Raw genomic sequence first — 117,859 nt, 5'->3', positions numbered from 1 at the left:
CATGCGCAAGGTGGGCGCAAGGAAAAATACTCGTAGGTTTGGATAGGAAAAAAAACAACTATACCCCAGCTTCCCCTCTCCTCTGATAAATTAAGAACAGGCCCTACCTAGTTGTAGTGGAATAAAAAGTACAGTATTTCCCTGTTACGTGTAGTAGAAAGTGGTGAGATAAAAAAACTCAAGTAAAGTAAAAGTACCTCTCATTTGTATTTTAGTATAGTACTTGGATGTGCCGTACATCTGAGCCATAGAAAATAAAGGGTAAATGCCGCCACCTGTCGGAGCTAAGGTGTATTTGACATCTTTGTAGTGGACTGTTGACAATGCTGCCTTTACGTCTATCGGAAATAGTGAAACTAACTGAAACTATAAAGCAAATACAAAGCTAGCAATGCCCTTCGTCCTCTTTGGGGTATAGCTGTACGACTTAATATCTCTCCTTGGTCTCAAATCAAATAAGCCTCTAGTTCTAGCGTTGTCTTAGTAGCTACTCTGATATTACTGCGTGAGAGAATTTCTTTTTTCCTACTATTGACTGCGGCACATGAAGGCACATAAGTAGCCAAACATGGCGGACACGGATGAGCCGTAAGTAGCTGCCGAAGAAACAAGCAAGAAACACAGTCATTAACTGCCCGAAAGATGCTTTCAAATCTCAATAACCTACGAAAGCGCAGCATGAATGAACCTTCTTTTATTCTCTCTTTTTAGGGAGAAGAAAAGAAGGAGAGTAGTGGAGCTGACTGAGAAGTTAGTGATGAATTGGTAGATCTGGCGGAAGGTTTGAGGTTACCAGACAGGAGGAAGGTTAACGTTAGCTAGCCGGAGACGCTAAGTGTAACAGCGGCTGTAAAGAGAGCTCACTGACAGCCAGGCTACGGGCAAATATATCGAGTAGTTGTTCGTGAGGAGCTACAGTAAAAAAAAAAAAAAAAGTCATGGTATCTTGCACTTCTATATAGAGTTAGAGATCTTTACTGTACCTTCTCAGTGTTGACGTGCTAGCTATTCACCTGGCCTAGCTGCCAGGGAGCTGTCCAGGCAGGACAGGCTAGATAACCCTTAAAATACCAGCGGATCAGAAACGCCCACCTTTCAGAAATATTGAGTGGTTAAACAACATGAGAGAGCAGGTGCTGATACAGGGCGGACATCAAAACACAAGTGAATGTTGATAAAGTAGTCCGGTTAGTCCGCTGCACGTCTCCCATTATTGCATGATTTGCAGTGAATGATGTGACAGTCTATTACAGTATTGAGTTAAAGGTGTAGTTCAAATTTTTCTGAAGAGGGTTTGTATGTTGTTCCTAACCATAGACGGTGTATTATCGGCACAGTGTTGGAAAAGGTTACTTTTGAGTGTAATTGGTTACAGGTCACTAGCTACCACATTAAATATGTAATACATTATGTAGCTTTTTCAATTACTTCATCAAAATAATGTACAATACTGTGCAAAGGTCTTAGGCCATCTTAAACTTTGTTATTTTAGCAAAATTATAGTGATCGTATATATGTGTTTCTTAGTAGTATCTTTACTAAAATACAACCAGAGCACACGGGAAATGTGTATACAGCTGGCTTCAACAGGCTAAAGTTACGTTTAGTGTGACCTCATTCAAGACATGTCTAAGGTCAATATTGATTGTTTGAGCTACCTTATGTTATGATTGTTTGATTCTGTGTGTCAAAAAAAGCCAATATTTAGGCTTCAGTGTGAAAAAGCCATTTTGATCTGACTTTTTTGGTGTTTTAATTTTTTATTGCATCGTACATGTTCTCTGTATTCATTATGTGTATATATATATATATATATATATATATATATATATACAACTTTGCTAAAACCACAAATCTATGATTGCCTAAGACTTTTGCACAGTACTGTAACTTATCACATTTGATTACTTTTCTAATGTTTTTTTAAACAGGGAAACAAAGCTGAAAAGACAAAATAAATAAATAATATTTAATAAGTGTATAAGAGAGAATAGATGGGGAACTGAAGCCATGAGCAGCTTTCCCACCAAAACAGGCTGCCTGATTTTTAGGTGTCTAAAATACATTTAATTGCTAACCTCTTCCACAGCAGTACAATGCTTAGCCTCTGTGTCAGACTCTAGCCTGCCTCTTCAAACTGGTGGCATACCGAATGTCATCTTCTGTTCGCAACACTATGACTATGGATAAGTACGCCATACAACCCCACTTCAGAAAACCCAATCTATCCCTTTAAGGTCTTGATTGTTTTTTTTGCATGATCTCAGCAGACTTAGAAGTTTCTGTTTAATATCATACATACCATGTTATGCATGCCACCTACCATTAAATGTTGCTGATGATACACCCTAAATTGACATATTGCTGTCTACAGGATGGTGGTTGATGGAGGCAGTGGATGCAACTGTGAGTGGGAGGGTCGGTGGAGCCATATCAAAAAGTTTCTGGAAAGGTCTGGGCCCTTCACACATCCCGACTTTGAACCCAGCACAGAGGTAACAATTACAGGGAGCAGAATAATGAATTATTTTTATTTGTCATATATCCTGTGCCATCTTCTGTTGCTCTGATATGTAATGACTTTATCTTCACTGCAGTCATTGCAGTTTATGTTGGAAACCTGCAAAATCCTGGTCATTGGTGCTGGTGGTCTGGGATGTGAGCTGCTTAAAGACCTGGTATGATCATCATTATTATTGATATTATTATTATTGAACATTTTCAAGGTATTATGTTTGCTTTGTTGTTTGATTTTTCATGTTGTTGTTCAGGCTTTATCAGGCTTTCGCAACATTCATGTTGTCGACATGGACACCATTGATGTATCAAATCTGAATCGACAGTTCCTCTTTAGGTCAGTATCATGAAAAAGAACTTCCATGTGAATTTCTGACCCATTATTATCATTAATTCAATGTTTGAAGCTATTAAATATGTTCTTTTAATGTGTTTGTGACTATGACCAGGCCAAAAGATGTAGGTCGGCCGAAGGCAGACGTCGCAGCTGATTTCATCAACAGTCGTATACCTGGATGCTGTGTAGTCCCGTATCCTTTTAATTAAAAAACAACTGCAAGGTCTTAGATACCTTATATAAATGCAGTTGCTTAAAAATCCCAAGCCACAGTCCACGTGGTTAAAATGTGAAAAATGTTGCAAGCAGCTAATCCTAGGTCAAAAATCACAATTTAACTTTCATAACTGAACGCGAGTGAACATTCTGTCCAAACATAGATTTCTCTTTAACGCTTTGTGCAGACATTTTAAGAAAATTCAAGATTTAGATGAAACATTCTACAGACGTAAGTATCATTAGGGCTATTAAGTCCCAACTTTACTAATATTTGGTTTCAGTCAGTGTGTGATGCAGTGCTCTCATGGTGCTTTTCACTAAAAATACATTTCTAGAGACCAAAAGACACTGACTATTTTAGAGAACACTGGTTCCTTTTACTTAACACTTTACACTCCATTCCCACTCTGTAAGTCTTGCATAGCCACTGATAAGATTTAAATGATGCTGTTTTTCATTTTCCAGCACTGTAGTGCATTTGGGGTGTACAAAAAAATCTTTTCTTAGATGCACTGCAATTCTCTTTTCAAAGATTATGTCTCAATGCAGTCAAAGTCTATAATCAGAAATTTAAAACCACATTCTCGAAATTTTGATCACCTTTAACAATTTTGCAAGACCATGCTGTACGTTCCTTAAAGCTGAACCAATATGATTGTGAAACGCAACAAACATAATCATGTGCATCCTGTTTACGTTCCACTATTGTTGTATTAATACAAGATAATGGAAGTAAATGTATCTGTTTATTTTAATCATGGATCATCACAGATACACTATGTTTTTAAATTAGCAATTAATCACCCAGTGAGAAAAAAAGCATTAATGAAAACCAAGATACACTGATAGCTGTTTTATAATCCCATCATAGCCCTCTGAATCTGAATTGAATTAATTCATGAGGTGCCTTAAGATTCTTATCCCTATAATGCATACAGTGCATAATGTTTTTGCATCATGAGATTTTGTTACACCCCTACTGCTTTGACTATGTCATTATCAGGCATTCGATTTTAATTAAGTCATATTTCTCTTGTCATCTAGAATTCCATATAATTGTTTGTGGACTGGACTCTATAGTTGCCAGGAGGTGGATGAACGGTATGCTGGTAAGTTATTCCTCTTAAGTGCAGTTTGTTGTCACAGTACCTTTGCGTCGATACTTTGGCCATTTTTTTCTTAGTCTCCTATGTGCACCTTTACCATGCGAAAGATGTGCTAAAAGAAACATGTTAATCACAAGCAATCCCTCCATCTCCCCGTGCAGCTGTCATTGCTGGTGTATGAGGACGGTGTCTTAGACCCAAGTTCCATCATTCCTCTTATTGATGGTGGGACCGAAGGCTTTAAAGGCAATGCCAGAGTCATTCTCCCTGGCATGACCGCCTGCATTGATTGCACCCTTGAGCTATACCCTCCTCAGGTAAGTAGCATTTTTTAAAATGAAACAATTGTTACAGTCACTTTACAGTCAGTTCCTGGTCCGTTTGTTGTTGCTTAAATTCACCTGTCTCTGTAGATCAACTTCCCCATGTGTACAATAGCCTCCATGCCTCGTTTGCCAGAACATTGCGTTGAGTATGTCCGGATCTTGTTGTGGCCCAAAGAGACACCCTTTGGAGGTATGAATCACACTGCAATTATTATATCTGCAAAAATGTCCTTTTTTAAATGTTTATGGTGACGATTAAGTGGCTCAACAAACCCACCCCTTGAATAACAAGACTTTTGCATACAAGTTAATTAAAGTTCTTGTTTTGTGTGTGGATTAGATGGTGTGGTCCTGGATGGGGATGACCCAGAGCACATCCAGTGGGTGTACCAGAGATCTCTGGAGAGGGCAGCAGATTTCAACATAACAGGAGTCACATACAGACTAACCCAGGGTGAGCACACATAGCACATCTATCCGTCACCACCGGAACACTGCTACTTTTCCTGCAGCTCCGCAGAGAGACGAGCCAAAGTACACATAATACTGCAAGCTTTTGCTGACTCGGTGATTTTGGAAGTTTGGTACACTTGTCTGTGTTTCTATAACGCTATTTCTTTTTCTGCAACAAAAAGATAAAACATTGCAACAAACATATTTTACTGAGGTTCACTCTGATCAGCACGTCTATACAATGCTTTTACTTCTGGTCGTCCCTTGGGCTCAGCAGAAGCTCAGGGGCAACGGGACCAAACTCTCTCTCTCTGAACTATTTTTATCTGCCTATGTTTTTAAAGCATTGTGGTCAGCCCATGTTCTTTTAAATGTGCTACAGACATAAATTTAACTTGACATTTTTATTTATATTCTATTTAAATGTTGTAGGTGTTGTAAAGAGGATAATTCCTGCTGTAGCATCTACAAACGCTGTCATAGCTGGTAAGTAGTTAGACTGAATAAATGTGAAAGTGTGGTAGTAGAGCGCTGTGGGCCTTTATGAAAGATTTTATGTCCTACCATATAAGAGTTAATCATTTCCAAACAGTGCCCTGTATACTGACTTTCTGTAAACAGAGCTGCCTACCCGGACATAACTGTTATTTTCTGCTTTTTTTTCCCAGCTGCTTGCGCAACAGAGGTCTTCAAAATAGCATCAAGGTGAGTTTTCAGACTCTGCTCAGCAGCCATATGCACAAATTGGAAACTTTCTAAACAAGGCATGCCATTCTTTCACTGTTTGTCATGTTATTACCTTTTACATCTGCAGTGCCTATATACCTCTCAATAACTACATGGTCTTCAATGATGTTGACGGCCTGTACACGTACACCTTTGAAGCCGAACGGAAGGTTTGTCCCTGACTTTAATTTTGCCTGCTCGTGTTTTTTTTTACACTGATGAAGTTTCCGTTTTGTAAAAGACATGTTTCCGTTTTCTTCTGATGCAGGAAAACTGTTCAGCCTGCAGCCAGATACCTCTGGACTTGCACTTTTCTCCATCTTCCAAACTCCAGGAGATGTTGGACTACCTGACTGAGAGTGCCTCTCTGTAGGTTTAGCTGCATTATTACAACTTGTTATGAAATACTTCCTGTGATTATATTTGCCTTTTGTCAGATTTTAAGCAGTACATTACACAATACCTTCAGCATTTAAGTATAATATATTTTTCCAGACAAATGAAATCACCTGCTATAACTGCAACTGTGGAAGGAAAGAACAAAACATTATATTTACAGGTAATTAACCTCTGTTTCACATCACACTGCTGTGTGTTTTCAGTTCATATGAGTCTGAAGTGTGTCCTGATGACATTAGGCTGTCATGCAAGTTTTGTTTTTGGCTGACTCAGTTTTCTTTTTTTCTTCTTAAATTTATAAATTTTTTTTGTACAGTCTGTCGCTTCAATTGAACAAAGGACACGGCCAAATCTGTCCAAAACCCTGAAAGGTGAGGTGTTTTATTTATTAAAATATTTCCTTGAAACGGCCTACACTCTAAGTTGGTCAGATGAGCACACTCTGAAATGAAAATGCTGACTCACTTATGTTATTAACACGTTTTTTCCAGAGCTTGGGCTGAATGACGGTCAAGAGTTGGCTGTAGCTGATGCCACCACACCCCAGACCATGTTGTTTAGACTCTGCTTTACCTCATAGGTTCATCTCAAGCACTCCCACATCCAGTTGATGTCATTCTCGTTTCTTGGCCAGCTACGACTTGATGCAGAATATTTAAAATGGCCTAAAAACTTGAACAGTTTACCATGTGTTCAGCCAGTGTAAATGAGTGTAGTTATTTCATGGTTTTTAACGTACTTAAGTTAATGTTTTGCACTGAAAAGCCAAAATCATAGTTTATGTTTTGATGATGCATTTTCTGCAAATGTTGAGAATTTCTGCAATAAGGTGTTACCTGCACTACAACCTAAAGCATGCTATGCGCAAATAAAGAGACAAGAATTGGTTACTTTTGAAAATTTTATTCTGTACATGTTCTGGTTTTGAATATTTATTTATTCCAACAGTTTTTTTTTGTTGCAGTAGCCACTGAAGTGGACACTGATAATGATGTGTGAACTGGAATAAAAATGTTTTTCTTATGAAGTTTCTGTCTCCTTTATGTGCCAATATTTATTTGTGGGAGCGAAACAATATTCACTCAACGCATTGCTTTAGAGGCTGTTTTTGTTTCCATGGATCTTTATAGACTGCACATTTAATTTTCAGGGTAATATTGAAAAAAAGCAAAGGCTCAAACAAATATATTGAGTTATTGATATGTCTTTATTGCAGTTATGTAAAAAAAAAAAAACTAGTGTCATAATTGGGAAGTTATATACTGGTATTTGATCAATCATACCTGTTTAATAATGAAATAATGAATAAAAAAGGAGAAAAAAAGCATTTCGGTGACAGACTTCATCATGCAAACATCTCTGAGTAACTTAGCTACTCTCATGGATATCTTATTAGAAATTTAGGACACTCAACATTTAAATTAATTCAAAAACAGCTTTTAGGACAGGGCTCACTTCAAATTAAAAATTAAGCTTTATGAAATATTCCTATTAAGAAAAAGTTAACAATAGTACTTAATCGTTATAATCACATTCGAAATAAGTGGTATTTTTTTTTAGATCTTCAATAAAAAATTACACGTTTTATTCGACAATTTATTTCCAAAAGGTAACAACATGGGCAACTATAAAACAAATTAATAATACTGTCTTGTTCAGTCCTGCAAGAAATACATTAATTTTCAACGTCTGATAACCTTGAAATGTAAATTGTTATCGGTTATATTAAAATAAAATAAAAATATGACTCCCTGGGCTTATTAATTAATTTATTTTTATTTTTGATTTTATTTATTTATTTTTTTTTTTACTTCCTCCAGTCAGACCGGATCATGCCGTCATGATGCTACGTGGAAAGGAAGTAGCGAGCAGGCTAATGCTAGTGCGGCTACAAGTTGAGAGCGACCAAAACAAACGATGACGGCGGAGCAAATGGGTCGAAAAAAGCTTGGATTAAGCATGGGAATGCTTTTGCTTTGATAGTTATGGCAGAGTTGTAGACACAACTGTAGAGACACTTGTATTTCTAGATGGGAAATGATGCAGTTTTGACTGCCAACTGGCCGGTTTGCGAGCTGTACTGTATCTGGGTTTGATGCTGTTCCTGTAACGTTACAGCTGTGCTAACGAGCTAAGTCGTATCTAGCTGTCAACAAAGCTCTCCTGGACGGAACAGAGCTTGAAACTGCGAAATACTGTTCGCACGAGGTTGTTGTTGAGAAATGCAGAGACAGTTCAAGTGACTGTGCTTTGTGTGGCAACGCCAAATTCCCTTTAAGATCCGTGTAGCTATTTCTGAACTTGCTGATAGCTAACTAGCTAGCCCGACAGTCAAAATGAGTTGGTTCAACGCATCTCATTTATCCAGTTTCGCTAAACAAGCTTTGACAACAGCTCAGAAGTCAATCGACCGAGTTTTGGACATCAAAGAAGAGGACCAATGGGGTGACACGGTTGTTATGCCCTATGACGGTAAGTAGTGTAACATAAGATGGTGAAAGCTAATGTTTTCATATGCAAATTTGGGTGGCTACAACAGCTGGTGCAATTTCTCTTTTTCAGATGTTACAATACCTGGGAAGCTGTCACTGAGTGGGGGATGGGGGATGACACAGTGGGAGGCACCACCTGAAGAAAAGACCACCACTCCTCCTCCTTCCTCTGAGGCCATTACTACTCCTGTCACCCGCACAGTTGTGGATGAATCCGAAAACTTTTTCAGTGCCTTTTTGCCACCCGGAGATGTACAAGGTGTTACCAAAACCCATGTAGTGTCAGTACCTCCCACTAAGTCTCAAATTCGGCCCCAGGAGAAGAAAAAGAAAAGCAAAGAGGCTGTGGCACAAAAAGAAGTGGAGACCCAAAAGTCAGCACCTGCTGATGAGAGTCATGAGAGCCAGACGGTTTCTGAGAGCCAGTCAGTTGAGCTCGAGTCCTCACCAGCAGCACCTTATGCAGACACTATCCTCCTGCAGCCAGTCTCTCCTGCATCCTCTGCCAGCGATCTTCCTGACAACAAAACCGGCATTTTAAGTTCAGATGTCACCTCTACAGATTCTGTAGACTCAAAAACAGAGCAGTCACAGACTCCATCAGTTGACCAGGCTGATACCACAGACTCATCTGAACCTGCCGCTGTCACCTCCGAACCTAAGAGCACTACGCCCTCTGATCCTTCGCCATCCCCGTCCTCTAAGGAAACACTCATAGAGCATAAAGACTCAAAGACGGAGGACCGTCAAAACGACACCCCCTCTCCTCCAGTCAGCGCTTTCTCCTCAGGAACCTCCACCACCAGTGACATCGAAGTGCTTGACCACGAGTCTGTGTTGAGTGAGAGCTCAGCCAGCTCCAGACAAGAAACAGGGGAGGGCAAGGCTGGCCTTCACCTGATGCAGGGCTCCTTCCAGCTTCTCACTGCCTCCACCTGTGGGGATTTCCCCCGTCTGGAAGACTATTCTAAACTCACAGAGAGCTGCGGCTCCTCCTCGGATGCCTTTGAGCGCATTGATTCCTTCAGTGTGCAGTCACTGGACAGCCGGAGCGTCAGTGAGGTTAACTCAGATGATGAGATCCCCGGCAGTCGGACACTAGCATCTGTCACTGCAGGACCTGCTTTAGCAGTGTCATCAGCTGTATGTCAGAAGCAGGAAGATGAAGTAGGGGAGAAAGCACGAGAGGAGGAGGAGGAGGAGGAGGAGGAGGAAGAAGAGGGCTTTACTGACACAATGAGGGAGCAGTCCCTGGATGAGATGGAGGAGAGTGGACGGAGTGCAACACCTGTTAATAGTGAGCAGCCAGAAGACTTGACAGAACAGGAATCTGAGGTTAACGTCACACTGTCTGATTCTGTCTCCAAAGTTGAAGAACGGATCACTCTACCAATCACTGAAGAGATGAAAAGTGTCTCAACTGTTCAGATTTTGGAGCTTCAGAAGGTAGCAATTGTTATTTTACCCCTATGTTGCTGTTGGCAATGAAAATATATGTTTTATGTGCAAATTATAGTATATTTATGCATGTTTGCAAAAGTCCATATTGCTGCGTGGATCAAGTAGAATACACACTTTGTTGTTCAGCTTCGCCAAAACACTTCGATAAACAAATATGAGGCATATATGAGGACTAGTTGCATATACAGTACTGTGAAAAGTATTTCCTGTCTGAAAAGTAACATGTATATTGTATATAAAGGTAACTATACCTTTGTATTGTCTGAGAATCTTCTCTAACATATACCTCTGTAGCGATTACAAAGCACCATATAAAAAGTAACAACAGATGCATTAAAACCAGCTCAGTGTTTTGCAAAAAGGGAATAGCTTTTTTTTACATTTTGTATTTTTACAGTCTAACAGCTTTAATCCTAACTTTGCCATGAAGCTCACTGAGCACCAGTGTTACATGTATACATCAGTTTTATAATTTTAGGCTTTTTTCTGTGCAACTGCTGTTGTTTACATAGAGAATGTTTTGCACATGTTGTAGGCTATTGATGAGCTGTCAGGTCGCCTTGAGAAGAGAGAGTCTCAGCTGCTGGCAGTCAGCAAAGACAAGGCCAGGCTGGAGGAGCAGTGTGACAATCTCAAAGAGTGAGTATACGGCAAACACACCTGGTGCACAAAGGCACTGTACAAAATGTTGATAAGAAAGCAGTTTTGACCAAGGTATTATTGTTTGCGCTGATATCCAGGTCAGACAAGGCAACATAGTACCACTATATTATGTTGTTTTTGAACTATGCAGGATTTCTCTTAAACACATTGTATATGCTCATACACAAGTAATCTCAATCATCAGTTATGACCCACAAGAAGAGTGTGGCGGTGTATTTTTTAGGTAACAGGCATCCAAGAAACACAGCAGAAAAATAGCGAGGCACACATGTCAAAACAGATTGAATTTAGGGTGGGTTTTTACTTTCACTTTCACTGGTGAGTGTGTTCAGAAAATGTTGCCGCCAATCCTGCATATTATATCATTAAGATAATTATTTTAAAATTTTTTCTTATTTATATACCTTCATGTAATTATCTAAGTTATTATTGTGTTTACACCATGTGTACACTGTAGAAATACTGCTTAACCGTTGTGGTGATGTTTTCATTAAGTCACTATTTTTTAAATGCTTAAAATAATCTACTTGTGCATATTTTTAAAAGCTGTGCTTGTTTTGGGGCTGTATGAACTTTGACAATGAGCTCTTTCACTGATGAGTGTCTTCATCCTCTAGTGAAGTCATAAGCCTGAAGGAGGAGAGCTCCACTGTTCAGTCCCTAAAGGATGAATTCACCCAACGCATAGCAGATGCAGAAAGGAAGGCTCAGCTGGCCTGCAAAGAAAGAGACATAGCCAAGAAGGTAATCACATATTAGTGATCCAAGGCTCTACTTTGCTCACCAGTAGTTAGTTGAGATAGTTCTCCAAGAGCTACAAAGGACCTGCTACTATTTTCATTTTACAGTTACCCTAAATCTATCAAGTTTGATGTTAAAATCTAAGATCTAATCCTTATGCATCAGGAAATAAAGGGCTTGCGGGAGGAGCTTTCCACAAGACTTAACTCTAGTGATACAATGGAGATCATCAAGGAGAAGGAGGAGCAGATCAGAGGCCTGCTAGAAGAAGGTAAGACTATATTATGTAGCACACTATGATTCTTTGCCTCCATCAAACCACACAATTTCATTGTGAACAGGCTGCACGTTGAAGAACATGTTTAACACAAAGCCAGCTGTAGAACAGGTCTGGCATAATACAACAATATCCACCTTCACAAAAGGTTGCTCAAGTAGCACGTGAGGCGATGATTAAAGAGCAGTCTTGATGCTTCGTCACTGCCCCAAGAAATATGAATATGAGACAGGTCATTAGCCGCCAGGATATATGTCCAAAGGTAAGCTGTACCAACAAATCTATTAACAAAGTCTGAAGATTTTCAAATTGTATGAAATTTTATAAAAATATAAAAATATAGAAATGCAAGCTGGCCTTTTTTTTTTTTTTAAACAGCACATCCCATTGATCATGGAGGAAATCATGCATCCAGCAGTCTTAAAGGAGTAGACTGTGGGTGGCTATAAGAATAGCTGCTGACTTTATACCCTGTCACTGAAATATTGCGTGGACATACTGAATCATGCGTATTGGTGTTTAACTTAATCTATGTCCGCTGAGTGTGTTTATTTCTATCACTTTTAGGTGAAAAGTTGTCCAAGCAGCAGCTGCAGCACAGCAACATCATTAAGAAACTGCGTGTGAAGGAGAAGGAGAGCGACTCCAGGATCACCAAGCAGCAGAGGAAAATCAAGGAGCAGGAAGAGGAGCTCAGGCAGCTGCAGCAGGTCAGAATTTATTACATAGTTAAAAACGTCCATTTATCAATGGAAGAAGTTTTACTTTGCCAGTGTTTAATGACTGCATCTGAGCTTTGGTAGTCTGGATAGTTGTTGCCATTTTCTCTGCCAGTTGCTATCAATTAGATAGATTAGAGTTAAAAGAACTGTATCTAAATGTAATTTTATGTTTTTCAACCTAGTTTTTGTGTTGGTTGTTGTGCATGTTTAAATTTAATTATTTGTTTACTATGATAAATTATGTCTCATGGAGACTTTGTTAATAGTGGTTTGATGGGTTATCTCTTTGGTTAACTGCATGTTTTTTTACAGGCAAATTTAAGTTAAATTCAGTTAACATAGTCAAACAAAACTTAAGTTTCAGTCAACTACATTTGAGTTCCAAAGTTCATTTACTTTGATTAGAAAAGAGAAAATGAGGTTGAACTGGCACGGGTTGGCATTGTTAGGAGGTGCAGTGAAATGGCTTTGAGATCATTTTTTTTGGTTTACCTCAATTCATTACAGCTGTTTCTTTGTCTTCCATCATAACCACGATTGGTTATTCCAAAGACTTAACATTTATTCCTCAGTTATTTTTCTTAACTACATAGTTTTAGCTATTAGTAGCTTACAAAACTATATGTAGTGTAACCATGGCTACAAATCTGTCCATGTTTCATGTCTTTAGGTTCTAGATGGGAAGGAGGAGGTGGAGAAACAGCACAGGGAGAACATCAAGAAGCTGAACGCTGTGGTGGAGCGGCAGGAGAAGGACCTGAGCAGGCTGCAGACAGACTCTGAGGAGCTGCAGGAGAAGAACAGGAGCCTCCAGGCTGCTCTGGACAACTCTTACAAGTAAACACGAACACACCCTGCTGCGACTGAATGCCAACGACAGGAACTTTCACTGTAAATTTTGAAATGATGCAGTTAACTTGAGGTTAGAGTACAGACTCCACCCTTAATTTGTGTGTATTTACATTCACACTGTGTGAATAATGTGGGAATTGTAAACGTTTTACACATAGTCCCTGGTTTTAAGGGGACAGAATGTAATCATACAAAATTAACATATTCTTAAATACTAAACACCCCATTGTTATGTTTTTTTCAGATCTAGTGTGCTCAAGTACAGAACCAAACAACCCTAAAATGTCAGAAAGTTATTACAAATTGTGAGTGCACTGTAATAGGGTCAAGATGTTGACGGTCTAACTTCTATTCCTCTGATGTCAGGGAGCTGGCAGAACTTCACAAGGCGCACGTTAGCAGAGCCAGTGAGGCTGAAGAGGCAGCACTTAGCAGAGAAACGCAGGCCAAGGAGCAGCTGAGCCTGGCTCTTGAGAAGGCCCAGGAGGAGGCCAGGATGCAACAGGAGGCTCTAGCCAATCAGGTAACACAAGCGCATACCATTGACACATTTATTTGTTAAGCATGTAAAGTGTTGACGGCTCATCAGACCTGCTACTGTATGTTGCTGCTGCATGAGCAACCCAACCCACCGTACATGCGTTAATATAAAGTGTAAATGACAGTAGGCTTCTCATTACACTTCAGTCCTCAAACATGAGTCATTGGTGCAGCTATAATTTGCAAGTAATTTTGTTTTCCCATGGTTTTCCCATGCATGAGTTACTGCTGCCCACGCCCAAACAGTTATGTGTTATGATTACTCAAACAGGCACACCTAGCTCATAGTGGGTGATTTTTTTTTCAATACCCAGATTTTGTTCACCTGCACCTACTTTTATTCACAAAATAATGATCCATGGAATACTACCAGAGCTGTGCAATGTAGTGAATGCTTACTGCATGTTAAGTAATGTTTATTTTGGAGATGCTACATAATCCAGTTAGAAAAAGTCAGTTACCAATGTCAATATAGCAGTGACTGTTGTGTTTTTTTGTGCATACTTGTTTCGTAATTTCTTGTATAAGTAAGTCAGAGCCGTTTCTGATCTTTTATATACAACTTTGCTGAATTTTTGACATTAGACATTCATTTTATATGCTGCCAAGTTTAACAGGACATCCGTTATCAGTTCTTTTTTTGGGCAGCTATGGGTTAGGAGGTAGCAGGGGTCGTCCAATAACCAGGAGGTTGGAAGTTCGATCCCCGGCTCCTCCAGTCGACATGTCGAAGTGTCCTTGGGCAAGATACTGAACGCAACATTCCTCCCAGTGGCTGTTGCATCAGTATGTGACTGTGATTGAATGCTGAAAGACTGAGGTGGGGACACCTTGTGCGGTAGTCTTGGCCACCAGTATGTGAATTTGTTCGTATGGGTGAATATGACAATAGTATAAAAGAGCTTCGAGTGTTTGAACGACTACAAAAGTGATGCACAAATATAAGTCTGTCTACTATCTCTCTCTTTGATGTTGTGTGCAGGTTGCTGACCTGAGACTGGCTCTACAGAGGGCTGAGCAACAGCAAGGAAGGAAAGAAGACTATTTGAGGGAAGAGATCAGTGAGCTGCAGCAGGTAACATGTTATACTGGTTAGAGGTTGACCTGGATACCGTTGAAAGGAGATGAAAATAGCCATAATTTTGACAGGGACAGGATTTATTTAATGCAATTTTTTTTCTTTTCATCTTCCACAGAGGCTTCAGGAGGCAGAGACCAGGAACCAGGAACTCAGTCACAGTGTTACCTCAGCAACACGTCCCCTACTGCGACAGATTGAGAATTTACAGGCCTCACTGGGCGGACAGACGGCATCCTGGGAAAAACTGGAGAAGAACATCTCTGATAGGCTAGGTAAGAGGCAGAAGTTTAATTATATGTGTAAAATAGATGAATAGATGAAATGCAGTATTGTACTAAGTAAGTAAAAAATTACATACATATTTACATATTTATCATATTTATCTCTCCCTTTTGTTTTTAACAGCGGATGCCCAGGCACAGCTGGCTGTTGCTGTGGAAAAAGAGCGATCAGCAACAGAAGACCTTATGTCCATCAAGTCCCAGCTGGCCTCCCTGGAGTCCCAGAATTCCCTGTTTCGCCAGGAGAAGGCTCGACTCCTGGCACAGTTGGATGCTGAGAAGAACAAGAGAGAGAAACTTGAAGATGAGAGGAGCAGGTAAGAAATTACAAATTAAAACTCAGGCATAAAAGCTTGAGTGATAAGATACATTCAGCCATGAACCAGTTATTTGTCACAAATTGTTTTATCTACTTATATAAGTCTCAATGAACTTCTTTGTGTTTTTGGAATATGTGATGGATTGGATAGATGAGCTTATGTATGGTTAAGTTAGATGGTTTAATTTAAATTAATTGCATGGCTTTCAAATATTTTAGGAATTATCATGAAATGATATCCTAACTGATACCATCAAGAAAGAGTGTTGCAAACAGAAGAAAGGAGTTAACCATTAATAAGTGCTCTACAGCTGGCTCAAAATGGCAGAGTTTTGATCTTTTTGCAGTTTTATCATTATCAAGCCTCCTCAGCCTTATTTGGGTGGTAAATAGACTTGCACTTGTAGAATGCCTTTATAGTAATTCGATCCTTCCTCCAGGACAGACAGATGTGCAATGGATGTCGTAAAGAACAATAAAATTTCAGTGGTATATGAGCATTAATTATGACAACATTGCACACAAGTATCTTATAGGATGAAAGGAAGAAGTGCTGACATTTTCCAAAGGTCAACTTCACTGTGACATCACTGTGTTATAATGTTCTGCAAAAACATTTTTCTGGCCATTACTCAACATCATACATTAATCTTGAAACTGCTGATTGTATAAATCTTCTGCACTGCTGGTTTAAAGATGTGTGAAGCACCCATGTTATAGAATTTGTAGCTTCTTTGCAGCAACATCAATTATTTGAATTGAACTATTTGATATGGCCACATATGAGTGTTGACAGACATGCATGTAAGTGAAACTGCAGCTTGACTGGTTTCCTGGCGGCATACAACCGCGAGTCAATAATTCAGTTTTTTTGTTTAAAAAACTTGTGGAAGTGCAATGAAAATGTCACCACTATATCTCCTCTCCTATCTCCTTTTGTAATGCTAATGCTTCCTGGAAAGTTTATTTGTGAGTCAGAGTGGGGGGGTGGGGGGGGGGCCGGGGGGGCCCCCCCCCCCCCTTAACAGAAGCACTCATGTGTGAGCATGTGGCCTTTGTGCTGCAGGGTTATCTTTTGTGAGTACTAAGAGAGTGACACACGGGCCAGTGGCGCAATGGATAACGCGTCTGACTACGGATCAGAAGATTCTAGGTTCGACTCCTGGCTGGCTCGGTTCATTTTTAGCTCACGCATAGTGTGCCTTGCAGGCATTTTGAGACACTGAGGAAGAAAATGTAACTCGACACTGCAGTAAAATGCCTCTACAGCCTCTGACCAACAACTGACTGTCACAAAGTCTGGAAATATGACTTTTTAAGATGTAAGGAAACATGTAGCTTCTTCTGGAGAAATGATTATAGAGGATTGTCATCACATTTTACACCATTGGGCTGATTTCATTTAATTATAAGTGTCAGAAGTACATTTCACAGTTTTTCAGTCTTTCATACTGTTGATTGTTTTTGTAGTGACTTGTTGCTTTTTTTTCTCATATAGGGAACATGTTGATTTGGAAAATCTGCGGGGAGAACACATCCGCATGCTGGAAGAGGCCAAGAAAGAAAAGGTACCATAATACCCATTCCTACTTTCATTGTTCTCCACAAAACAACCTCCTCATGTGCATCTTTTTGCTTTTTCCACCAGCTGCTGCTCACCAATCAACTAGAGATGGAGAAGATGAGGGTGGAGCAAGAGAAGAAGAAATGCTACTTGGCACAAGAGGCACTCAAGGAAAAGGTTTAGGAGAAATTAGAGTTTAACAATCTTTAGTCTGTTTCATCTCATCAGAATTTCTCACTTTAAACTGTCGTGATGTTTTTATTTTCTGTTCTTTAATTGATGGGAAATTTTTCCTGATCAGGAGCGGAAGGCCACGACCCATTCTGTCGGAGAGCCCCCTGCGTCCTCCACACCCTCCCTGTCCCGCTCCAGCTCTATCAGCGGTGCAGATAATGGTGGTCTACACACCTCTATTCTTTCTCAGGTGCATACTCTGAAAAGTGTTATAAAAATCTAGAAATTAAGATATGTTTGTGCAAATTTTGGAATTGTGTAGTTTCACTGACCCTGTGCTTTGCTTTATTCTACCACAGGATGACTGTTTAGACCACTCTCTGGGTAACATGACCATGTCCATGTCGATGAGCGGCAACAACCTGTACGAGGCCGCCAGGCTGTCTGGAGGCTCCAGCATCTTAGAGAACCTCCAGTCTCAGCTTAAACTCAGAGAAGGAGAGATGGCACAACTGCAGGTAGCAATTCAGAACAAACCCACATAAAGCTACTTAAATAATGATTCATTAGTTTGATGGTTCTGCTAAATCAATTTTCTTACGATTAAAAAAAAAAATAATGTGAAATGAACACAACCTCTTAACACCGCATTACAGGGTGGTTACACATAATGTGTTTATATTATGTGGCATAACCACTGCCATCAAAAAAGTTAATTAGGATCTTTTTTTGTGGTGGATACACAAATTCTTTGGACAACGTTACGCAATAAGTAGTATAGAGTTCTCAGTAATGAGTCCTAAAACCTGGACACGAGTTAGCATTGTAACAGTCTCTGTAACCTCAAAGTCAGTGGGTTCTTTAATGGATTTTTGGTTAGATGCTTGAAATAAGGGCTGTGATTTTAACACAAGCTTCAGAGACTTTCACATTTTGTTTTACGATATAAACGATGAAGCTTTTATGTGTCTTAAAAAAGGCGATTGCTATCAAATGGCTAAATGAGACTACAGAAGGTCATCATGCAGAACACAACTTTACAGCCTGTCATGCGGTTTGTTTATGGCCTAATGTTTGCTTTGTATTTCTTGCAACTGCATCTAGGCTTCAAAAATCGTAAAAGTGGTGTTCATATGTGAGGATTGTTTTACGGAACAAAACATATAATTATCATAAATGTTTGTTTGCCACAGAGTTTATTTTCTGCAATAATCCAAATTCAAAGATATTACCCCATAGGTGTTTTGACAAGGGACCCAGGGTGACACAGATTCCGCATCGGCTTACCAAAAAAAACATAATCCCTCGAGCACTCGATAAAGGTTGAAAAAGTCTGCAAAGGGAGATGGTTAAGGGGTTGAATGGGTAAACCAAGCACAGGACTTTTAACTAGGAGACTGCTGTTTGTGTCCTTTGTGAAACCAAAAGTGTTGACTTGTTTGAACTAAATCACGTTATGTCTACTGGCCTTATGTCTGTGGTGCCAGCATTAAACTTTACAGATCAGTCAGTCAGATCAGGCTGAAGAACATAGAAAGGGGGGGGGGGGGGGGGGCAACATCAACAGCAAAACTAACATTTTGACAGAAAAATAAGCCATGTCTGTCTGCACTCAAAGGCAGCTTTGTAAAAGTAGTGTTTTTTTTTTTTTACCATCCTCTTTCTGTCCTTCTGTCGTTGCAGCTTGAGATCTCCAGTCTAGAGAGGAGTCGTTCTGTGATGGCAGAAGAGCTGGTTCGACTCACCAATCAAAACGATGAGATGGAGGAGATGGTGAAGGAAATCCCCAAGTTGAAGGTTCAACTCAAGGTAAGGGCTGTATTAACAAAAAGAACACACTTTAACGCTGCATTTAAAGAGGTGCTTCTAATTAGTGTGGCTGTGCTTTGCAGGATCTGGAGCAGAGGCACAACACCATCCTGCAGATGTACGGAGAAAAGGCCGAAGAGGCAGAGGAACTTAGACTGGACCTTGAAGATGTGAAAAACATGTACAAAACCCAGATTGATGAACTTCTGAAGAACCAGAAATAAACAGTTTTTGCTGAACTGTGTTACCTCTGGGACACTCACAAACAAATCAGTCGACCATCTTAGCCACCACACGTACATTCACAAAAAAGATAGTGCAGAGAGTTTAAGTTTAATCATTTTGTCAAAAGAAAATGATTTTATCTTTTATTTTATATTAATTAATTATCACACTATAATTAAGAGGGTATGCTGGGATTATGCATAACATATGATGTGTGTTATACATAATCAGTATGAAGGGTAGCCAGAGTTTGTGAATCAGTTTACCATTTGAAATCTTTGGGACTTAGCACAAATTTTGCTTTACACACAGTTTCTCATGATTAAAGTTTTAATATAGTATTGTATTGACAGTTTAGAACTGTAGGAGATGGTGAAGGTTTTTTGCACTATACAAATTCATCCTTCTTTATTTTTTAATGCATAATCAGAATGGTTAAAGAAATATATAAAGATATTGTACAGAGAAGTGTAAGTATTGTTATTAACTCCTTGCAAATCACAAAATGTGGTGTAGACCCGAGAGTAGTCTGTGACTGAAAATCCTGAAGATTGGATTTTAAAGCTTATAAATATGTAAATGAATAAACATTTATTTGGGTGGTGAACAGTACTGTTATTCTTAATTTGAATTGTGTGGATTCCCACTTTAGAAGTCAGTATGTTCAAAATACTACATTATCTCAATGCTGCACAAAAGTCCAATAAATCTTAATGTTCTGAACAACTGTCCAATCTATATTTTTACACAAGACTAATCAGTTCACTCCAACATCATAAATACATATTTTTCTTCTTACCTGTTGTGCTGTTTATCAAAGTTATTTGGTTGTGAATTGCTGTGTGTTGGAGATAGACTTTTAAGTAATTAGTGCCATAACTACTTCAAAGTTGGCTGAACAACTCTGTTGAACACTGAACTTAGTAAAAATAAAAATAGTGACATCTTTCTGAGGCTGCTCTCACCCTTTAAAGGTACAAAATGGTTTTGTCCAGCTGTGCATTAGGACATGTCTTTGAGTGACTGCTTATGTTGCTGGAGCACCAACATGCACTGTTGTGTTTTCCCAAAAAAGGGAAAGCAGGGTTCCAAAAAGAAAACAAATCTAAAAAAACAGTAAAGGGAAAGAGAGAACAGACTTGGAAAAAAAGGTACGTAAGAAAGATGTGGATCAACAGAAGAAGGATGGGGGTTTTAAAAAAAAAAAAATTATCAGTCACATTTAGATACAGATGTTGAGCAAGGGGTTGTAAAACTTTTTGTCAGTGGGTGCTGCTATTATTACCTTATTTTTAATTTCTGAGCCCAAACCTTTGTCTAAAAAAAAAAAAAAAAACCCCTGAATATTAGCACAAACAAAACAAAACACAAAAAATGAAGTAGAACAACAACAAAATAAAACAATGAAATGACCTGAAAAAAAAAAAAAAAAAATTATAATAATTTTGTAATATAAGTTCAAATACGCGACTAATTATAAATATATTTCCCTGGACATTTTCCCCCAGCTTTAAAATAAATAAATAAATCTAATCTAAATCTACTAATTTCTTGTAATTTGCTGGACATTTCTTACCAAGTTGCCCACTGCTTTTTCTAATGTTTTGAAAAAAAAATCTAACCATTTTGCTAAGGTTTAAATACTTGTGAAAAGCGTCTAAATGCAGCACAAGAAAGGTGATTGATCCAGGTGTCAAAGGGTTAATGCAAAATGAGCCTGACAGGAATACTCGTGAAAAGCCCATGGATGTACTACAAAAACCTTAACAATATTTCTGTGGTGCGCGGCGCCATCCTGTGGCTAATGCTACGTACTACAAACCGGTATAAGGTTTCCGGTGTTATGGCGACCACTGGGAAACATCATAGCTTCAGTCTGGAGGAAAGCGGGCTGTGCATTCAGGTAAACTGCCTCTCACTCAGTCTCAATTCAACCTCATTTTACCACACACTGTTCGTGAGTTTTGTGTCCGTCGCAAGTTTTTGTACCGTGGAAATATTAAATATTTTCCCTGCCCTCTTGTTTTACTGCCACATCGATACCGCCTGAATTTACGTGAAGGGGTCTTATTGGCTTTGTCAAGAACTAACGTTAACGCTAACATGTTAGCCGCCATAATAAATTTTCACACATTAGCCTCCAATAAAGTATTCGCACGCTTTATCCCCTGAAAAGAAAAGAGTAAGCAGTGCGTTATTATCTCCACATATCCTAATGTCACATGAATATTAAGTCACTAACTAGTCCGAGCGGTTTGTAACGATAACGTTTTTTAACAGCGTAGTTAACTAATTTGTGCTAACGTTAGCTTTAAGTTTGATAGTTAGGGCGAATTAACGTTAGCTTTTGCTAAAGTGGAGTTTGCTGCGAGAGCCCAAGTGCGAAGAAAAGATGATGATATAACCTTTTTTGAGTAACGTCAAGACTTTTAAACCCCCCCCTTTGCCTTGCATTAATATTAAAAGCAAACTTTACGATAATTAGCGACAACTAATGCCACCATAAAACAACGTGAGGCTTGTCGGCCCGTGTTTTCACATGTAGCTTCACTCCTCAAGTGTCTCATTGACTGAGCCGGCGTGTAAGTGCCGTTTAAAGCATCCTGATACGCCCACAGCAAAGTGTGTTTTTATTGTTATGTAACCTCTTCAAGTAGCTCCGTGAGAACATCTCATTAAGTATTCTAATAGTAACAGCGATTGTTGCCAAATCTCCTTTACTGACAGTTTTATGATTTTGTTAAAAGGTCATACACAGCAGCATCGATCTGTCTCAACTCCTTTACATGTGCAAAGCTTTTTGGAGGCACTGTTAACCCTTTGAAAACCTGGGGCAACACAGCTTTTCTTTCGCTGTTTTCAGATAGCTTTTACAATACATTTTCAAATCTTTGAACACTTTCTTTTTAAAAGACACGTGGAAAAAGTCAGTGAGCAGCTTGGTAAGAAATGTTCAATAAATTAATAGATTTATAGAATGAAATAAAAATTTAAATGGAAAAAAATGACTAGGGATAAAAAAAAAAAAAGAGCTAGGATTTTTTTTATTTAAAAAAAACTATTTCATAGTTATAATTATGTCACAAATTATTTTAAATTTGTAGTACTTTTCCCAGGAACATTTTCTTATTATTATTTTTTTTTTTTTCTTTTTTAATGGTAAAAGTCAGGTTATTTTATTGTTCTTTTTTTTTTCTAACTCCTTACTAATTTTCTTATTTCACTGCTCATTGCCTTCTTCTCATGTTTCAATCAAGTCAGTTTACTCATATTTTAAAGCGTTTAACAACACGGTGTGGTCACATTAATATTCTTTGATCACTGATTTAGGGAGTGAAGAGTGTCAGTGGCTTTGGGACATGTAGTTACATGCATGCTTGAGACCAAAGTTGCACACATCATGGAAATATGAGTTTCTATGTTGTGTGTAAATATTGATTTGGCCACCTGGCTCTGCATTAGTCACATTGTTACCAGCCAGCAGTTTTCTGTTGCCCCCTCAGTCTATGTTATGATTGCTTAGACAACAGTCGGAAAAAGGTCAGTAATACTTCCTGCAACAGGACCTTTCCCCATGAGGCGCTCAGATCCGCCTGAAGCTACATTCCCACACGCTTGCTTATGCCCACATGCTTGTAAACTGCGGTGTTGGGCTTTTAACCAAGATTACAGAGTACAAGTCTGAGTCTGTGTCTCTGTTTCTTCTTTTTGTGCTTCTTCAGGGTGCTGTAAAGAGAGGCGGCTATCTCATATGTCTGTGTAATTCTGACTATGCTGCTCTTGGTTGCGCTGAGCGTCGTTTTTTCGTTTACTGCGGTCACCACTGAGAGGGCTGAGAACACCAACCACAAACCACCAGCAGCACCACAGCTCAACTACAGCAAGATCTCCCTGCCGCCAGAGCACGTACCCTACTTCCTCCACAATAACAGGAGGGTTGCCAAGCAATGCCGCCTGGATCCACTCTGCCCTTTTAAAGTAAGATATACACTCTGTCAGCTTTTCACTGTTCAAATATTTCTTTCAGTGTAGACTGGATTCATGTTAGTTGGTTTTGCTGTACGGTCAGGAAAAATTCTCACAAAGCCCTTTGTAAATTGACTGTTAAATGCCTTAAGATTTAGATCTTTACTATTAACATCATGAAACTTGTTATTGAATTGTGTATTCTGTCAGCGTTGTGTAAGATAGTGGCATTATGATTTATCACCACATTGTTTCAACGGCGATTGCACTCAGTTGCAGTTTTGAGTGATGGAGTTTCTGTACACTGATATGCATGTAAATGGACTCTGCTCTCCTGCAGCTATCAGGAAGCCACAAAAAAATGTTCTGACCCTTTGTCTGTGGTGTCACACTGATGCTTCTCACAAGATGATTTTAAAAAGTTAAAGAAGATGGCTGTGACATATCCCACACAGAAAAATATTTTTTAAACACCAGGCTTATTTTTTGTGGATATCTAATACTACTCTTGAAATTGTTTAAAAATGTCAGAGCATTGTGTTCTACCATAACTGGAGCCATGGGTGAATGTGGTTTACTCTGGAGTTTACTTTACAATTACAATCATAATAGTAGTAAGAAGAGTTTTGGAGAAAAGCACGTTATTGATATTTATTAGCCCTTTTTTGAAATGTATTGTGTGCTGTACAGCAAACATCAGATAAATAAACAGGCAACTATAGTTACACCAACAATAACACCAAACAACGAAATCAATCTACAACGGTGCACCCCTCTCTAATTATAGACCTATTCACCACATATAATTAAAAGTGCTCTTCTATTCTGGAAAGTCCTTTTATTTTGACATATGTGGGAAATCAGTAAGTTAGCTTATTCTTTGAGTTATCCAATATTCTTGATTCAGTTGTGGTCTGACTTGGCTGTCGAAGGAGATGAAAATTAGTGCATGCCCATAGAACCTCCTTTTTGTCGGACAGGGAACCCCAACCTGTCTTACCTCTAACATTGCATATCATAGTTTTGTGTTTCAATCATCAGTGTCCTTTCAAATTGTAAAATTTGATGATTAACTCGTCTCACAATACTAAACTTATTCTTCGCTTTCTCTCTCTCTCTCTCTCTCTCTCTCTCTCTCTCTCTCTCTCTCTCTCTCTTCTCTCTCTCTCTCTCTCTCTCACACACACACACACACACACACGTACATGCTGTATGCATTCACGCTTGTTTTTACAACAGGATGCACTACAGGATCTGTCTGCCTGTTGGGGTTATGAGAAGAACTGTGATCCAGGAAGGCGCTTTGGCTATCCAGTCTGTACTAAAGCTGATTCAGGATGGTACTGTTCCTCACATCACATTCTAACACACTTTTTGTTATCACTTTGCCCTTTTTGGATGTATAATGCAGTTTACATAATTCACTCTCCACACACTTCTAGGTGCTATCCACAACGTATTAGATTCTCAGTAATCTTAAGTATTAACACATAATAGTAATCTTTTATTTATAGGTATTTTAATTCACTGAACCACAGTCTCCATTGTTTTTTCCAAATTAAAAATGTGCTTATTCAACATGCATTATTGATGAACCATTACGGTTTTGGCTCTGTTGATCTGCCTAAATCTCTGATCTGTCAGGGCCCATTCTCTGGAGGCAGCCCAGGAGCTTTTCTGGAAGCAGGCTGATTTTGGCTACGTCAAGGAGCGCCTCTCTGAGCTCAAAACACTCTGCAAGGCCAGCAAGCAGTAAGTCTGCTCATTTCCTTCGTTCCCACGGGCCTACTGAGTCAACAGGAAGAAACAACAGGTAGAAACAGACCCAGTGTTTGACAAAAGAGAGACAGACAATGGGCCTGAACAAAATTTGCTGTGCAAAAGCAGTAGTGTAGAGACAGGTCGGTATAGAGACAACTCTCACGATTTCTCAGGTCCAGTGTTTATTAAGAGCACTTAAAGACTAAATATTCCACCTCTTTTCCAGGGGGACTCATTATTAAGATGTAGTAGCCACACTCGCTTCTGTAAGGCTACTAACCTTTACCTGGACTTGCGTAAGCCGCGCAGAAGTCATGAGAGGTCAGTATATCTGAAAGTGATGTGCAAATGAAAAACATTACACTGACGCAGATGATGGTGTCTTGAAACCTATCTATGTTTATATTACAGGTACAAGGAGGACTTCATTCAGAAGGGTGAGATTGGTGGTTATTGCAAACTCAACAAGCGAGCACTTGCTGCTGAGGGAGCAGCACAAGAGCCCCTTGCAATCTTGGTGAGGAAAGACACACATTCATACACTCCATTTCTGAGCTTTAGCCAGTGACTTTGGTATAAACATTTGGGAACTGGAGAAAAAATGGGTTCATGGCCACTTACAGAGGATAAAAACACGTTGACAGAGTTTGTTCTCCAAATTCACCACAGTGTGTTACCTGATTTGTGAATGGAATTGAGAATGGCCAGTGATGAAACAAGTCTTATGATACACAGTTTGCTTTTAGCGTGATTTTAGAGCACAGAGCCCATGTACGTTTGCCTTCAGTTCCCAAACAAGACCAAAACTGTGTTCCCTGGCCGGGAATGGCCGGGAATCGAACCCGGGCCGCGGCGGTGAGAGCGCCGAATCCTAACCACTAGACCACCAGGGACCTGAAATCTGGTTATTGAGCACAATTTTTCATTTTTTTTTTTTTGTTTCTTTACTGATGTATGACATGCATCCATAGGTACCACATGCATTGCTTATGTATCCTAAATAGGTTAGTCTGTAAATTCTTGTTTCATGGTTTCATTTGAAGTCACTCATGACAAAACCATCTCCCCGTCCACCACTGTGTGTTCCATGATTTGTGAACAGCAAGTGCTGAAACATGTCTGTCTATTTATAGTGTATGTGCTTGGCATGACTTTATAGCGTGGGGCCCATGTCCCTTTGCCTGTAGTTCCCAAACAAGACCAAAGTTGTGTTCCCTGTCCGGGAATGGTATACGGGCCGTGGCGTTGAGAGCGTTGAATCCTAGCCACAAGAGGGAGCAGAAAAATCAATCAAATCAGAATCAGAATCACGTTTATTGGCCAAGTTCAACAAATGAGGAACAAGGAATTTTTTCCGGGTTGGCAATGCTCACAGTACAGGGGAGGGAAATAAGTTAGGGATAAGAAAAATAGAAAAAAAGACAGACATAGACATGTATTTACAAAAGGAAGAGATAGGGAATATATACAAAATGTACAGTATGTAATTCAAAAATATACAGTTAGTGCAAAAACCACTGTGCATGAGGTAGTATGAATATATATATATATATATATTTTATTTTGTTGTTTGTTGTTGTTCTCCTGACACTCTGACTATTTACAGTTCGTCAGAGTGACAGCCTGGGGGTAGAAACTGTCTTTGTGTCTGGTGGTCTTGGCATACAGTGCTCTGTAACCTTCCAGAGGGGAGGAGTTTGAACAGTTTGTGACCGGGGTGTGATGGGTCTGCAGAGATGGTGCCTGCCCGTTTCCTGATCCTGGACCGGTAAAGGTCCTGGATGGAGGGCAGGTCGGCCCCAATGATTCTCTCTGCAGTTCTGATTGTTCGTTGCAGTCTAATCCTGTCCTGTCTGGTGGCAGATCCAAACCAGACAGTGATGGCTGTGCACAGGACAGACTGAATGATGGCAGTGTAAAAGATGATCAGCAGTTCCTGTGGCAGGTTAAACATCCTGAGCTGTCGCAGGAAGTATAACCTTTGCTGGGCCTTTTTCCGGACTGTGTCAATGTGGGAGGACCACTTCAGGTTCCGGGAGATTGTGGTTCCCAGAAACTTAAAAGTGTCCACAGTAGACACTGTGTTATTGAGGATGGTGAGGGGGGAGAGTGTGGGTGGGTTTCTCCTGAAGTCCACTGTCATCTCCACAGTCTTGAACGGTTCAGCTCCAGGTGGTTCAGACTGCACCAGTGGACCAGCTGCTCCACCTCCTGTCTGTAAGCAGACTCATCACCATCCCGGATTAGACCGATGACAGTCAAATGCTCAAATGGCTTTTGAGCACAATTTTTTGTCAATGTGTGATGACATGCATCCGCGGGTTACTTTTGCATGGTTAATGTATTGTTAAAAGGATGATTTGTAAATATATATTTTGAAGGGGTTTAAGTGAAAGCACCAGTGACACAAAATGAACTGCTTGTCCACCACTGTGTGTTCCTTGATATATAAATGGTCCTGATAATGGCAGATTCTGAAACATGTCCTTCAGTGTACAGCATATGCTCTGCGCATGACTCATGATTGCAGGAGTCTGTATTTTTGACTTTTAGTCGCCAGACAGGCCAAAACAGTGTTCCTTAACCAGGAGTCAAACTGTCTGCAGCAATGCACAGATGCCTTCCTACAAGACCACTAGGGCCTTGATAACTGGTGTCGAAGCACATCTTTTCAAGTTAATGTAATGGTTTCATATGAAGGCACTAATGTAATGGAACAATGTGCACTTCCATTGCGCTGTGTGTGTTGATTTTTGAATGGAATTGAGAACAGCTCGTGCGGAGCTTGTGTGCCAACATAGAGTATATGCACTTAGCATGATTTCAGAGCATGGGACCCTACTATTCTAATTTCCCAAACTACACGTAAGGTGGTGTTCCCTGACCGGGAATCGAACCCGCCGCGGCGGTGAAAGCGCCGAATCCTAGCCACTAGACCACCAGGGAGCTGGATATGTGATTTTGAGCACTGTTTTTTTTTTTTCCCCCCCCGATGCTTGACAGAGAGCGTTCTCCAAATTTCGCCACAGTGTGTTACCTGATTTGTGAATGGAATTGAGAATGGCCAGTGATGAAACAAGTCTTATGATACACAGTTTGCTTTCAGCGTGATTTTAGAGCACAGAGCCCATGTACGTTTGCCTTCAGTTCCCAAACAAGACCAAAACTGTGTTCCCTGACCGGGAATCGAACCCGGGCCGCGGCGGTGAGAGCGCCGAATCCTAACCACTAGACCACCAGGACCTGAAATCTGGTTATTGAGCACAATTTTTCATTTTTTTTTTAAATTTTTTCTTTTTAAATTAATGTATGACATGCATCCATAGGTACCGCATGCATTGCTTATGTATCCTAAATAGGTTAGTCTGTAAATTCTTGTTTCATGGTTTCATTTGAAGTCACTCATGACAAAACCATCTCCCCGTCCACCACTGTGTGTTCCATGATTTGTGAACAGCAAGTGCTGAAACATGTCTGTCTATTTATAGTGTATGTGCTTGGCATGACTTTATAGCGTGAGGCCCATGTCCCTTTGCCTGTAGTTCCCAAACAAGACCAAAGTTGTGTTCCCTGTCCGGGAATGGTATACGGGCCGTGGCGTTGAGAGCGTTGAATCCTAGCCACAAGAGGGAGCAGAAAAATGGCTTTTGAGCACAATTTTTGTGGATGTGTGATGACATGCATCCGCGGGTTACTTTTGCATGGTTAATGTATTGTTAAAAGGATGATTTGTAAATATATATTTTGAAGGGGTTTAAGTGAAAGCACCAGCGACACAAAATGAACTGCTTGTCCACCACTGTGTGTTCCTTGATATATAAATGGTCCTGATAATGGCAGATTCTGAAACATGTCCTTCAGTGTACAGCATATGCTCTGCGCATGACTCATGATTGCAGGAGTCTGTATTTTTGACTTTTAGTCGCCAGACAGGGCCAAAACAGTGTTCCTTAACCAGGAGTCAAACCTGTCTGCAGCAATGCACAGATGCCTTCCTACAAGACCACTAGGGCCTTGATAACTGGTGTCGAAGCACATCTTTTCAAGTTAATGTAATGGTTTCATATATGAAGGCACTAAAGTAATGGAACAATGTGCACTTCCATTGCGCTGTGTGTGTTGATTTTTGAATGGAATTGAGAACAGCTCGTGCGGAGCTTGTGCCAACATAGAGTATATGCACTTAGCATGATTTCAGGAGCATGGGACCCTACTATTCTAATTTCCCAAACTACACGTAAGGTGGTGTTCCCTGACCGGGAATCGAACCCAGGCCGCGGCGGTGAGAGCGCCGAATCCTAGCCACTAGACCACCAGGGAGCTGGATATGTGATTTTGAGCACTGTTTTTTTTTTTTTTCCCCCCCGATGCTTGACAGAGAGCGTTCTCCAAATTCCACACAGTGTGTTACCTGATTTGTGAATGGAATTGAGAATGGCCAGTGATGAAACAAGTCTTATGATACACAGTTTGCTTTCAGCGTGATTTTAGAGCACAGAGCCCATGTACGTTTGCCTTCAGTTCCCAAACAAGACCAAAACTGTGTTCCCTGACCGGGAATCGAACCCGGGCCGCGGCGGTGAGAGCGCCGAATCCTAACCACTAGACCACCAGGGACCTGAAATCTGGTTATTGAGCACAATTTTTCATTTTTTTTTCTAATTTTTTCTTTTTAAATTAATGTATGACATGCATCCATAGGTACATGCATTGCTTATGTATCCTAAATAGGTTAGTCTGTAAATTCTTGTTTCATGGTTTCATTTGAAGTCACTCATGACAAAACCATCTCCCCGTCCACCACTGTGTGTTCCATGATTTGTGAACAGCAAGTGCTGAAACATGTCTGTCTATTAATAGTGTATGTGCTTGGCATGACTTTATAGTGTAGGCCCATGTCCCTTTGCCTGTAGTTCCCAAACAAGACCAAAGTTGTGTTCCCTGTCCGGGAATGGTATTCGGGCCGTGGCGTTGAGAGCGTTGAATCCTAGCCACAAGAGGGAGCAGAAAAATGGCTTTTGAGCACAATTTTTTGTCAATGTGTGATGACATGCATCCGCGGGTTACTTTTGCATGGTTAATGTATTGTTAAAAGGATGATTTGTAAATATATATTTTTTTGAAGGGGTTTAAGTGAAAGCACCAGCGACACAAAATGAACTGCTTGTCCACCACTGTGTGTTCCTTGATATATAAATGGTCCTGATAATGGCAGATTCTGAAACATGTCCTTCAGTGTACAGCATATGCTCTGCGCATGACTCATGATTGCAGGAGTCTGTATTTTTGACTTTTAGTCGCCAGACAGGGCCAAAACAGTGTTCCTTAACCAGGAGTCAAACCTGTCTGCAGCAATGCACAGATGCCTTCCTACAAGACCACTAGGGCCTTGATAACTGGTGTCGAAGCACATCTTTTCAAGTTAATGTAATGGTTTCATATGAAGGCACTAATGTAATGAAAATGTGTGTGTGTGTTTTTGAAATGGAATTGAGAACAGCTCGCTCGTGCGGAGCTTGTGTGCCAACATAGAGTATATGCACTTAGCATGATTTCAGAGCATGGGACCCTACTATTCTAATTTCCCAAACTACACGTAAGGTGGTGTTCCCTGACCGGGAATCGAACCCGGGCCGCGGCGGTGAAAGCGCCGAATCCTAGCCACTAGACCACCAGGGAGCTGGATATGTGATTTTGAGCACTGTTTTTTTTTTTTCCCCCCCCCGATGCTTGACAGAGAGCGTTCTCCAAATTCGCCACAGTGTGTTACCTGATTTTGAATGGAATTGAGAATGGCCAGTGATGAAACAAGTCTTATGATACACAGTTTGCTTTCAGCGTGATTTTAGAGCACAGAGCCCATGTACGTTTGCCTTCAGTTCCCAAACAAGACCAAAACTGTGTTCCCTGACCGGGAATCGAACCCGGGCCGCGGCGGTGAGAGCGCCGAATCCTAACCACTAGACCACCAGGGACCTGAAATCTGGTTATTGAGCACAATTTTTCATTTTTTTTTCTAATTTTTTCTTTTTAAATTAATGTATGACATGCATCCATAGGTACCGCATGCATTGCTTATGTATCCTAAATAGGTTAGTCTGTAAATTCTTGTTTCATGGTTTCATTTGAAGTCACTCATGACAAAACCATCTCCCCGTCCACCACTGTGTGTTCCATGATTTGTGAACAGCAAGTGCTGAAACATGTCTGTCTATTTATAGTGTATGTGCTTGGCATGACTTTATAGTGTGAGGCCCATGTCCCTTTGCCTGTAGTTCCCAAACAAGACCAAAGTTGTGTTCCCTGTCCGGGAATGGTATTCGGCCGTGGCGTTGAGAGCGTTGAATCCTAGCCACAAGAGGGAGCAGAAAAATGGCTTTTGAGCACAATTTTTTGTCAATGTGTGATGACATGCATCCGCGGGTTACTTTTGCATGGTTAATGTATTGTTAAAAGGATGATTTGTAAATATATATTTTTGAAGGGGTTTAAGTGAAAGCACCAGCGACACAAAATGAACTGCTTGTCCACCACTGTGTGTTCCTTGATATATAAATGGTCCTGATAATGGCAGATTCTGAAACATGTCCTTCAGTGTACAGCATATGCTCTGCGCATGACTCATGATTGCAGGAGTCTGTATTTTTGACTTTTAGTCGCCAGACAGGGCCAAAACAGTGTTCCTTAACCAGGAGTCAAACCTGTCTGCAGCAATGCACACATGCCTTCCTACAAGACCACTAGGGCCTTGATAACTGGTGTCGAAGCACATCTTTTCAAGTTAATGTAATGGTTTGTAATGGTTTCATATGAAGGCACTAATGTAATGTAATGAAACTGTGTGTGTTGATTTTTGAATGGAATTGAGAACAGCTCGTGCGGAGCTTGTGTGCAAACATAGAGTATATGCACTTAGCATGATTTCAGAGCATGGGACCCTACTATTCTAATTTCCCAAACTACACGTAGGTGGTGTTCCCTGACCGGGAATCGAACCCGGGCCGCGGCGGTGAGAGCGCCGAATCCTAGCCACTAGACCACCAGGGAGCTGGATATGTGATTTTGAGCACTGTTTTTTTTTTTTTCCCCCCCCGATGCTTGACAGAGAGCGTTCTCCAAATTCGCCACAGTGTGTTACCTGATTTGTGAATGGAATTGAGAATGGCCAGTGATGAAACAAGTCTTATGATACACAGTTTGCTTTCAGCGTGATTTTAGAGCACAGAGCCCATGTACGTTTGCCTTCAGTTCCCAAACAAGACCAAAACTGTGTTCCCTGACCGGGAATCGAACCCGGGCCGCGGCGGTGAGAGAGCCGCCGAATCCTAACCACTAGACCACCAGGGACCTAAAATCTGGTTATTGAGCACAATTTTTCATTTTTTTTTCTAATTTTTTCTTTTTAATTAATGTATGACATGCATCCATAGGTACCGCATGCATTGCTTATGTATCCTAAATAGGTTAGTCTGTAAATTCTTGTTTCATGGTTTCATTTGAAGTCACTCATGACAAAACCATCTCCCCGTCCACCACTGTGTGTTCCATGATTTGTGAACAGCAAGTGCTGAAACATGTCTCTATTTATAGTGTATGTGCTTGGCATGACTTTATAGCGTGGGGCCCATGTCCCTTTGCCTGTAGTTCCCAAACAAGACCAAAGTTGTGTTCCCTGTCCGGGAATGGTATTCGGGCCGTGGCGTTGAGAGCGTTGAATCCTAGCCACAAGAGGGAGCAGAAAAATGGCTTTTGAGCACAATTTTTTGTGGATGTGTGATGACATGCATCCGCGGGTTACTTTTGCATGGTTAATGTATTGTTAAAAGGATGATTTTTAAATATATATTTTTGAAGGGGTTTAAGTGAAAGCACCAGCGACACAAAATGAACTGCTTGTCCACCACTGTGTGTTCCTTGATATATAAATGGTCCTGATAATGGCAGATTCTGAAACATGTCCTTCAGTGTACAGCATATGCTCTGCGCATGACTCATGATTGCAGGAGTCTGTATTTTTGACTTTTAGTCGCCAGACAGGGCCAAAACAGTGTTCCTTAACCAGGAGTCAAACCTGTCTGCAGCAATGCACAGATGCCTTCCTACAAGACCACTAGGGCCTTGATAACTGGTGTCGAAGCACATCTTTTCAAGTTAATGTAATGGTTTCATATGAAGGCACTAATGTAATGGAACAATGAAACTGTGTGTGTTGATTTTTTGAATGGAATTGAGAACAGCTCGTGCGGAGCTTGTGTGCCAACATAGAGTATATGCACTTAGCATGATTTCAGAGCATGGGACCCTACTATTCTAATTTCCCAAACTACACGTAAGGTGGTGTTCCCTGACCGGGAATCGAACCCGGGCCGCGGCGGTGAAAGCGCCGAATCCTAGCCACTAGACCACCAGGGAGCTGGATATGTGATTTTGAGCACTGTTTTTTTTTTTTTTTCCCCCCCGATGCTTGACAGAGAGCGTTCTCCAAATTCGCCACAGTGTGTTACCTGATTTGTGAATGGAATTGAGAATGGCCAGTGATGAAACAAGTCTTATGATACACAGTTTGCTTTCAGCGTGATTTTAGAGCACAGAGCCCATGTACGTTTGCCTTCAGTTCCCAAACAAGACCAAAACTGTGTTCCCTGACCGGGAATCGAACCCGGGCCGCGGCGGTGAGAGCGCCGCCGAATCCTAACCACTAGACCACCAGGGACCTGAAATCTGGTTATTGAGCACAATTTTTCATTTTTTTTTCTAATTTTTTCTTTTTAAATTAATGTATGACATGCATCCATAGGTACCGCATGCATTGCTTATGTATCCTAAATAGGTTAGTCTGTAAATTCTTGTTTCATGGTTTCATTTGAAGTCACTCATGACAAAACCATCTCCCCGTCCACCACTGTGTGTTCCATGATTTGTGAACAGCAAGTGCTGAAACATGTCTGTCTATTTATAGTGTATGTGCTTGGCATGACTTTATAGCGTGGGGCCCATGTCCCTTTGCCTGTAGTTCCCAAACAAGACCAAAGTTGTGTTCCCTGTCCGGGAATGGTATTCGGGCCGTGGCGTTGAGAGCGTTGAATCCTAGCCACAAGAGGGAGCAGAAAAATGGCTTTTGAGCACAATTTTTTGTCAATGTGTGATGACATGCATCCGCGGGTTACTTTTGCATGGTTAATGTATTGTTAAAAGGATGATTTGTAAATATATATTTTGAAGGGGTTTAAGTGAAAGCACCAGCGACACAAAATGAACTGCTTGTCCACCACTGTGTGTTCCTTGATATATAAATGGTCCTGATAATGGCAGATTCTGAAACATGTCCTTCAGTGTACAGCATATGCTCTGCGCATGACTCATGATTGCAGGAGTCTGTATTTTTGATTTTAGTCGCCAGACAGGGCCAAAACAGTGTTCCTTAACCAGGAGTCAAACCTGTCTGCAGCAATGCACAGATGCCTTCCTACAAGACCACTAGGGCCTTGATAACTGGTGTCGAAGCACATCTTTTCAAGTTAATGTAATGGTTTCATATGAAGGCACTAAAGTAATGGAACAATGTAATGAAACTGTGTGTGTTGATTTTTGAATGGAATTGAGAACAGCTCGTGCGGAGCTTGTGTGCCAACATAGAGTATATGCACTTAGCATGATTTCAGAGCATGGGACCCTACTATTCTAATTTCCCAAACTACACGTAAGGTGGTGTTCCCTGACCGGGAATCGAACCCGGGCCGCGGCGGTGAAAGCGCGCCGAATCCTAGCCACTAGACCACCCAGGGAGCTGGATATGTGATTTTGAGCACTGTTTTTTTTTTTTTTTTTTTTTTTTTTTCCCCCCCGATGCTTGACAGAGAGCGTTCTCCAAATTCGCCACAGTGTGTTACCTGATTTGTGAATGGAATTGAGAATGGCCAGTGATGAAACAAGTCTTATGATACACAGTTTGCTTTCAGCGTGATTTTAGAGCACAGAGCCCATGTACGTTTGCCTTCAGTTCCCAAACAAGACCAAAACTGTGTTCCCTGACCGGGAATCGAACCCGGGCCGCGGCGGTGAGAGCGCCGAATCCTAACCACTAGACCACCAGGGACCTAAAATCTGGTTTATTGAGCACAATTTTTTATTTTTTTTTTTCTAATTTTTTCTTTTTACTTAATGTATGACATGCATCCATAGGTACCACATGCATTGCTTATGTATCCTAAATAGGTTAGTCTGTAAATTCTTGTTTCATGGTTTCATTTGAAGTCACTCATGACAAAACCATCTCCCCGTCCACCACTGTGTGTTCCATGATTTGTGAACAGCAAGTGCTGAAACATGTCTGTCTATTTATAGTGTATGTGCTTGGCATGACTTTATAGCGTGGGGCCCATGTCCCTTTGCCTGTAGTTCCCAAACAAGACCAAAGTTGTGTTCCCTGTCCGGGAATGGTATACGGGCCGTGGCGTTGAGAGCGTTGAATCCTAGCCACAAGAGGGAGCAGAAAAATGGCTTTTGAGCACAATTTTTTGTGGATGTGATGATGACATGCATCCGCGGGTTACTTTTGCATGGTTAATGTATTGTTAAAAGGATGATTTGTAAATATATATTTTGAAGGGGTTTAAGTGAAAGCACCAGCGACACAAAATGAACTGCTTGTCCACCACTGTGTGTTCCTTGATATATAAATGGTCCTGATAATGGCAGATTCTGAAACATGTCCTTCAGTGTACAGCATATGCTCTGCGCATGACTCATGATTGCAGGAGTCTGTATTTTTGACTTTTAGTCGCCAGACAGGGCCAAAACAGTGTTCCTTAACCAGGAGTCAAACCTGTCTGCAGCAATGCACAGATGCCTTCCTACAAGACCACTAGGGCCTTGATAACTGGTGTCGAAGCACATCTTTTCAAGTTAATGTAATGGTTTCATATGAAGGCACTAAAGTAATGAAACACTTCCATTGCGCTGTGTGTGTTGATTTTTGAATGGAATTGAGAACAGCTCGTGCGGAGCTTGTGTGCCAACATAGAGTATATGCACTTAGCATGATTTCAGAGCATGGGACCCTACTATTCTAATTTCCCAAACTACACGTAAGGTGGTGTTCCCTGACCGGGAATCGAACCCAGGCCGCGGCGGTGAAAGCGCCGAATCCTAGCCACTAGACCACCAGGGAGCTGGATATGTGATTTTGAGCACTGTTTTTTTTTTTTTTTTCCCCCCCGATGCTTGACAGAGAGCGTTCTCCAAATTCACCACAGTGTGTTACCTGATTTGTGAATGGAATTGAGAATGGCCAGTGATGAAACAAGTCTTATGATACACAGTTTGCTTTTAGCGTGATTTTAGAGCACAGAGCCCATGTACGTTTGCCTTCAGTTCCCAAACAAGACCAAAACTGTGTTCCCTGACCGGGAATCGAACCCGGGCCGCGGCGGTGAGAGCGCCGAATCCTAACCACTAGACCACCAGGGACCTAAAATATGTTTATTGAGCACAATTTTTTAATTTTTTTTTGTTTCTTTACTGATGTATGACATGCATCCATAGGTACCACATGCATTGCTTATGTATCCTAAATAGGTTAGTCTGTAAATTCTTGTTTCATGGTTTCATTTGAAGTCACTCATGACAAAACCATCTCCCCGTCCACCACTGTGTGTTCCATGATTTGTGAACAGCAAGTGCTGAAACATGTCTGTCTATTTATAGTGTATGTGCTTGGCATGACTTTATAGCGTGGGGCCCATGTCCCTTTGCCTGTCGTTCCCAAACAAGACCAAAGTTGTGTTCCCTGTCCGGGAATGGTATTCGGGCCGTGGCGTTGAGAGCGTTGAATCCTAGCCACAAGAGGGAGCAGAAAAAATGTAGAAATTTTTCTGTAGAAATGAATTGTAGAAAAATGGCTTTTGAGCACAATTTTTTGTCGATGTGTGATGACATGCATCCGCGGGTTACTTTTGCATGGTTAATGTATTGTTTAAAAGGATGATTTGTAAATATATATTTTGAAGGGGTTTAAGTGAAAGCACCAGCGACACAAAATGAACTGCTTATCCACCACTGTTTGTTCCTTGATATATAAATGGTCCTGATAATGGCAGCTTCTGAAACATGTCTGTCTATTTATAGTGTATGTGCTTGGCATGACTTTATAGCGTGAAGTCTCCCTGGTGGTCTGGATATGTGATTTTGAGCATTGGTTTTTTTTTTCTGTCCGAGAATCAAAACCTGCCCACAAGGTTGAGAGTGCTAAATCCTAGTAGGCAATCATGGTACACTTTTTTAGACAATAGCTGCTACAGTACATGTGTCAAGTTTACTTTGACAGAGTCCAGCTAATTCTCCATTACAGCCGCCCTTTCCCGCCATAGAGAGTTGTTGTCTGAATCAGTTACAGAAGCTAAAACCCATTGCCATTTAAAAATACTGATGACACAGCTGGAGCAGTGACCATGCCTTGATGCCTTTACAATTACTCAGCTTTTTTTACATAGCATCTAAAGTGTTGCTGGTATGAACATATTTTATAAGTTAGTGAAAAGCATGTTGCTCCCTCTTAAAGCAGCCCTGAATGAGGAGGCAGGATCAGTCAGGAATGTCAGGGTTAGAATTTGTGCTGTTGGTTCGTTGTTGAAACAGTGGTCAGCTTATCTGGGCCAGTGGCGCAATGGATAACGCGTCTGACTATGGATCAGAAGATTCTAGGTTCGACTCCTGGCTGGCTCGAGTAATATTTTTATCAGCTATGGAGAGAGTTGTACTGCGAGGCCAGTGTGAGCAGATGTGTCAGTTTATGTAAAATGCTGGGCATAATGTGCAGCTATTATAGCAGTTTATTATCTCTTATTATAACCATCAGACCACCATTAGTGTCAGAAATGTTCCAATCTGACATGTAGGAGATTTAAATATAGTAAAATCACTTTTTTAGGTGTGAAATGTTCACTCCCATGGTGTGCCACCTGCACTATGTTTATGCAGAATTTTTTCACAGTTTTATTTCCAATATTACTTGTAAATCGATTCGGTGTGCTGTGCTGTTTTTGTAGGTATGCTGAGCTGCAGACTTACACAGAGCTGGACTTCCATCCCATAGAAGATGGACACTGTGATGTTGTCATTGAAAAGCCCACTGTTTTCATGAAACTGGATGCTGGTAGGTGATGGAAGATTGTCCTGCTGGTAGGTGATGGAAGAAGTCCTGCAACCTGAACATGTAGCTTAAAGTTTTACTCTTACAAAACCTCATTAAGAATAATACACATGCTCTTATGTGCAGTATGGATCAGTAAGGATTACACCAAAATTCACACTTTATGCTAAGTCATTGTTGAGATGATGCAGTACTGTTTTGAGAGCTTGACTCCACTCCAGAATATTATTCTTCTTTTAGTTACCAGGCGTGAAACAGACTGATGTTCACAAAAGTAATACTTGTGTGTTTTTCAAACAGGTGTGAACATGTACCACCATTTCTGTGACTTTGTCAACTTGTACATCTCCCAGCACATAAACAACTCCTTCAGCTTAGATATCAACATCATCATGTGGGACACGGTGGGTATCTGATTTCTCCCACCACAATTTCAATGAAGGGAAGGGTGTAAGCTAGATATTATGCAGTAATTTGGTAGTAGTTTCTATTTAAGGTTAACCAGCACATATTGTACATGTAAGATACATAGTTTTTTAAATTAAAGGGAACATGCCCGTTCTTGCCACTCGAGATGACAGCAATTCACAAGCATACTTGCTTGTGTAGTTTGCTGCTCTTTATGTCACCCTAACAGACTGCAACAAAAGAAGATAAGTATTTAAGATGCTCTTGTTGTACTTATTTATTATAATATTTATTTGACAAAGTAATTCACAAGGTAGAATTTTCTATGCATCCTTCCTTCAGTGAATTAGTGACTGCCTCTTCTGGTTGCATAAGAAATAAATCAAGGATCACTGATTGGAAGTGCTCTTGGGTCACAAAGATACAATTCAAGAGTTTTAAAATGCTGATGCATACGATGATTTTGATTAAGATTATTTCAGCAGATGCAGCAATATAGTTTAGCTTTCTCTCTCTGTAAAACACAAAATCATACAGATATTGAAAGTTTTGTGTCCAAGTCAAATGACAAAGAAAATGAAAACTGAGGTTTAATTTGAATAACCCAGCCAGAAAACAAAAGATCAGTCTGTCTGTATAATACTACAGTAACAGTTTTTGTTAAATATGTCAGCGGCATATTCGTGTGATGAAGTCGGCAAGGGGAAACACCAGTTGAAAACCAGATTGCTTCACAGAGAGCCTTATCCACCCCATTGTTCCCTCTACTGAGCAGTCAGGAGTAGAGAGGAAAAGGGAGAGAAAGAAAACTGACAAGGAGAAGGATTGCGATGACCTTTCAGCACAAACTGCACCCTGCAATCCAAACAGGCTGTCAGATAATAGTGTGATAACAGATTTTGTGTAAAACCACAAGTTCAGAAAAATGCAACCAGCAGAGTTTGGAAAGCAGATGACTGACTCTGGCACTGCCAAAGGCCATAGTTGATTCGCATTTTATTGGTTTGTTTATCTTTTCAGATGTAACATTAATTTGATTAACATTTGTTCCTCTCTTTTTTATGTCTTTTCCCAGAGTTTTTATGGTTATGGAGATCTGTTCGGTGAAACATGGAGGGCCTTTTCAGATTATGACATCATCCACCTGAAGACCTATGACTCTAAAAGAGTAAGTGTAATGTCACCTCTTTGTGGTCAACTGTTTAGAAATACCACTGAAATGGGCTGGTAGTCTTAACCCCTGCACGCATTATTAATATCACAAGGGGACCTTGTGTGATTAAGAAATTAGCGGATAAGAGAAGCCTGTGTTTTACTCAAATTTACTGACATCATCCCACTGATATTCTGCACACTTTAATATGTAACTATTATTTGTAACACCACTAGCAGAGATGTACATTGTTAACCTCCTTGTTTTTAAAATCCTGGATAAAAACAAACAACTGATTCTGCCCACACATTTGCACGTCATCCACCTCATCATCTTTTGAAATTTTGCCATTACGATGGATTTGAGTTTAAGTCCATGCTGTGTAACGATATGAATGTCCTGCATCAAAAGTGCAGTCAAGACTTTTATCGTTTCCAACACAGCCTCCATCATCCGGATTCGGGAAAGAGGTAGAAACGATGTGTGAAAAGAACAGTAAACCTAATTACTGCCACAACTCACCAATATGTAGACAGGACTTACGTTATCACATGACCTCTATGTATGGTAGGTAATTTGCTGTGAAATTTGACTTGACAAAATACAGACAAGGCAAGTTCCCCAAGGCTTAAAGATGACTTCTATAATTATTGCAAATTTTTAGAGGTCTCCAGGTCTCCCAGTCCCCTGCAAATAAGCAACAAGGTCTTGATGAAATATACTGCATATTTAAGAAACTGTGAAATTTATATGTACAACTGTGACTGAACTGATTTAAAATTTGCGCTTCCTGTAGACACTGAGATTCCAGCCATATAAAATCATGTAAAAATGATGTCCAATTTAAGCCCCTGGGTGATGTATGACAATAACAGCTGTAACACACCACAGCGATTAGTAGGTTTTATTTGTTGCCTCATTGTTCATGTACACCCAAATCATCGTTCCAATGTTTCGAAAGCACTTGAAGATGTCAGTAAGCATGCACGCATGTTTGTGTGTGTACAACTCCATGACATAAACACAAACTGATTGCTATGCCATGCTGTATGCTTATTTCTTTGATCTTTTCACACTTGTCCACAGGTGTGTTTCAAAGATGCATTTTTCTCCCTCCTTCCGAGAATGAGATATGGCCTCTTTTACAACACGCCTCTCGTAAGTTACCCCTCATTTATTTGTTTGTGTGTAGCCACTAACTAAATGTTCTTTTACATTTTCACATTTTAGTGATATTTATTTTTGCTTATTGATTGCCTTTTTCCTTTCCACATGCACAACAATATCTGATTCAGTCATAAACATGCAGTTCAGGTCACATATTTATGAGATGTATTCAAAAGCTCAGCAAGTTCTTATGTTATTTAAATGATAATTCCAAGGAGATCACTATAAATATAATACCATGTAAATATGTGTTGTCCTGTGGTTCCAGCCTTGAGGTGCGAAATATTGATAGGTCAGCCTCAAGCTGATGCTTTTGATTGTCCCTGTAGCTCATGTCATGTTTATATTCATGTGCTCACATTTACAGCTGCAGTGCAGCAGTGTATGTGTGAGATTCTTAGATTTGAGAAATGCGCAGGCTTATATGATATTCATTCCGGCGAGATTAGAAATGTGTTCACAATTGTCAGATCCCCAGTGTGTTACATATTTTTCATCACAACCCGGAGCAATACACCTGTGTGGCCAGATTCAATTTGAGTTCAATTCATTTCAAATCACAGGGTCGATTTTCTAAAAAATACATATTGCTAATCTTTTTGCATGACTATCCACAACCAACATAATCGCTTTTACACAGTATCTCGAAATGAATAGATGAAAATTAAATTGCACATATGAGTGAAATTGACACTTTCCCTTGTTTGTTGATGGCAGATCTCAGACTGCCACAGTGAAGGGATGTTTCGGGCGTTCTCCCAGCACGTCCTCCATCGACTGAACATCCAAGATGGGCAAAAGGTAGGAAGAATGTCAGGAAACACTAATCAACATCTGTTGCTTTTATATTATATTTTTGGTGGACACTGTCATGAACAAATTTGTAACTCAACACAATTCATCAGAGCAGTAAGGTATCAACAAATGCTATCTTAGTGAACATTGTAAATAGATTAATCACAGTGGTAATCTCTCAGGCTGCACTTTGTTGTGCTTTTGAGTGTCTCAGTCAGTGTTGATAACAATATTTCATTCTTCAATCAGTCAAGACGCTGATATGCAGACTGTAACTAAAGCAAGCCAGAATTCATCATTATTCCTCTCAAGCAGTTTTACAGAATGAAATGCAAACTTGAAGCGAGCTTTCCCTGACTGGGAATCAATCCCAGGCCACAGCGGTGAAAGCACCAAAGACCCTCGTTACTGTATGAGATAGTAAACAGTAGAGCCCAACCGATATTTGGGTCAGCTGATACTATCGGCCCATCACAGATATATCTGTATTGGCTTATATGTTGTTTGATATGCACAGTGTATAAAGATTATTTTTACAGAACGTGATGCAGAACATGATCAAATTCCAAATAAAGTTAACTGTTCAGGTGAACTGATTTCATTTTTGACAATAAAGATTTATTGTCAAACTATTATATATATCCCGCCTTCATTACGTTATCTTTGTCACAAGTAGTTGATGACCACATCTGAGGGATAATTGCATTGCATAATTGCATATATACATAACCTTGGCCGATAAATCAATATCAGAATTTTTTTACTCCCCAATATTGTGTTGGCATCAGCCCAAAAAATCAAGTATAGGTGGAGCTCATGTGAACAGTAGACAAGTGTATTCAACTGCTTTAATGCTTTATCAAACATAGAAAATGATATAGGGATTTTTATTACATTTTTTTGTACATCATTTACTTATTAATTAAATGTATTTGACTGAATAATTAAAATTCCATGATTCTGTATAGTTGAACAAGGCCTTCATTTGAACCTATGGATTGGAAAACAGATTTAATTCTCAATGTTATTTAACTAGGAATACCAACTATAATTGTTAGACTGAATACTTGGATTCGGATTTGGCGCTCTCATTGCCACGGCCCGGGTTCGATTTCCAGTCAAGAAATACTTAAAGTTTGTATGTAAGGATTCAAGACATTGGAGACTGTTGTTCAGACCTCAGGTCAGTTATGCTTCTAGTCTGCAGAAGGGACGTAACAACTGAAATACATGTGACATGTGAGTGGAGTTACTGCCTGCTCCACTGTGTGTGTGTGTGTGTGTGTGTGTGTGTGTGTGTGTGTGTGTGTGTGTCTAGGTGATAATGCAGTTGGTTATGGTGTGTTTGGGAGTGTATAGGCTATTTAAGAGGAATTGTTTCAACTACAGGATTCAGTTCCATGTGCTTGTATGGGAATGTTTGTTTGACACTCAAATAAAGGGGTCACCTGTATCCGTTTTATGGAAACCACAGAAACAGTAGTGGGAACAAAAACACATCTTTGCTAATCACTGCCATTTATCCTGGTTTAGTTTGTTTATTTTTAATTTTATTTAGTCATCAGAACAATACTTACCAATACCAAGGGTAACAATAATGTAAGGAAAAATAAGAAAAAAATCATTCAGTTTGATCAGAATGTAAATTTGTTGACTTCACTATCATAAACTGGAAACTCTTTTGAGGGCGTCTCTTTGCCCTTTGACTTGTAATGCTCGTGTGGCAGGATTGTATAGATCAATTATTTAACACTTAAGGATGTTGATCTAAGTTAGTCTCTTTATTCTAAGCAAGATATGTCAACAATAACTGGCCAGATTGCCAAGGAAATTTGTATGGATATATATGGTAAGAAAAAAAACATGGTGATCCCTAAATTGTTTGTGTAGTTGTACCATCAGGTCAGAAACCAGCACACTGATCCCAGAAAAAAGAAAACAGGAAATTACCTTGTTTAATATATGCTGTGTGGACATCATGTTTACTGGAGGATGAATTCTAATTGGCAGACACCAAATGTTCTCTTGTAAATTTTAAATATCAAAATCAAATGAGCTGAATTAACTGAAATTTACTATTTTACATCAACATGCTTATGCCTATCTTGCAAAGTCGACAGTTGAAAAGAAAAGGCTAGTGATGTCAGGTGCTGTGGAGGAAACACAGGGCTGCCCAGTCCTTCTCTCAGCCAACAGTGAGCATTTGCATTGATAAAAGGAAAAGGATATTATTGGTCATGATTGATGTCAGCACATAACCTACTGATAATACATGACGGTAGATTTGTCCTCGTACCTTCCTGTTTCCAAGAGACAAATGCTATTCTCTGCTGAGAGTGATTTGTTCTACTGTGACACCAAGCACAACAGACAATAAGATGACTTCTCAAATTGCATGAAACAAAGTCACATTCTTGAAATGATAACTCGGTGTCATCTTTTTTCAGTTTGCCACATGGCAGTGGTGTAAAGTATATTGTGCAACAGGTTTTGAATTATGCACACAGTATACGAGATTTCCTGACAGGCATCCAGACCCAGGCTACAGTGACGAACTGCCACAGAATGTTAAGCAATAGACCAGAAGCTTGTAAATGTGTTGATTTAGTGTCTTCTAAAATACGTACCCAAACCTGCATGAGTGAAAGGAGCCACTGGCACACAACGATAACAGGACTTTGACAAACAAATCAAGGCCGTGATTGATTGCCTATCTCAGACTTCAAGTTTCTGCAAGTTGATTTTTCGAAGCACCACTGGCGGCCTGGAATGGAAGAAATCTCTGGATTGGAAAATTGTCTGCAGAAACATAAAGTGTGTGCACTTTCTTCTCATATAGGTTTACCATATGAAACGATTTTTAGGGTTCTCCACATATGGTAATTGGTGAATGATTATACTTCATCTACAGTTTTATGTTATTTCTAATGTCTGGGATTCTGTGCTCTCACTGCCAATTTCTAACCTTTGCAAACACTTATTATTTATTAGGCGGTCCCTCACTTAGGTTTCAGTGTTGGTTAGATTAATGCAATTGTGTGCCCTCGGTCATGCTAGTGTACATTTTTATTTATTTGTTACATGTACTTCTATATGATCTTTCTGTTTGTAAGCCACAATTCAACCGTAAAGGGCCTGACTGAAAGGAGAGTCTCTCTTTAGTGTTTCTATGTGTCAGCCATTCTTCAAGCAGATAAGAACAAACTCAAAGAAAGCAGGTTAAAACGATCCCCAACCTCCAACCAGCATCCTGTTATTTTCAAGCTACTCTCGAGAAAAACAAGCCTAGATTGTAGTAAGACAGGAACAGCTCCCTTGGCAAAAATCTGTTGTAGTGCAAGTAGTGGACTTGTGTCCTCTGATTGTTTTTTTTTCAGCCAACTTCACAGATATCCCAAAACAAGACGGGGCAAATCTTTCTGTTTTCCCAATGAAAATTCAAACTATGATTTTTTTTTGAATGTTCATGTGATTTGATTTAAAAATCATGATATAATTAAAATGTGAAAGCCCAGCATGGTGACGCTTCATCTGCTAATGAGAAAATTAAAAACGGAAAGTCAATTTGACATTTCTTGCAAATTTGCTCATTGCGGGGGTTTTTCCATGTCGTTAAAAGAAATTGCAACATTTTGCTCAGGGTCAGCAGCACAAGAAAAGTGACGTCAGTCCAGGTTTCAAAGGGTTAAATAGTTCTACTGTGATATATTTTAACAGATATAACAACATGATAATATTGTTATGCTCAGGTTGCAATGCCATAACTGAAGAATTCTAGCAAGAACTATATTTCTCTAAGCCTGTATTTTTGTGGTGTTTCAATTCTTTTACTGATCAGTCTTTCCGAAATGAGCCAATACAAACTACTATCTAAATGCCTCCAGTCGAGCAATTCATGCATTTGATCCTTTTTGCACTGGGGGTCTGACCGAACCAATACAGTCTGTAGTGTAGTGAAGTTAAGTGCTGCATATTTATAGAGTTGGTTGTATCCTAACTTTTTAAACTATACCCAGGCCTAGTCATTACCACAGTATAATAAGGTAAAGAGTTCCTCACTGACTGTACTCTTCCAGTTTCTGAAAGAGTTCATGTATAAGTACTGTATGCATGCAAACACACTTACATACAGCTACAGCCATGCATTCACCTCCTTATTCATCCTACATCTATAACTCCTCAGCACTCCTCACAGGTGTTTAATGTTCCCAGGTTTGAAAGTACTTGACTGTATCTTTATGACCAGCAAAGCCCGATAACTTCTGCCTTTCTATGGAGCAGCTCATTGGGTATTCATGGCCTTCACTGGAAATATGCTAAGAGGCTTTTCAGCGAGACATGGGGCTGCTGGCGATAGCAGGGCTGCGACTGAATGAGAGGTCTTCTCTGCCCCGACCCTCTCCCCAGCTCCTCCTTTCATCCCTAGATTAATGGCACAGCCAGAGACTTACACTGTTGCTCTCTTCTGTTGTGTCCTATTCATCCGCCTCTACCGCCCCTCTCCTCCTATCTCTCCCTCGTCATTTCCTCTGGTCTGGTCCTGCTCAGAATGGCATCTTTTTCAACACTTTTCTAATAGCTGAAAAAATTAGGTCCATTGCTCATAGTAAGGTGTTGTGGTTTGGCTGGTTTATTGTGTACAGCAGATTACACAGGTTGTAAGTGCCTGATTGTGTCCCTACTGTAGGCTTCTGAAGTTATGATCCTAATTGTTTATTCCCACGTTATGAGTGTTGATACCTTGGACAAGTCTAAATACCCTTTCAGAACACAAGGTGGCAGTAGAAGAATATAGAAAATCATAGTACACACACTGATGAGAGCACATTAAGAAAAAAAAAACTTTGATCCCATTTTAAAAAAATACTTTATTATGTTATTTTAGCTAATGTGTCCTCTCCTCTGTGCTGCATAAAAGAGAGGCTTTTTAGTTAGTTTGAATGAGCATCATGTTTTCCCAGCCGCCTATCTTCTCTGTCCTTGGCTGATTGATTATTGGGTGCATTGCTGTTTTCAGGAGGGGCGTGTTCGTGTCACCCTGCTGGCACGCAGCACAGAATACAGAAGGATATTAAACCAAGTGGAGGTGAGTGCAGCACCGCCCTCCCTTCTTTCTTCTTTGTCTCTTACTTTTCCACACTTGCTCTTTTTGGTGCATCCCATTCTGTAACCTGTCCTCCCTTTCATTTCTTCTCTGTGTTTCTCCGTCCTTCCCTTTGTCTTCACTCTATATAACTCTCACGCCCTCAGCCCCTCCTCTCCACCATTGATTTACTGCCCACATCTGTTAAGTGCCTATTTAAAATCTTATTTGCCATAAACAGAACACTGAAAAAGCCTTGCAATTTAAATGGTCACTGCCCATATTTGTTTACTCTCTCGCTAATCAGAGAACACATCCCTCTGTTGTTGTTAAAGCTGGTAAACGCCCTCAAGACTGTGCCTTTACTGGAGGTTAACGTGGTGGACTACAAATACAAGTAAGTTATAGAGAACTTGACACGTTACCACAGGAGCTATACAGTGCTGCCCAGTGCATTGGTTAGGGATGTAACAGTGCTGTATGAGAATGAATAAAATGTTTAGCCTTTTAAATGGTGTAACTGTGACAGTGTTTACACAATCAAAATGATTGATGTGTGACTCCCTGTCTGGCTTTCAGGGATGTCCCCTTTCTGGCGCAGTTGAGGATCACCCACAACTCTGACATCTTTATAGGGATGCACGGGGCGGGTCTTACACACCTCCTCTTCCTCCCTGACTGGGCTGTCATCTTTGAGCTGTGATTGACACTTTATGTCTGCCTCTGTGTGTGTGTGTGTGTGTGTGTGTGTGAGAGAGAGAGAGAGAGAGAGAGAGAAAGACAGAGAAGGAAGCAGGGAGAGTGATGGCTTTGGCAGCATGCTGTGCCCAAAGTACCCCTCAGACTCTTGGTGTATGACTGTGAAATACTGTCTAATTAACCAGGCATTCATCACACCTGGCTTCCCTGGGTAGAGGTGCTGATTGGTGTGTGTGTGTGTGTTTGTGTGTTAGTGTGATTGTGTGTGCATGTGAGAGAGAGTGGGAGAGCATGTGTGGGAGTGTTTTGTGTGTATTTTGGTGAGTGACACAGAGTGAGATCCACAGTGTGTTCGCAGCGAATGACAGAGAAAGAGAGAGAAAGAGAGAGAGAGAGATGGAGCAGAAAAGAGTGAAAGTGAGGCACACTGAGGAGAGCAAGAGATAAAGTGTCTGCATCTGTCCCTCCCAGATATAATTGTCAGGATGAGAGCTGCTATCGAGATTTGGCTCGGCTGCGGGGCATTCGATACGTGACTTGGCAGAAAATGGACAAAGTGCTCCCACAGGACAAGGTAGGGGAAACTCCCATACCAGCCATTAGCTCCCCAGCACCTTAGTGGGGAGCTTTCTTGATTCATCTTACCTATCTCATATCTACACACACACTCTAATGCACATGTGTAATTATGTGGTACAGCAGAACAAACATTCATGCTTCATTTCTCACTTATGTTATCTCATCTATGTCATCCAATTGCAAGGACCTTGCAATACAAATGCACACATGTAAGTGCTTTTGGGTTGTATTTTCACATGCGTTTTATAACTCCTTTTAATTCTTTCTCTCTATCACGTCCCTCAGGGTCATCATCCGACCCTTGGGGACCATCCGAAGTTTACCAACTACTCCTTTGATGTGAGGGAGTTCATGCGCCTTGTGCTGGAGGCAGCTGATTACGTCACACACCATCCCAAATGGCAGCGTCGCAGCGTTCATGACGAACTCTAGAATCTCTGTGAGTGTGGGACACCTGGCTACTGAAGAACTTTGACATAAAACTGCTTTTTACTTTATCCTCAGTGGTCGGGTAGAGGGGGTGTCACCTCCTGTCCACTGCTTTGATGAAAGAAATATTGCGGACAACTCGGCGTTGAATAGCTTCCACCGGCTCTTAGTGTCAAATCAGTTAAAGGACGAGGCTTGTGCAGTCAAAGCATCTGAAGTGCGATAAGATGTGTCCTATGTTTCTTCATTACCTCTACCACGTCTACTTCATTCCACGCCGACAAAGTTAGCTAATGAGCAGCTGTTACGGCGTCCCTTCACATGCGACATCTTGTCACATTTGATCAGTGTCACCTTGATGCCAGCCTCTTCAGAGCTGTCGACAATCACAACAGAGTTTCTGAGCACATCCAGCACAAACCAGTCAAATATGATGTGCAGTATTCTCATGCTGGGCTCACACATATAGTTGCAAACTTTTTTGCAATAAGTTTGACACATGAAAACACACAAAACACTGATGGACAGAAAGTGAGACACTCCTGCTGCCAATAGGGATTTTTTTTATATCAGTATTAGTTCATATGTCTGCAAGTACAGCAATACATTTAAACATCCTGAAAGTAGGTACTGTGACACACAGTATCAAGTATTTGTCAGTAAAATTCAGCACTCCATTGATTCATTAACCATGATGAAATTAATGTATTTGTCAGCGAAATAACAAAAATAACCAACATTCTTTTTTATTTTAAATTTTTTTTTTTTTTTTTTTTTTTTTTTTTTTTTTTACAGTTTTCATGGTTTACTTTTACAGATCAAATTAATTATTTAAAGCATATGTATGTCATTTTGGTTTGTTAGACCAATGTCAATATTTATTTTTAAATCCTCTGCATTTTACCAATGGATATGCATTACTGGTATGGTCAAATGATGAAGCCACTGCTTTTGTCTATCACCCTTCCTAAAGTCTTTTGAATCATTGTCAGTTTTATATCTTACAGTAAATTCCTCTGAATTGGATTGAGCACAATTTTTGTGCAGTCTGATGCAGGAGTAATTTGAGCGACCAGAGGATCATTTTCGTGTTTCTTGGCCTCTCCATGAGCTTGATATTTTATTTATCGATGAAACCGTGTTGAACTCCGTGAGACCTTTTTGGTCAGGGCTTTTCTTGACTTGTGGGCAATTTCATATTCAAAAGCTGTGTAATATTTTGAAATAAATAATTCCTAAAAAATGCTGAAGCATGCCTTCCTCTCTGTGCCGGCCATATTAGGCATCAGAGATTTAATTCATCTTAATTTAATCAATCATCTTTTGAAGTCTGACCTTGGAGGGGAAAAACTGAAGCCTCTGTCTTGGCAGTTCTTGCTGACATCAGACAGCTCTTTGCTGTGGCTTTCATTATTTTAGCGAGTTCAGGTCTGAGGAGGGAGAGGGCTCTTCAGCAAAAGGGCACTAGTTCAGTTTTTACTGTCACCATAATAAATCTGGATGACCTCAAAAACTACCAAGTTGACAGTGACGCGCCACAGCCACACGGGGGCAGTACAACACCACACATGAAGCCAAATCGTCACCCTGCGCTGGTGTGATCGTCCCTGACAGACTTGTTCCAAACAGTGTACAGAGTGAGAACAATTTATTCACAGATAAATCCGGCGGGTCATAAGAAGACAATGTTTGTTTAAAGTATATTTGCTCCAATATCACAAGTTCGATGTCAGCAGCTCCTGCCCGTTCTTTGCGGATGTTGGGTCTGAACTTTCGGAGTATTGACAGACACCGGGCCTGTCTGGGATGGACACTATTTATGGCCCTGCTCAGGTTACTGCCAGTGACCTCGTAAAGAAATGAAGAATCTCTATGCAGGGGGGGATCAAAAGCAGAGGAACCAAGATGTCTGTTCTCATTAACCTTCATGGCGGCTCCAAATCGATGACCCAAGTGCTCTTATTTTTGCACCAAGCCTGCCTGCTGGATGTATCCAAAATGGAGCATTTAAGTGGAAGAGAAACCTATCAGATCATCCAATACACCTTTCGACTTAAAGTATGAAGCGAGAGAAAAATACTGTATAAGGTCTTAAGCACAAAACCTCCTGTGTGGTCTTTGTGCGCACAGTATAACCTTGATTCATCGGCCGCCAGGGCGCAGCGTGCACTTGTGTTATTAGTGGTGTTGCAAGCATACTTTCTCTCACCTATCATCATTAAATAGGCCCCACATTCACTGCCTTAGGCCGCTGGAAGTGTACCACCCAGAGTTCTTCAACAGCCAGGTTTGGAGTGGCCTTGTTTAGTCGTGCTGTAAGTAATCGTGTGTTTTGCACCAGAAATGTTGAATTACTTATCTCTGTCGCCCTTTATGCAGACCCTGTGCAGAGAAGAAATGGGCTTTAGACGCATCAGGACAGGAGAGCCGATTGCAAGCAAAGGCTGAGGTGTAATCACTGAGGTGGAAGCTGTGAGTAAAGTCATTAGATCACGTCTGAGCTGTGATTCACACTTCAGAATAAGAGTTTTTGTTTTATTACTTTGGTTTCAAAGCGTGAGACATACTTTATCTGACTGTTAGTGCCCTATTTTAGTTGCCCTGACATTTCCACTGGAACAGCCTTATCGGTAGTGATATTCTGAACTTTTTGCTTCGTTATTAAGCAACTGCGTGTCTCAGACCAGCATTATTTCTTTTTTTTTTTTTCACAAAGCTGATTTGTAGCCATATATTTTTGTTTTTTACAACGTGATTATTAGCATAGTATAACTTATCCCAAAAGACGAAGATTTCTCACTACTGAACTAAGACAAATCAATCACAGTCCGCTCATCTTACCTTGGCCACTTTTCCAGGCGTCCCACATATAAAGAAAACGGGATTAATGCAGGAATATTGATTTAAGGGGAAGAAATATGCCTCAAGTTATGAGCAGATATTTCCCTGATGTTTTCTCCCCTGGGCTATGATTATTGGGAGACTGATCCCAGAGGAGATCATATGACCCCGGTCCTCTGATACATGACAGGCCAAGAGGACTTTGGCTTGTACTTTTACCTTATACGCTATACCGCAAAATATAAGAATGATTCTGCAGCCTTTAACTTGCCATTTCTGCTTAAGACTGAAGCGGATCCACACTGTGAAACATGTTAAGGAAACAGATGGCTCTGTAACAACTGTAATGTGAAGTATAAGGGAAGTAAATTAAATTTCACTCCGTTCAACCTCACACTTTAAAACTCCGCGTTTACGTCACATGATGTGGTTTCCTCTGGCCCCTCTGAGGATGGATAGATGAGATAAGTGCTGTGGGCTGCTGCATCCATTAGCTGCCTCACTTTAAGATAAAAGGCCTCCGATCCCCATTGCGACACACAGGTTCAATACTGTAGACACAACCACTTGCCAGTGCAGACAGGATATATTATGTTTTATCAACTTTCTGGTGTTTTTTTTTTCTCTTCACTTACACTCTACACAGTTCATCTTCTTTTGTTTATTTTTGTCTGCGAACTGGATTAGCTACTTGACAGCAAAGTAAGCACAAAGAAAAGCACAGTGACAGGACGGTCTGGAGCTGTCCGGCGTCCTGAATTTATATGCAGCGCGTCTGGCCCTGTCCATGGTGCTGAAACCAGGATTTTCAGTTGACTGTTTTGTTGTTTTTTTTTTTTTTAAATCCAGCAACTAAAGGGCTGCATGTGTCCTGGTGAACCCCACATCAATTACTAATCTGCACTCAGTACAAAGTCAGACAGATCGATTTGTAATAGATTCAAGCCTAACCGAAATCGGTTGAAAATAACACACTTTCTCACTCATGCACAGGTAGCAGAATGGTCATAAGGGGAGAACAGTGCCAGACAAGATTACTGTAAGATGAATGCCTGTGCTCCATGTTGTAGTTCTGAAATCCATCACATTTCATGGTGCATGGCTCCGTTTTTGTCTTTTTTTTCTCTTTTTTAAAAAAACAACAAGAATCTTTAAACTACTCCCAACAAAAAAATGCCTCCGCTGACACAGGGCTTACCGTGCGGCCCAGCAACAAGAAAACAAGGAAGACATCTAAACGTATCGGATAATCCTCACCTTGGGTCGTTAGCTGACATCGACCTCCTCTAAGTCTTAACGACTGCAAATACAGCGCAAAGCAATCAATCGCCATCAACACACTAGAATATTCTAGGGATGGAATAATTGATAGGCTGTCTCCTGGTGCGTAACGGAGAGGCGGCGGTGATTAAATTCAGTTTAACATGGGGGGGTAGATTTACACCATCCATCCGCGCGTATTGCCGAACACAGGACCAAGTATTGATATACAGACACCATCTGTAACATGATCGAAGTGTAGAGGCGAGGAGGGGTATTGTGTAATGTGGAGGGGGTCATCGACTTGAGCACAGTTGAGCATCTGTCAGTCAGGAACCATGACAGTCATCAGACCCCCTCCTCAATTTGATATACATACACAAGTTGGTGGAAAACTTAAAGTGTAAGATGACCTCAAGCCTCACTAGTACGCAAACTCCTACCAATTTGAACAAAATCAATAATACTTTCAGGGACCTTGCACTCATATATCTTAGTTTTAACTTAGGAAGTATATAATTCATGACGATGTTAAAGGTGCATGGCCAGCTGTACACCCAAAATACTCAATCTATTGGCTCTAAATAATTGCATCCTGTATTTTTTCTGTTAGTGATCACTTGTACCTGACGTTAAACAAACCATAAAAAGTGGAAATCTCAAGTATTCCACAATGCTAAAAAATGGCACTTCTTAAGATGAACTTTTAGCAGTCTAAAAATGGCTGTGATGTATCCCATCTCTCCTCGGCCACACAGGCACAGAACTGACCCCCCTCCACTAACACAGTCCAGGCTACTTGGAAACTACATGACATCAGTGAGGAAGAGGGGGTGTACTTGGGAGCTGGTGAACTGGGCGGGCGCTGTTGCACGTGTTCTGAATGGGGAAGACGGGCTCGCATCGCATTTCTCATGTCCAATCGATCCCTGCTCGGGAGGAGCGACGGGAGCGCAACTATCACTCCTGCATCACTATACCATCACTCTCATCAGTATCTCTCCGGCGACTTTAACGCCTCTGTGTGACAGTGGCGGCACAGGGGAGGGGGGGTGTACTTGTGTGGAGTGCTCGCCAAAAACATCAGCCCGGTGTCTCTTTGGGGGAATTACGCACTTTTGGTGACTTTCTGCTCTGTGTGGCTTTGAGATGGGACGCGGCGAGATCATGACACATTGGAGCACATCGCTATTGCGCGAGCTCTGTTTTGTTACACGGCTCCGGAGGGCTCTGGTGTGGCAGTAGCCCTCCTCTTCACCCCTTGCTTCAGTGTGTTTGTGCGTGAGCTCCGGGAGCTGGACAGGAGGCTCGTAAAGGATTGCCCCGTTTAGTGGGAAACAAAATCAGTGGAGTTGAAGCAGAAAGTGGCAACGCGCGCTACTATCTCACCTGGATCCTTTACAATTCCCTGTGATCATGCCATCGAGTTTATAGGTTTGGGTAAGGTGTTTCTTTTTATTCCAATTCAATTAGTATAGATTCACATTTTAATTCCCTCTGTCTTTTCGTGGCGCACGGTCAATAGGCTAATGAAACGACGATGGGGTCAGAGGGGGTCTTTGGCTGTAGAGATGTGGAACATTTTCTCCATGGGCAGCAGGGAGAGAAGGAGTGGTGACTGGCTGACTGACTCACTAAATGACTGGCGAGCAACTTTGATGTTCTTGGCTCAGAGCGCAGCGAGCACATTTTTTTTTTTTTTTTTTGGTGAGGAACGATTTCTTAAAAGAACAGCAGGATTTCCAACCCAAACCTCCCTGATCTCCAAGTGACTCCGCAGCCTCTGGAGCGCGTGATTGCCATGCGTAAAACTGGAACACATGATGAGCCGATTCAAACGGGCAGTCAATTCCGCTGACCGCGTGTAAGCGCGTGCTGTCGGCGAGGGCGAGGGGAAGATTGAGGTGAGATTGATGCAGTGTGTACCACTGTGAGGTTAAATAAGCGATCGGTCGAAGCTCGGCGCTGCTTAGTGCCTATTGAGTGATCTGCGAGGCTGATCCGCTGACCGGGCTCTTTTCACGCGCCTTCTAATCGCTTTGCATGGATCGTGATCGGCTGGGTGTAGAGAGCAGAGCGCGCGGGGCTCAGACATATGGGAGAGAAATTATGTGCCGCCGGGCTCTCCGGGCAGATTGCGCACGGAGGCAGGGAGGTGTGTTGCAGAACCTAATGGTCACACTCTATTGGACGCGCACGCACACGCTTAGCACGCACACACACACACATCCCCCCTCCCTCTCACCTTCTCTCTCAAGCGCACACACACAAACTGAGAGGGGAAAATTACTTGGTGCATGTTAATGGGCGCAGTAATGAGACCCAACCCCTATCGTGTTGTAATTGTTAGTCATCCTTGTCTCAACCCCTCCCTCTCCCATCCCCTCCTTCCCTCCCTTCTCCCTTTGCTTATATCTCTCGCTGTCCCGCTGCTCAGCGCTGCAATTTGTACTGTATTGAAAGAGTGTAATTATTTCCCCATTGTTTTTAGCGCGCCGCACTGGCACTCCACAGAAAGTGGTGTCATTAGTGTGACAGGGCGGACAGGAGAGGAGAGAGGGAGAGCAGAGCCGGATGGAGAGGATCGGTCCAGGGATTTAATTCTCATTGACAGTCACATTAACACAGGAGCAGCACTCTTAATCCTGCGGAGATTACTCTCTCCAACCTGACCCACTGTCACCTAGCTACCCTGCACGCACACCCAAATACATGCACACACACGCACGCACGCACACACGCATACGCACACACACACACACCTGTATGAGGGAGGCACATTGAGGTGCAGTTTTTTCTTTCTGCCTTGGGTGACTTCTCTGTTTTTGTCACCCTTTTTCACCCCCCAATTCCCCCACCCCCACACACACACATTGCACTTTTCACATTTCCACACATACACACACATAAATTCACACACTTGGCAATTACTCCTCTCTCCAGGCTCACTCTCATCTGAACCCTTCCTCTTCACCCTCCTCCCCTTCCTCCTATAGTAGCTCCCAGCGGTGGGACAGCCGCTATCCTCAGAGGGCTGTTCGGCTCTACATGTCTCAACAGTTCCCTATCTACTTACCCCACAGAGGGCTGTTCAGGATGACTGGCTCGCTGGGAATGAGGGGGAATGGATTGTGTGCATTTGTGATTGTGCATGAGGACACAGCCAAGCTGAGAGGCGACGGACGGCGGTGAGGAGAAGGGAAAGGAAGGGAGGCGAGAGAAATGAGCTGGAGAGACAGAAAAAATATTTGTGAGAGATGAGGCGAGGGAAGGATAGTGTGTGTGTGTGTGTGTGTGTGTGTGTGTGTGTGTGTGTGTGTGAGGGAGTGATAGAGGGAGAAATACTCGGCCTATATGTGAAATGACCTGTGTGTGTCTGTGTGTAAGTAATCGGAGGAACTCTGCACAATGGAATTTTGGGAATCTTGCGCTTGGTCATGTGTGAGTGAGAGAAAACATGATGATGAGGTTGTGTGTGTGTGTGTGTGTGTGTGTGTTTGTCTGGATGACATGCTAGATGAATAAACGGGGATCAGGCATGTAGGACTGGTGAGGTGACAGCAGTGCGACAGATTGGAGATCACCTCCACACACACTGGCATTAAAAGATTGACTGTGATGAATGGATACTTCCCGACTGAGAGGAGGAGGAGGAGAAAAGAGACGAGAAAAGAGGAGAGGCCTTCTTTTGTGTCATGGACAGAAAGATGGTGAAAAGGCCTCTCATTTGTAAATGACAGTGTCCTGGACAGCTTTTCATCCCAGGCAGTTTCTGGGTGTATGGAGTTTGAGAACATGAGTGGGCGTCATGCAGGAGCAGTGGACAATAACATCTTCACTCATCCTCGTGAAATCAAGTTCAGAAGTAAAAAAAAATACACCCTGTCCCTTCTCAAACAGGAGATCCATAACGCTAATGGAGGAAAGAGGGATATGAGATCGATGAGCGTGAGCGTGGCGTGTGTCTGTTTCTTGTCTCAACCACAAAACCGCAGTTGGACAGAGGTCATGACCAATGGTAAAATAAAAAGGGCAAAGTTCAGATGTTACTGACAGGCCAAAGTGGTAATATGTTAGACCGTATTAACTGTGTGTGTGCTGATCCACCAAGTTTAGGCCTCCATGAATGAAGGAAGTCACAGTTCACCTCTTTGTGTGGCAGAAACAGACACCTATAAACTCCCCTGCTGTGTGTATTACTCAGTAGTCTTAAGTGCTTCGTAATTCAGGACCAGATAGTTTCATCTATAATGTAATCCACATGTATTACTTAATGTTACTTAATCTGTTGAAGCTCAAAATGGTTTTAACTTTGGTGTAATCTGCCTATTCATTTATTCAATACATTGCATTTATATCTTAATTTGAATAACATTCTCAGCATTAATTGACCTCCCTCCACTTATGTACTAAAATTAGAGCTATACACATTAATGTTTGTTTACCACAGATCTTATTTTCTGCAATAACCCAAAATCCAATGGAAAAATCCAACAGACTTTTTGACAATAGAAGCAGGGCAATGCTCACTTCTGCTTCGGCCTAAAGAAAAAATGTTATCCCTGAAGCAATCTATTGACAGCCTGCAGTACATAAATGCCAAACTAGGTTGGAGTTCATACAGAAAGAGTGACACCATTATAAAGTTTTTCCACCACAGAACACTGACACATTTAATTTCAACTGTGACATATGCTGCTTAGTATATGTCTTGTTCACATATTGAAATTGGCAGAGATATGTAGATCCTTAATGTTGATATTGGCTTCAAAAATTCAATATCAGCTGGGCTACATTAAAATCCCTTCATAATTCACATTTGCACCTTTTTTCAGTAGTTTTATAGCTTATGAACTAGTCCATATTTTTCTCTCTTTTTTTTTTTTTACCCATCTGAGGTTATACTTAAATTCTGTTTACCTGCCCTTTTGGTTGATATAATGCCGGTTTCTTTCCATCAGTCTAAAGCCATTGACATAGAATCATCCACACATACACTAAAAATTACTCTACAAGCACAGTGGAGTAAGTACATACAGATACCTGCATTACTAAAATGAACTAAAAACACAGTTGATCTAAAGAGTTCTCAAGTGTCCTGTAAGTATCAATGTGATTCTAACTTTTGGCACAGCAGTCTTTTTGTAAGAGGAGGTACCAACTGGTCTGAACAGTGAGGCCTCACGTTGGAGGTCCTGTTGGAGGAGCTGTGTGTGTTCCTTGTTTTCCGTTCTCCCCTCTGTCAGTCAGTCAGTCAGTGACAGCAAGGCCTCTGTCTCCTGTGTGGCGCCATCACACAATCCAGGCTCCCTCTAATTCAGGTCCTGCTTTGACTGACAGCCCACACATCCACATGGCTGTCCCCCGTCCAGCCCAGAGAGGACAGTAAAGACAGCACAAATTCAAATTTACTGCTCTCATGGCTTAAAAAGTTGTTGGCAGATTGTTGAATTATTGTTGTTTATTTGTCAGGTGCTTTTAAAGAGTCAGTCATGTACCGCTGAAGGATTCTTTTTTTTTTTTTTAAAACATCTGTTTGGATTTTCTGAGTAATTAATTTAGGTTTAATTTAAGTCATTTTCAATAGGGAGAGAGTTTTGAGGGCGTCGTAACCCTTTTGTGAAAACCAAAAATAACCCCACTTCACAGGCTTCAAGGTGATTTCTCCACAGCTCCAACTCACTTTGACCATGACAAATCTCCCAAAGTGATAGTAATGATTGTAATTGAACAGGCACAGTTCCTTCCCACTGTGCTCTATCTATCACCTTGGATGCAATCTGCTGCTTCTACAAGTACTTGTGTGTAAGTCTGTGTGTGTGTGTGTGTGTGTGTGTGTGTGTGTGTGTGTGTGTGTGTGTGTGTGTGTGTGTGTGTGTGTGTGTGTATGTATTCATATGTGTGTCTCTGCAAGAGACAGTGCGTCCCTGTTCACTCCCCTCTGGCAGCTGGCAGATGTGCCGGTAACCGTGAGCGACAGCGTTAGTGTGTTTGTGGGATTATGAAAAGCTCCCAGCATGCTCTGCAGTGTGGGTCCACCGTGAGGCCATAGCGAGGAAGCAGTGGGGTGGTGGCGGAGCCTGGGGCGGTCATCACAGCAGCCCTCAAACAACACTGTGCCTTGTGGTGTGGGGGGGTTCAACCCCGTGGGATGCACAGCATGAAATGGGGGAAGGATGGGGAAGAGATAGAAAACAACAGAGAGGGAGAGCCGTGGCCTAATGTGGGGGAGAGTTGGACTGATTGGATGTTTGAGAGAAAGGCTTCAACCAAGAGGTGTTTGGGTAGTCAGGACTGAGGGGGAATCTGCCAGAGGAGTGAGTGAGTGTGTGTAAATTTGTATGTCGTAGTAATGTGTTGGTTCACATAGTTTATGTGTGTATGTGTGTGTGTGTGTGTGTGTGCGCTGGAGGTGATGGCTTTGTGATGAAAACAGCAGACAGCCAGTGGTTGAGGGTCCCTCTTGGTGGCTGACTGATGTCAGTCACCAGCCGACAATAGCCTCCCTTGAGGATGGCTGCTCGAATGAGGATGAATCATTATTGTCAGTGTGTGTGTGTGTGCAGTACATATATCCACATGAAATAAGTTAGAATTTATGGTTTACTATTGAGCAATATATTTCACTTGGATTTGAATTCATGTAATTGAAGGTTAATTCCATGCCTACATGCACATATATTCTTGTATTAGATTATCACACTGTTATCCCTTTTCCACCAACATGGAATGGGTTCTGTTCTGGTTCCTGCACCTAATCCTGAACCGTTCCGGGGCATTTTGACCAAAAATAAATTGGTTCAGAACCCGAGAAGTTGGTTTCTTAGATGGAACAAAAGATAGCAGGGTTTTCTTGACCCAAAGAGCGAACCATGATGACATCAGTAGGTGTGTCATAATCTACAGGTTGGAAAAAAAGGATGTAAAGGTCAAGTGGGAAATTATTAGAAAATAGTGTGAAGTGGTCTTATTAATAATTGGTCCCTGCTTTTTTTTTGGTAAAAACAAATAGCTGCGATAACAGAACAGAAGTTCTGTAATTAATATAATTACGCGCAAGCTGGTCATTAGCAGCAGCGGAGACTGATATAATCTAGATGTTGGTTTGTTTGCATTTATAACTTTCTGTGGGTATGTGCAGAGATAGCAAGAGAGAGGTTGTCAATGTAATCTGCTATTTTGCTATTGTTTACTTCTGTTGTGCATTGCGCAACACTCTGTTAATGACACATCCTTGATTGCAGTGGTCCCACTCAAAACTTTTGGAAATGTGGACTGATTGTCTAGATAGCACAAAGGTTTCAAGAATCATGAACCGAACAGGTTTGAGAACGAGAGCTAATTTTGTGGAAAAGAGGCATGTGGGAATGAAAATCTGTTCATGTAGGACTTAACAAAAACATTGGTCCCTACAAGAAAAATCCTTGCATTTTGGGCTAAAGGTCCAGTGGGTAGGCTTTTGTGGCATCTAGCGGTGAAGTTGCGGAACTGAACCTTCTCTCATGTGCCAGACGTGTTGGAGAACTACAGTGGCTGACATGAAAATGCAAATAGCCTTAACTAGAGCCAGTCCTTGATTTACCCGTTCTGGGCTGCTGTAGAAATAACATGACAGACTCTGTGGAAGAGGCCTTGCTCCATATTTAGATATAAATGGCTCACTCTAAAGTACCAAAAACATGAATTTTTAGTTTCAGGTGATTATAACTAATGAAAATGTAGTTGTGAATATTATACACCATTTCAGCAAATAGATCCCCATAAATCCTGCACACTGGACCTTTAAGACTTGTTTTTGTAGGTGAGGCAGGAGATGGTTATGGCTATGATTAAGATAATTCTCGGAAAAGAATACAATATGTGCTTGTAACTGCAAAGTCCTCCCAAATGCCGAAAAGCAAAAGGTTTGTGTGCGCAGTGAGAATATGCATCTACAAGCCTGGGAACATTTGTGTGAAAGTGTTTCCGTGTGCACTGTTCCCAATATTCGTGTATGATCCTTGTATGGAATTGCTTTGTGAGAGTGTGCGAGAGTGTGTGCCTGTTTGTGTATGTGATAGAAAGAGAGAGAAGGGTTAGAGGCCCTTCATGTCTCTGGGGAGCAGAGTGATATGGTGTCATGCTCCGGAGACCCACAGACAAATTAATTCACTTATTGACACTGCTGACACGTCTCAGTGACTTTGTAAAATGAACAATTGATCAGGCTTCCTCTCTCTCTCTCACCGCTCTCTGTCTTTGTCCCTCTCTTGCTCTACACTCTATTTTTCCTGACCTCTCTCTCTTTTCCTCTCTGCTTCTCTTCCTTTTCCCACTCTGACCACTCTGCAATGTCGTCATTTGCAGTTTTTTTCTGTTCCCTTCCCTTTGCTCCTTTTATCCTTTCTACTTGTATCAAGCTCTCCCTTTTCCTTTGGCTGGCCAATTGACAGGCGTGGCACGTATGGTAATTAATATAATTACGCGCAAGCTGGTCATTAGCAGCAGAGGGGACTGATATAATCAAGATGTCGGTTTGTCTGCATTTATGACTTTCTGTGGGGATGTGCAGAGATACCGAGAGAGAGAGAGTGTGTACGAGAGGGAGAGGTTTGCAAAAGCGGCTCCTTTATCTGTGCGTTCATTGATTTAAAGCTGTTGTGTGAGAGCGTCATGAGGCCGAGAGTTGAGCTTCAGTGAGTGTTTGTCCAGCGCTTTTTTCTCTTGGCCAGGGGAACAGCTACAACTACAGCGAGGCCGGGGCTCATAGAAAATCAAAGCAGGCTTCACATCAAGGTTGTTTATTTTCCATTAATCATAATTTGGGCACAAAGCACAATGAATGGACGCTGCTCTCGGGAGACTCACTGTCAGGGCCTCGGCCCGCTTTTGTTTGGCTCCGGGCCGCCATTCGATACTAGCAGCTACAGAGAAAGGGCCAGTCGGGTTTGGCAATACACAAACACACACTTTGTTCTTATCTGTTTCTTTTTCTTGTTCTTTTCGCAGACTGGAGCGAGGAGCATTGACTGGGTGTGTAGAAACTATGTTTTATTACGTCAAGTTGTGCTGTTTCCCTCCTTCAGTTTGCAATAAGAATGACAAAAGGGAGGATAAAGACAGAGAGGAAAGAAACACACTAAAAAGTTGGCTTCCCATTACCAGAAAATGGTCCTTCCTGTGACAAACACTCAAATAATTAGAATGCTAAATTTTGGATTATTGTTCTCATAACAACAATCCCAGTCCCAATAAAAAAAATCTGGTATTGCTATTTTGCTACTGGTAACACGTAGTAAAAGCCAGGATGCGAGAGCCAACTTTACATTTGCATTTGTGCATGATAGTGTAAATAAAATGTGGGCTGGTATGAAATTGTTGTAGCGGAAAACATTGCAGTAGACCTCGCAGGGAGGAAGGCAGATCAGTGGCAGAAACAGAGAGCTTACTGAGTGAGCAGGAGAGTACATAAAGATTGCGCTCTACCATTCTAAATCACAGTGTTTACTTTTTTTTTGCCACAAAAGCGAGCTGCAGCCAGCAAGGATAAAAGAGCAGTAACAACAGGAGAAAGGCATCAATATTGCAGATACCTAGTTTGTCTCAAGTGGAGAGGGAGGAAAAAAAACCTGCCAAAATGTGTGTGGGTGTGTATAGCCATCTAAAAGTGTCTCCTTTACTTTCCACCTTTCCATCCATCTTCCAGTGCTGAGGGACACTGACTTTTAATGGCCTTTTATTGCTTTATTAGAGTGCGTTGGATTTACAGCCCGGGCCTGGCCTCTGTCTGTCAGCGACTCTGAGGAGGGTTGCTCTGATCTATGCCAGCCCAACACTGGTTGTCTGGGTTTTAAACGACTAACTTGTAAAGAGGAAACCAGGGACCGGGCCGTGGCCGCAGACTTGTTGTGTTAGCACGGCTAATGTTTATTAGCCTGTTAGCGTCTGTGCTTTGTTTCCCCTCCATAAAACAGGTAACAGTCTACATCTGCCTCTTCCCCTCCTCGACTTTAGAGGGAGAGGTTGTTAAAAGACTTTAATGAGACTTGCTAGCAATGTGTGAATGTGACAGGTACACCCAGTAACACAGGAAACAAATGCTGTTCAATCTGTGCAAGAGGAGTGATCTGTATAGGTCTGTGTTAATGCGGAAATGTGTGCATCTGTGTCAGTTTTTAGACTGAAAAGAAGTGCATGTGTGAGCTATATGTATGTGTTAATGAATGAGCTACCATTGTGTTTGGATGCCAGCTGGAGAGGTGGTTCCAGACTCCCCGAAGTGACTGGCCGCCTGCTTTGACACATGAAACACACATTGGGACTCTGATCACTTCAGACTTTTATCCATGAAAGAGGGGGAGGGGAAAAAGAGAGAAAGAGGAAGTGAGAGATGCTGCAAGATGAAAACAAGTTGGTAGAGAGAGAACAAGAAGGGGGGCAAAGAGCAACCTTGGAAAAAAACCCAACATTTTCTCAACACACACACACACACATATACACACACACAAGCACACAGACATATTTCGTGGTCACCGGATCCCGACACGATGGCTTGTGCAACAAGGTGGGATTTGGACTTAAGTGCAGGCCGATCAATTGAGCTGTAATGGTACCTTAGTGCCAAGGCCATTCTCTGAACTCTCGCAGTCAATACCAGAGTCAGGTAATGGTCCTGAATTCAGACTTTCACTCGCAACTTTCTCTCCTTTCTGTCTCCCCACCTGCCCATTTCACCAAACAGAGGATCCTCCACTTAATAGCTTGTTGGTTTATTGGAGGAAACAATACGGCGGGGGGAGGTGTGGCTGTGTTGATGGATGGATGGCTGTAAACGAGTGCAGTGTTTTTATGTGTCCCTCAGATGACTTCTGTCCTTTTCCTATATCAATAACCTATGAGAATCATAAGTTATACATGATATAAATGTACAGTTGGTGTGGACCTTAAAGAGGAACACAATGTAATTTTGTTGTATCACATTTATTGGAACTTTAACACAGATATATCTGTATATATCTATACAAGATTATATCAAAATATTTGTTCCTGCTAGTTTAAAAATACATATCTAAGGCATGTATGTCCTTAAAAAAACAAACTATCAAAAATGTAACTAAAATACTATGTGGACAATATTATAGTGTGTTAGCAACGTATCATCATACAATGGTTCGTATGATATCCTTCAAATTAGCGCCCCACAAATGACATTACATGGATTTTTTGGTGGTTGGGGGTACACAACATGTTTTGGGTGGTGAGTCTTACTTTCTTACTTTCTAACTTTCTTCCTTTCTTTCTCTTTATTTCTTGGAACCCTGATTTCCCTTTCTCGACATGACCATGTATGTTGATGCTCCAGCAGCATAAGCAGTCTCTCAGTCAGCTCTACCTGCGCGCAGAGACACAAATCCTAGTGCAGTAAGGTGTGATAGGAGGCTCCTAGAGCTTCCACTATTTCTTCTATGCAAAGTTAAGTCTTTAAACCAATTTATTTAGCCAGTGTTAGTGTAGTTATTGTTCTAATCATTTAGAAATCAAAAAGTGTGAACAAAATCAAACTTTTCATTCTACACTTTTCTAAGGCTGCCTGCCATTTAGGCCCTGGATAATCAGACCCACTTTCCCCTACAATGTCCCTTTTGCCACTGTACAATTTTAACATATACAGTGTGTATCAGAGTAAATAATATACATTTCACAGCCTACATATAATTTGTAGAATAGTATTATTCCACACCAATGTAGAACTTTGGTTAGATGGGTTTGTGCCTGTTTGTCATGTGTTTTGACTCATCGTATGTCCAATATTTCTGCTTTACTGCCTCTGTCTAATGCCACAGTCAGAGGAGCTCACATGCATGTTCGGACAGTTTCACAACACACACACACAACAAACACACACACACACACACACACACACACAACACACACACACACAACACACACACACGTGTTCAGTGATAAATTGTGAAGACAAAAATCGCAGGATATGATTAGAAAATTACAGTTGGGGGGTATTGATTTTGTAGCCTATAGAAAACAGTGTGAGAGGAGAAAGCAAAAATTCTCATCTGCACACTGTTAGAGGGAGGAGAGGGAGAATAAGACACAAACATGTACAGAGGCATAGATCCTGAGACACACAACAAGAGACATAAGGTGAAACAATCCAGAAAAAAAATAGTGGGCCGTGAGGCTGAACATCAGGGTACAGAGAAATGGGGCTCCTGAATACTCAATGTCGTGTTAATTTAAGTTTGTGTGTGTGTCTGTGTGCTTTTGCATCGGGCCACACACCCGCTCTATCTGCCCCAGCGACCCAGAGGAAATGGCGGGGAGCAGCATGCTGTAATGGTTTAGCGTCGGAGGCCGACAAATACGTAGAAGTAGAACATTACACACCCTAACTGAATGTTACTACTCTGCATATCTGCAAAAATCTGAAACGCTTCACATAAGATTCTATTGGGCTCTGGCCCGTTTCATTTTCAGTATCTTTGCGCCTTAGGGAGATGCACTTTGTTTTACACTGATATGCTTTTTGTCTGCTTGGTTTGTGTCTGGGCACAAAAAAAATCAGCATACTGGTGTGATGCTTGTGTGGTCTCCAATCTCACTGCTTTTCTGTTTTCACACATGCACACTGGAGTTCAACCAAAGCCCATGTGACAAAAACCCCTCCTGACATTTTCTTCCTGTATCTTTTTTTATTTATCTTTATTTAAGTTTGTTTTTAATGCGAATAGTTTTAAATTCCAAACTGGTCATCAGGACAGAAAACTATTTTTGTCAGTGAACAAAAAAAGCCTCCAAAACATAATTTAGAGCATGATGGGACCTCAAATTATGTTCAAAACAGTAGACTAACTGATCTTATCAGAGTTAGTTAGGGTATAGATGATTCACTTAATTTATGTTATGATGGTAGAGGAAAATTCAGGACACAAACCTGCCTTTAAATAATTCATTGCAATCATTACTGTATTAAATTGCTGAAAATGAATAAATTCAATACATGGAGAATATTAGCCTAAATCAAAGGTAGACAGACACACTTCTGATATTTAATTAAAAGGCCACTATTGTTAATTGAATCACAGCCAGCCAATATATCAGTCTAACTGTAAAGTTCATCAACAAAAATGAGTGTGTGAGTGAGACAAAATAAAAATACCAAGGCTAAACTGTGTTAATAGTACATCCCAAACAGTACAGAAGTATTGGATGGACAAACAGGAAAGGATGTATTTCTTAGAGCTGAACCAGTAATGGAAATGAGTAAATGAAGTACAAGATGAAGGACAACAAGGTCATTAAAATTTAATCTTAATTTTAATTCTCCTAATGTTAATGAATAAACCCACTTAGTCAGTCATTTTTCCTGCACATTTTGATTTTGTGAAATATGGTAAATAATGAGAAAGCTTGGGAGGTCACCAAAATGCGTTTTGGTGAGTACTGTACTGTGTAGGTATGCAAATAACCAGAGGCCCCACGATACAATAATATCACGATACATAACTCACAGTACAGTATCATGGGTTTTAAACATGTTGGAAGGTGCTGAATATTGCAGTAACATATATTGCAATATATTTTGATTCATGATCTTTTCCAACTAATTATTTCACCAAAGGAAAACGTTGTCATTATTAGATAAAACAGATGTCAACATCCAACATCTGTTTTATCTAATAAGGTTAATAAAGGCTAATAAAGTTTTAAATCTGTTCTTCTCCTTTCAGTCATTTTATTGCAGATAAATTATTTATATATATATATATATATAATATATATATATATTAAATTACGATTCTTCTTGCTCTTCAACATTGACACTGACCAAAAACCTGACCCACTTCTATGCTAGACAAAAGTTCAAAGATCACCATCCTAAAGAATCATGAATAACATTAAGAAATATTGAACTCATTGGCGAGAAATCTTACTGTAGAATAACGTGCTGAATGGATCACTGTAATGTCCAACATTGTCATCCTGAGTGAGGCAAAACCAGTCTCAGCTGGGTGATGAGACTATTTTGTCAAACAATCTGAAACTGACTTTTTACAAACACATAAATCACTTCTGTTTTTTTTCAGTGAAGTCTGATAAACGCACTTTGGGAAATGCAAGTAGTCCAATTAGAGAGATAACATATCGATTTAAGAAAGACAAACCAGATAGAGATATTCAGAAAAGCACAAACACTGCTACATACTGAACAGGTGACAGCAGAGGTTATCAAGTAATGGTTGCAGCTTTTATTCTTTGCAGGTGCTCACGTCTAATGAACAGAAACTTCCTGTACTGTCCTGACAAATGATAAAATCTGTGTGACTGACAAACAGTGGAGTGTCAGTAACATCCCCGTCTCACTGTTTTATTTTTATGCATGGCATACATGTTTCCTGATGTGACAGAGAAGGTCACTGAAATTTTATGTACACGTGTCATTTGTGAATTGTATGTTTGTGATCATGCGCGTGCGTGCTTGGAGATTGCTGGTAGATGATGCTGTTTGGATGCAGGGCACACAGATATATTTGTTGGTCGAGGTGGGATTGTCTTATTGCATGTCAATGAGGCCCCCGTGTCACTCCTGTGTGATTACTGCAAGAAATGACACAAATCAGCCCTTCAGCCCACAGAGACACACAGAGGGAGAAGAAGTGGGGAGGGTGATATAGGAAGAGGGATAATTTTAGAAAGAGCGAGACTTGATGTTCTCGGATAATCTTGAGCATGTCTGTGCTCTGTTTGTTAATGTTTGTGTGTACGTGTGTGTGTGTGTGTGTGTGTGTGTGTGTGTGTGTGTGTGTGAGAGTGTGCGTGTCTTTACTGCTGGCAAAGCCAAAGACTCCTCACAGCTATGATGACCAGCTGAGCCCCACACACACACACCTCTTCTTCCTTTAACATAATACCCCCAGGGACACTTGAGACTTTTTAGGTAGCACAAATGTTCTGTATGAAAATGTGTGAGCTTATGCCTTCATGCACATCAGCACAGAATCAACCTGTTTATCGCTATGGCCACAGTCTGTGTGCATGTGAGCCAGTAAAGGGTGACAACATCGCTGTGACTGATAAGACGTTTTGTCCCTGAAGACCTGACGAGACCGAGTTGCATCTGGAGACCTACACATACACACACACGGACACGTACACACACATACACATGCACTATTGTGCTCTTTTAATGAGTGTATCAGAGAACAAAGCTGATAAAAATGCGTGCCATGGCCCAGCACCTTTAAAAAGAGAATAAGAAATGGGCTACAGTGCTGCCATGCAGCATGCCTAATCACACTGCACACACAGCACATGCACCTTGCATACTTTTACATACTGTATCCAAATGAAACACACAAACACAAAACTGCATTGAAACAGTTATGCACCCTACACACAAACAAACAAACAAACACACAAATGCAATTTGAAATGTACAAATATATAAATATTGTACATGTCAGTGAGGATGGAGGACGTCACTCCACTATACGGGATGGCCTTGACATCTGCATTTGCATTCCACTTCCTCTGCAGGAGTACATACACAAGATACACTCAGAATACACAATCAAACACTCTTTTGCAGTGTATGTCTCTCTCTCTCTCTCTCTCTCTCTCTCTCTCTCTCTCTCTCTGTGTGTGTGTGTGCCTTTTAAAACATCAGATTATATATTTTCCAGGCTATGATCAAACTGTTATTTTTACCTTTTCCCAGTGCTCCTAAAATTCTTGCTGTTCTTCCTGTCGTTCCTTTCATCCACTCTCCATTTTCTACCCTTTCATTATCTCACCTTCTTTTTATCATTCGTCACAATCTCTTTCTCTCTGACCTGTATCATTTTATAATGCACTTTTAAGAGGTTATTATCTTTGTTAATAGGCGCAGCCAGTATCCATCAAGTCTAAATTTGATTGCCCTGCAAGTGCATCACTTCTATAGAAAAATGTACTCTTGAGGTATCTCTTCTCGATCTCTGACTTGATGGTTCAAGCTGCTGTTGGTTTGTTCCCCACCAGGGGGCAGTGGCACTACACTGATGGGCTCAGAGGAAGTATCAGGCTTGGACGGAGCTGACACATTCCCAGGAAGTTTCCGAGCATAGCAGCGGACTGAGCTGCATATCAATGAGTCATGATGAATAATGAAGGTTCGAAGAGGAGAACATTTTGCTATTAATGTGAATCTGTTGTCTTTCATTTAGATTGTGGAGTTAGTCCCTTTGTAAAGAGAGGTGTGTTGACACACTCCTACGGTGACGTGGTAATTTACTCTGTATGTGTGTTTGTGTGTGTGTGTGTGTGTGTGTGTGAGAGAGAGAGAGAGAGAGAGAGAGTGTGTAGAGGTGCACACACATCAGAAGCTGTCACTCAGCTGTAATTAGGGAGAGTCTCTCCTGCTGTCCTCCAACACTGTTTGAATTTACCTTGCAAACACTGTGCAAATGTACTGCGTGTGTGTGTGTGCGTGTGTGTCTGTGTGTGTGTATAGACGTCAACTTGTGTTTGTGGCTTGTTTGATCATTTGATTTGCTACCGGTGAATGTTTTAGCTGTGAGATTATTCTGCAGGTTTTTCTTACAGCCATTTTTGAAATCAATTTAAATTTTATCGTGTTGTGTGCTCTTGTCCAGCGTGTCCATTGTTTTGTGTATGTACATGACAGAGTATAAGGGTGTGTGTGTGTGTGTGTGTGTGAGTGAGAGAGACGGGGTGGGGTGGGGTGGGGGCTGTGTGTGATTTAGAGTGGGGATCACATTCAGCCTGGGGGTAGGTGAACCTATTGTAAACAATGGATCTAACAGAATCTAGGCCTTCACATCTCTACCCCTGTGTCTCTGTGTGTGTGTGTGTGTGTGTGCGTGTGTGTGCGTGTGTGTGTGTGTGTGTGTGTGTGTGTGTGTGCGTGCGTGTGCGTGCATGCATGCGTGCGTGTGCATAGACCTTCATGCAAGGCCATTAGAGGCCACTGAGGAACCTCAGGGCAGGCTGGCCTCTCTGACCGAGTGTCTTTGTACCTACTCTCTCTAGGGGCTTCTTCTGTTTGAGGTGAGGAAGAGGAGAGGCAGGAGGAAGAAGAGGAGGAGGAGGAGGGCTGAGGTGTGAGTGAATGCAGCCATGGCGTGTACACCCTGTCCACAGAGGAGCTACTGAGTGGAAGATACATCAAGGAAGACTGAGACGACCAACAGGTGAGATGACATCCTGCGCACATGAAGGCTTGAAAAATCTAGTGCTGCAAACCAATAATTTCATTTTGGATTCATCAGTATTTTTTATTAAATTATTCTATGACAACATTTCTGAAAATGCTTACCACAACTTTTCAGAAGTCAAGCTAACCTCTTCACATTGCTTGTTTCATCCAAACAACAATAAAGTAGTAGTGGTATTTTTATGCAGTAATCACATGCAACACAGGATCTGTATAAATATAAAACAGCGGAAAGCAAAACATATTCACATTTTAGGACCTAGAACCAGCAACTATTCTTAAAAAATGACTTACTTTTTGATTTATCACACATTTTGCCTCGTGATTTTCTGGTCATTGACCAAATCTAGTGTTTGCTGCAGAAATAACAGCTACACCCCAATAGATCTTAAACAATGAGCCCAAAATTAATCAGCAGATATTTATATAATTGGTCATTATTGCTGTCAGATTATTATTATTAACTGTCGGGTTGCTGCTCAAATGTGAGGTAGTTCTGCTCTTTTATATGTCAAAGTTAACAGAATATCTTCTGTTTGGCAGAAAAATCTTTTTTTTGGATGATTGGTCAAAATAAAAAAGCAATTTAAAGACTGCGGCTCTTGGAAAATAATGCAATCAGTAATTTGCACTTTTTTTCTAAAGTTTTATGGACAAAATGATTAATCAATTGTTTGAAAAAAAATTACAGAATGATCAATGGTGAAAATAATAATTAGTCCTAATCCACATATTATTATTTCTCAGCTGAACCATGTTTTTCTGTAAAATGTCATGACTCATAAAGTCAACTTCTTTTGTAATCATCTGCTGCCAGAAGAAAATTGGAAGAGTTAAGCCTAATGTGATACTAATAGGCATAAAAGGATGCTGGTAGCAGACTGTACTGCTGGTGAGTTAGCTGCACCCACAGTATGTGTGCCTGTGCTGGAAGAATATTTTCTCAGGTCTATTCTGTTCTCACGGTTGTCATTTTTCCTTTGACCTTTGCCAACTTGCCTCTTTCATTGTATCGGCTTGTTTGAAAAGCAATATCTTTTGTTTGCTGCACTCTTCTGCCTCCTGTCTTTTGGGGGGGCCGGGGGGCGGGGGGGGGGTGGGGTAGGTGTGTGTGTGTGTGTTCTAACCTCTTCTCATGCCCTCTTCCTCCTCCTCTCCCATCTTTCCTCCTCTCTCCCTCTCTAAGGATGAAACTGTGGGGGAGGTCAGCTTGGCCTGTGCAGGTGGCCTTCCTTGTTGCCTTGGTGATGCTCTGCGTTGACCCGGTGTCCGCCGGCAGCCGTAACCATCGGGGACCGACAGGTACACCAGGTCTTGCTCTGAACACCCCCTTCCAACACCACAAGAGGTTAATTACATTGTCACTGCAAAGGTATAACACATGTTCCCAGAGCCTTTCGCTGACTGAGTCATCCCGATCTTGGAGGACAGGAGCTGGAGCGGGGACAATTTGCTCTGTCCCTCAGTGTGGCATAATGTAATCTAGACGAGACCTCGTTTTGGGCTTGGATGCAAACACACCCCAGTTTGAATGATCGAGCCCGTACAGATACAAATGGCACTTAAGCTGTCAGCAGCTGTCAACACAAATAGATCAGTGTGGGTGTGATGTGATCTCTTCAGAGTGGTTGCAGACATCCAGCAGTTCAAGGCTGATGCTGTTGTTCTGGAGCAGCCTCATTCATAGAAGTTTAGGGTTGCTATAGAAGTAGGGTGTATGTCTCGTGTAGAAGAGGTCATGTAGGCTCATGATTTAATCCTCAGGCTCCTAATTGGCAAAGCCTACATTAATATGCATAGAGCTGCAGTACTCCCTTTAACCAAAGCACCACTTCACTTACTCCTCAAGAAATCCATGAAAAAAGATAGAAACCACATCTGACTCAATTTAGGCCCACAAGCTAAATTTATTCTCTATCCTTAATTTCCATAAGTCATGGAGACAGGCCTTCACCCAACCAAAAAATGACCAACACAGTCTTATTAATATTTCATCGGGGCTAGCTGCAGGGACAGCCGTGCTGAGTCACGGCATCTTGTGCCTCGACTTGTTGGTGACAACCTCCCAAGTCACCTCCTCCTCACACTTAATTATGACAATTTCCTTAATTATCTGGTCTCTCTACGCTCTCACTGCTCGTGTTTTGCAAAGTGACCTTTATCTGCCACAGAAATGCTACCAGCATCCAGTCTGTGCAGTGAGTGACGGTATTAGTTTCCTTTTGACGGAGAGGAGGCAGCCTGCTTATGGCAGGGACACGACTAATTGCAGGCCCTGTGTATTGTGAAGGTCAGCATGGGTGCCGGCCCTCTTCTTATTTCCCTCTTGCGGTGAAACAAGATGACTCTCTCCCAAACCAACTGGTGCTTTATTAGAGGGTTTACTCTAATTGGTGGAAGTTTAGGACTTGTGAATACCACCCTGACACACACACACACACACACACACACACACACACACACACACACAGCGGTTTGAGGCTGAGAAATAATTGGCTGTGTGTTATGACTGCTAGATCCATTTTCTGTGTTTCCTACTGTATGAGTTTAAGTGTTTTTACTGCTGTTGTGTTGGCAGGTCAGTGAGGCATTTGTTTGATACGCGTTTCTGGTGCTGTACCATATGCTGCCACATGGTGGCTCTAGAGGTCAAAAAATGCTTCCCAAGAAATACATTTTTTCATCTTAGTCTCATTTACCCAAGTCATTCTCAGAGGCAATCTGTCATTTTACAGAAACTCGCCTCAAAAACATATCTATAATGGGAATGGAAGGAATGAATGTCAACTAACCATGCGGACATAATATGACTGACAGCTGTCACTTTAAATAAATTCTGGAGAAAAATAACATCTGCTTTCCTTTTTGTTTTCTGGCAGTACTCTCTTGGGAATAAATCATATAAAATGAGTCACCAAATGTGTTCCTGTTTGCAGTTATAGCGTCCCGTATATTTTCAACACATACCTGGCAGGTGACACACGAAGTGTCTAATATGTCAATTTTTTTGTGTTTCAGTTGACCTGCAATATAATTTAATATATTCAACTTAACTAAAACACACCCCAAGAGATCTCATGTTTTAGCACTGAAACAATCATCACAAAAAAATGATGAACTAATGTATTCATTACTCATCCTGCCACTTTCACAGTTGTCCTTCTCACAAATAAGACAAGGCTGTGTGGAAAAATATGAAATCTACTGCCAAACATGCGGCAATAAATTCTTTAGCACGACCATAAGATCTTCAATGCTTTTCATTTAGTGTTTTACAGCCTTTCATAACAATTACACAGAGCGTTTCATGAGCAAGTCACACAATAAATTGCATTCCAGTAGCTTGAGCAAGGCAATGCAGCACAAATATTGATACACTCCAACCCTATGTGTTATTTCTTATACAAACATCAGACTTTCTTTGCTGGTAAATTGATTGATTGTGCTCTCACAGCTCTGAGCAACACTCTCCTGCATTTTCTTTGATTTTCTCATATTCTCTTTTTCTTTTCCTGTTTGAATGCTTGAAATTTGATCATCTGAGACCCACAGTTCAGTCACTGCTGCAGAAGTGTGCAAAACTAACAGTGGGTTTTTCAACTTTCCACAGCATGTAAGAGCATGAAAGCAAACCTGGCTAATCCCTGGTTCAACATTGATCACAAATGATACCTTAAGTTACATTTCTGCGTTAAAACTACTGTCTTTTGCACTTTAAACATAAACAAGCTTGTTGTAGACAAGTGTGCCAGTGCGTCCATGCACGTTTAAATTTGAGCATTCAAGTCTTTGTGTCCTTATCTAAGGCTGCTTATAAGATGTCTCCTTAGTGAGCAGGTTTTATTGGGGATAGATTTGTTGCGCAGGAGTACTCAGCCGTACCAGCGACCTGTTATGATAATTAGCGAAAAGCCTGTGGGCCTGTTAAACACTGATAATGTCAGGAGGATTGATGGGCTGCGTAGGACTGGGGTGAGGATGAGATGGAGCAAGTGAGGAGAGTGGAGAAGGGGAAGAAAGGGCAACGAGTGATCTAAGAGGGTAAATGAAGAAAGAAAAGAGGGTTGAAAATAAAAAAAGAGTTTTGCGAACTATGTGTAACATGTGAATATGTTGATTCATAGCAGAGAGGATGTGGGAAAATGTGTGACATGTTTTGTTCCACATAAGTGATCACTGTAACCTTGCTTTCTTGAGACTAACCTGTGTGTTCCCACTGAGATATACAGTATGTCCCTCTACATTGACTTTGCCACCTGTGACAGATTTTCTAGATATCTGGCCTTTCATAGCCGTGGACATGCCTGTCAGGTATTGACAGGGGAAAGACACAGCTTTTTGATAAATTGCACAATGCTTCTGCTAGCCTGTGTCTGTCAGAATACATCAATCGCCTGGCTAACCCATCAGTTCAAGGTAGCTTGGTTTGTTGGCTGCCCAGCTACTGTTGCCACCCCTCCACCACCACCTTACCCCCACACCCCACCTCCCTCCTGCTTGCTGTGGGAATAAAAGCATTTAGCCATGCTTGAGAAGTCTTTTCATCTCAGCGTGTGCTGGGTTCTATTACATTGAGATGGCCATAACAGAATGGTTTAAAGGCAACATTGAGACATTAGATACACTGTTATTATGTGTATATAGCTGGAGGCTGACTGCTCAACACATGAATCTTAAGCAGATGAGGGGAAGCACTCTGAACAGGGGCTGGTGGATGTAAGACAGAAGTGAAAGTGCTCATAGTCAAGCTGCAGCACTTCAGTCTGCACTCTAGACTATTTTTCTGATTTTTTGGAGTGGCCTGGTTTTGAACTATTGCAATTCAGACTACTTGGTTCATGGGTCAACTTAACACACTTCTCAGCGACAATTCATTGTGGAAAATTACATGTTCATATATCATAGCTGTTGATGTTTTCAGGTTAGTATGGCAGCATTTAAACATTTATGAACAATGAAACCCATAAATCTACTTTTGCACCCTATTGGGATGTAATAAACCCATTAAATGGTCATTATCAGTGGATATGGGTCAGTAGGGGCATGTTACACTTTCTGGTAGATTCAGAAGGCCATCTTAGTTTGATAGGTACCGCCTTCACTTTTCGTAGGTTTTAGACACTGAAACAACATGGTAAGGTTTGGAAAAAGATCATGGATGGGCCATAGACTGTAAAAATAATGGATGAAGGTACTGTGACATCACCCATCACTTTGTGGACTCCCGTTTTGAAGAGTTCGGTATGTTGGCAATTGCCAACTTGGTTTTTTGATGCCAGAAGTGACCATAATTTGGCAAGAGCCTGGCACTGTGGATGAGTGAGGGTTGGATCTGACCGAGAAACTTAAGACACTATTGGCAGACACTTAAAGCAGCCCGCTCTTTATTATGCATAACTTTAAGCCTTGATAAAAGGTAAATGGTTGAGCTGAACAAAAATTCAACCCCCATACAATTGTCATGAAAGTTGAAATTGGCTTTAGGGACTACATCAGTTTTTATGCCATGCTGTAAACTGCATTTCTGCTGTAAAGTTGGATATTTTAACATGAGTGTCTATGCAGAGTTACCCCCCCTCGGAGCCAGCCTCAAGTGGCCTTTAGAGGAACTGCAGTTTTTGGCACTTAAATGTTGGCTCCATTCTTCATTCTCATTTTATGGTCTAATAATGGCCTTCTCACCCTAATAGTACATGTGTCAGGCCCCTGTTAACCCATATCTATGAAGCTTATTAATACTGATAACAGCCATTTAATGGTCTGATAACAGCCCAATCATCTGAATTTTAGCAGCAATTTGAAAACAGACACAATTTTGACAGCTTTCATTTTTAGCCACGCCAGCATGTGACTGTTGTCGTCTGTAGGTCCATCGTTCCACCACTTTGGTCCAGTTAAACATCAACATGTTAGTATTGTCAGTGTTGGTACGCTAACAGCCATCACAGTCTAGCTGCTTTAGGCTCCTAGCCTCCTTAAGTTGAACATGAAATGCTCCAGCAACATCTGTACACTATAAATCACCTCAAACAATGCATATATGCAATATGTTAACTGTTCACTAAAATTATTAACTTTACTATTGTGAGAGTCTTATAAGAGTGTTTGCTATAAAAACATAAGAAGCTGCTTTACACCTGTTGTTTTAGGTCAACAAGAGTGGGTGGTTTTGAGTTCATTTCTCCCACATTAAATAGATTTTGGCTGTAAACTCTGTATGGCTCTAACCTCTATTGATCGGTTATATACCTCGGATGCTCAAGGGTATAATTCATAGCAGTGCTTCTTCTTCACTGATTTACATTTCTGCTCTGAAATAGACCCACACTTACAAGCTCCCAAACATTACATATAGCCTAAAGTAAATTCATGCGAATGTATCCACCTACTTTTATCGTATTTTTCACAACCAAGTTGATTGTTTTCCAGCATGTTATTATTGTTGCAGCATGATAAAACTTTCTTCTACTTGGGAGAAAATGCTAGCTGTTCATTATTAAAGCAAAATGCAGCACTAATGTAGCTACAACTTTTTTTTACTGCTTACATCATGATTTTATTCTTTACTCACATTTCTGTGACACTAAATAGAAATGTTGCCAGCTAATCTCGGGACTGACAGCAGTTTTTCATAATCAAATAGTTCCACTTAACTGCTAATTCAGAAGCAAAGAACAAAACCACAAACTAAACAGAACTAAATAATATATATTTAATTTTCTGAGGTTAAAGAAATCAATATTTTATATTTAGATATGATGTAATGTTTAAGTTTAAAGCAGCGTATTTGTGCAGGTCTGATGAAATTAATAATTTGTTGAGGCTTTAGCGGTCATGTCTGCACTTGTATAGAGGCATCTGGCCTCACAATCAATACAGCAACTTCAACTGTCTCTTATCTGCATGATAGGATTTACTTGAACCTTTTAGGCTGATATAATCCCACTGCAGAAAATTCTTTCGCTAAATTGTCAGATGAATATAAGTGATGTGATGACATTTCAGAAATATGCAATAGAGCCAACTGCAAAAGAGCCATGTCTCTGTTATATTTTACTCACGACTTTATTCCAAGTTCATGATCATTACAAGGCAATGAATCACCATCAATCTCAAAAATGTTTTTCAGCATGCTGTTTGTTGTGCTACTCCCTGATGAAGGTCGCACAGACAACATCTGAGACACGCTGAAGTTGTTTTGAGTGTCCTTTTGAACCTGCCATGAAAGAAAGGCTTTTAGAATATTTGCTTGAAGAGCACCTTGGGCTCTGTCTCTTTTCATTAAGCTGTGAGTGTAAACCTCGCAAAAAACCCAACAGAGACCTTCCAACCTGTCAACCTTGTATACATTACAACAGCCTGTATTAACCCTATGTGCATTTATACTTAATTAAGATTTACACAGACAAAAAGAGGAACATAAATGGAGTTCAAGTTGGGTTATTTTCCGCTGCTCACACACATCCTCAAAGCTTTACCGTTTTAAAATACAAACATCCCTGACCCAGGTCTGCTGTAGGCAATAAACAGAGGAGACCTGTGAACCCTCTGACCTGTGACAACACTTTTCCTCCTCCTGCACGACCCCCTCTCTTTTTCTTTCTCACTAACAAGCCGCCTGTTTCTGAGACTGGGGCAGTTGATTGACCAGTCACTGCTTTGCGCAAACAAATCAAATTAATTTTCCATTAGGATAAATAAAAATGAGGGCATCATCTGATTAAAAGAAAGGCAATTTGACTGTGCTTGAATTAGACTGTTTTTGTTTTGTTTTGTTTTTTTTGTTGTAACTTTGTGCTGTAAATGTGATTATTCCAGTTATAATTACAGTTGCACTGATTTTTATCCCGTTGAGTCCGGTTCAATTTTATTATATTCTAGATTTTTATCATTGGATGTGGGCTATATGTGTTTGTGTGTGTGTGTGTGTGTGTGTGTGTGTGTGTGAACAGTGGTAATCCGGCAGCTGCTCCAGCCTCAGGAGAGCCTGAGACAGAGGAATGAGGGAAATGAAAGTGGAGGGATGATAGCGGAGGGGCGCCCTCAGAGAGCTTGGGATCATTGATGGGGCTCTCTGGAGAAGAGAACAAACAAACTTTAAATCAGAAAGGATGAGAGGGGCCACGGCCTGCAGAAATGGAACCCTCTACAGAGTGTGTGTGCGCTCTGTTTGTGTGTTTGCTGCTGCTGCTGCTGCTGCTGTGTGTGTGTGTGTGTGTGTGTGTGTGTGTGTGTGCGCGCGCGTGCGTGCGTGCGCGTGCGTGTGCGTGAGCGTGTGCGTGTGCGCACTTTTGTGTTTGCCTGCAAAGCTCATTCAGCCGAGCATGAAAAGTTTTGGAGTCTGGGTAAAGTCACGTACATAAATGAAATCTGGGCTCATGGTACAGTATAACCAAGGTTTTTCCAGGGCTGTAAAGAGGCTTATAGGTAGTAATGTTGCCGGCAGGGTTTGCTGTGCTCGAGAAGATGTGCCAGAGACTCTCCGGAGTGCACAACAAGCTTTGAGAGGGAAGATAAGGCACCTGGAATCTGTTCAGAAGCCATAAGCAAAGATTAGATTTACTAAACATTTTCCCCAACATTTGTGGTCGATGCTTTTTCCTTCAGGTTGCCACAAAACCTTCCTCCTAAGAGATTCAATGGTTTAATGTTAGCATAGACATTCTACAGTACACACTTCCAAACATTTACACAGGCCTATGCACACATTATCCTGGCAGCATGCTCATGTTGTTGTATTTTATGTGTGTAGACCACACACAAATACACATGGCAGATGTAATAATGTTAAGATATAAACTGCTCAGATCCTTAGTCTTCAACAGGGGGTCCATTACTTGTAGGAGGTCTTCAGAGTTACTGCATGGGACTGCCAAATTATTGTTTAATGATTTAAGCTTTGATTTAATTTTTTTCCCCCCAAAATTAAACGACATATGAAAATACACGTTGAATTCAACATATTTAAAAAAAAAAAAAAAAAAACAACAAAATGTTTGATTTACAGTACGCAATAATAACGATACCCTAACTGTTACCCATAAATGCTTCTGCAGTCATGTGAGCCTTTTAATGCTAAACCACTGTGCGGCACTTATCCATACTGGCAATGTTGTTATATTCATTTATTTTTATTTTTTTACTGAACATATGTACAAGAGCAGTGGTTCCCAACTGGTAGGCCACATTTCAAAAGTTGGTCCCAAGTCCATTCCGAATGGTCACAAGTGTTGTATAAATGTGTCAAGTGGAAAGAAAATTTCTACTACTAAGCCTTTATTTTGAAGTGCAGTTTCAGTTTTTTCTTGCTATAGTTCTTATTTCTTTGAATTCTAAGCCAATGTGTTGTTTACATTTCGTGAAACAGAATTGTATATGTGGGGGTTTTTTTTTCTAATTTGTGGACCTTGAGCTGATAACTGAGGTGAAATCTGGACCCGTGGCTGGACCAGTTCAGAACCACTGAATCAAAGTCTTTCTCCTAAACACAACATTTTTTTCCATGGTGTCAGTACTCTGGAAGGGAAGAGTAATGTATGTGTATGCCATGTACCAAGCCTTTTCAAAAACTAAAAACAATTAAAATTCAAAAAAGATACATACATGACTGTCCCTGCAGGGAAGCATAGCATATTGTTTCAGTAACATCACACACACACACACACACACACACACACACACACACACACACACAAGAAGACGAATTTTGCTACTTGGCAGACAGCTTTGGCTTAAAATGTACTTTAAGCTAAACGCACCCTTCTGTCCCATTACTGTCAAGAGAATGTTATAATTAACCAGACCGAGGTCCCCGGGGAAGTGTAAAGATAATCAGGGGAGATTAGATGCTGTTTGTGTGTTGGAGGTGTCAGGTGAAAAGCAATTATCCTCAAATAAATTATGACTTTCAGGATTACACACAAGTGCAGAGAAGAACACATACACGCAGAGGTAAAATGTGGAGGTGTGTGAATGCAGGTAACACACGTCCAGCTGTCGTCCCTGCCATACTGTATATGTACATACACACCAACGTATACAAGCATAACCTATAAAGATGTACCCTCTGCCATATGACTCAAAAATGTGCGTTTCTCTTAGTTACTTAGACCAAATGGCTTATTGTGTGAAAGGAGTCAAAAGAGATGATTATTTTTTCAACATTTCTTGCTTTGTTTCCGCCTCCCGCACACAGTGACAACAACAGAGCCGCCTCGGTGTCTAAGTTAATGAGGGCACTGTGCTGAGAATAAAAGCAAAGTATCACTAAAGACTGTTTACTTATGAATCACAGAGTATGAGGCTGGAATAAATTGAGGAGTTTATACAAAAGTAAATAATTCAGCAGATTTGTTTAATCCTCAGAGAAGCTTTTGTGGTGTATATTTGATTGTTTTTTTTAGCAGCACAAATTTATTTGAATTTAAACTCTTTGTTGCAGCAAACCGTCAAAAGCACCAATAAGCTTCCATAAAAGCCTATGAATTTCTAGCAAATAATCCCCCTCATCTCTCCTCTTTTTCTTTCTCTACCTCTATTAGTCTCTTACCAGGTGAAACAGGGGACATGTGAGGTGGTGGCCATCCATCGTTGCTGTAATAAGAATAAGATTGAGGAGCGCTCTCAAACTGTCAAGTGTTCCTGTTTCCCTGGGCAGGTCGCTGGCACCACCAGAGCCAGACCCTCCTGTGTTGAAGGTAAAAACTCCACAACCATGTGTGTCTGTGTGTGTGAATGTGTATATTCATATAGCTTAGTCCCATATTTGCAATGACACAATCCATATCATTTCCAAAGGGTGTACATATTTCCACACTATAATTCAACATTTCAAGTATAGGGTGCAAACTTACATGTTTCTGTCTTATAGAAATGTCAGTTTGTACATCATCACATATTTAAACTTTGTTCAGCAAGCACTAGGAGAACTCTTCCCTTGAGCAAATCACCTCAACAGTCTACTGTGGGTCTAATTTTACTGGTCATATGCAATTGCACCAACAACTTTAACTGCATCTACAATACCCTCTGGATCCATGTATTTCTAATCTCTAAAATAAGTCCTAAGTTAAGACCATAGATTGTATAAAAAATGGACATATAGCCACAGTAACATCACCCGTTGGTTTATGGACTTTCGTTTTGAAGCCTCCAGTTGGGCATTTCAATCATTGTCATCTTGTTTTTTTGGAGCCAGAAGTGACCGTATTTGGGCTTAGAGGGTGGAGCTGTGGAGAGGCGATGGGTGGATCTGACTGATAGACTTTAGTGTCAGCCTGTAACGCAAGTGGCCCTTAAATGTGCGTAAGCCACAATAAAATGTAAACGGGTGAGTTAAAAATTCGCTGTCGGTTCAGTTGTCATGAATGAAGAAATTAGCTGTTGAAACTGAAATAGTTTTTTGTGCCAGGCTGTAAGTATTGTTTACTTCTGCTGTAAAGCTGGGTCGAAGACTAGGTCACCTGTGGTGGTCACTGTGGATGGAGAAGAGATAGCGGTTGTTCACTCTTATAAATGCATGGATATTTTGATTGATGATTCCCTCAATTTTAAACATCATGTGCTGAACCTAGTGAAAAAGCTGAGGCTAAAATTAGGTTTTTATTTTCAAAACAAGCTGTGTTTTTCTTTAATGTAAAAAAGTGCCTTGTTGCTGAAACTTTCTTACCTGTGTTGGACTATGATGATGTTTTGTACATGCATGCCTCTGCTCCGTGTCTCCATATGTTTGATTCAGCTTATCATGTGTCCTTGAGGTTCATTACAAACTGTAAAGCTCTGACGCACCACTGTGAGCTGTACTCTCGTGTAGGATGGCCTTCTCTGGCGACCCATAGGCTGTTACATTGGTACATTTTCATATATAAGGCAATTCTTGGTCTGCTCCCTCATTATCTGTATGTTTTTATCATGCAGAAAAGTACCGGACAGTACTCACTGCATTCTCAGGACTTCTTTATGCTCTCGGCCCCAAATGCTCGGACAGAAATTGGGAAAAGGGCTTTTGGGTTTCTGCACCCTCGGCCTGGAATTTGTTGCAAAATGACTCAAAGAGCTGGTGTCACTAAATGTCTTTAAATCTAAAATGAAGACGCTACAAGCAGATTCTGTAGAATGTCGTTGTCCTTAGCCTGCCTGGTTGTACAAATGACCGCCGGAGAATTCACTTTTGACTGATAGATAGTTTGCTTTTAATGCTTATTTTAGTGTTTGTGAATTGTATTTTGTCTCCTTTTGTGTCTCTGTCTATGACTTTTTCCCTGCTGACTTTCTCAGCCAGATCTTCCTTAAAAAAAGATTCCTAATCTCAGTGGGACCAACCTGGTTAAATAAAGGTTAAATAAATAAATTAATTTAAAGAAATGTAACATGGGGATAAATGGGGGTTGTTTCTCTTATAGAGCCAGCCTCAAGGGGCCATTCAATGAACTGCAGTTTTTTGCACTTATGCATTGGCTTATTTTTCAGCCCTAGAGGTTGCTGCTTGATAAAAATGTTTAATTTACACACTGTATGAAAATATATTGCATATTCTTTTCCAACTAATAGCTATATGACATCTACAGTCAGGAAAATATTCAAACTGAAAATGCTGTTTGTTTGGCTGAGTCACTAAATCAAACAGAAATAGTTAGTTCCCCATAATTCCTTAGCAGGGCTTTTTTTTGTCATACATGTTTAGTATATTTCGGTGCATGACTAAAATTCCAAGTTGTGTTTTGTATGTGTGGACATCCCTTGGCTACACAACATGTTTTTGTAATGAACCTGACAGGGTCAAAGAGGCCAAAATTGTTTTAAATCATTTTGCATCATTAAATTTGCTCCATGAGTCATCCCATCTAAAAACAAATCATTACCCGATTCATTACGACATAAATAAATGAGTCCATTGCGGGAAAGATTAATAGGTTGCACTTTTTAAATTGCTGCCAGGTTAGATTCCTGTGTGGAAATTGATTTTCTCATGGCAGGAAAAAAAGGAGGATACTGCTCTGCTTCTAACACAAACAGAGCTAAACCTTTTAGAGGTGGTTCAAAACATGAAAAGCTGATGGAAAAATGACACCTGGCCTTTCTATCCTTCTTAGCAAAGCCACACAGTAAAGAAACCCACAGGGGGTGAGACAGGGAGAAGATGAACAAATATCAAAAACAGGGAACAATAAAATGTTGTCTTTAATGCTGAGCGCTGAGAAAAGCTACGATTTATAAGTGAGACAGTGAGTGAATGTCCACCAATGTCTCCTTTGTTTTTTTATTTAATACAAATACACTGATGCGATTTTGAAAATGAGTTAAATAGTATGTTTTTAAATGTAGACTTGGGATGATCTAAAACTGTATTTCTTTGTCCTTCTGGTCCAACAGTTTGTGGTTCTTCTTGTCCCAAGCAGATCATGTAACATCAAAGGTTAAAGCCACTAATGCAGGTAATGGAAGCTCAGCCACAAGTGTCTCCTTGCCTCCTTATTCCCCCGTTTTGTGTGAAAGGAGAATCAAATATACGACAGCTGTCGACCAAGACTGCCTGGGCCTCAAGACTGGAAATTTTAAACTGCTCTTAAAAAGGCCTGATTTTATTTGGGACAGCATTCCATTTCACATCTAGACGGGCCACTTGAGTATACGACAGATGGCAATACAGACAGTATTTTCTTCTGATCTCTTTTATATGTTAAGACATAACAAGTTGTTGAACTCAGGAAGACTAGCAACGACTTTGTGGAAACTAATGGGGATCCAGATTGGCAAGAGGGACGTTTTGTGGGAAAATATGGGTAAAATCAGGACATCAAAACATTATGTTGTTCATGATTTTGAGTTTAAAAAATACTTGTAAAATGACTCAGGTAGTGAAAAAGCATAGAGAAATACATTATTCTGCTCACACAAACATAGAAAGCATATACATGTGTAAGTGTGTTTGTGCCTTCTAATGCGCTCTGTGTATGTGTGTGAAGTGATGACAGACAGATGAAAGCTGCAGGTCGTTTTCATAGACCTTTGTTCCACCCGTTTGTCCGCTCTGCGAGCTCCGGCCCAGCAAGAAACAAGCAGTGTCACTGACCCCTATCATCCACAGACGCTCCACTGAGATCACAAACACACACACAGTGCTGGCCAACCCGATCCAATCATGCTGTATTAGCCCCCTACCAGAGGAAAATACATAGTTGTCTCATACGTGAGTCGAGCAAGTGAGTCTCCGATGCGCTTGGGTTATTCACACTGTTAAGGTCAGCCGGGGGGTGGACGCTGAATCCACACTCACGCTGAGCTGGATGACTGATAAACCAACACAAATAGAGAGGCTGATGAGATGTGTGGACGAAGACGAAGTGATGTATTTTCTCAGACATAGAACTTGATCAGATTTGCAGTTTTTTTGGGTTTGTTTATTTCCAGTAAAAACTGAGCATATCAGCACATTAGAATCCTAATGCAGTAAGTAAATGATATGGAAATTTGCAAGAGGGAAATAAACAAGACATTCACTCTGCCGTTAATAGAAGTGAACAAACTAAAGCTTAGTTTGTTCACTTCTATTAACGGACTCAAAATTGCACAGTAACGAGAAGATATTAAACTCATTTAGCGAGGTAAACAAAAACTGTTATTTTACTCGATAAACTACTTAGAATTATTTTCATGTGTTGTGTATTTTGGGTAGTGATTTAACTGTTGCATCGTTTGGGGTCACACAGAGCCCTCTGCTGTGTCAGTAAAAATAACAACAGTTATTGCAAGATTTTTTTTTGCATAATTTTTCCCTTTTCTCTGACCTTATTAAACCCAGTATGTGGAGGGTATTTATTGGTAACCTTTTCATTTGGCAACAAAGGGCCTATACATCTAATGAAGGTGACAAAATACACAAATAACCATAAAATATTGTTATTACACCAAAAAATACATATATAATGTTATTATATGTTATATGTCAATTGGCCAATGTTATTTTATTTTTTATTTTTGATATTTACAGTGTGCAATCTATATACAGTCTATGGGTGAATCAGACCACTAGTGAGGTCTCACTCCTTGTCAGACATTAGGTGTAGATTTCGGTAGGGAAGCAGGGGACTCATCCCCCTCAACATTTGAAACATGTGCATTTGTATCCCTCAATAGAAACATGAAAAGTTGCAGAGAACTTTTATTTTATTTAATGAAATTATAGACATGTCTACCATCAATTGACACAGAAAAAGCACAAATAAATACATAAATATTCACCAGAATGCAGTAAATTAAGTACTTGACATTTAAAATGTCCTTGTGGAGGACCCCAAACCCCCCATGTCATATCTGCCCCCCACCAATGATGAAAACAGACCTATGCACTTGATATTAAACTTTTTACAAACAAACTGTGCTATTGAGCAATACATCATTTTCTTGCATGCTGCATGTCTATAATATAAAATCACAGTTGTTTTTAAAAGTCATGAAGTAACAAGCTAGTAAAACAATATTAAATATGTTTTTTTGTGTTATTATTAAGGGCCCAGGGACTCAAAGCACATTTGGGTTAATTACCTATTACTTACTCTAAGCATCTAAGTACTGTCTATAGTAAGTAATGGCAGTCATCCGTATAGCACCCAGCTTACCGCCTCCATCCTGTTCCCTGCTGTTCCCGCATGTGACCAGTAGACGGTGCTTTTCCCATTCAAATGACACAGTCACAAACATACCTGCTAAGATCATTTCAGCACTATTTTCACCCAATAAAAAAAAGTTGATTTGTTGTTTAACCTCTTTGATGAGTTCCTAGACGGGAACAATTGCTTGATAATGATAAAATCAGGCAGCCATAGCAAAGATGATTGGCTTTGTAATGAAAGTTTGGATAAATAAGGAATCATGTGAAGCTTTGCCATCCTTTCAGAATAGGCATTGCCCTGATGTTTTGCTTTTGCTCACTTTTCTTTAAAGACTTGGCTGCTAAGAGGAAGGAATGACGGATGAGGAGCTGATACTGATGATTATGACTGAAAATCATTCAATGATGCATTCTTTCTGATAGTCTCACTTTCCCTCCTTCTCCCTCACAATATCCCACACATGCACACACGTAGACACACACACACACACACACACACACACTCTCGTCATGAGGTTTTCTAATTTCCTATTCAGATCTCACCTCAGAGTGTCACCACCTCTCACTTCCAAATCCAGTGCTCAGCAGCACTTATCTCATGAGTCATGCTTGACCTCTGAGTTCACAGTTACTAAAGATCTCACCTTGTCCAACACTGTGTTACACACACAACCACACGTCCATTCACACACACACACACACACACACACACACACACACACACACACACACACACACACACACACACACATCCATGCATGCTACTCTCACCTTTTAGGCTTGAGCACTGATGGAAAGAGACAAACCCCTTTCAGTGGCCAGCCTTTGTAGAAAAGTCACAGTGTAAATGGAGTTACATTATTGATGCTGGCTGAAAGAGGAGTAAATGCAGCAGGTCCCATTACTGGCCGCTGCACAGTGGGGCCCATTATTAACTTTTTTCAAGTGAACTCCTTTCCATTCTTTCCTGTGATTTTTTTTCCAGTAATCATGGAGCATACTTTTTAAATTTCCTGTTAGTTAGTGAATAGGTCGTAGTGTTGTGTGTGAATGAAGAGTTGGTGCTGTAATAATAATTTAAAAACTGTATCTGTTTAGCACCTTTCATACAAATAATTCTCTAGAGTAAGGATATTACATGCAGTGAGTGCATCACATGACATAAACATAGAATTAACCTCAAAAGAAGGGATAAAAAGCCAAAAAAAAATTGGAAGGTGATATGGAAAAGTCTCAGTCAGAGTTTTAAGAGTTAAACTGATAATAGCCAACAGACAGAGGTCAACAGGTCAATCTGTTTTTGTTGTTTCGTTGTTATTTTCAGGAGAGATGCTCTGGCTGCACTTGTGTGTCTGCGTCTCGTAGATTTTACATTTAAGGACAAGTTTTGGAGCTTGTTAACAGCAGACAAAATGTGTGTCCACTCTTTTGTTTTTTTTACTGCAGTTGCATTCAGGATAAATAAAATGTCTTTGTTCCCAATTGGGGTTCTGCCAAATTTAGTTAAGCTCACATGGCTGGTTAGGAATGTGTTGGTTATGGTCAGGGCTTGTTTGCACCTCCAGGGAATAAATGTAAGTCTGTGCAATGTCCAAAAAGAAAGCTATCTTCTAATACATTATGTGGGCTATTACACCTTGCTTAGTTGTTGAAAACATCTTATTCACTAAATGTCTGTATCAGTACAACAGTATATAAAATAGGTTATTAGAGGACACACATGCAAATCACGCAAGTATTAGCATCAACAGTAGTGTGCTAAATATAAAGGTGCTCATTATGAGGTTTGACCCCTTTCGCAGTGTCAAATTATCAACGCATTAACGTGTAAGGAGAATTTAATGTTAAGCTTCTACACACAAAGCTAAATGGGAGCGCTTTATACACTGCTTAGTTATTCGACCTTATGTGCCGGGCACTGACACTGTTCTCTGGGCTTCCCAAGGCATAAATCTGAAAACATTTTTAAAAATCAGTCAAATCAAAGTGAATTTTTCTTATCATACTATATTTAGTCTTTGGGCACATGGGACTTGAGTAAAAAAGTTTTCTTCATGAATACAAGGTAAAACCACATGACTGAATGATTTACAAATGGTCATTTTGTGCATGAAGTATTCCTTTAATAAACCCAATGTTAGTGTTTTTCTCATTTTTAAAAACTCCTGACTTTGATTTTTAATAAGCATGGGATTTCTCATTTGATCCAAAAATGTCAGTTCTTCTGCTAGATAATTTCCCCAAAGTAAAAACGGTTTAAACTAACCTCTATGATGAGTAATACGATCATCAAACAAATTCATTTCATACCTTTTTCTGAATACTAAATTGCAGTTATGTCTGAATAGCAGACTGCTGCCAACAGACCAGTACTACTCATAGATGCTAAGGAGAAGCAATAGAAACATTTCTAAATCAATATTTTGTGTCAAATCATTGATTTTTTTTTAGTAAACATCTGTGTAATAAATTTCCTTCAGGGTGATTCAAGACCCCTCTGCAAAGCCATTGGGGTTCATTTTGCAATATGGTCCACTTGCTGTAGATTTTCCATCAGGACAAATGGCATAAGATTTTGTACATTTTCGAGTTAAACCTTTAGAACCTGAGCAAATTGGCTTGATTATTTAAAAAAACATGGGGAGAAGGCAATGAGCAATGAAAGAAGACATGACCTACAAATTAGTAGAAAAAAGTTTAAGAAAATCACCTGAAAATCTGTAAAAAAATAAATAAATAAATAAAAATAAAAAGATTTCTATATCTACCAATTTATTGCAATTTGTGAAACACTTACTGTATTACCAAGGAGCTCATTGCCATTTCCCACGCTTATAACAGAAATTGCAATAATTTGCTTGGGATTCAAAGGTTTACTTGTATAAGGCATCTGAAAGGAGCGCAAGAAAAGTGATGCTGCTCCAGGTTTCAAAGGGTTAAGGTAGAAAGTTGCACATAATAGAACTGTGCCAGTTAACTGTGAGTACATCTAAATTGTGCTTATGTAGCAAAGAGTAACTTGTCAACTTTTTTTCTGAGTATTAGTAAAAAAAAAAGGACTTTAAATCTTTCCACAGAAGCTGTCAGTTTAGTGTGTTTGATGGTGGAGAAAGACAGAGAGCACAGCAACCTGATGAAAACGGTGGATGAGTGGATTTAGCTTGGTGTGTTATTTGTTGAAGTCTGCGAGAGACAAACTATGTTTCATTACTTGGCAAAGAAATCTAGTTGAGTGTTTCAGCAGCACACATCAACCTGCTGTTGTTTACTGTAATATCTGCTCCATCGTATCAGGCTTTTGTCACTGTGTATCTTTCTTTTCTGACAGTTTTTTTCTGCTGCATTTTCCACAATTTTTTTTTCCGCCATGCATACCTGGGTGTGCTGGCATGGCTGTGAGAGCCCTGGCAACAGAGATACAGTGTGTTAGTAAATCATTGTAGAAAGAGATGGATGCCTCTCTCCAACTGCTTCTGCACTCCAGGATCACTGAGTGGAACAGTTACAATGCCTGGGGGTATCCATACCTCTGGGTCCATCCCAAACTTCTTGTTTGTGCGTGTGTGTATGTGTGCGTGTGTGTGAAGGTACATCATATTCCCTTTAAATAGTAATGACCTGAGAGCAATGGCACGGTGGGGCTGCTTGTGATTGTGCTTTTACGCTCAACACTTACTGCACAGTGGGGACTGCATACATGTACACACACAAAAGTACACACAAAAAAAACACACAAAGGCATCTATATGTGCACACATTCAAATGCACTCAGGCACATACACACAAAGTAAACTCCCTATTGCAGTTTGTGTTGCTTCATAGAGTGAGCTCAGGCGGTGCCTTCGTAAAGTATTAATGTGCACTCTAACAGAGGCGGGAGTGCACATATTGTATTAGTACGCCCTGCCTTACATCAAACCAGCTACACCTGCATAATACAATGGCATGTGTAGTTAGTGATTAGGTTTCTTATTTTAAAGTATAATCTATTATTCTTTATCATGTGACTTAACATGAAAGGGCTAGAGGTGAAGGAAGTCTCTTTGAACCTGCATAGTAGGCGGCACATTCAATTACAATCAGATGAAATAAATGTCTTCGTTGAATGGTACGGCATGATGTCTCATCTGATGCCACATTTCCTCCCCGAACTCTGTTGTAACAATACATTATGCGGAATATGATCGTTAACGTAGAGACTGAGAAACACCTGATGTTTTTTTGTTGCCCTGAGAGAACAGGGTGTGATTTGGGATTTGCACTTTTTTTTTCCACTTCATGATTTCTGTCAAGTCTGAATGTTTTTTTTTCCACAGGATGTCTTGAGCGTCAGTGAGCAGTTTTTAAATACCTGTAGAAGTGGGACACTGCATAAATTCTCAAAGTGTTAATTGGCACCAATGATTTATCTCTCCTATCAAACATCACAACAATTATGTGTTCATGTAAAGTTCCAGAATAAACACGTCTATGACGGGGACCTGCAATTTCAACTTTGTCCACTTGATGTCACAAACATTACAATGACAATTCAGGCGGCTTTGCAGGGAGGAAATGAACAGAGGCTGTGTTGGGATGAACGCTCATCCAGCTCACACACATAAAAACAAAAAACGATGAGTGACATTTATCAGGCGTGTTAGATTGACGCGATCAGTAGGTGGAGAGACAGAGCTGTAGGCAGCCTTGTGGCATGAAACCTTATTTAAAGAACCCCAGAGACTGCGTAAGAACCTGGGGAATAACATAGCCTCAGTCCCTTGAGTTGCCTAATCACCTGCACCTTAAGCAAAGCACTGTCTAGACGTTTGCCCTCAGCTGATCCCGCTCTGAAAGTTTGAGAGAGAACTTAAAAGGAAGCCATTTTGGGTGCAGATTCTATCGTAATGAGAGGATAGTAACTGTGATGAAATGTATGCCTGAGCTGGAAACCCCTTTTTTAATTAGCAAATGCACCTTTTGTGAATACAAATGTAGACTCTTAATGAGACTGATGCAATTAGAGTAGGTAGGCTGAGAGGTACTTACATACATTTTTCCTGGAGAAAATGCCTCCTTTTTCTATTTCAAAACCTGGGTAATTCATTCCTGATTCACATTTACTTCTTGAGCACATTAGTATAAATTTTACAGGTAAAGTGGTCGGTGGCATCCATCCATCATTTTAAAATGATCTAAAAATGATTTTCAAGTATTCTTTGTCAGTGTGACTTTGAGTAATGAACAGCTTGTGTATATGAATCATGATAAAGTGTTGGTAAGATGGATTGCATTTATTTTCAGCTATACTGTGATTTATTTACACTTGATTCATTCATTCATTCATTTATTTTAGGTTTGTGTATAAAGTGCTTCATAACTGTGTTTTATAAACTGCTATATGAATTAAGCTTTACTTACTTAATTGATTTGAAACAACAAATTCATTTTTGAGGGAAACATGATGCAGAACAAATTCCATTTTTTTTAGATTAAAATTATAAGAAAGTGTTGCTAATTACAGCCGATTACTATAGAATATAACTAAAAGCAAGACCAAAGCGCTATTGTTGCCTAACTCTAAGACAGGAGTCTGAAAGTGAACCTTAAGTTCTGGTGTCAAAGTCCTGTGCTTTGTACACTTTGTGCATTGCAACAACGTTATTAAGAGAGCAGTTTAGTAACATACAAATGTAATTTCTAGTAGGCATGGTTGCGTGGAGCAGTAAATTAATAAATGAATAGTTTGGGAAAAATTCTCTGTGAGAGCTGGATTACAAGATCAATACCACTATCACAACAGTACTGTACATATGAAGCAAGCATAACTTGGCAATAAAACTTGAAACAGTGGAGAAATAGCTTTCTCTGTCCAAAACTAACAAAACCCACCTACCAGAACCTGTTATACTCATGAATTTGTTCAGTCGTACAAAAACTTAAAGGTAAAAATGAAAAGCTGTGGTTTTACAGGGGTTTAAGTGTGAAACCACAGCCTCTAATTTTAGGATTTTGTTTTTGTACAGATTTAAGGGACGTTTTACCCCCAAATCAAAATCACATATCTTTCCTTCTTACCTGAAGTGCTGTTAATCAATTCAGATTGTTTTGGTTTGAGCTGCGGGGTGTTTACGTTATTTCTCTACAATATGATGGAACTAGATGGCACTTTGGCTTGTGGTGCTCAACATCCACATGTGAGCATCTCGTCATGGACAACAGGCTCATGCTAGCGCACCTGAGCTAACTTATGTTACAGCACAGTCCAGAACGCCTTTTATGTTTTCATCTCACGCTGTCAAAAGCACGAGCCTCTCGTTCATCGGTACATGCACACTTTCTGTGTGACGATACAGTTGGTGGGTTTAGTTCAGTAAGAAGAAAATGCTTCCTGCATAAAACTGATCACAACAAGGTCCATAGATTATTTTGGGTAACCAAGTCATGATTTCTGAAAAGAGATATTGCTGTTGAGTTTGTCAGATTTATTTTTTTTCCGACTCTTTGGAAGGAAGCAAATAAAGAGTATTGTCCCAATGTATTGAACTATTCCTTTAAAGTAATATTCAATGCTACACTTTGAGAACAATCATTCAAAAATTGACCTTTGTAGACCATTTGTATGATAGCTGACTCTGAAGGCATTATAGGAGTGAAACCAGCCAGCACCCACCACCAATCTGCACATTTACTCTGCACATGTATTCTGCAGAAAAAAACAAAACATGATCCCAGAGGTGGTGATCTCAAAATGAACTACTGCACACACTAAGTACCTCTGTAATCTCTTTATCATTGACCTGTTGAGACCTGTCTGTGAGTGCTGTCCAACATCCGAACCATCCATGAGATCACAGGCCTTGAAACGGCTCCTGTTCATTTTCTGACATGACAGACAGCTGCTTATGTGTCATGCCCGACCCGCCCTCTCAGTATAGCATGAGATAAGCTGCAGGGAACGCTAACTCCATAATAGCACTCACAGGCCATGCCCATTAGCTCTAAATAACACTCTTGCAGTGCAAAGCACCGTCGTCGACACCATAATGGCCACATTAACGAGCATTACACAGCCATTGGTTTTTAGAACCGCTTACTGCCACTGAGCTCATGCATCATAACAGTGTGTTCAACGTTACGCCCCGTGATAGCGCCGAGTTCTTTTGTGTTGACTTGGCGAGTTGGCCTCGGCTTCCGTCTCTTCCACGCGTGTCTTCCTGTCTCTGTCTTTGCATTCGTGCTGCCTATTTTCCACTCTGCTTCAGTTCATGACTCACCTTTTCCCTGTCCTATTTGTTTAATCTGCTCCTTTCTCTGTTGGACTCAGTGATAGCCATCCTCAAACAGCCTCTTTCATCCGCACCCCTTACTCTCTGCCTCTCTCACTTCCCCTCCTTGCTCATCTCCACCTGCAAAGATGTTTTTCTTTTTGGGTGAACACCTATTATTTGGCCTTGTCTTCCTCCCTCCTCTCCTGACACCCTCTTTTTCTCTCAGTCAGTGTTTTCGTCTTACATGATGCTTGAGAGGATTTGTCCATGTTCTTTTGCATTATGCAGCTGAAAGCCCATTTTCTTGCCAATACCACCTTGTCTCCTGCCTTTGTTGGAAACAATAGTCACAAGGGATGAAAATTTCTCTCTAAACACCATCAATCCAGCAGTTTAATGAAGTTGGAGAAATGGGTGCGCTCTTTTATCCCTCTCTGCATCCACACTCGAGACAGGAGGATGGATGGATGGATGGATGATGAGTTAGGAGAGAGGGAATTGAGTTATTCTCAGCTGTCGGGCTGTCTCCTGTCTAGACGGTCGGTCAGATGATCTGGAAGATTTGAGTGTCAGCTGTTAAGACACAAGAAAACTTTGGGTTTTGAGACTGAATTAACTGTAGATCAAGCCAACTTTTGAAGCTGCTTTTTCAACATTTTCTTGCATATTTCAAATCATCAAGTCATTCAAAAAAAAGACACAATTAAATCAAACTCTAGACGTCCCTTTTCATATTTGTTTTTCAATGCACTACATGGAATCCAAGAGAGATGCGTTTCAGAGAGAGCTTTTATGCCTGCAAAAAAAATTATACAATAGATCACAAACATTAGCGTCTCTTGTCTCAAATGCTCGAGAGAAGAAGTTTTAATTGATAGCACCGCTTCATCATAATCCTGTTCTTGCTGTCTGTATTATGCAATTGAAATAATACTCATTGGCTCATTGTCTGACTGTGCCTCGTGTTTTTGCTGATTAGACCAGAAACAAAGGCATTTCATTGAAATGATATAAAACGACTCACACATCTGCACAAATGCAGAAATACATGTTAATTGACTTTTGGGAGTAGTAACATTACCGTATATTATTCAAAGACATCTGCTGTGTTAGAACATCAGCAGCGTTAAAAATCTGATAGTTTAAGGACTTTTATTAGTCATTGCTGCGTAGGTATGACAGTAAAAAATTGTGTCATATTTCCCCTGTTCTGTCTTCTTCATTTTTTGTCTCCCGTGGGTGCCAGATTTACCAATTCCACACAGGCTTTAAGATCCCATGTTGAGGGATTACATTAATCTGATTAAAAAGAAAAAAAGGTAACTGCTATACATTTTAGCTCTTCACAGTTATAATACTACAGATAAAAAATAATAAAAAGGAAACCCTGACTGCTCAGAGATACTGGAACAGAACCACAGTGTTTGTCACGAGTGCTGTCCGTGGTGCTGATCTGACTGCAGTCCCAGCTGTGGGATCAGCCCCTCGGACAGCGCTTTGACATTTACATTTTCAAATTGTGCTGTGGGTGCTCTCATTATTTTGGCCAAATATAATCATGAATAAAATAAATAAAAACATCATGTTGGCTGCTTATATAAAGTAAATCATAAGTGTACGGTCTTACTGAGTTATAGTCTACTAAATAACAAATGTTGGTTTTGTAAATGCCGTCCCATTCTTTTGCATTTTGTTATTATTTCAGTGCTCGACATTACATCATACAATATTATAGTCAAAACCACCTAAACTGAGACCAGAACCAGAGTTCATTGAGGCAGAGACAAGACCAAGACTTTGAGGGGTTGAAACCAAGTCAAGATCAAGGCAGGGTAAGACTGAGCTGTGGCACCCCAGAAATGACTGATAGAGGAGGCCAGATTTGATTTGGGGGATTCGATTATACTGATAATGTATGTTTACTATACTGGGCATGTTGAAACCTATGACCATAAGAAAGGTACAGAATAAGACTCTGATATACTTTCATCTCTCGTCCTCTTTGTCTGAGACAGAGACAAGACTGAATAAAAATATGGATGAGTCAGAGATGAGACCTTCAAAAAGAAGTCTTGAGACAGGTCTCAAGTACTACAACACAGATGTCATTGCATCCATTTGTTAACCTGCTGTATTTCCTTTCTTGTACATCTCTATTTATTGCTCCAGCCTCCATCGTAGCCCAGAAGTGGTGGTGCCAGATGCAGCCTTGTATGGATGGAGAGGAGTGTAAGGTCCTGCCTGACCTGACTGGCTGGTCCTGCAGCACTGGCAACAAAGTCAAAACTACTAAGGTTAGAAGAATGCCTTTCTGTGTCTCTATGTTTGTAACACACATGCAAGTAGCAAGCTTATTCGCATGCCTTTCTCTCTTTTTCCCTTTGTCTGTATAGTTGTCAGTTGTCGTCAGTATAATTGTGTTTACATTTTAAGCTTATGTCATCCCACACATGCTGCTCCTTTTTCTTTCATTTGTAGCCTGCGCTTTTTTCTTTTGCACTTGCTCAGAGTCACCTACATGTATACCCGGCCAACTCCAATTATTGCAGAGTCTTTGATAACTTCTCATTTGTAAGCAACAACAAAGCAGGCAGCCTTATCAGTGTTCACATCAAAAAGTCCCCTGAGAAACACACAATGTCCAGAAAGAGTACATAAATTTACTACTGAGCGTCTTCCAGCTTGACTAACATTTGATGTAGATAGAATTGACCTTGATCTTCAATTGAACTGTTTTTTTTCTCTGTAAAAAACACCATGTAGTGTGTGGTAAACAAATTTTCAACTAGATGATACCGTATATGACTGCATGTGATGTGTATGTGCTTACCAAGCAAATTACAGATAATCTTATAAACAAAGCTTGTTTGGATCCTCAAGATGCCTACATATGTAATTGGTGTCTAATTTAAGCATTATTTTCAAGCATCAATAAGAAATTACAAAGAATCAGATGCAGAGTTAATCAACAAGCAAGCCCCTCAGTGAGCCTTATTTGTTAATCTGCTGTTAACTGTCTCTCCTCAGGTGAGGGTGACAAAAAAAAACACCTGATGAAGAAAACAGAGGACCTCTGTACACTCTGTACCCAAGACAATCACTGTGTGATGCCATGTAAACTGACGATATTCAGATGAGATAAATTGATTTAAATGAGAGTCCTTCATGGCCCTTTGTAAGCTGTTGAAGTGTGAAAGTTAATTTGCGGGACTGATGACTGGGGTGTGTGTCTATACATGCCAGAGAGCTTGTTGTGGGATGGAGCAGGTGCAGTTTATTTACAGGTGAAATAATAAAAAAAAAAAGAGAGAGAAACAGTTGTGAGGGAAGCGGCGCAGGCGCTATAAGAGTAATTGCTCGAGAGATGGCATAACAGCACAACATCTGTCGCATTCATTAGAATGCATTATGGCTGGGGCCTTCCACAGAGGCTTTACAATTAAGAGTCATAATTAAATTGGTGAGTGGGATAGACTGAGGAACAGAGGCACTGCTGGGCTCAGTCACAGGCAGTGGAATTAATGACCCTGGGCCTAACACCAACTCTGGGACTAGTAGGTGCAATTATCCTCATTCTGTTGCATGCTGCCGCCTCTCTTCTTCTTTTTCTCTTTTTGTCTCCCCCATGCTGCCTGACTGGCCGATCAGCTGAGAGAGGGACGAGGAGTCAGTGCCTGACTGCATCAGTGGACATTAATTGTGCATTTGCAAGGTGCTTTGGGACCCGGTAGCAGTTACTTGGAGACTTAGTGGCAGATGTCACTAGAGATGGTTGCAATGAGACATTGATTCCCTGGCAACTGCACGCACGTCTCTGCTCTCTCACTCCCTCTGTGTGCCTTTTCTTTATCCCGTGTCTCTCTTTTCTACCCTTGACCTTTCACCATCAGTGTCTCATTCACCATGATGATCTGTATCTGTCCATCTCTTTCACTCCCACACAGCGTAGGTGTGCTGTAGAAAGATGCATAGATTTCTTGACTTCCTGGCCGAGGAACCACAACACTGTTTAACGAGAAGCGGCAAAGACACTGCGCCATGAGACATACTTTTCACATGTCTCATTTCATATGTGTGACTTCATGGTAAAACATTTGTCCGACTAAAACGGGATTTTTCAACAAATGAGCATATCACTTTATTATAAATGCACATCGGACGGGTTTGTTGATGGAAAACAAGCTCCATACATATCCCAATTATACGCCTTCGACACTAAGTGTAAACAAACCATTACCGCTCCGAGACATGTGAAATCCAGCTTTAGCAGTTGAGACACTGTTGGACCCTGCAATCAGTCAGTCGGCCAGACTGCAAACAAACATTTTCAATCCAATGAAAAACGACATAGAGCCAGGAATAGAGAGCAAACTGGTTTGATTTGGAATATTCTCCCCTGACCTCTTATTGACTTTTAAAAATTGGAAACATTTATTCAGCGAGTGTGAAGCGGGACGCAAAGTCACTGCGTGTAATTACATGTCTCTGTGACACTGATCCTTTTGTCTTATCTGTGGTATTGTTTCCTTTGTAGGTCACGCGATAGCAAGAGAGCCGCCGAGCCACGAGGAAACCTGAAACTCTCCATGTGGAAAGGATGGATGACTCACACATATTTACTGTACGATGGGGAAAATATCAAGGAAAGGACCACTGTCAGGCCATCCATCACAAAACAATGGGATAAAATGCACTCATCACAAACTATGTACACCTGGCTACATGGAGCCACACAACCAGCACACACAGTGTGCTGGCTGTTAAGACCAGTGGACTACAATTATGGACACCCAGGGTAAATATGTAAACAAACGGACTCTTGTTTTCCAGCAATGGACAAAATGAGGATTGATCAAAAAAATGGTCGATTTCAAAGAGTGATTAAGCATTTCAAAGTATATATTTCAACAAAGCATTTGTGGGTGAGTGTGAGATGACACAGTCCAGACCTGATGTCACTACGTAGACGAGCTTTAGAGGCAGCAGAGATGATTTGGGAGAAGTGAAAGAGATAGCAGCTCATAACTAGCAAATAGCAAATTAGCATCAAATTGCTCTTGTGGGTCAAGTCACTACCATGAAGACTGTTCTGCGGGAGTCATTTTGCAGTTCTAATTAGGAATTGCAGTGTAGGATCATAACAACGTATTAAAAATTCATGTAAGATATTTGCACTAGTTGAAACCGTTTGGGAATGTTTTGTTTTTCTAGATATCTCCCATCTTTTGCTGTGGATGTCACATGAAATTGAAGGTGAGCATTTTGTAAAATGTCTGACACTTGAAGTAGATAAATATTATATATATAAATATCACGCCCCCATTATTCCTGAGTAGTTATTGGTTAAAATGGCTCCGGCTATTGAGCTTCACTTACATACAGCTTGGTGCAATATGAACTAGCAAAGTGTGATTCATCTGTTTCATTTTTGCCCAGAAACATTTCCAAGCTCAGCCTTTCGAAGTTATATATCTTTGATCTATTATATTCAGTCTGTGACATCTCTTATGTTAACTGTTAAAAGGAGGCCCATAAAATGTTCAAACAAGTTGGACAAGTTGTCTTTATGTTGTTATTTCACTTTATTGGGAAATGCTTTCTTTATCTCTTTAAATGCCCAGGTTCGTTATCCTTAAAAGCACTGTAAAAACAAATAATTGTATGAATAGGTGTCCCTTTAACTATCGTTATGAGGAGATACAGTGTGTTTTTGTGGTCACATTGCTTGCCTCCAGAACCCCCATCCACATCAATGCCCCAGTAAGATATACTGAAATAATTGCCGTCGATAATGGCAGTTCAAGCCTTTGCAAACATGTTTTTTTTCCCCACAGGGCTCGATCATTACTGCACTGAGTACAATAGCGTAGTGCCCCAAACAACCACCTTGAATCTCTCAATTATCTCCGTCCACTCTCCCTCTTGCACTCGCCTTCCCTTTGAATCTCTCTGTCCCTCTCTTGTGCCCCTCTCTCTCGTTTCTGCCACATTGTACAAAGGATGGCGCAGTAAAAATAGTTTTCCCACACAATATCTTTATTTCTCAGCTTTTTGTACCACAGTGCCACTTTTTGCTCTTGCCAAATCCATTTTTTTCTGTCATAGACACACATCCAAGTGCAAGTCTTTCTCAAACTGCATCTGTCTGCCTCTCTGATATGTGAATGTGTTGGGTCAGTGTGCCCAGGGGTTAGCCCGCTGGGGGCTGGTCCTCTGCGAATGAGAGCCTCTGCTTTCAGACACGCTGCTTTGTGAGCTATGATAAATCTGTGGGAGCTGAGTCGCTGCCTCTCCAGCTCCAGCGCTGAGCTCTGAGCCAGAGGGAGCTGGGGGACAGCAGGGCTACCAGTGGCAGGCAGCTCCACTCTCTCATTACTGAGAGGCCTGGATAGCGCTGGGCTTCTCCCGGGACCACTGACATGGAATATTTTTAGGCCTACGGTGCAGCACTGCAGTTAGGCCAGTCACACCACAATGCCCTCTTTCCTTGAGCAGCGTCTCAGCAACAATGGTCCATCTAAAGTGGGGAAACGGTGATGTTCTGTAGCCGCTTTCACACCTACATTCACAAACCTCACACGCACCGAGTCACAGTCACCAACTGATGTGGGAGAACTGGAGTTAGCAGTGAAAGTTGCAAGTCTTAATTACATAAGGCAAAATATCTCCAGTGCTGTGCAACATCAAACCATATAAGGTCTCTGTTTCCTTTCCCTCCCCCTCTCCCCTCCCCCCTCTCTTTCCATCGCTGTCCCCCCCAGAGGTTTGGTGTTCTGTAGATGAGGCTGGCGCCTTGCTCCCTCCGTCCTACATGGCTCTCTGCAGCAGAATCAATATTTGAGGACAATTTGCGCTGCGCTGCTCCCTGGTGGCTGGGGTTTGTTGCTGCAGCTCCACCCTCAGTTCCAACTATGCTAACACAGTCAGAGGAGATCTGCCAAGGATGAATTCGATATTTGACCAAAAAAACAAAAACAAAAAAAATCTGCAAAGTGCTCCATATATATTTACTGCTGCTGTGCAGGCTGGCCAGCCCTGCAGCATAGCAGACGCACACTCCTCCGCCTTAGCCAATTTATGAGAAGGAAGGCGACTGAACTCGCTAAGAGGCCTCAAGGTATCTTGGAGGGATTTCATATTATCATATTCACCTTTAATGAGGTGTTACATAGCATGCAAATTTGGCAGGCGTCAGTGCCTATCCACTGTTATATACATTGTCATTTAATTTTCTAAAAAAAAAAAACCTTCAATATCCTAATTACAAGCTGGCTTCAAAAAGAAATCTACTCACTGTATTGTGCTTACAGACACTTTCTTCGGTGTAAAAAAAAGAATCTTGTTTTTAACTGGAAGGGGATGTGTCTGTAACGTGTCAGTCGGGGTCTAACCTCCCAAATGTCCCATGGAGACTGGTTGCTTTCATCTCCACGGGTTAGCAACTGGTGGGACCCAGAGGGCAGGACTTACTGAAGCACACAAACAGCACAGAGGACTCCGCTGCAGTAGAAGATGCTAATGAGAGAGGATAGGCAGTTTGAAAAAGAATGGAAAACAGAAGAGCGACGAGCGCCCTTTAAGAAAAAAACAGAGATAGAGAGGTTTAACTATAGTGTCTGTGAGAGGGGGAGCGTGTGAAGAGTATTTTAAGTACGTCTTTGTTTATGCGCTAAACCTGGGTGGCTCCCGAGAGGCCACTTGCATCGTCAAACCAAACGCCTCCAATAGTCCATCATCACACTCGTCGGCAATTCACACAATCGGTACCTAGAGAGGGAGAAATAAAGGGATGAAACACCGTTGTCTTGGCTTATGCATCATCTTTTGTCAAGTCCAATTTGTATTAGCCTCCAGCCATATCCAGGAAATATGGGTTCAGGATTCATGTTCAGTGAGAATGGTAATCTTCAGATGAAGTGAGTCTGTCAGAGGCAGAGAGATGTGTGACAACTTGAGTCAGCTCTCGGAAAAAGAGAGCCTTTGCCATTGTGGAGGAGAACGGGCTCCACCTCCTGCTGTCTGAAACCGACATTGATTTAATATAAGCCAGACGGAGATTAGCTGATGAAGAGGATCTGATCGGTGTTATCAGTGCTGGATGGCAGTCGCCGGTCTTGTCGCTGTCACTTCAGAGGGAGCAAATCAACTCAAGCCAAAATGTTTCCTTCAACAGATCAAATCTTTTTAGCGCAGCAACCGTGACATATAATTACTCCGATGTGTGCACAAAAGCTCTCAAAAATACACCATTAAAACCTCATCTAATTGCATCGTGGCCTTTAATCATCACTCAACACAATGCAGTCAGTCCCCCCTCGCTCAGTATTCTGCTGCAGTGCATTAGATTAGAGCAACATGGTCACGTGAATTTATTGGCTACCACAGCTGGTTAGCCGTCAGGTGATGGTGTGGGGATTAATTGCATTAGCTCCACTCTCTTACCCAGCATAGAATATGTGACAAAAACACCAACAACACAGCCCATTAAAATTCAATGAAACCCAGCAAAAAAAGAAGGCAAACAATCAAAAGTGTCTTTAATATTAATTTTGCGGCAGGCCTGCGACGAGCCGATATTGACGGTGGAGTAAACCGGGGAATTCATTAACATCTTCTCCCTCACTGCTTCCTCGCGCTGAGCCGTTCCTTGCTGCGTCGTCAAACTCACTTATCTCTCTGAAGCAATTAGCCACTGGAGGCTCCATTGACCTGAGCCTTTGTTAGACTAACGGGCTACATTAGCATGGCCGTGGCCTGGCAGTCTTGGCAGTGCATGTGTCGGTGCCAATGTGAGCAGCACTGATAAAGGGGAGCCTCGAGGTGTGCATGTGTGTGCATGTGTGTGTTTCTGACAGTACAGGAGCCACATGCATATTAACTGGCCGCTACCATTCAGTCATTTGTATTGAGCACCTATATACTCTTCATGTATTTGTGTACAATACTGTATGTGTGTGTGGTGCTGTTTGCACAGGGGGGTAACTAAATGGTCAATGTAAGCAATTCATATCTGTGTGTGAATGGAATATTGTCTGCCTTTATGCTGCGGCATGCAAAAAAAAATCCAAGAGCTGAATCCACAGTAACACTGATAATGTAGACAGCAGCTATCAGACACCAGCAATATACATTTCGATACACAATATCTCCATTGTATTACTGGTATGTGGTGCAAATGCGCGGCAGAAATGACAGATTTAATTTTGCCAACTGAAGCTATAAGATCTCTCTCTCACACACACACACACACACACACACACACACACACACAAACAACAATACGATGAATTGCAGTACTTGCAGTGGAAAAGTGTTGCTTGCTGGCACTGCTGAGAGTAAACACCATAGTGTGGTGCGTGGCCTGTGGCACTCAGCTGGCAAATATGTTATAGGAAGCAGTGCTATTTAAAGCCGGTTTTTAATTTGAAGAAATTGCATTTACACTGTTGTCTCACTGTGTTACTGTCAGACATGTAGGGAGCTGCATGTATTTAAAAACACAAGAGAGAGAATCCACATTGAGTTGGTACACAAATATAAATCTGTCACACAAACGGCACCCCATTTATGCTAAGTAGAGAAATACAGTGTTTACACCAATGACAACAACGGCTAAGTATGCATGCATTATTCATAATTAATTATCCAAATGTGCTACTCCTTCCTTATTTACTAAATTAATGGTTTGTTTTCCTGAGAAATGTCTCCTGTCTGGTACGTTGGGTGGAGACACAAGGTCCTCATAAATTTCCCTGGCAGGTGAGGTATGGAGAGAGTGATGAGACAGAACAAGGGAGGTTCAAACACACAGAAACCATTAGTTCCACCGTCTCCGTTGCTTGCTGCTACAAATTTAAAATCATTACAAGCAGAGACCTTGCAAGTTCTACAGTGTTGTGTCACTTGTAGGGCAATGTGAACTCATCTCTACTCATCATATTTTGAGGCCTGGGCACAGGCCCCTGGCATCATACCAGGGGCTGCCTTTTTGTGTTGTATCTTGAGGTGACTAATGAGTGACATGTCAAAACTATCTCAGCATCAACTATTGCACATGGGACATGAACACCGATCTCCTGGGCCAAAGTCCTGTGCTTCTTGCACTCATCCTCCTCTCACGTTGCCATAAGTGGACTTTTCTTGTCTCTTTTTCTTCAGACCACATGTGTTACTCTCAATGTATAATAATTGGTTGAAAGCCTTTTGTGTCTCATACAGATGCTAAATAGTGCACCGTGCGTCAATATCTGATGTCAAGGGTCACTGTCCACTGCATTTTGGCACCCTGGGAGTGAGACCATGCGTTGTAAATTAAAATTCAAACTCCTGCCCCCCTCTTCCAGCTACAGTAGCCTCTGTTCTTGTTATTATCTCTCAGTCAGTATAGCTATAGTTTTTTGTCATTCATCTTCCTGTAGATCTGAAACATGTACATGTGGTTTTGAATTTGGATTATGAGCTAAATTGGCATCTGCTGCTGTACTGTATCAATGTTTCCTCATACAACAGTTAAGTTCAGGAAAAGAAATAAGGTGATTACATACATTTAAATAATTCAAAGTCTTCTCAAAGTTCACATGGTTACAAACGCCAGTCTCCTGGGGAAAGTCCTCTGTTTTTTTGACCCACTACCATCAGTACAAGTGTGTTACGCACAAAGTAGTATGTAGTTTTGGTGCATTACATTTGTAGGAAAATGTATTTACAGTGTTCCACAATGGTGGCACTTGTCTGTCGTTGTCGGCTTGTTTTAGGTCAATTCAGCATGTTGAATTGGCACTGAAGTTGGTGGAGCCCATTGGTGAATAAAATCCTTCTGATTGGCCGTTCAGCTCAGTGCACAAGGGAAGAAACAAAAGCAAAAAATGTTAACAAATGGCTAAAGTCAAGAAGGTGCAAGATCAAAATAAACTTGTTACATAAGGTAAGATAATTATTTTTGTAGCAATTGAGCTCTTTAGCAGAAATGGTTTGTAACAGTGTAGTTAGCTCACGGTTTGTCATTTCAGCATCAGGTTATGTTGTTTATGTGCCAACCAGCTAACTTGCGTCTTGAATCCGTCCTGTTGGTCTTCCGGTTTTCTTGTTGAGTCATGAATACAAACTATTGCCGCTTGCTGGTATGGAGAATTATTTTTTCTCATTAAGGCGCTGAACATATGTGCTGGTTGGCAGTTGTCTGTAGTCTTTGTGGTGTTTTCAAGTGCAGCTCTTCAGCCAAGACACAGGCAACATCAGGCAACACAACAGTTGGCTGCCATGAACACATGGTCTTTGATGTGGGTTTGGTGTGGCTACGTTTTAACAAATAGACTGAGTCGTGTTATGAGCTGTTAGAATGGACAGGCCCAAAGCTGGATCAATGTAAATCCTGCATCGGCCCCGGATGCCTCATTAGGTTTCGTCATTTAGTTTTTAGCAGTTTTACTACTACTACAAATTTGTTTCAGAATTTGTTCCAGTCAGTGTAGTACAAAGTTAGCAGAGTCCTGTTATCCCGTAAAACCCTGTTAATATTGTGCTCACATGGTATGGTGAATTTTTTCTCACTAAAGTTTGGTTCCATTAAATTACCACAACCTAACTGGCATACAGAAAACCTGAGGCTACGCAGTGTTTCAGTGTGTGAGTACTGGTTGGTGACTGTTTCTCTGAGCAAAATATAATGAAGCTGCAATCCATATAGTTTAAACTGGCCATGGACAGGGCCGTTGGTAATTATTAAGACAGCAGAAATTACAGTGATAAAACTGTAGAAATGATGTGGTGGTTGTAGATATTATAGTGAAAGCAGTAGTTTTGTATATGCAAGGAAAATTATTGTTTTTGTTAAAATTACTCACGTAGAAAAACAGATGAAAGAAACCCTTAATAAGAGATTGCATTACACAGCCATTACAGAGGCTGGTAGCCTGGATATGACATCAAGACTTAAGCTGCCTTTGAGGTTTTTGCAGTGAGCCACGGCTATGGGATATGTTGCACACAAAAGAATGGATGTGCTTTGAAAATAATGGCTGCTCGATGTTTAATATCTAATATAGTATATACCCATTTAGTTTGGAATATGGACAGAGGAACATGTTGAAGCTTTGCAGGAAAAATCCACTCTAAGAGGGAGCTATAGGGACAGAGGCTTGCCAAGTGAGGGGGTGGAACTTCTTTATATATTTAAGGTATACATTGAGAAATGATACTCATAGTTTCTGACCACCAGCTACCCTGCTGGTGCTGTAGAGCCGGCTTATATTCAGACACATATTTTCAGAGCCTCCTAAGCGTGGCTGCACATCTGCCGGCACTGGCAGCCAGATGCCATGGCCTCAGCCAGACCTCAGCCCAGCCGACAAGCTCCATGGGCGGTGACTGGCGTCTCTCCTCGCGTTCTGTACCCTGTTCGCCCTCAGAGCTCAGGGCTATCCGCTTCTACGGCTGCGTCTGTGCCAGCCTGACAGATGCCCCGTCAGCGCAGATGTGGGGGGCAGCGAGGGATGGCAGGAAGGAGCTAAATCACTGTGTAATCAACGTGTGTGGTTGGGAGGTGATGGGGGCTCAGCGGGCACGCAAACATTTACAATTGGCCAGGCAGTCCTTGTAAACAGGAGTGGTTGTACAAAAGAGGCAGGTTGAATAATTGATAGGATGTAAGAGGATCTGGCTTTGGGGGATTTTGGAGCATTGATTCTGGCTGAGAGGGAGTGAGCAGGAGGTAGAGAGAAAGGCTTTCCTGGTGCTAACCTTTATAAATGCTTTTCAGTTTCCTTTAGCCCTTACCTCACCCAGCCTTGGTGATTCTGTGCATGCCAGGTATAGTTTTTCCTGTTGACCTCCATTCCTTTTTCAGACTCTCTCTGTGTTCTCCTTTTGTAATGTTTTTTTCTGTGTGAAATGGCGGGTAAGCCATCATGCCAGTGCATGAAAACAACATAGCCAGGGAGAAACAAAAGAGCAGATGGCCGCAAAGAGCAAGAGAGAGAGAAAAAAGAAAGAAATGATAGAATGGGAAAGATGAAGGACAAATAGCACAAGGAAAAGAGGAGGGAAACAAACAGACAAACAGGAAGAGTAGAGTGAGATAGCAAGAGGGAAAAAAATGATAGTATGTCAGTAAAAGGGTAGAGAGAGGAACACTGTCATAGCAAAACATTTCATTCTGTCCGCCTCTGGCACAAAATGTCAGACAACAACTAATATAAGCGTGTGAGATTTCCCCACTTTACCTGGATGAAAGTCGTTAATAATCCGCTCCCACACATGCCAAAACATACATACATGCACACACACCCCGCCGATGCTGTGGTAACCCTTTCATCTCGCCAGCTGCAGGGCTCATAAAATGAGCTGATATAAATAAATTCACCAGCTTGGTTTCAAGCCTTAGTCTGCCAACAAACACACACACACACACACACACACACACACAAATGTGCAGACACACACACACACACACACACACACACACACACACACACACACACACACACACACACACACAAACATGCACTGTTTCCCAGCCTCTTTTGACTTTGCACACTTCACATTCGCATCATGTCCGCAGACTGAGAAACAAGCTTATCTGTGGTTGTTTCACTTGAGCTGTACTTTGCAGGAGTAGGAGAAAATGTCTTGAAGTCTTATTCTCATCTCATCAAACAGAAGAGGTATCAAGATGTGACATTTCTCAACACTGGTCACTGGTAAAAGCGCTGCTGCCTTGTTATTGTTGAGGAAGTGATGGACACTCGCTTCCATTCAAATGCAAATTTCTCTTTGAACAAAGTTGGACAGCTGTACCATAAGGTGCTTTGACTGTATACCGCCTGTTTTTTTTTTTATCAGAATACATCACAAACGTTGCTCTTGCATATTGTACAATACAACGTCTGAATAATTTCTACTTCAAAGTCAGACACATTCACATTTTTCCTTCGTGACTGCAGTAATTCAAAGTCCTGGTCTTGCCTTACCGTAAGACTTTGCAATTAGCTATGATAGCTATGCTAATGCTTTCCCTCCTCTTGGCAACTCTTTGGTTTCCTACGGAGCTCGTGTGTCTGGGGAAAGTGAATAGAGACAAGGCTTTTTTTTTGGACTTTGTCTTGCTCCGGGATTTGCTTTATCTTTACTTCAAATGAGACCAATTTTGTGCATGAAGTAACTGAGAACAGTGGGTGGCTTTTCCCAGACAAGAGACATGTGTTTGTTTGGCATTGGGTGGGTGGGTTACATCATCTAGCTGTCCGCCTCATGGCCATGCGCTCCTCTGTGCCGACACAAAGACAACGCGCTAAGACCATCATCAGAGGAAATTAGCTCAGTAGCGTTGAAAGCGCTCGCTTCTCACAATAGCCAGTGGCCATGCTAAATCATTAGCCTGTCACTTCGTTGGGGTTGAGTCCAATTATTCTCTCAATCCGCCTCCAAACCAAATTGCATTATTGCAATTATATCCATTGCATGACATACTGTCACACCGAGGGTATATGAGATAGGGGAAGGAAGAGAGGGACTGAAAAGAAAAAAACAAAAAAACGAAAGAGATGGAGGGGGGAAATAATTTTGGTGGCATTATCAAGCACTGGGGAACATCTCACTGTTTGCAAGCTGGCTCTATAAAAGGGCATATTGATTATGCTTTCTGCTGTAATGGACATTTGTAAACATCTCTCCCGATCACCCTTTATTTCATTTTTCTCGTTGATTAAGATGCTTCCATTCCAGACTTTCTTATGGGACCTGTTCATGTTACGTGTTACATACTTTCTCCACTTCCTCCTCTCTCTGCATCTACCTAACTCTCTCCTGTTGAGTCTCTCACCGCAGCTTTTGCTGTCACAGCACTCTTGTCACCAGGCTGTCAGTGCTAATCATAGCACTGCTGATCATTTTGCATCAGATCATTATCCAGACCTTACGCTCTGATGAAGTCCGAAGAGTAATACAGCGTGTTCATGTCAGACTCTGCTGCCAGTTCTCTTGGTGTCACCTGCTTGAACTGTAGATCACATCTCCTGCCGAGAGAGTCAGCGCTGCCACTGGGATGTGAGAACATCATACTGAGATGTTCCGCGGTTACACTGACTGACTTTTATACTACTGCACTCCAATTTCCAGCTGGATACGCATATCGGCTCCCAGTTGCAAAAGTGGACTCCAGATTATGTCAGAAAATAATATTTCTGCTTTCTCACTATAAGATTAGGATCAGCACTCTGAGGGGAAGAAAAGTTAATAATTGCAGCAAAAGCTTCACTGTGCAGTTTCTGAATCTCTAACAGACAGTTTTTTTTTTAACTTGTTTCTTGTACTGGACCACTGTGTGTGTGTGTGTGTGTGTGTGTGTGTGTGTTTGTAAGTGTGCCCTTCTGTGAGTGCTGGTGTCTGTCTGCAGTGAGACCTTGGACCCAAATGTAATTAGACTTGGTAATGATGTGGCCTGTTTACAGCTTAAGCCCTCTGCTAATGATAAATGCACTTGACATATGTAGTCCAGACTACACTTCAAAAAGAGAGTGTGGGACAAGCTCCATGTCAGTTAGTCAGCCAGCGGTAATGTATCATTCATTTACATCCTGGATCTGGTGCACAGAGACACATGTCCTCAGAGAGGTTTTGGACTGACCGCAGTTTTGACAGCTGACTAATCGACTCTGGAATCATGCACACTGCAGAAAACCTAAAACTTACTAAGAAATCTGTTCACAGTGATACAGCTATAATAAATGTTTCACAGCTGTTGCTTTTTTTTCTGTGTTCGTGCTCAGATAAAATGTTTCTATATTTCTCCAGTGTTGAAGCAGTTAGTTTAAATTGTAATAAATAACATTTTTCACTTGGTCTCACAGAAATGTCCTTGAGACACACACAAACACACACACACACACACAAACACACACACACACATATATATAAAAGAAAGCAAAATAAAGAAAGAGAGAGAGAGACAGATGCCATGCTATCCAGACCCCTGACCACCTGCTCTCCCTCCTTGCTTGCCATCCTGCCTGCGGGTCACTGTGGACACACTCAGCAGACCTCCACTTAAATTCCTTGAATCCGACTGAAATGCATGTTCCCCCTCATTAATCTACTCAGCATGCATGTGTGTGTTTGTGTGGTAGTGTGTAGTCGGTCATGCATGTACGGTGCTGTGTGTGTCCTTGTGTGCGTGTAAAGAAGCTGGTCTGGCCCCCCAGGGGGTGAGATGGTGGGATGGTCGGGGCTAGCTGCGTGGTGATGTGACAGCGCTGGGGCAGTGCAGGGCCAGTTGGTGCAGCTCCATCTGTGGCCCTTCTGTTCCTTCACCAGCTGACCTTTGACTGTCTTTAGGTGTTACATGACAAGGATATCTGAGCTGTGGCCCTTTAGGGCTGCTCATGCTGCAGACTCAGTATACACACAGAGGTTATCTTGGTCATGTGAATGTGCATGAAGTGACTCCAGAATAAATCACACCTCCTGCCAAAGGTCAAATGACTGTTGGATTTAGGAGTCTGTGTATGTGTATGGATGGGTGTTTCTGAATAAAACTGAGAGGGGCTTTGATTCACACTTGACACTGTGCTAATGAGAGGAAAAACTGTCACTTCACAGTGCTAATTTGGGTGTAATATCCCAAAGTCAGCCAATCCACTGAGGAGAGGAGAAAGAGAAAATTAAGCATCTGCTTCATTTCCCTAACTGGCCGTAGCCAGACTCATTAACAAGAACTATGCTCATACAGAGAGGCTCCATCCAAGCTAGGGTCCTCATAGAAACATGCACACAGCCAGTTAAGTAAAGCACGTAGCAGATTATAAAGTCTGCATCACAGCTCACCTCCATTCGCAGAGTCACAGAATCTGAATCTCACTTGGAAATCACACAGTGCCGGCAGATTAGTGACGACCAATGACATTAACTTGAAGTAACCCTTCATAATATCAAAGGGACTGATGTTCCAGACATTACTGCAGACGTGTGCTTCCAATCAGTATGAACATCCTTCATTAACCTCTGTGGTGATGATGGTGAGCTGCAAGGCCAGCTTAAACAAAGCTGCCTATCAGGCTGCTGAGCTGCCTGGAAACATTTCTGGGTCACTGAAAGTGAGAGCTGAGCTCATAACAAAATGGAGGCTGTTGTCACTGTGGAGCGGTGGAACAGATGGGGTGCAGAGACCGTTTACAGCTGCAGCAATGGCAACATTTTCAGTTAAAGAGGTTAGTTAGAGTCAGAGGAATCAATTAGCTTTTGATGGGGCGAAGTCCTTAAAATTCATTAGTGACAGCCTAATTACAGAGGAACAATGGGCTGATAATTACATCTGCAATAATTAATACACTTATTGTAACAAAAGGAGCGTTGAGAACACAATCATCTGCTAATAGCTTATTACTGAGTTGATACGATCAGCAATTCTGTAATGAGAGCAGACAGAGCTAGAAAACTTGGGCCCAGTGTGGGAAAGGATAGAGACTGTTGTTACAGGTTTCTAACATCAACACATTTCTCCAAGAGCCCGAATGTTGGCAAAGAAACACATGGTTGTCAATGAACTAACAGAAATACTTAAAGGGATAGTTTGGATTTATTGAAGTGGGGTTGTATGAGGAACTTATCCATAGTCAGTGTATTGCATACAATAGATGTCAGCCTGCACGCCTCACGTTTGGAGAAGCAGGCTGGAGTAATGACACAGAAGTTAAGCAATGTACTGATGTGAAGGAGGGTAACAACAAAACTTTGTTTAGCCACCTGGAAACCTAATTATCAGTTTAAAATAATAAGATAGAAAAACGTGACGTCATGACAGCGATAGACCAGCAGTTCCCAGCTAAAATGATTGTTTTTGTCAGTGGAGTCTTGCAGCTTTCACAGGAGCATAGATGGGTTAATGCTGTTGTTAATGGCCTTCTGTCAGAAAGGGCTGTTTACAGAAAGGTAAATCAGTGAAGATATTCTTTATATAGGGTTCACATAAACTGCTATAGATTTCTTTTTGATGGGACTTCTTTAAGGTGGCTGTGGTATATTTTGTTACTGACCTTTGCATACCTTCTTGTCATTAGTCTGTGCTAACAAAGTATTTAGCATTTATCAATTTTACTCAAAGCGAGAACATCATTGTAGCTTTGAGGAGTATAACTGCTAACCTGAGCTAACACATCCACAGATATTGAGGGCTGAGATGCAAATGACATGAAATACCTTCACAATTGTGTCCTCTGATGACAGACAGGGAGTTGATAGGGACAGTGGGGATGGCAAAGTCTGGAACGAGAGCTCTATGTACACAGGTGATCGTACACACCCATCCCAGAACCTTGTGAGGAAAATATTTATCAGTGCGATACCCTGGAGGCGCCTCATTGTTGACGCTGGATCCCAAGTGGATGCCAAGTAAGACTTGGGCAGGAGACAAGGTCATCCTTGACTGCAGGTAAGTCATCCCAGCTGTTGTGTGCATCTTTTTCAGCTGAAAAAAATGTTGATCCACATGTTGATGTTACAAATGTTTACACAGCTGGCACTGGGTGGCATTTTGGTGGCTTTATGTTGATTGGCCAAAAAAGTACATGCACATCTAAATAGACTGCAGAAAACGCTGAACACTGGGTAATCTTAGAGTACAAAAAAGGATCAAACCTGGCAAATACAACATCAGTGAAGTAGTTTTAAGTGTTTTCTAATCAGAGTTTGTTTGTTAACCAAATTGTCATTAAGTCTGGGAATTAGCATGTTTATATTTTTATTAGTTTGTGCCTCTAAAATATTTATAATATGTAATTTTTTCAATGCAGTTAACTAACACACACAAAAATTCTGAATTGGTGATCATTTAAATCACATAGCCTCGTATTTTAATTGCCTACAATACACCAGAGTGTCTGATATGTGTCTGATCCTTCCATACTGAAAGGTCCCATCAGTTCAGTTTTGTATTGATTTTATATTGAAAGAGCATTACAGATTTATTCAGAATGGTAGACTACATTTAATTTTCAGAACTAACAATCATGTGAGGAAACCAACTGCTTACCAGCACCAGCTTTCTCATACTGCATGTACAAATAGGCTGGTACTACAAACTGTACTACAAGTAGTTGTACAAGTTGTGGCTATATTATCTATATAATTTTATATTTGGTTACATTTAATTTAATTACAGCATGGTTATGTCATTCATATTTATCTGCTGCTGACTCCTGTTTAGCATCAAGTAAGTTGAATAATTGTATCATTATAGAAATGCAATAGTTACACAAGAGTGGAAGCATACTATTTTTATCTGTAATTTTAGCGCATAATAGCCTACTTTTTAAAATCACAAATATTTTGGGATGCACTGACACATTTCAAGCGTTGCAGAGTTTAAATTCCCAATAAAATGCTTGAAAAGGGAACAAAACAAGTTGATAATCAGAGGTTGTGGGAAGGTGCTGTTGTGTTTGCGGCCGCAGGAGGGCAGAGCACCAGGTGTCACCCCGGAAGAGTTCAATACGTAGGCTACGTCGTTCACTCGCGGGGCGTAAGTGGGCACGAGGACAGCGAAACAGCGGTTGCCGGTTCAATTGAATATTACAAGAAATGAACAATAATGCGTCGTTATTTGGTGTGGCAATTCAGTGTAGTTAAAATGGATGCTTCTGGTTTAGTTAATCACTCGCGTCAGTCAATTAATGACTCATTTAGTGCACCTGCAGGTAAGCGCGCTAAGTGATGCAAATCAAACGCACCCAAAGTAAACGCGCGCACGCTACATGTAGCTAACATGCTAAATGCTAAATGCTAAATGCGGATGATGGACATGAACAACCTTTACCTTCATTGAACTGTGGACGGACTTTGTGCTGTTTGTGATGGGACTGCAGAGCCCCATTCAGTACAACACGCTGGAAAACTGAGGAGTGGGACACAGAGACTGGGACTGCGGGACAGACAGGCTGAGTGGACTGGCTTTGAGAATGGACAAGCTGAGAGGAGGACTTAAAGGGTCTGAAGACTGAAGCGCAGAGTGACATTCAGACCGGTGAGTCTCCGTCAGCACTCTCTGAGTGCTGTTCAGCTTTGTTTCTTTTGGGCTGCTGCGGTTTTTAAGTGTATTTCTTTATCGCTGTGTCTCCATTTTGTGTGCTTTGGTAATGTTTCATTTTGCTGTTGATTCTGTAAGAAGTGCGGCGCTATTTTTTTGTTTTCTGCTTGTTTTTATGAATAAGTTATGTGGCTTAATGCTTGTAGCACCCGCTGTGGTCCATATAGGCCTAGTTTTGAGTTATTGTATCCCAGTTTTCTTTCATTGCCTGAGTTTTGTCCCTTTTTCTGCTGAATTCTAGTGAAGCTAGTGCCTGGAAGATCGTTTCATATCTTCAAAAGCTTCAAAGTGCTATAAATGGACTTTATTGTTGGTTTGGACATCAGGCCCCTGATGCATAAACTCTGTGTGGGTTCATTACCGGAACACTGTGTAGCCTTCAGTAGTTGTGGTTATGCGCGGTTGTAGCTATTTAAAGTGTCAGTAGCACTCAGACCATAGATATACTTGCTTTGAACTACATGTTTGGATGCACATGATGGCTTCCTTGCTCGTCTTGTATCCGTTTTGGAGTTGTTCACATCCTCAGAGAATAATGTGTCTGCAAGATATACAATTCACCATGCATTTGTGAATTGTATCGTTCAGTGGGGCTGCTTGCGATTGGTCTGACTTTTGTTTTGGTGGAAACTTTGGTGGACTCAGGACCAGAATGACATCACCAGCAGTGGCTGTATCTTGGATTATAGTTTCATTTAAGCATAGTGGGGGTAAGTGGGGGTGTGTTGTCTGTCTTAATATTCAGTCTATGGGTCTGAGTTGTCTGTTTTCCCCTCCTAGTGGTAAGTACAAGTACAACAGTTATAGTTATAATGCAGCTGTTGTCTACGCGTGCATCTCCTGCCTAATTCTGCATGTTTTGCAAACCCTCGTAACGCTCAGATGTCAGTCATTATTATTAAATGTCAGAAGGATGATCAGTGATTCATTCATTGCACTCATGTTGAAGCAGACTTTACATTGTGCCTTACTCTTCAGGATAATAAACGATCATTAACAGGGAGATGATGGCTCAAAAAAAAATCATCACTCCACTGATATTAATTTTTATAAATGTACCTTTGATCAGTATTTTACAAAAGTGTATAGACTGCAAAATGCCAACACAATCAGTGAAACTGGCAGACAACCTAAAAACAATGTTACCTGTTTCTCATTTTATATTTAATCTCCTCCTTATCATATCATCTGCAGCATCTCTTCTAAAACTGTGTGTACGCCTGCTCTGAAGTCTGTGTGAGACGTGCACATTGCACATTCCTAATACCAATTTATGTGTGGGAAAAGGCATGCGCACGTTTTTTATGCACACAAATCATTTAAGCGTTTCGCTCCAGGGCTCATATTGCTTATGTTGTTCCACTAGTGTATATGTTGACATTTATGTCTACATTTATTTTGTTGCCTAAAGGTATTCTTTAATTTAACTGCAGCATAATATATTATAATAACAGCATCAAGTACTTTTTTCACCTCTGCAGCTCCAGCAATTTTGCTCGTTTATCTTTAATGTAGGGAAAGTGATTTATTTCTTTTTTGTATTATTTCTATTTTAGAACCCCCACCGCCGCCTCAAGAGTACAGGAAAACTTGTTTGGAATAAAGATTCATTGGCGGAGTTAAAGCCAGGTCCATGTGCATTCTTACTGATGCCCCGCAGCGTTCACAATCTAATTAACCAGCTATCCCAGACAAGATGTTAAAGCCCCAATAACAGCATGACAGGAAGCCTTCTTGATGTCTCTATATGGCGAGGCAAAAATGAATGCCATAATAGACACCACTAATTATCTTTGTAATTTTTGCCATTTCTTCATGAATCCTACAGTTCTGCACAGCACTTTCCATCTTGCTGATAATTTAAACCCATGAGAGGAGGGTCCTTTTTTAATTGATTGTTTCGTGCTTGGCAGGTAATGCATAGGAAACCCTGGGCCGTGATCAAGGGTACTCATAAGATAGTGTAATAGCAGAAGATGTCCGCAGGGAAAATCATAAACTATCTCCTCATTATTACCTCGGCACACCTTCGCTTGTGTGAAAAGGTGTCGTCTGCTGCAGTGTAAATGTATGAAAAGCACATGAGATCAGACTGTCTGCCCCACTCTCAGCTGCCTTGACAGATGTCAACATGTGAACGATTGTCCTTGGGTAAACCTCCAGTGTGTTCGGGATATGTGGCTATATATGATGTAAGCTGTAGGAAATGAGGAGTCCTTGAGAGAACTTGAGGCTTTATTTGAAAAACTTGTCATGTTTGCTTGCGATCAATGTTGGTACTGTTTTCAACATTCAAGAGGCAAACACATCAATGTCTAAAATAAAGCAGTGCATTAGAAAAGGATGGAAATATCAAAAAAAGTATGTAAATTACAATAACCTTAACATTCAAAACACTAAGGGGTAGAGTTATAGCCAATATTTTTGTGTGACATTTAGGGACTGCACTCCAAAGATTTTAATTTTTTTGCATTTGCACATGTGAGCTAAAATATGTTGTGTTTAGCAGTATAAAAATCAGAAAAAGCTCATTTTCACTCTAGCCTGAGATTACGTTAGCCTCCTACACCTATTTGTTTACATCATGAATTGTTTTTTTTAGCAGAAGACAAGCATGTCATTTTTGTATATGTACTGAGAGATTACTCGTATAAGAAATCTTTGAAAAAATCCATGAAAATATTTTTTTTGGTAGACACAAATGTCAGACTAATTTTGCTATGCATTTAAGACATGCCAAACTCACATATTTTCAAAGAGTTTTAAAGTGCTTACAGGCTTAATTCAAAACCTGAAAAACAGCACTGTATTAAAAATGTTTGTGTGAATATGTAGAAAATAGGTCCTGGAACAAGTTGCTGTCTGCAGTATTTAGAGCATCTATATAGCAGAAACATTTACTAGCTATGTAAAATATAATGGCGTATTGGCGTCCTGAGCAGAGAATGAAGTAATGCTTCCTTTTGTGTGTTTTGTAATCTGAGTTTCACTGTAGATGGTCCAGCAATGAAAGCATGTGAATGCATTCATTGCATTGAATTCAACCTCTCCTGCGTCTCAAAACAAAAGTCCCGATAATGTTTCTGTCCACAGAATCCCCTCAGTTAATGACACAAAGCTTTTTATTGTGAAATATCTGCAGGACCTTGTTGTTGAGGATGCAGTGGCTGCATGACTTTAGAAATAAGTTGAGCATGTGCTTTTATTTGCAGAAATACACTAGTCACACCAGCAGGAAGCTCTGCAACGACACTGTCAGTGTAAACACACAAGCATGCAGGTTGCAGCAGTTCAGAGAGATTGCCGTCATACGCTGCATGCAGATTGAGTCCAACTTCTTTCTGATGTTGTTTTGAGGTCTGGTGCCAGCTGGGTGTGTCCCACTGGCCAGCTTATGGTTGCTGCTCTGCACTGTGCTCATATGGCTGTTATCTCTGATAACGGTTTGGCAGGCTGGTGGTGTCATGGAAGTGTAACACCCACTCTCCAGTTCCTCCTAGGTTAACACCGGCAGCCTTGCCAGCAGTATTGTTTTTGTTAGCATTGTTCGCACTATTAGCTACTAGCCTCCAGCTCAGCCACCTCCATGTTGAGAGCTGTGTGCAGACAATCCTGGCTCAGACTCATAGTCACGCTCTGAATGCCGGATAGAGCTTCTTTAAGTCATACACAATAAATTATGTCTGTCTAGAAGGTGCTTTTCTTAGTGCCCCTCCCCTCTCCTTTGGTCTGGGTTTGATTCATATTGTTGGATACAATATTTTAATCAAGGACGATTCAGTTGTCTTGTTTTTTTTCTATTACAGTAACTGTCTCAAAGGTTTTCAAAGGATGGCATTGGACAAGAAAACAGGTGCACGTCAGTGAGGGCCCTGCTATCACGTAGTTCACTTTATCCCCTTTCGTTTGTGTAGTGTGTCTCTTTCTTACTAACTTCTCTTCACTTGCTCACCTACACAACTTAAAAGACAAACAATATCACAACCTATTCACTAGGATTAGAAAAACATTCGAAATAACCTGAAGAAACCCTGGGCAAGACAACAAAATATGGGAAACCAGTTTATATTGAAAAAGATCTGTGCTTAGTGAAGAATAGAACAAAATAGCAAAAGAAAGACATAACATGACACTGTGGAAGGTCAGAAAATGAACAAAAACAGAGAAGAGAAAACAGAAATAGTGAAAGTCTCTCCCTGACAGGGTCATGGTACAACAGTCTCCTGAACAGCATCACCAGTGTAATGAAGCACAGTCTGGCAGAAGAAAGAACTTTTGTTCGCGTCAGTGAGGGCAACACCTGCAACTGCTGCCAGGAAGAGCACCGTGCCGATGAAGGGCTTTGGCTGGCGGCGGTGACCAAAGAGTCAATGGCAGCATCTGCATCCACTGCCAAGCGGCAGCCCTGGTGTCCGACATCTGGGAGAGGGGAAAAATAGACAGCAGGGGCAGACACATTCAGCCCTGCACATGCACACAGACTACAATCAATCACTGAATGTGCAAATACAGCAGCAGGGAAGACGCTTACCGTCAGAGGTTCAAACTGGTGCTGCCTTTTTAAATTATGGCTCCCTGTAATCATGAGACTCCTCTGCTGCCCAGGGAGTCTGAGGTGAAGCAGACGTAGCCTAAAGTTTAGTTTATTTTCACTTCCCCACGTCCTTATTTGAAGCACCAGCGGTCTTTGCTGCACTGAAATGAGTAGAAGTCATTACTTGTATTGACCTTTTGGTTTCTGCTAGCACATCTTGTGCAGCACTGCAGGAGGCTGTTGGGAGGCAGCAGACTGAGTCATGGATAGATCGGACTGTGTGTCTGCCAGTCTGTCTGTCTATCAGACAGGTGTATTGACTTTCATTCATGGGACATATCTCGACGTTTGCTCAGGGTAAATGTTAGAGCTATGACTATGCTTGACTGATGCTGTAGCTCTCCCTCAAACAAAAGTAAATATTCCCCTCATGAGCAGCCCATGGCCAGGTAGCAGCTCGCTGTCAGTGGGACATTCATGTCTCTATTACAACTGGCAGGGCATGACACAGCTCAGCCAGATAGCCTGACTGCTATTTACACCTACTCACATCCTACATGCTGTATTTCTGACAGCTAGACCTGTTTCCACCTCCAGCTCCATC

General features: G+C 41.0%; 3 protein-coding genes and 14 non-coding genes across 21 annotated transcripts; 5 read left to right on the top strand and 12 right to left on the bottom strand.

Annotated features, from left to right (window-relative positions):
* The first annotated feature begins 568 nt into the window (after nt 1–568).
* On the top strand, nt 569–7,110 carry uba3 (ubiquitin-like modifier activating enzyme 3). Of its 5 annotated transcripts, none has more exons than XM_042495398.1 (18): nt 569–588; nt 712–750; nt 2,375–2,495; nt 2,598–2,678; nt 2,772–2,854; nt 2,967–3,047; nt 3,259–3,302; nt 4,118–4,182; nt 4,341–4,496; nt 4,593–4,695; nt 4,846–4,959; nt 5,391–5,444; nt 5,627–5,663; nt 5,773–5,854; nt 5,953–6,053; nt 6,180–6,243; nt 6,400–6,454; nt 6,575–7,110. In XM_042495398.1, the coding sequence occupies exons 1-18, from the start codon at nt 569–571 to the stop codon at nt 6,661–6,663; spliced, it is 1,389 nt and encodes a 462-aa protein (XP_042351332.1). In that variant the 3' UTR covers nt 6,664–7,110. The 5 variants fall into 5 exon arrangements, with proteins under 5 accessions (XP_042351332.1, XP_042351341.1, XP_042351355.1 ...); XM_042495421.1 differs by having other exon boundaries at nt 574–588; nt 712–1,187; XM_042495407.1 differs by lacking the exon at nt 712–750.
* An 851-nt stretch (nt 7,111–7,961) lies between these two features.
* Nucleotides 7,962–19,484, top strand: tmf1 (TATA element modulatory factor 1). Its single transcript, XM_042502673.1, has 17 exons — nt 7,962–8,555; nt 8,646–10,021; nt 10,572–10,675; nt 11,317–11,443; nt 11,606–11,711; nt 12,285–12,427; nt 13,110–13,276; nt 13,658–13,814; nt 14,814–14,906; nt 15,028–15,184; nt 15,318–15,510; nt 17,011–17,080; nt 17,161–17,253; nt 17,378–17,500; nt 17,610–17,768; nt 18,934–19,059; nt 19,143–19,484. Exons 1-17 carry the CDS (start codon nt 8,420–8,422, stop codon nt 19,281–19,283), a joined length of 3,471 nt encoding a protein of 1,156 aa, XP_042358607.1. The 5' UTR covers nt 7,962–8,419; the 3' UTR covers nt 19,284–19,484.
* Nucleotides 16,614–16,686, top strand: trnar-acg. The gene has a single exon. It is a non-coding gene; the product is annotated as a tRNA-Arg (tRNA).
* Nucleotides 19,485–21,124: 1,640 nt separating the features above from the next.
* eogt (EGF domain-specific O-linked N-acetylglucosamine (GlcNAc) transferase) lies at nt 21,125–69,758 on the top strand. The gene is given in 19 exon segments (XM_042505821.1): nt 21,125–21,187; nt 23,007–23,262; nt 24,490–24,590; nt 24,895–25,006; nt 25,238–25,332; nt 25,423–25,501; nt 25,503–25,528; nt 38,058–38,164; nt 38,462–38,565; nt 39,645–39,737; nt 40,809–40,880; nt 41,607–41,690; nt 46,702–46,770; nt 47,103–47,164; nt 47,347–47,466; nt 47,938–48,040; nt 48,331–48,484; nt 50,854–50,946; nt 69,604–69,758. Coding segments are annotated over 16 exon segments (1,581 nt in total). The 5' UTR covers nt 21,125–21,187; nt 23,007–23,055; the 3' UTR covers nt 48,478–48,484; nt 50,854–50,946; nt 69,604–69,758.
* Nucleotides 28,181–28,254, bottom strand: trnae-cuc. Its single transcript has one exon. It is a non-coding gene; the product is annotated as a tRNA-Glu (tRNA).
* On the bottom strand, nt 29,260–29,331 carry trnae-cuc. The gene has a single exon. It is a non-coding gene; the product is annotated as a tRNA-Glu (tRNA).
* On the bottom strand, nt 29,557–29,628 carry trnae-cuc. Its single transcript has one exon. It is a non-coding gene; the product is annotated as a tRNA-Glu (tRNA).
* Nucleotides 30,619–30,690, bottom strand: trnae-uuc. Its single transcript has one exon. It is a non-coding gene; the product is annotated as a tRNA-Glu (tRNA).
* trnae-cuc lies at nt 30,915–30,986 on the bottom strand. The gene has a single exon. It is a non-coding gene; the product is annotated as a tRNA-Glu (tRNA).
* On the bottom strand, nt 31,987–32,058 carry trnae-cuc. The gene has a single exon. It is a non-coding gene; the product is annotated as a tRNA-Glu (tRNA).
* Nucleotides 32,284–32,358, bottom strand: trnae-cuc. Its single transcript has one exon. It is a non-coding gene; the product is annotated as a tRNA-Glu (tRNA).
* Nucleotides 33,352–33,423, bottom strand: trnae-uuc. Its single transcript has one exon. It is a non-coding gene; the product is annotated as a tRNA-Glu (tRNA).
* Nucleotides 33,650–33,724, bottom strand: trnae-cuc. Its single transcript has one exon. It is a non-coding gene; the product is annotated as a tRNA-Glu (tRNA).
* Nucleotides 35,036–35,107, bottom strand: trnae-cuc. Its single transcript has one exon. It is a non-coding gene; the product is annotated as a tRNA-Glu (tRNA).
* trnae-uuc lies at nt 36,110–36,181 on the bottom strand. Its single transcript has one exon. It is a non-coding gene; the product is annotated as a tRNA-Glu (tRNA).
* Nucleotides 36,409–36,480, bottom strand: trnae-cuc. The gene has a single exon. It is a non-coding gene; the product is annotated as a tRNA-Glu (tRNA).
* Nucleotides 37,662–37,734, top strand: trnah-aug. The gene has a single exon. It is a non-coding gene; the product is annotated as a tRNA-His (tRNA).
* Nucleotides 69,759–117,859: the final 48,101 nt, after the last annotated feature.

Source organism: Plectropomus leopardus, chromosome 2 (genome assembly GCF_008729295.1).
Source record: "Plectropomus leopardus isolate mb chromosome 2, YSFRI_Pleo_2.0, whole genome shotgun sequence".
NCBI classification, from domain to species: Eukaryota; Metazoa; Chordata; class Actinopteri; order Perciformes; family Serranidae; genus Plectropomus; species Plectropomus leopardus.
The sequence above is the reverse complement of the archived record's forward strand: the minus strand, read 5'-3'. Positions and strand labels throughout refer to the sequence as shown.

What these genes read in the sequence shown, in the direction of transcription:
- uba3 (XM_042495389.1), top strand. Translation starts at nt 683, where the DNA reads ATGAACCTTCTTTTATTCTCTCTTTTTAGGGAGAAGAAAAGAAGGAGA. An exon ending in GGTGGATGAACGGTATGCTG is followed by an intron (nt 4,183 to 4,340) that starts GTAAGTTATTCC and finishes CTCCCCGTGCAG; the next exon opens with CTGTCATTGCTGGTGTATGA. An exon ending in CTGACTGAGAGTGCCTCTCT is followed by an intron (nt 6,054 to 6,179) that starts GTAGGTTTAGCT and finishes ATATTTTTCCAG; the next exon opens with ACAAATGAAATCACCTGCTA.
- tmf1 (XM_042502673.1), top strand. Translation starts at nt 8,420, where the DNA reads ATGAGTTGGTTCAACGCATCTCATTTATCCAGTTTCGCTAAACAAGCT. An exon ending in AGGAGGCTCTAGCCAATCAG is followed by an intron (nt 13,815 to 14,813) that starts GTAACACAAGCG and finishes TGTTGTGTGCAG; the next exon opens with GTTGCTGACCTGAGACTGGC. An exon ending in GAGAGATGGCACAACTGCAG is followed by an intron (nt 17,769 to 18,933) that starts GTAGCAATTCAG and finishes CTGTCGTTGCAG; the next exon opens with CTTGAGATCTCCAGTCTAGA.